We start from the raw sequence: 143,142 nt of genomic DNA on the forward strand, positions 1-143,142 counted from the left end.
GTGTATTAGGGGGAGGGATGGAGGGGATGAGGGTGGGGGTGTATTAGTGGGAGAGATGGCGGGATGGGGGAGAGATGAGGGGTGGGGGTGTATTAGGGGGAGAGATGGGGGGATGAGAGAGAGGTGAGGGGTATGGGTGTATTAGTGGGAGAGATGAGTGGTGGGGGTGTATTAGTGGGAGAGATGGGGGGATAGGGGAGAGATGAGGGGTGGGGGTGTATAAGTGGGAGAGATGAGGGGTGGGGGTGTATGGGGGAGAGATAAGGGGGATGTATTGGGGGGTGTATTAGGGGTGGGGGTGTATTAGGGGGAGGGATGGAGGGGATGAGAGTGGGGTGTATTAGTGGGAGAGATGGCGGGATGGGAGAGAGATAAGGGGTGGGTATGTATTAGTGGGAGGAATGGGGGGAGATGAGGGGTGGGTATGTATTAGTGGGAAGGATGGGTGGATGGGGGATGGGGGTGTATTGGGGGAGGGATGGGAGGAATGGGGGTGGGGGTGTATTAGTGGGAGGGATAAGGGGTGTTGGTGTACTGGGGGAGGAATGAGGGATGGGGATATATTGGTGGGGTATATTAGGGGGAGGGATGAGGGGGAGTGTATTGGGGGAGGGATGAGGGGTGGGGATGTATTAGGGGTAGGGGTGGGGGTGTATTAGGGGGAGGGGTGGGGGTGTATTAGGGGGAGGGATGGAGGGGTGAGGGTGTATTGGGGGAGGGATGAGGGTTTGGGGTGTATTAGGGGGAGGGATGGGGATGGGGGTGGGGGTGGGGGTGTAATAGGGGGAGGGATGGTGAGATGGGGTGGGGGTGTATTGGGGGAGGGATAGGGGATGGGGGTGGGGGTGTATTAGGGGGAGGGATGAGGGGTGGGGGTGTATGGGGGAGAGATAAGGGGGATGTATTGGGGGGTGTATTAGGGGTGGGGATGAGGGTGGGGGTGTATTAGGGGGAGGGATGGAGGGGATGAGAGTGGGGTGTATTAGTGGGAGAGATGGCGGGATGGGAGAGAGATAAGGGGTGGGTATGTATTAGTGGGAGGAATGGGGGGAGATGAGGGGTGGGTATGTATTAGTGGGAAGGATGGGTGGATGGGGGATGGGGGTGTATTGGGGGAGGGATGGGAGGAATGGGGGTGGGGGTGTATTAGTGGGAGGGATAAGGGGTGTTGGTGTACTGGGGGAGGAATGAGGGATGGGGATATATTGGTGGGGTATATTAGGGGGAGGGATGAGGGGGAGTGTATTGGGGGAGGGATGAGGGGTGGGGATGTATTAGGGGGAGGGGTGGGGGTGTATTAGGGGGAGACGTGGGGGTGTATTAGGGGGAGGGATGAGGGGTGAGGGTGTATTGGGGGAGGGATGAGGGTTTGGGGTGTATTAGGGGGAGGGATGGGGATGGGGGTGGGGGTGGGGGTGTAATAGGGGGAGGGATGGTGAGATGGGGTGGGGGTGTATTGGGGGAGGGATAGGGGATGGGGGTGGGGGTGTATTAGGGGGAGGGATGAGGGGTGGGGGTGTATTGGGGGAGGGGTGGGGGTGTATTGGGGGAGGGGTGGGGGTGTATTGGGGGAGGGGTGGGGGATTATGGGTGGGGGTGTATTAGGGGAAGGATGGGGGTGGGGATGTATTAGGGGGAGGGAAGGGGATGGGGGTGTATTAGTGGGAGGGATGACGGGTGGGGGTATATTGGGGAGGGATGAGGGGTGGGGGTGTATTAGGGGGAGAGATGGGGGGATGGGATGGGGGGGTGGGATGAGGGGTGGGGGAGGGATGGGGATGAGGGATGGGGGTGTATTAGGTGGAGGGATGGGGGTGTATGAGGGGTGGGGATGTATTGGGGGAGGGATGAGGGGTGGTGGTGTATTAGGGGGAGGGATGAGGGGTGGGGGTGTATTAGGGGGAGGGATGAGAGGTGGGGGTGTATTAGGGGGAGGGGTGTGGGGGTGTATTAGGGGGAGGGATGGGGGGGTGAGGGGTGGGGGTGTATTAGGGGAGGGATGGGGGGGTGAGGGATGAGGGGTGGGGGTGTATTAGGGGAGGGATGGGGGGGGTGAGGGATGAGGGGTGGGGGTGTATTAGGGGAGGGATGGGGGGGGGTGAGGGGTGGGGGTGTATTAGGGGAGGGATGGGGGGGGGTGGGGAGCAAGCGCCTGCCGCCACCAGCCCGCGCGAGCGCCCTTTCACCAACGGCCACCCGTCCTCGCGCACACTCCCGCCACTCCTCCGCGTGCCCGCGCACGTTACCGCGCGTGCCCGCCCTCTTCCCTCGAACCACCCCCTCCCCCCCTCCCCGGCGGGGGCTGGCCCGGGAGGGTTCACACTCTCTCTCTCTCTCCCCCCCCACCCCACCCCCCCTCCCCTCAACCCCACCCTCCCTCGACAGAGAGGGAGGGCCCGGAGGTGGAGGAGGAGGAGACCTCCCTCCCGCCCGCCTCTGTGTGTGTGTGTGTCTGAGCCTGCACCGGGAGAGGGAGATCCGCCGGGGAGAGGAGCTCGGCCTCAGGGAGACGGGGAGGGCGACATGGCAGCCAACATGTACAGAGTGGGAGGTGAGTGAGTGAGTGAGGGAGGGAGGCAGGGCGGCCCGCCCGCCCGCCCGGTGGCCACCCTCGCTGCCCGCCCGCCCGTGTGTCTCACCGGCAGGGGGGAAGACCTGAGAAACAACAAAGTGCCAAGCAGCAGCTAAAAGCAAACTTTATAACAAGAGGCAGACATGGAAGAGGAAGAGAGCAGCTCGAGCGGGGGGGGGGGAAGGATTGGGCTTAGACTGCAGACGGCGGGGTAGGTGGGTGGAGGGCGAGAGGGGCTGTTGGGGGGGGGGAAGGAGGAAATTGTGGGGACAAGGGTCAGAGACTGGGGCAAAGGGGGGATGTGGGGCCAGAGACTGGGGTGAGGGGGAATGTGGGGCCAGAGACTGGGGCCAAGGGGGGATGTGGGGTCAGAGACTGGTGTCAGGGGGAATGTGGGGCCAGAGACTGGGGCCAAGGGGGGATGTGGGGCCAGAGACTGGGGCCAAGGGGGGATGTGGGGCCAGAGACTGGTGTCAGGGGGGATGTGGGGCCAGAGACTGGTGTCAGGGGGGATGTGGGGCCAGAGACTGGGGTGAGGGGGAATGTGGGGCCAGAGACTGGTGTCAGGGGGAATGTGGGGCCAGAGACTGGGGCCAAGGGGGGATGTGGGGCCAGAGACTGGGGCCAAGGGGGGATGTGGGGCCAGAGACTGGGGTGAGGGGGAATGTGGGGCCAGAGACTGGGGTGAGGGGGAATGTGGGGCCAGAGACTGGGGTGAGGGGGAATGTGGGGCCAGAGACTGGGGTGAGGGGGAATGTGGGGCCAGAGACTGGGGCCAAAGGGGGATGTGGGGTCAGAGACCGGGGTGAGGGGGGGATGTGGGGCCAGAGACCGGGGTGAGGGGGAATATGGGGCCAGAGACTGGGGTGAGGGGGAATGTGGGGCCAGAGACTGGGGCCAAAGGGGGATGTGGGGCCAGAGACTGGGGCCAAAGGGGGATGTGGGGCCAGAGACTGGGGCCAGAGACTGGGGTGAGGGGGGATGTGGGGCCAGAGACCGGGGTGAGGGGGAATATGGGGCCAGAGACTGGGGTGAGGGGGAATGTGGGGCCAGAGACCGGGGCCAAAGGGGGATGTGGGGCCAGAGACTGGGGTGAGAGGGAATGTGGGGCCAGAGACCGGGGTGAGGGGGAATATGGGGCCAGAGACTGGGGTGAGGGGGAATGTGGGGCCAGAGACCGGGGCCAAAGGGGGATGTGGGGCCAGAGACTGAGTTGAGGGGGGATGTGGGGCCAGAGACTGGGGTGAGGGAGGATGTGGGGCCAGAGACTGGGGTGAGGGAGGATGTGGGGCCAGAGACTGGGGTGAGGGGGGATGTGGGGCCAGAGACTGGGGTGAGGGGGGATGTGGGGCCAGAGACTGGGGTGAGGGGGGATGTGGGGCCAGAGACTGGGGTGAGGGGGGATGTGGGGCCAGAGACTGGGGCCAAAGGGGGATATGGGGTCAGAGACTGGGGTGAGGGGGGATGTGGGGCCAGAGACTGGGGTGAGGGGGGATGTGGGGCCAGAGACTGGGGCCAAAGGGGGATATGGGGTCAGAGACTGGGGTGAGGGGGGATGTGGGGCCAGAGACCGGGGCCAAAGGGGAATGTGGGGCCAGAGACTGGGGTGAGAGGGAATGTGGGGCCAGAGACCGGGGTGAGGGGGAATATGGGGCCAGAGACTGGGGCCAAGGGTGATGTGGGGCTAGAGACTGGGTGAGGGGGTGATGTAGGACCAGAGACTGGGGTGAGGGGGAATGTGGGATCAGAGACTGGGGTGAGGGGGAATGTGGGGCCAGAGACTGGGGTGAGGGGGAATGTGGGGCCAGAGACTGGGGTGAGGGGGAATGTGGGGTCAGAGACTGGGGCCAAAGGGGGATGTGGGGTCAGAGACTGGGGCCAAAGGGGGATGTGGGGTCAGAGACTGGGGTGAGGGGACATGTGGGGCCAGAGACTGGGGTGAGGGGGGATGTGGGGTCAGAGACTGGGGCCAAAGGGCGATGTGGGGTCAGAGACTGGGGCCAAAGGGCGATGTGGGGTCAGAGACCGGGGCCAAAGGGCGATGTGGGGTCAGAGACCGGGGCCAAAGGGCGATGTGGGGTCAGAGACCGGGGCCAAAGGGGGATATGGGGTCAGAGACTGGGGTGAGGGGGGATGTGGGGCCAGAGACCGGGGCCAAAGGGGGATGTGGGGTCAGAGACTGGGGTGAGGGGGGATGTGGGGCCAGAGACCGGGGCCAAAGGGGAATGTGGGGCCAGAGACTGGGGTGAGAGGGAATGTGGGGCCAGAGACCGGGGTGAGGGGGAATATGGGGCCAGAGACTGGGGCCAAGGGTGATGTGGGGCTAGAGACTGGGTGAGGGGGTGATGTAGGGCCAGAGACTGGGGTGAGGGGGAATGTGGGGCCAGAGACTGGGGTGAGGGGGAATGTGGGGCCAGAGACTGGGGTGAGGGGGAATGTGGGGTCAGAGACTGGGGCCAAAGGGGGATGTGGGGTCAGAGACTGGGGCCAAAGGGGGATGTGGGGTCAGAGACTGGGGTGAGGGGACATGTGGGGCCAGAGACTGGGGTGAGGGGGGATGTGGGGCCAGAGACCGGGGTGAGGGGGAATGTGGGGTCAGAGACCGGGGCCAAAGGGCGATGTGGGGTCAGAGACCGGGGCCAAAGGGGGAATGTGGGGTCAGAGACCGGGGCCAAAGGGGGAATGTGGGGTCAGAGACCGGGGCCAAAGGGGGAATGTGGGGTCAGAGACCGGGGCCAAAGGGGGAATGTGGGGTCAGAGACTGGGGTGAGGGGGAATGTGGGGCCAGAGACTGGGGCCAAAGAGGGATGTGGGGCCAGAGACTGGGGCCAAAGAGGGATGTGGGGCCAGAGACTGGGGCCAAAGAGGGATGTGGGGCCAGAGACTGGGGCCAAAGAGGGATGTGGGGCCAGAGACTGGGGCCAAAGAGGGATGTGGGGCCAGAGACTGGGGCCAAAGAGGGATGTGGGGCCAGAGACTGGGGCCAAAGAGGGATGTGGGGCCAGAGACTGGGGCCAAAGGGGGATGTGGGGCCAGAGACTGGGGCCAAAGGGGGATGTGGGGCCAGAGACTGGGGCCAAAGGGGGATGTGGGGCCAGAGACTGGGGCCAAAGGGGGATGTGGGGCCAGAGACTGGGGCCAAAGGGGGATGTGGGGCCAGAGACTGGGGCCAAAGGGGGATGTGGGGCCAGAGACTGGGGCCAAAGGGGGATGTGGGGCCAGAGACTGGGGCCAAAGGGGGATGTGGGGCCAGAGACTGGGGCCAAAGGGGGATGTGGGGCCAGAGACTGGGGCCAATGGGGGATGTGGGGCCAGAGACTGGGGCCAAAGGGGGATGTGGGGCCAGAGACTGGGGCCAAAGGGGGATGTGGGGCCAGAGACTGGGGCCAAAGGGGGATGTGGGGCCAGAGACTGGGGCCAAAGGGGGATGTGGGGCCAGAGACTGGGGCCAAAGGGGGATGTGGGGCCAGAGACTGGGGCCAAAGGGGGATGTGGGGCCAGAGACTGGGGCCAAAGGGGGATGTGGGGCCAGAGACTGGGGCCAAAGGGGGATGTGGGGCCAGAGACTGGGGCCAAAGGGGGATGTGGGGCCAGAGACTGGGGCCAAAGGGGGATGTGGGGCCAGAGACTGGGGCCAAAGGGGGATGTGGGGCCAGAGACTGGGGCCAAAGGGGGATGTGGGGCCAGAGACTGGGGCCAAAGGGGGATGTGGGGCCAGAGACTGGGGCCAAAGGGGGATGTGGGGCCAGAGCCGGGGCGAGGGGGGATGTGGGGCCAGAGACTGGGGCCAAAGGGGGATGTGGGGCCAGAGACTGGGGCCAAAGGGTGATGTGGGGCCAGAGACTGGGGTGAGGGGGAATGTGGGGTCAGAGACTGGGGCCAAAGGGGGATGTGGGGTCAGAGACTGGGGTGAGGGGGGATGTGGGGCCAGAGACCGGGGTGAGGGGGAATGTGGGGTCAGAGACTGGGGCCAAAGGGCGATGTGGGGTCAGAGACCGGGGCCAAAGGGGGATGTGGGGTCAGAGACTGGGGTGAGGGGGAATGTGGGGCCAGAGACTGGGGTGAGGGGGAATGTGGGGCCAGAGACTGGGGTGAGGGGGAATGTGGGGCCAGAGACTGGGGCCAAAGGGGATGTGGGGCCAGAGACTGGGGCCAAAGGGGGATGTGGGGTCAGAGAATGGGGTGAGGGGTGATGTGGGGCCAGAGAATGGGGTGAGGGGTGATGTGGGGCCAGAGACCGGGGCCAAGGGGTGATGTGGGGCCAGAGACCGGGGCCAAGGGGTGATGTGGGGCCTGAGACTGGAGCAAAGGGAATGTGGGGTCAGAGACTGGGGTGAGGGGGAATGTGAGGCCAGAGACGGTACCGAGGGGGGTGATGTGGGGCCAGAGACAGGCAGAGGGGTGTACAGAGACCAGCACCGGAGTCTGGGGCAAGGGGAGACCAGAACCAGAGATCAGGGCCAAGGGGAACGTGGGGCCAGAGATTGGGGCGTGAAGGTGAACAGGGGCCAGAGACGGAGGGAGGGGCTGAACTGGGGCCAGAGACGGAGGGAGGGGCTGAACTGGGGCCAGAGACGGAGGGAGGGGCTGAACTGGGGCCAGAGACGGAGGGAGGGGCTGAACTGGGGCCAGAGACGGAGGGAGGGGGTGAACCGGGGCCAGAGATTGAGGCGTGGGGTGAACAGGGACTAGAGGCGGGGGCGAGAGGGTGAACAGAGGGCAGAGATGGCATGGGAGATGAACAGGGGTCAGAGATTGGGACAAGGGGGAATGTGGGGCCAGACACCAGGGCGAAGGGGAGACCGGAGCTAGAGTCCAGGGCGAGTTGAAATGTCTGGACAGAAATGGGGTGCGAATAGGGGCAGAGAGGGGGTGGATACTGGGGAGGTGCAAACAGGGACCAGAATTCAGGGCTAGAGATCAAACTGGAGGAGAGGCCAGGACAAAGAGCCGAAGTCCAGGGTGAAGTACAAAACAAGGCCGGAGACAGGTGCAAGGGGCTAACGTGGCTTTGGGGTTGCAAGTTGGCATTGAATTTGGGGATCAGGGCAATTGACAAACTGGCACCAAAGATAAGGATAACACCTGACTGGTTTTTGGGCGTGCAAGGTGAACAACTGAGTCAGGGTTTTATCATCTGAAAGGGGGACCTGTTGGGTTTTGAGAATTGATGTGAAGGACAAACCAGGTCTGAACTGGGACGAGGATTGGGGTGAGGGTTGGATCAGGGTTTGACAATCAGTTCCAAGGATGAATGGTGGTTTAGTGATTGGATCAAGGATTTTGGGGGATAAAGGTCAAGTTGTTGATTAGAGATTGGGCAAGTAAAATGTCAGGCGATTGGGTGAGGGACAAGTCAGTGTTTGGGAATGCGGGAGGTGATTTCAGGGTTTTGTGATCAGAGTAAAAGGTAAATTTTGGACACTAGGGTGAGAAACACCAGGCGATGATGCAGGCTGGAGTCAGCGAGGGGGCAGTCAAGCCGATGGAGGTGACTGGGCCCAGACACTGGGCTGAGGGGCAGACCAGGGTGAGGGGTGAACTCGAGTTTGGGGATGGAGGCATTGGTTGAGATGTAGGCTTGGAATTAAGTTTAGGGGTCAGTCAGAGTTTCGGGATCAGGGTGAGGGGCTCTGAGATCAAGGAACATCGAAAAGAGGGTCTGAGTGTAAGTATTGAACAGACATTTGAAATTGAAATCAGGAAGCGTAAGGACAATGATTGTATGATGAGCTAAAGAAGGGTTTCACACATAGGATTACCTGCCAAATAAAATGAGGTAACAGTCAAAAAGGATTTGGAGGTGGGGGGTATGTTGTGAGATTTGTAAAGATTTTGGCAGGAGGTCAGTGGGTGTTTAGTTTTATACCCCGTTGGACAGACCTGGCAAAAATGGAGTTGGTTTCTCAACGAGAAATAAAAATCAGGAAATGAGAAATAAAAGCCTGAGATTAGAGGCTAAAACTGACAGAAAGATATATATGTGAAGTTCTTACACCATGTGGGCAGGGTGAGGAGAGAGGTGAAACTGCTGGTATGAAAGTAGTGATGAGTCAGGGTAGTGGCGACAGCAACCATTTGGGGGTGGGAAGACTGGCATGCAGTCATGGGGAGAATGGAGGGAAAGAACGTGACAAAGTTTAAAGATCAGTGGAGGAACAAGGCTCCGGTGTTGAATGGAATAAGAGTTAAAAAGAATCAAAGGTATATCAAGCTAGAGTCATAAAACTCCTTGACTACTTTGTTTGGGGGCGGGGTCATATCGAGGTGGAATTTGAGAGTTTTCTCCTTGTACTTGCATTGTGAAAGTAAGGTTGGCTTTTGAAGGATTTCTGTCTCAGATTCAAGTCAGAAAAACGAGATGCGAATTCTCTATATTTAGAAAAGCTTCAGTCTTAATGTTAATGTCCCTGATCGCTCTCAACTAACTTGAATCCTGACCAACTACAAGAGACTGCCAAAGGACTGGGGAGAATGGTTTGGGGTAATTGAGATTAGGGAATTTAAAAGTTCAATGGGCGTGGACAATTTGACAGGAAAACTTGTGGTGTTGGGGACAGAGTTTTTTAAAAAATTCATTTGTGAGATGAGGCCATCGCTGGCTAGGCCAGCATTTGTTGCCCATCCCTAAGAGTCAGCCATATTGCTATGGGTCTAGAGTCACAAGTTGGCCAGACAGGTAAGAATGGCAGTTTCCTTCCACGAAGGACATCAGGGAATCAGTAGGTTTCTCCGATAATCTTCATTACACTCTTATTCTAGAGACTTTTTTTTTGATTTCTAATTCCACCATCTGTCAGGATTCAAAGCTGGATCCACACAACGTTATTTGGGTTTCTAGATTAACAGTCCAGTGATAATACACTAGGCCATCCCCTCACCCTTAGTCAAGGGATTGTTTATGGCTTGACAGAATGAAGATGAACCATAGTTTTGATGCCTGAATTAGAGCCTCACTGTCCCATGAGAGGGAATCGGAAAATCAAGAAACCACTGGCTTTTGTCTGTGACAGGATGTTAAAGGTGGGGCGTGTGTAGAGTCTTGAACAGTCGTGTGTCTTTGCAATCTGTTAGCCTTGGCGTGGGCTAAGTGTTCTTTTTGGCTTTCGCCGATGATGTGTTCCTCATGATCATGGACCCAGCTGATTTGTTGAGAATGCATGAGTGCCAGGGGTTCAGTGACCTCTGCAAGAATCAATTGGAATAAATATTTGGGATTTCTGGTCAGTCTGTGGCAGGTGAACCATCTGCCAGTGGAGTTTGTGCTTTGTGTGGAATGCCACTCAGCTGTTCTACTTGGGAGTCCATCTTTGCCCTGCTGAAGGATCCTGGCCAGCTAATTGGCAAGAGTTAACCTGAAATGGTAAAATGATTGACTCTCAATTTGAGGACATCAATGAGAGAGAGAACAGGGAGTCTTGGGCTGCTATCTCCCTCTCTTCCACATGCTGGGCTTATGGACTGCAATGAACTATGTGTAATACTGTGATATGTCACTTCATTTCACTCCTAGCGTAGAAGTTGTGCCATTTTACACATGCGAATACATATTCACCACATATATTCTCCTGGGAGAAGTGAGAAAATCCAGGGTCAGCAAAGGGAAATAGATAAACTGGGACTTTCCCCTCCACTTAGAGCATCTGTGCCCCACTGCCAAACCAGGAATTAAACGTCTATCCAAGGGCTTGCCTGGATAACCAAAGTGCCTGCCAGGTGCTCTGCACAATGGTGAAATGAGGACTGCAGATGCAAGAGATCAGTCAAGATCAATTTCCTCATTCTCCTCCTCCAACCTGCCAGCTCAGAACCATCCTCATGACCTGTCCTACCTGCCAATCTTCCTTCCCCACCTATCCACTCCACTCTCCTCTCCAACCTATCACTTTCATTCCCCACCTCCATCCACCTATTGCACTCTAAACTACCTTCTCCCCACCCCACCCCGGAGGCTCCCTGCCTCATTCCTGATGAAGGGCCTTTGCCCAAAACATCAATTTTCCGACGACTCAGATGCTGCCTGACCTGCTGTGCTTTTCCAGCACCACTCTAATCTTGGCTCTGCACAATGGACTGAGTGTTACCTATGAAGAAATTTGCCTTTTGTTGCAATCTTGGACCAACTTGAGAACAGGTCCAATGTCATGGTGAAGGCAAACAGTTTTCACTTGTTTAATTTTGCTCCTCTGTCTGATTTACCCATCTCCAAATTGTGTAGCTCCATGCTCAACTGTCCAGTGCCCTGACTCACTGCAATACTTGTGCAGCATAAGCTGTCATCATTAACATATCATACTGGATCTGTGTTATGAACCTCCCCAGGAGACGGTTTGCATTTACAAAGACACTCCCCAGGATCGGATCAGTGTTTATAGGGAGATTCCCGAAGAACAGGTCTATTTTTACAGGGAATTTGCCCAGGAATAGGTCAACAATTAGAGAGAATCTGCCTGGGACCAGGTCTGTGTTTACAGAGAGGCTCTCCAGAAGTGGGCCTGTGTTTACAGGGAGTCTCCCTGGGGCAGACCGGTGTTTGTAGGGAACCTGCCTGGTACTGAGTCTGTGTTTATGTGAAGATTCCTGGGGGTGGGTCACTTCTTAAAGGGAGGATGCCTGGGAGTAGTTCAATGTTTACAGGGAGTCTACCCTGGAGTGGGTCTACGTTCACAGGAAGACTCCCAGGGAGCAGGTCTGCATTTACCAGGAGACTCGCTGGGAACGAGCATGTGTTTACCAGGAGACTTCCTGGGAGCAGGTGCATTTACAGGCAGGCTTCCTGGGAGTGGGCCAGTGTATACAGGGAGGCTGCCAAGGAGCAGTCTGCGTTTACAGGGAAACTCCCTGAGAGTGGGCCTGCATTTACCAGCAGACTTGCTAGGAATGGGCCTGCATTTATGGGAAAACTCCCAGGGGCAGATCTATGTTTACATGGAAACTCCCCAGGAGGGAGGCTGCCCAAGAGTGGGTCTGTGTTTACAGGGAGGTTGCCCAGGAGCAGGCCTGCATTGACAGGGAGACTGTCTAGGAATGGGCCAGCGTTTACAGGGAGGCGAGGAGAAAGTGAGGACTGCAGATGCTGGAGATCAGAATCTAGATTAAAGTGGTGCTGGAAAGGCACAGCAGGTCAGGTAGCATATGAGGAGCAGAAAAATCAATATTTCAGCAAAAGTCCTGCAGGCAAAAGGGCTTTTCCTGTTCCTCGGATGCTGCCTGACCTGCTGTGCTTTTCCAACACCACTCTAATCTTTCCAGGGAGGCTGCCCGGGAGTGAGCCTGTGTTTACAGGGAGACTCCCAAAGAGGGGGTCTGTAGTTATCTGGAGGCGGCCTGCGTTTACAGGGAGGCTGCCCGGCAGGGGGCCTGCGTTTACAGGGAGGCTGCCCGGCAGGGGGCCTGCGTTTACAGGGAGGCTGCCCGGCAGGGGGCCTGCGTTTACAGGGAGGCTGCCCGGCAGGGGGCCTGCGTTTACAGGGAGGCTGCCCGGCAGGGGGCCTGCGTTTACAGGGAGGCTGTCTAGGGGTGAATTGCTATTTATAAGGAGTCTGTTTGGGAGTAGGTCAGTATAGTAGGAAGGCTGTGAGGGCTATATTTACTAATAGTTTGTATCACCTTTAACACAATTATGATGGGAACCCACTGCTATCGGTGGTTTGTTGGATTTTTGGTATGATGAGAATCCTTTCAGATTCTTCGGGATTTGGAATAGTCGACCTAAAATGGCAGCTGATTCTGTAAATAATTTTGAGGGGAATTGGACAGATCATTGAGGGTGAATACCTTATAGCATTATTTGAACCTATGGCTTCTTCTCTGTAATCACAATCATAATCAAAATGTGATGTGCTGAATAACCTCTGTACAGAAAGGCTCTGTGATTCCAATTTTATATCCTGTTTCCACCACTCTTTCAGAAGCACATTCCAGATTGCAACAATTCTCAGCATCAAATAAACATTCACCATTCCCTTTCTGGTTCTTCCAACAATTATCTTTAATATGTGTCCTTCTGGCTTTACCTTTGACAGCAATTTCTCCATAATTCCTTGATTTAGTCCCTTCATGAGTTTGAACACCTTGATTCAAGCTCTGCTCCGAGGAGAACAGTCTCAGTGTCTTCAGTCTCTCCACAGTTGCTGATGTCCCTCATATGATGAGGGCAGAGCAGTAGATGTGATCTATATGGACTTCAGTAAGGCGTTCGACAAGGTTCCCCATGAGAGACTGATTAGCAAGGTTAGATCTCATGGAATAAAGGGAGAACTAGCCATTTGGATACAGAACTGGCTCAAAAGTAGAAGACAGAGGGTGGTGATGGTGGAGGGTTGTTTTTCAGAGTGGAGGCCTGTGACCAGTGGAGTGCCACAAGGATCGGTGCTGGGTCCTCTAGTTTTTGTCATTTACATAAATGATTTGGATGCAAGCGTAAGAGGTACAGTTAGTAGGTTTGCAGATGACACCAAAATTGGAGGTGTAGTGGACAACGAAGAGGGTTACCTCAGATTACAGCAGGATCTGGACCAGATGGGCCAATGGGCTGAGAAGTGGCAGATGGAGTTTAATTCAGATAAATGCAAGGTGCTGCATTTTGGGAAAGCAAATCTTGGCAGGACTTATACATTTAATGGTAAGGTCTTGGGGAGTGTTGCTGAACAAAGAGACCTTGGAGTGTAGGTTCATAGCTCCTTGAAAGTGGAGTCACAGGTAGATAGGATAGTGATGAAGGCGTTTGGTATGCTTTCCTTTATTGGTCAGAGTAGTGAGTACAGGAGTTGGGAGCTCTTGTACCGGACATTGGTTAGGCCACTGTTGGAATATTGCGTGCAATTCTGGTCTCTTTTCTATCGGAAAGATGTTGTGAAACTTGAAAGGGTTCAGAAAGGATTTACAAGGATGTTGCCATGGTTGGAGGATTTGAGCTATAGAGAGGCTGAACAGGTTGGAGCTGTTTTCCCTGGAGCATCAGAGGCTGAGAGGTGACCTTATAGAGGTTTACAAAATTATGAGGGGCATGGATGGGATAAATAGACAAAGTCTTTTCCCTGGAATCGGGAGTCCAGAACTAAAGGGCATAGGTTTAGGGTGAGAGAGGAAAGATATAAAAGAGACATAAGGGGCAACTTTTTCACGCAGAGGATGGTACGTGTATGGAATGAGCTGCTAGAGGAAGTGGTGGAGGCTGGTACAATTGTAACATTTAAGAGGCATTTGGATGGGTATATGAATAGGAAGGATTTGGAGGGATATGGGCTGGGTCAGGCAGGTAGGACTAGATTGGGTTGGGATATCTGGTCAGCATAGACAGGTTGGACCGAAGGGTTTGTTTCCATGCTGTACATCTTAGATTTGGATTACTTACAGTGTAGAAACAGGCCCTTCGGCCCAACAAGTCCACACCGACCCACCGAAGCGCAACCCACCCATACCCCTAAATTTACCCCTTCACCTAACACTATGGGCAATTTAGCATGGCCAATTCACCTAACCTGCACATTTTTGGACTGTGGGAGGAAACCGGAGCACCCAGAGGAAACCCACGCAAACACGGAGAGAATGTGCAAACTGCACACAGTCGCCTGAGCCAGGATTTGAACCCGGGTCTCGGGTGCTGTGAGGCAGCAGTGCTTGCCACCGTGCCACCCATCTTTATGACTCTATCCCTGGTCATTTCCAGTAAATATCGCTCCATGCTCTTGACATCCTTCCTGAAGCATGGGGACACTATGGTCCAACTGGGGCCTATCTCACTGATTTAGAAAGGTTCAAATTTAGTTTAAATGAGTTGGTTTGAAGAGTGAATTTCAGGAATGGGGTGGATTGTGACTATACTGATACACACATTTGACAGTTGTGCATTGACTATCCCAGGCACATATACTGGCATGGTCATTTGGAGGAGAATGGGTGTTGCCCAAGGAGCTATGAGTCACTGCCTTGAGAGAGAGAGAGCGAGAGACAGAGGAAATGGTTGCAGGGGCAGGAGCAGGGGAATGCATTTGGCTCCCGCAGCAAATTATACATGCAATATAGAAGCACTTCAGTTCAAATTATTACCCTATCCATTTAGCAGTCAATGGGCTAGTTATGTTTGGGAGTGGTTGGCTTGTGACAGAGCTGTTGGTGGTAGGGGTGATAACAAGCAATGCTGTCTTGCTGTTGCGACAGGGCAGGTGTATGGTTTCGATCTGCGGAGTGGTGAAGTCTAAACGAGGGCTTCCTGTAATTGTGCTGCAGCACGTGAAATGGTTGTCCTGTGTGTGTTTTGTGTATGACACTGTGTGCCTGGGCATGTTGGAACACCTGTTTCCCCAGTTGGAGGTTAGAATGGTGGTGGGTGACTGTCCTGCTGACCTGTCCTCATTGAGCCCAGCTAGCTGTTGGCTTTCATTTCTGATTTTTAAAATAACACAGACTTATTGAGTGTTTTTTGTTGCTCTTTGTAATTCAGTTGTTACTATCAGGAATCCTGGCAAGAAATAATTTCTTGTGAAATGTTTTCTTCCTTTTCCTTATTGCACCTATTTGCCCTCCTCTCCTAAGATTTCAATACTTGTTACACTATCCCGTGGCCCGGAGCCTGCTGCTCATGTGCAGACCAGTTTGTTGAGAGACAGCATGCTGATCACTTCATGAGGGCATTGGGGCTGAGCTATAGGGGCCACTGGGTTGGGATGAGCAGCCACAGACTTCTCAAACTCTAACCTTTCATCTTGACATTAACATTTACTTATGAGTTTCTATCAGCCATGCATACTTCCTTGGCCAGGCTGAGGGAAGGCCTCTTTGTCAGAGAGTTGCTGCTGAGGGAGGGTGCATTGTCAGAGGATCAGTACTGAGGTACTGTCGCATTGCCAGACTGTCAGAACTGAGGGAGAGTTGACCTGTCAAGAGATCAATCCTGCAGAGTCAGAGGGTCAGCGCTGAGGGAGCGCCGCACAGCCGGAGGGTCAGTACTGAGGGAGCGCTGCACAGTTGGAAGATCGATATTTAGACAATGACATGCTGTCAGAGGCTCAGTGTCATTGAAGGGTTAGTATTGAGGCAGCCCTGTAGTGTCAGAGGTGCAGTCTTTTGAAATGAGATGGTAACCAAGGCTTAGTTAACTTAAATAGTTTTCTGCGACCAAGGGATCTATCTCTCCTCCTGTTATCCTGGCCAATATTTAGTCCTCGTAACAAAATCTCAAGCAATGGTTCACCCACACTTTTGCTTTCCCTTTGGATTGTTATCAGAGTCCAGCTTGTTTATCCTCCTTACTCATTGCTCCTGGAAAATGGCTAGATCCTGGCTTTGAGGAGATTTTCCCTGGTGGAAAATCATAGCGTGAACTCTCATAATGCAAAGGCAATATACTGTAGGTCCTGTAAATCTGAAAGAAGACTCAATGTGGAAATAACTTAAGAATTCTGCTGATGCTTTTTAATCCCTGATTTTCCTATCTAGGTAAAAAATAAATATGCTGTTAGTAAGGAGGATAAACAAGCTGAAAAGGTGAGTCATCTCAAAACCCTAACTCTGATAACAGTCCAAAGGGAGAAGTAAAAGTGTGGGTAAACTATTGCTTGAGATTTTGTTGCGAAGACTAAATATTGGCCAGGATAACAGGAGGAGAGAGAGTTTTCTGTGACCAAGGGATCTATTTAAGCTAATTAAGCCTCGGTTTACCATTTCATCTCAAAAGACTGCAACTCTGGCTGTACAGGACTCCCTCAATACCAACCCTTCAATGGTACCGAGCCTCTGACAGCACGTAATTCATGAAATATTGACCCTCCGACTGTGGCATTTCCTCAGCACTAACCCTTCAATTGTGTGGCACTCCCTCAGTTCTGAACCTCTGGCAGCACTACCTCAATATTGATCCTCCGACATTGTGTGTGTGTGTAAAAGAATTGGTAACTGAACTGTCTCCTTTTCCAGCATAATGTCTCCCTGCCTTGCATATTCAGACTGAGAGTCACAGATTTACACAGCACAGAGCGAGACTGTTCGGCCCATTGTGCCTGTACCAGCATTTTTCATCCAATTAGTTCCATACGTTCATTCTTTCCCCATAGCCCTTTCAAGTATTTCACCTTTTACTCAGTGTGTCACAAACAATTGCTAATTATGTTGTATCATTTTTCAAGATCAGTCAACCTTTATGTTGAGATAAATACACGGCACAAACCACATTTATATACTTTTAAAAACTACTTTTGTACTAATTTACCAATATCTTAAACTGTTGTTGCCATCTAACAGTCCTGTTCCAGTTTGGGGTTTAGTCAGACATGAAGACATAAAGCAGCTATTTTCCTATTTCTGGATTTACAGATTGAGATGCATATAAAGGACTGAAGGGCTGGAATGTTTAGAGCAATAGCCAATGACCATCAACTTCAATCTATGTCCCTCTGGTTACTGACATTACCACTACTAGAAATAGTTTCTCATTTACTGCATCAATACCAGGTTACTGCCTGAGCATCCATAATTTTGTCTGCTCTTAAAGAATCAATTCAGCTGCTTCAGTCTTTCTCAGTTACTCATCCTTGGAACCATTTGATATTTGCAACAGTTTTTAACATGTATTTAAGCTGACCTACCATAATGCTCCTTGTGGGGAATGATTTAGATTGTGATGTGAGGTACTACAAGAGAGATTGATTGCCAACCCGACCTGTCATTTTAGGATCAATGATAGCCACAGTTTAATCAGTAAAACACACAGAAATGTAAGAGAATAGGATGTGTGTCCAGCATGAATCTACAAAGAGGTCAAGGTGACTTAAGTGATTGGGCAAGAAATTAACAGATTGGGTATAATGTGAGGAAATGTGACCCTCACTTTTATGGGAGAACAAAAAATCCAATGTATCACTTAAATGGAGAAGTTGCAGAATCGTGAGATAGAGAGGAATCTGCCTTTCGTAGGACATGAGTCATCAAAGGTTTGTATGCAGGTGCAGCAAGTCCATTGAAAGGTAAATGGAATGGTAGCATTTATTGTGAGGGGAATAGAATATAAAAATAAGGTGTACACCACATTGGTGAAACCACATTTGGAGCACTGTGTACGGGATTGGCCTCCTTATTTAAGGCTGTAATTGTACTGGAAGCAGTTTCAAAGTGGTTTCACTTATCTTAAAAGGAATGTGTGGACAGGCTGAGCCTGTATCTATATTTCAGAAGAATGAGGGATGATTTTATTGAAACAGGAAAGACCCTGGGGGAACCTGACAGTGGATGCTGAAGGGGTGTTTCTCTTTGTGAAAGAAACTGGAACTAGGGGGCAAGTTTAAAATTAGGCATCTCCCATTTAAGACTGAGTTGAAAATTTCTTCTCTGATGGTTGTTACTCTGTGAAATTCTCTTCTGCAATGAGCAATGGAGGATCACTGCATTTAATCAAGTCTGAGTTAAACAGTTTCTCAATTAAAAAGAGAGTTAAGGTTGAACGGAGGTAAAACAACAGTAGTGTGGCCACAATCAGATCAGCCATGATCTTATCAAATGACAGACTAGGTTTAATGGACCCATTGGTTTACTCTGCTCCTTGCTCATATGCATGTAAGTAGAGGCTAAAGCTCAGATACTCTGGGAAAGTGATGTGAATTGGGGCTAATTACAGTTGGATGTTTCTATAGACTGACAAGCACTTGGCTGCTCCTTGCACTGTATCAATATCTCTACAAGGTCAAAAAATGCAGCAGGAAATAACTGGAATTGTCACTCTTTATGTATCTTTTTGAAAAGATTGTTCAATTGTGATTCAGTTTTTCATAAATTGAGTAAAATGCTGTTATTTAAATGATGGTCAGATGGACAAGAAGAAATAGAGAAGGGGGATGTGTGGATGGAATGAGGCTAGGTGCACAAATGGTAGCTAATGGAGAACAAACAGCCTCTAAAGATCCCAACATTTCTGTCCTTAATACAATGATATATCTTCTCAATCTGTGAATCTAGAAACAGGAAAATAGCTGCTTTGTGTCTTCATGTCTGACTTAATCCTGACCTAGAACACCACTGTTAATTGGCAAGAACAGTTTAAGATATTGGTAAATTAGTCCAAAAGAAGATTTTAAAACTATATAAATGTGCCATGTACCTATACCAACATAAAGGTTGACTGATCTTGAATGATTTACAAACCACAGTGTAAATTCCCTCTTGCATTTTGCCTTTCCATCTCTCTTGTTGCCACTAATAAATCAACTTTGTAACCCTCTGTTGGCTAACCATTCTTGTCTGGTAATGTTCCATACAAATTAGGTCAGTGGATAATGCTCTCTTGTGTTTGAATCACAGTTTCAAACCTCTCATCAGAGATGGATATCCTTGATATGTTACTGATGGAGTGTTGCGCCTTCAGAGGGTCAACGCTGAAGGATCATAGCATTGTCAGAGGGTTGACATTGAGGGAGGTCAACACTATCAATGATGTATCAAGGAATGCCATGTAGTCGCGGGTCAGTGCTAAGGGTGCGCTGCTCTGTCGGACGGTTAGTGCTGAGGGTGTGCTGCACTGTCAGAGGGTCAGTGCTAAGGGAGTGGTTGCACTGTCGGAGGATCAATGCTGAGGGAGCACAGAACTGTTGGCAGGTCAGTGCTGAGGGCATGTGGCATTGTAGGGGTTCAGTACTGAAGGGCTTATTGCACTGTCTGAGGCACCATTTCTCAGCTATTAAATTGCAATATCTTTTGCTATCTAGTGTGAATCTGTAGGGGGAGGGAGGAAAAAAAGATCCCATGGCTACAACTGAAGAAGAACATGGGGGATTTCTCCCTGTAGTTCTGGGGCCAGTATTTATTCCTCAGTAACATCACTAAAAGGAGATTATCTGGGTCATTTGTTATGTTAATATTTGCTCTTTCTGTGCAAAAGCTGGCTGCTGATTTTCCTACATTCTGACGTGGCACAGTGCTCTGGGCAGCATGGTGGCTCTGGCAGGGCAGGGGACCCGGACTCGGTTCTGGCCTTGGGCGACTGTCTGTGTAGAGTTCGCATATTCTCCCCATGTCGGTGTGGGTTTCCTCCAGGTGCTCTGGTCTCCTCTCTCAGTCCAAAGATGTGCAGGTTCGGTGGTTTGCTTGTGTTAAATTGTCCATAGTGTCTAGGGATGTGCAGCCTGGGTGGGTAGGTGAGTTAGCCATGGGAAATACAGGGTTACAGGGTTGGGTAGGGAGGTGGGTCTGGGTGGGATGCTGTTCATGGGTTCGGTGTGCACTCGATGGGCCAAATGGCCTGCTTCAACACTGTAGGAAATCTGTGCTTCTGTGATAAGTATTTCTTTGACTGTAATTGCTTTGGGACATCATGATGTTGCAAAATGTGCTGGAGAAAAGGGCATCCCACTTTTTCTTTTTTTTTCTTTCTATTTCTTCTTCCTCCTTATCTTTTTCCCCCTTTCTGCCTGTGCTATAGCTTGCGATGTGTTTTGTCCTCATTGAAAGTGCTATGGAAGGTAAGGTTGGGTATGCAGTCAGTTTGGCTAATGTATTGTCAGCTCTGCAGCACAATCCAGCTTGTTTCAGTAAATTGAAGCTACTGTTTGGCTGCATTACTGTGTCCACTCATTGCCTAAAACCCTATTTCACTCAGGCCATGATTGTTTTATGCGCTAGTGAACTACAGCAGGGTGGGATGCGTCCCTATTGATCAGTTGTCTAAAAATTACAGATCCTCTGACATAAAAACAGGAGGAGGTGTGTAGTCTGCATTTATTACTACCAGTAGGAGATGCTTCTTTATCTGCTAAGGGACCATTTCAAACCACAACCCCATCTCCCAGCTCCTCTCTGCCAGTTTGAGGACTACAAATCAGAACCCGCAAGCACAGTTAGAGCACCAGCTTGCTGTCTCTTGTTGTTTTTGATGGCATTGAATGTTTGAATTTATTCTGCAAACTTGTTAACCTGGTGTCAGCTGTGAATCAATCGGTAGCGCACTCACCTCAGAGTCAGCCATCATCAGTTCAAGTCCCTCTCCAGAGTCTAGTGCATTGAATACAGGCTGACTGAGGGAGTGCTGCAGTCTCGAAGGTGCTGTCTTTCAGATGTGATGTTAAACCCAAGCCCGTCTGCCACCCCAGTTGGAAGTAAAAGATCTCTCAGCCACCATTAAATGAAAACGGTTAAGTTCTCCTCGTAGTCCTGTAGCTAATATTTATACCTTAACCAACATCACCAACACAGATGACCTGGTCTGTTCATGATCTCAGAATGTGCCGAAATGCCTTGCAGTGACCATGGGATTTTCCATGCAAAGCTGAGAGGATGGACAGGCTCTCGGTTCAGCACATTGTCCAAACAAGCAGAAAATTGAAAAAGAACTTGGCTTAATGGGTCAATGTTTTACAGATGGATATTAGTGAGTTGTGTACTCCAGCAAGGTCACGAGTGTGTAATCACTGCCCTTGCCATTCAAGAAAGGTCAAGAGTATCAGGGACTGCCCGTGCACCCTCAACAATTTGGCACTCATTAGGATCAGAGAACAGCAACCTGTTCTTGCTTTGCTGTGGCAGAGGTGCTGGCTAGAGTTTTGAAAGCACTATTTGTTCTGTGAGCAGACACACAGAAAATCAGCCTTACAATGCATTTTCTAATCGTGTCCTTCTATGTCTCTTCCAGATTATGTTTACTTTGAAAACTCCTCCAGTAATCCATACCTTATCCGAAGGATAGAGGAACTGAACAAGGTACAGCCTTTATATTCTTTAATGAGTGCACTGATGGAGATGAGCATCAGCCTTGTGGTAGTATGGGGTGATGGATATTTCCGTCTCCTGCCTCTATTACTTCACAGATCAGAGGGCTGATAGGCAACCTGCTCCCATTCCCTTTTTTAAAAAAAAGACATACACGACATCAACTGTACTGTGGAGAGGTGATGGTGTAGTGCTAATGTCACTGGATTAGTAATCCACAGCCCCACTCTAATCTTCAGGGGACATGTGTTTCCAGAAGATTGGTGATTTTTGAATTCAGTATAAATATGGAATTAAAAGCCAACCTATGACAAAAAAAACTCTAGTTCTTTAATATCCTTTAGGGAACAAATCTGCTGACCTTGCCCAATCTGGCCATGTGACATTTGACTTCAAATCCACAGCAGTATGGTTGACTCAAAACTGCTGCTTGAGGTGGCCAAGACAGCCACTTGATTGTGTCAAACTGCTACAAGATCTAAGGAAACTAACAAAAATAGACAGACCACTCAGTATCAACCTCAGTAAACCTAGGTCTGTCGATCCTGCAAAGTCCTTATTACTAACATCTAGACATTTATTGGGACAGCTGTTTCACAGACTACTCAAACAACAGCCAGGCACGGTCATTCTCACAGAGTCATACCTTGGAGACAATATCACAGACACCACTACCACCATCACCATCCCTGGAATATCCAGTTCCACCAGCAGAACAGAGGTGGCAGCACAATGGGGTACAGTCAGGAAGAAGTTGACCTGGGAGTTCTCAACGTTAATTCAAGACCCCATGAAATATTACTGCATAAGGTCAAACATGGGAAGGAAACCTCCAGCTTATTACCACATACCATCCTCCCTTGCGGCTGATGAGTCATGATGAATCACTCCTTTCTGTTGTACAGCACATGGAGGAAGCACTGAGGATGTCAAGGATGCAGAATACTCTAGGTGGGGTACTTCAGTATCCATCACCAAGACTGGCTTAGTAGCAGCATTATAGACCGAGCTAGCTGAGTCCTAAAGGATGTAGCTGCTAGGCTACGCATGTGGCTGCTGGTGAGGGAACTAACAAGAAGGAAAAACGTACTTGAACTTATTGTCATCAATCTAACTGACACGTATGGTGTCTATCCATAACAGTTTTGATAGGGCTGACCATTTCGTGATTCTTGCGGAGATGTATTCCTGCTTTTGTGCTACGTTGTCAAACTACATTGTGTTAATTACCAGGTAATCTGGTTTTCAGTGGTGTTGGTTGAGGATTAGATATTCACTCCAAGACACTGGGGAGGGCACACAGGTCTCAGTTTTGAGTCTCATACTCCAACAGTTCAACACTGAGAATGTTGACCTGGATTATGGACTGCATGTCTTTAAATTAAAGGAACAAGACCAGCAAGCAGCTGTCAAGTCGACAGGTGCGCTGTGCTCAATGAAGTTGATTCTAATTGGATACTACATTTAGCTTTAATGCCCCTAAGCTGGGGTGTAGAAGTGACTGTACAGTCATCTCTGAAAAGTGAACAAGAAATATGAGGATGGGAACTGGCCCAGTCGTGATGCTTCTCATGTTTGAGCGGTCTTTGACTTTACACAAATGGCACTTGGCACATCTTTCGTAGAATGCCCAGGCCAGCGTTTTTTGCCCATCCTAATTGGCCTTGAATTGAGTGGTTCACTCAGCCATTTTAGAGGCAGTTGAGAGTCATAGAGATGGACAACATGGAAACAGACCCTTCGGTCTAACCCGTCCATGCCGACCAGATTTCCCAACCCAATCTAGTCCCATCTGCCAGCGCCCGCCCCATATCCATCCAAACCTTTCTAATTCATATACCCATCCAGAGGCCTTTTAAATGTTGCAATTGTACTAGATTCCACCACTACCTCTGGCAGCTCATTCCATACACGTACCACCCTCTGTGTGAAAAGTTGCCCCTTAGGTTGGATAAATAGACAAAGTCTTTTCCCTGGGGTGGAGGAGTCCAGAACTAGAGGGCATAGGTTTATGGTGAGAGGGGAAAGATATAAAAGAGTCAACCACGTTGCTGAGAATCTGGAGTCACATGTAGGCCAGATTGCTTAAGGATGGCAGATTTCTTTCCCTGAAAGGACATTAGTAACCCAGAAGGATTTTTACTACAATTTATGGCACCATCATTGAGATTAGCTTGTTTATATTCCAGGTTTATTTATTGAACATAAGTATCACTAGGTGGCTTGGAGGGATTTGACCCCATATCTCCAGAACATTTACCTGGACCTCTGGATTACTAGCTCAGTTATATTACCCCATGCCATTGTCTGCCCATGGAAAAGTGTCTTTATAAATCATAGGAATTTTTTTTTTAAGAAGACCAAAGCTTCATTTTTAAACAGGAGTAAAATGTGTTTGAATTTAGTAGAAGCCCAGCGATAAATTGTTCAGCCCGACTAGTCTATGCTACTGTCCATACACTTAACGACTGACTTATTTACTGTGCTGCCGCTACCTCTCCATATTGCTGCATGCAGACTCTCTAGTTACCGTCCACCTCCCTGCTGCTGTAATCCCAGATGACAGTATTCCCAAGTGACTTGCTGCCTGATTTTGTTATTCCTGCACTGGAGTAGGAGGAGCGGGAAGGTTGTCAAGCGGGAATTTATCTCCTGGGTTGTTGCCTCATTCTCACTACTACCATTCTGTGGCACAACCTATTGTCAGAACTCTTTCCATTCTGCAGGAATACGACTCCTGCACATGAATTCAAACCCCAGAAGGCATTTTTGCATCTTGCCCACCAACCAATTGTCACCTTTTCTGAATCAGGTTGGCCTTTTGTTTAATTATGGGGGGAATGTGGGTGTCACTGGCTAGGTCAGCAATTTTTGCCCATTCCTAGTTGCTTTGGGGGAGATGGTAGTGAGCTGCCTTCTTGAATTGCTGCAGCCCATTGCTGCACAAACACCCACAGAAATATTAACGAGGGAGTTCCAGGATTTTAACCCAGTGGCACTGAAGGATCAGTGACGTATTTCCAAGTCAGGATGGCGAGGAGCTTGGAGGAGAACTTGCAGGTAGTGGTATTCCCATATATCTGGTGCTCTTTCCTTTCGGGATGTTAGTCATGGGTTGAGAAACTATTGTTTAAAGAGCCTTGATCAATTTCTGCAGTTAATCTTGTAGATGGTGCACACTCCTGCTACTGAATTGGTGGAAGGAGTGAATGTTTGTGGCTATGGTGCCAATCAAACTAAGGAATGGTTTTACAACCCATGCTGACTCCGAACCGAGACTAGAAAATTGCATCTCAGCTGATCTGGACTCAATCCAATGTTCCCCAGCTGAAAACTCTATGCATAACCGTCTGCACCAATTCAAGATCAATTCTGCTCCCCAGTTATGTCCCAATTTCTCCAGCCCACTCCATTCCACCATTGGGAATGATCTTATCCCTTTTTCTCTTGCAAATCCTTTCCCAAAAATCTATCTGCCTTCCAACCTCTCCCCTTGCTTTCAAAAGTCTCATGGCTATTTGAGCTTGAGCTTCTTTCAGCATCCTCCCTCAAAGTCATAGACTTTTTTTGCTGCTTAACTATGTGTTTTTCAATTTAAATATTCTTAAAGAAAACAGAGAAAAAAATAAAACTTTTTTATGTAGAGGTTGGCCGCTGAAAAAAAGCACTTTGACCAGTTGATTATCCTTGAAGGCAAGAGAATTAAATGTCAGATGTTTCAGAGCCTGGTGTTCGAACTGACGTGGTCAAGTCACTCATCCTGCATCATCTGCTCCATGGCTTGCTCAGGAAATACAATCTTAAGATGTTCTTTCAAGCACTCTCTTGAAATAATGTATAAGTTTCACCTTGAACTTAACAAGATAATATTTCTTTCCAGAAATAAGAGCGATCAGATAGACACCTTGTTCTTGGTAAGCATTCCTCCAACTCAGCTTGTTCTTAGTCTGCCTTCAACTGAACCAGCTAAAACAAGCACCTCTCCAAACCAGTTACTGTTCAGAAAAAGCCCAGCTGAGATTTACAGCACAGCAAACGCCTATCAGTAGTGATATGATTTTCAGGAAGCCTTTTTCAAACAAATTTCCAATGGCCTCTTGTAAAGAAACCATTCCAGGTTTTTCCACAAAACTTGAAATACATTCATTTCAACAATCCTTCAATACTTCAGTAGTCTCATCACTCTTCAGTACAAAGCGTCTTCATGACACCTGTACAATAATTCTCTGGCAGGACGAGAGTAGTTGTTGGTCAGCAACTTGGGTTAAAGTAAGGAATGGCATGGTGGTGGAAGTGTCAGGGTGGTGGAAGTGTCGACCCAGGTCACTATTCAGTGTCCTCAGCAAGTACATGTGTCAGGGGATTGAGTAACAATCAACTTGATGCTCATGAAAAACTACCGCTTGGGTAGGGTGCTGCAGCAGTGGTGTAGGAATGCACCAAATAAGAGCAAAAGTAGGTCATTTGGCTCCTTAAACCTACTCCACTGTTCACTAAGATCATGGTTGATCTGAATGTGGCTTAATTCTGCTTTTCTGCCTGCCTCCTGTGCAGTCAAAGCCCAGAGAAAGCCAGTAATGAGAGGAGAGAGTTAGAGAGAGGATACAGAAACCAGTGAACATTACAATTCTTGTGAACTGTAACAATGACAAAGAGGGTGATTGACATTTTGTTTCTGGAGATTTAAAGGCAACCTTATAGAAGTTTATAAAATAATGAGGGTTATAGATCGAGTTGATGGCAGGCATCTTTTCCCTGGGATGGCGGATTTCAAGATTGGGGGTACAATTTAAAGATGAGCGGAACATAGAACATCTCAACACAGTACAGGCCCTTTGGCCCTTGATGTTGCATCGACCTGTGAAACCATTCTGAAGCTCATCTAACTTACACTATTCCATTCTTGTCCATATACCTATCCAATGACTATTTAAATGCCCTTAAATTTGGCGAGTCAACTACTGTTGCAGGCAGTGCGTTCCACACCCGTACTACTCTGAGTAAAGAAACTATCTCTGCCATCTGTCCTATATCTATCAGCCCTCAATTTAAAGCTATGCCCCCACATGCTAGCCATCACCATCTGAGAAAAATGGCTCTCGCTGTCTACCCTATCTAACCCTCTGATTATCTTATATATCTCAATTAAGTCACCTCTCAATCTTCTCTCTAATGAAAACAGCCTCAAGTCCCTCGGCCTTTCCTCGCAAGACCTTCCCTCATAAGACCTTCTCTCCATGCCAGGCAACATCTTAGTAAATCTCCTCTGAACCCTTTCCAAAGCCTCCACATCCTTCCTATAATGCGGTGACCAGAAGGGTACGCAATACTCTAAGTGTGGCCACATCAGAGCTTTGCACAGCTGCAGCATGACCTCATGGTTCCAGAACTCAATCCCTCTCCCAATAAAAGCTAGCATACCATATGCTGTCTTATCAAACCTGCTCATCTACACTACCAAGAAGCTTACCATTAGCCCAATACTCTGCATTTCTGTTGCTCCTTCCAGAGTGAATCACCTCACACTTTTCCACATTAAACTTCATTTGCCACCTCTCAGTCCAGCTCTATAGCTTATCCATGTCCCTCTGTAACCTATAACATCCTTCATCACTATCCACAACTCTACTGACCTTAGTGTCTTCACAAATTTACTAACCCATCTCTCTACGTCCTCATCCAGGTTATTTATAGAAATGACAAACAGCAATGGCCCCAAAACAGATCCTTGTAGTACACCACTAGTAACTGAACTCCAGGATGAACATTTCCCATCAACCACCACCCTCTGTCTTCTTTCAGCGAGCCAATTTCTGACCAAACTGCTGAATCACCCTCAATCCCATGCCTCTGTATTTTGTTCAATAGCCTAACGTGGGGAATCTCATCAAATGCCTTACTAAAATCCATATAGGAGGAGAAAGTGAGGTCTGCAGATGCTGGAGATCAGAGCTGAAAATGTGTTGCTGGAAAAGCGCAGCAGGTCAGGCAGCATCCAAGGAACAGGAGATTCAACGTTTCGGGCATAAGCCCTTCTTCAGGAATCTAAAATCCATATACGCCACATCATCCACCTGTTTGGTCACCTTCTCAAATAACTCAAAGTTTTGTGAGGCTCGACATACCCATAACAAAACTTTGTTGACTCTCCCTAATCAACTTATTCCTTTTTAGATGATTATAAACCCTATCTCTTCTAACCCTTTCCAACACTTTGCCCACAACCGAAATAAGGCTCACTGGTCTATAATTTCCAGGGTTGTCTCTATTTCCCTTCTTGAACAAGGGAACAACATTTACTGTCTTCCAGTCTTCTGGCACTATTTTTGTAGATAATGACGACATAAAGATCAAAGTCAAAGGCTTTGCACTCTCCTCCCTGGCTTCCCAGAGAATCCTAGGATAAATCCCATGTGGCCCAGGGGACTTATCTATTTTTACACTTTCCATTATTGCTAACCCCTCCTCCTTGTGAACCTCTAGTCTAGTAGTCTGTATCTCTGATTTGGAGATGCCGGTGTTGGACTGGGGAGTGCAAAGTTAAAAATCACACAACACCAGGTTATAGTCCAAAAGGTTTAATTGGAAGCACACTAGCTTTCGAAGCGACGCTCCTTCATCAAGTGGTAGTGGAGCATCACCTGATGAAGGAGCGTCGCTCCGAAAGCTAGTGTGCTTCCAATTAAACTTGTTGGACTATAACCTGGTGTTGTGATTTTTGAGTCTGTATCTCAGTATTCTCCTCGACAGCATTGTCTTTTTCGAGTGTGAATACTGATGAAAAGTATTCTCCTATTTCCTCTGACTCCATGCACAACTACCCACTACTTTGCTTGATTGACCCTAATCTTACTCGAGTCATTCTTTTATTCCTGATATACCTATAGGAAGCCTTAGGAGAGAGATTTTAAAAAGACATGGGGGCAATTTTTTTTTACACACACACTGGTTCACAAGTGGAATGAACTTCCAGAGGAAATGGTGGATGTGGGTGCAAATACAATGTTTAAAAGACATTTGGATAAATACACGAATGGGAAAGGTTTGGAGCGATATGGGCCAGGAGCAGTTAGGTGGAACTAGTTTAGTTTGGAATTATTTTCGGCATAGATTGATTGGACCGAAAGGTCTGTTTCTGTGCTGTATGACTGTATGTGAAAGAAAAAGAAAGAAAAATGTATTTTTCTTCACTTTTGGTGATCTCAGGACATTCCAAAGGGCTTCACACCCAATGAAATGCTTTTGAAGTGAATTGTCAGTTTCAATGTAAGGAACTCAGTACAGTGGTTCAGATCACCGATTTTTAATGACGTTGGTGAGGGATATCAGTGACAACTGCCTCCTACTCTTTCTATGGGAGCTGTGGGATCCTTCACACCCCTTGATGGCAGACAGGACTTTGGCTTAATGTCCTAGAAAGAAATGGCCTTTCCAAAAATTCGTCACCATTTCTGTATCACACTGGAAATTGGGTCTGGATTATGTGCTAAAGTATCTAGAGTGTGTCTAAAACCTTTTGAATGTTGATATGGGCTGTGTTTATTGAATGGGCAAGTTACGCACTCAAAATTTCCCCCCAACATTTCATGTGTCATGCGAACTGGATTTAATTTGTTTTAAGCAGACCGGCAGTGGCAACGTAGAAGCTAAGGTTGTGTGTCTGTATCGGAGAAGAGACATTTCCAGCAACCTCAATGGGCTTGCAGACAACCATGCACGTGAGTACCTTGTCATTCATCTGGGGTATGCATGGGTGGTGAGGACACAAGGATGCTCAACCATTATCTGAACCTGGCTGAGATTATACATCCAGCAGCAATAATGTCTGAGGTTATGTTTGAAAGTTAAGGCTGGTTGTTAGTGCTATGGATTGGCTTTGTTTAAATATAGGAAGATTTCATGTTTGGTTTCAACCTGCAGTTCATTGAGAGAAATTATGCACAGTTCTAGTACTTTTGTGGTGTAAACAGGAGTTTTGTTCCATTTAGAGTACCGTGTTCTGGGCACTACACTTGAGGAAGGAAATATTGACCTTGGAATGGGTGCAGTGCAGATTCACCAAAACGAAGGTAGGGTCAACCAGGCTAAAATTACAAGGACAGGTTCCATAGACTAGGCTTGTATTCCCTTGATTTGTAGAAGATTAAAAGACAATTGAAGGGTTTAAGATGATTAAAAAATTCCATATTATCCATCTGTGGTATGTGGGGTTGGGATGAGAGGGTGTGGATGCAAAGTTCAAAATGAGGCATCACTTTAAAATGTTTTCACGGCACACTTCTTCGTAAAATGTAATAAATATCTGGGACACGCTCCCCCAAACATTGTCAGGGATGAAAGTAAATTGAAAATATGATTATCAAAACTGATAAATTTGTTTTGTGTAAGATAATTAAAGGTGCAGAACTAAGGTGGGTAAATTAGATCAGTCAGGATCTAATTGCGTAGTGGAAGAGGCTTGCAGGGGGTTGGAGTTGCTGACTTTCCACTTCTGCATTCCCAGTTCACATTATTGCCAGTGGGAATATGTACCATATGTTACACCTTGTTGAATACCTGCTTTTCCAATAAACCAGTGTTCTTTTAATTTAATTGTTATTTAGTTAGGGAACTTTGCATATTTCTGTTCTGTGTTTTAAGACCATTCCTCATGGTTAGAATTTTGTAATATTTGTGTAGGTAAAGTAAATCATTTTGTACAATAAAGAATTTAATTATGAAAGCATTTCACTGTAAAACTGTTTATACTGCAGTTACAGTTTGTCACAATAAAAATCACATCATCATGTCTCTATTCTATATGCTACTTTTTCAAAAAAATTGCCCTATTGAATAGTCTTGTGAAATAAAACTCACTTTCTCACTAATGGTATAAAGGACTTTCATTCCATTGAAGTTTGTTAGTTTCTCATGTTTCCCCTTAAATGATAGATGATGTATACCAGAAGAGCATTTGATTGTAAATATGGCAATATGAGTGAAATGCTGCCTGTAGGTCAGTAAATTCTGAAACAATGATAGTGTGATTTTATAAGGAGAAGGTGTCTTGCAAGCATTGATCCATTCTCAGCAGCTTTAAGAATGAGTGGACAACAACTTTGAGGAATCACAGAGGATGATAGCAGCGTTGATAGATTGACTGCATTGTTGGAACTTGTCTATGTTATTTCCATATCCCTCATACTGTCAACCAAAGTAATTCTTTCTACTTTTGTCACCTCTCCTCATCCTCCCTCTCGCTTAGATAAGAGTATACAAATTAGGAGCAAAAGTAGTCTATTTAGCCCCTCAAATCTGCTGCACCATTCAATAAGATCCTGGCTGATCTGTTTATAATTTGCATTCCACATTTCCATCTATCCCAGTAATCTCTGATACCCTTTCATAAGAAAAGTCTATCTACCTCTGCCTTAAGAATATTCAATGACCCTGCCGCCAAGACTACCTGAGGCTGAGATTCCAAAGTTGTAGAACCCTCAGAGAAAATATTTCTCCTCATCTCTGTCCAAAGGGGAAAAACCCTCATTTTAAGCCAGTGCCCCTTAGTTCTGGATTGTCCACAGGAGAAAGTATTCTTTCCATGTCCAGACCATTCAGGATCTTACACATTTCAATCAGGTCACCGCTCACTCTTCTAAATTTCAGTGGAAATACGACAACTTGCTCATTCCAGGTATACATCTGGGAAACTATCTCTTATCTGCCTTCCAATGTGTTTACATCGTTCCTTAAATAAGGAAACCAAAATTCCACACAGTATTCAAGATGGGATCTTACCAATGCCCTGCGAAACTGACAAATACATGCTTACTTTTGTGTTTCATTCCTCTCAATAAATGTTAGCATCCCATTAGTCTTAATTACTTGCTCTTGTTTGTATCAAGCCTCTCAATAATAAGCAAACGCACTGTGCATCAAAAACTGTGCGACATAGTTTTACCACTAGTGATACTAATCCAGCTCCGTCTCTTCCTAACACCCTGACTGTATTTCTGCTGACATTACTCCAGCTCCTTCACATGGTCATTCAGTCGCCCCTCTTCCCCCAATGCCCTGTGTCATTAACTGTATCTCCACAGATATTAATCCAGCTCGCTCACACTGTCACTCAGTAACCCTTCTTAGCACCAGTGCCCCGCATCCCAATCCACTAGGTGACATGCAGTCATGTTGAGAGAACTCCATCTTTGTTATATTTGCCTCCACCCAACAAAGCCCCTTCGCTCCTGTTCTGGACCACCCACATGATGAAAGAGATGTGGTGGGAGCTCACTGAGTGGGTAGACCAGCTGCATTGAACTACAAGCACACTTTGTCATTGTATCACCAGAAAGAGAACGGATAGTTAAAGTGACCACACATGGTAGCGATTAAGCAGCAGGCCAGGGTTTGGTATTAACCAGAGAGGGCTAGCCATTTGGATACAAAATTGGCTTGAAGGTGGAGGGTCATTTTTCAAACAGGAGTCTGTGACCATTGGTGTGCTGCAAGTATTGTTGCTGGCTCCGCTGTTTTTTGTCATTTATATAAATGATTTGGGAGAGTGGTGCATGTATGAAATGAGCTGCCAGAGGAAGTGGTGGAGGCAGGTACAATTACAAGATTTAAAAAGCATCTGGATGGATATTTGAATAGGAAGGGTTCAGAGGGATATGAGCCAAATGCTGGCAAATTGGACTACATTTATTTAGGATATCTGGTCGGCATGGACAAGTTGGACTGAAGGATCTGTTTCTGTGCTGTGTAACTTTGTCTGTATAGAGGTGTCAGCCATGTGCCAGTAAGTCAAATTCTCCAACTCTGCCAGAAGAATGTGCGTTCAAACTAGGATCAGGGGACTTGAACACGCTGTTCATGCTGACACTCCCTGTCACAGCCCTGTACCACCTCTCATATCAAATGAGATAGTAAACTAATGCTGAACGTAAAAGGTATCACAGCAACTGACTAGTCTTTACCACATTGAAATTTATGGGATCTTGCTGTGTGCAAATTGATTGCTCCTTTTCCTACAACAGTGACCACATTTCCAAAAAGCGATTCCTTAATTGGCTGTCAAATGCTTTCAGATGTGCCACAGTAACAAGCAGTACTGTGTGAATTGGAGTTCATTCTTTCAAGGAGACAATGCTGACGCAACGATCTTTATGCTGCAGTGATAGAAGATCCTGTGCACTCTTTGAGTAGGATGAGAGGGACTGAAGATCAGGAGTACCTCACGAGCTGATCAAAGGCTTTCTGAAGCAAAAGGAGCAGCAGCTGCAAATGTGGCGAGTGGGTTTTGTTTTGGGAGAGGTGGGTGGGGGTGATGTTCAGGAGGAACTGCACAGGGTGCATTGCCCAATCTCTGTGGAGAATTGGTTGCTGCCCGAGGCAACATGCTGGAATGTTTAATTGCAGGGAGCCTGATGTTAAAAGGCAGACTGTTTGTGGAAACTCTCCATGGCCCTCCACTCACTACAACCCTTTTTTTGTGGTTTACTTCCAGTCATTCCTGAGGGAAAAACAAAACTATGGGATCCACCCAATTGATGGCTAGAGAAGGGGACAGGTGGCAGGCTGCCCACACAGTGTGTTTACAGTGTGGGCTGGGACACTGTGCTAAGGAGGAGTCCATAAATAGATGGTGAGGCACATCCCTGTTTGCCCCTGGAGTCAGAGTCATACAGCATGGAAGCAGACCCTTCAGTCCAATTCAAGCAGGTCGATCAGATAACCTAAATTAATCTAGTCCCATTTGCCAGCACTTGGCTCATTTCCCTCTAAATCCTTCCTATTCATTTACCCATCTGGATGCCTTTTAAATATTCTCCTGCAATGTACCAATTAATACCCCACCCAGCTTTTTGTTTAAAGAGATGGCTGTCGGGTACCTATGAAACTGTATTTGCCAATGGTGCGCACATCCCCACAACATTAGTGAGCAGCCCATCAATACCCCTGTCGATAGGCTGACAAACCCACCAACAATGGACTTCATGGGTAGGAACATTCTGCACAAATGCATAAATGTTACCACCAAAATTAACACTCCCTGTGTTAATACAATGTCCAAATGTGTTACGAGCTAGGTCAATCTGCTATTGTAATGATGTTATAGGATAAATATTACTACCAAGAAATCGGGGAGAACTCATTTTCAAATTTGGCAACACGCTCATCCAGCTCAAAGGGCAGATGGGATATTGGCTCAACTGAAGGACACTCACTCCAAAGGACATTGTTCCCTCCATATTGATCCTCCTGACAGTGCAGCACTATCTCAGGCATGATCCCATCGCCCAGATGGTATGGTACATTCTCATCCCTGACCACACCTGACAATGCATGCTCCCTGAGGTGTCATCCTATGACTGTGTGGCATTCCATGCATTCTGACCCTCCAACAGTGCCTGCTTCCTCAGCACTGACCCACTGATGGTGCAGCATTCCATCAGTGCTGACTCTCCAACAGTGCGCATACCTTTGTGCTGCTGCCAATAAGGATATCGGGTTAGATTATGTGTACGTGTATGGAATGAGCTGCCTGAGAAAGTGGTGGAGGTTGGTACAATTGCAGTATTTAAGAGGCATTTGGATGGGTATGTGAATAGGAAGGGTTTTGAGGAATATGGGCCGGGTGCTGGCAGGTGGGACTAGATTGGGTTGGGATATCTGGCTGGCATGGATGGGTTGGACCGAAGGGTCTGTTTCCATGCTGTACATCTCTATGATTCTATGACACTGTCTCTGGACTGAGTCTGGAACCAATGACTTACAGAATCAGATGTGAAAATGCCCACTAAAAGAATCGCAGCTGATATCTCAAGATGGTTAGGTTGATCTCCCAGTGTCCTGACCAGATTCATCTCATGATAGCTCAATGCTGTACCAACCAGTTACTGTTTCAATGTTGACGTGCAATTACTGCCAATATCATTTCATTTATCATACTCGGTAGCCAATACACAGCCTGACCTCCCCTTTACCTAGGAGAAAGTGAGGACTGCAGATGCTGGAGATCAGAGCTGAAAATGTGTTGCTGAAAAAGCGCAGCAGGTCAGGCAGCATCCAAGGAGCAGGAGAATCAACGTTTCGGGCATGAGCCAAAGAAGAGGAAGCAGTTACCAGCGGTGTTCCGCAAGGATCTGTTTTGGGACCATTGCTGTTTGTCATTTTTATAAATGACCTGGAGGAGGGGCTAGAAGGTTGGGTGAGCAAGTTTGCGGATGATACGAAAGTCGGTGGAGTTGACAGTGAGGAAGGATGTGGCAGGTTACAGCGGGATATAGATAAGCTGCTGAGCTGGGCAGAAAGGCGGCAAATGGAGTTCAATGTAGATAAGTGTGAAGTGATTCACTTTGGTAAGAGTAACAAGAAGATGGGGTACTGGGCTAATGGTCGGATACTTGGTAGTGTGGATGAGCAGAGGGATCTTGGTGTCCATGTACACAGATCTCTGAAAGTTGCCACCCAGGTAAATAGTGCTGTGAGGAAGGCATATGGCGTACTGGCTTTTATTGGTAGAGGAATTGAGTTCTGGAGTCCTGAGGTCATGTTGCAGTTGTATAAGACTCTGGTGCGGCTGCATCTGGAGTATTGTGTGCAGTTTTGGTCGCCATACTATAGGAAGGATGTGGAGGCACTGGAACGGTTGCAGAGGAGGTTTACCAGGATGTTGCCTGGTATGGTAGGAAGATCGTATGAGGAAAGGCTGAGGCACTTGGGGCTGTTTTCATTGGAGAAAAGAAGGTTTAGGGGTGACTTGATAGAGGTGTACAAGATGATTAGGGGTTTAGATAGGGTTGACCATGAGAACCTTTTTCCATGTATGGAGTCAGTTATCACGAGGGGACATAGCTTTAAATTAAGGGGTGGTAGGTATAGGACAGATGTTAGGGGTAGATTCTTTACTCAGCGAGTCGTGAGTTCATGGAATGCCCTGCCAGTAGCAGTGGTGAACTCTCCCTCTTTATGGGCATTTAAACGGGCATTGGATAGGCATATGGAGGATGGTGGGCTTGGATCGGCACAACATCGAGGGCCGAAGGACTTGTACTGCGCTGTATTTTTCTATGTTCTATTTTCAGCTCCCCTTTACCTATGCTGCTGCACCATTCCCAAGAGATACTTGCTTATTTGTGGTGAGAAAGGGAAGTATTCTCTGCACGGGAAATTGCAGGGGTACAGGAGTGGTTTGGGGGAGTATAAGGGCTGGTCAGCAGGAGTTAGGTGACATACAGCAACAGATCTAACTTAAGCATTAAGCTTGACATTGCAGCAAGGTCATTGAGGGGTAGGTATGTCATTGTAACTCTCCCATGTCACAAAGGGTACTGAAAATCTGGAAGGTTTGTGGGTCAGTTGAACCTTGTAAAATTGTGATTGATAGATTTCCGTCTTGGAGGGATATAAATGTTTATGAAGGGCAGATCAGCTCTGACCTAACAAAGTAGAACAGGCTTAAAGGGCTGAATGGTCAACTCCAGTTTCTCAATGTCTCCATAGCCAGAATAACTGAATTCACTTCATTAACAATGAAATTCTATTTTCACATTTTTAAAACCCAGCAATGTTTCCTCTGCAGTTCTACATGAACTGTGTAATGTGGCCAAGATTTTATCCAAGTTGTGTTTTGAAAGTGTGTAGCTGTGTGAACAGCGGAATGAACAAACGTGTGGAGAGACATGGACTCACGTAAAATAAAACTGTGGGGTTTGAATGTCTGTTTATGACTGTGTACAAAACCTCAGCTTCAGCTGTACTGTGTGTTTTCCCTTAACTTTAAAAAAAACCCAATGAACTGCAGGTGGTGGGGGTGGGGGGTGCAGAGGGAGGAGGTTAACACGCTGTCACAGACTGGTGTACCAATGGTGTTTTTTTTTAAAGCATGCGTCTCACAGTACAGGAAGCTTGAGGTTGTGATGTGTGAACCCTTAACTGGTCTACATGGAGTACGCAGCAGTTTGTGTGTGGGCTGTCTATGGCCTGAGGCCCATGCTGGCAATCACACTTTGTAGCATTAATCTTCGGCTTATTCAGGGTTAATATGATAAAGGGCTTTTTATATTTACTCACATGTACACACGCACACACATTTAAGTGGGGAAGGGATGGGAGGGGTTAAGGCACAAATTATCAGGGGTTTCAGGACCTCACAAGCAGGGGCTGTGCCTGACTTTGTGTGGCTGCTCTGTCAGCTAAGGGATCTTAAGGGGTTAAAGACACATTTGTTGAGAGGTTCCGCCCAAATTAAAACAGGGTTTCCTGATTGAGGTCAGCAGGGGCCTTTGTTGTTGTAATGTCCGTTTTTATTTTAATCCCCTTCTTTGATGTGAATGTGTGTGACATGTTTGCACCAGTGAGTTTTCAGACGAAAGGGTGGGGTGGGTACAGAGCACAGTCAAATCGAACACTAACCTCTCCCATATACATAAAATGGGAGGGGAAAAAAACTTCTCTGAGCAGGAGCCAATTTCTGTGACAGTCGGGTTTCTGTCCCAGTTGATCTCCATTTCTCCGCCCCCACCATTTTGCTTCTCCTTGGACCTGGCCTTTTGTGTGCAGTCTTGGGGGAGGGAACTCATTCCTGATCTCATCCAGAGCACACGACTTTTTCCTGTGTCATAGTGTTCAGGAGTTGGAAGCCCTAACTAATTACTCCTCTGACCATGCCTCTCCAACCCCCTCAAAGGCAAGGGACACTGAGGTCAATTATTCTGCATCTCACCAATGTGCTTTTTTTATGTTAAAAAGAACCCGAAGATTGAAGATGCTGGAAATCAGAAACGAAAACAGAAATTGCTGGAAAAACTTGTTCTGAGGAAAGGTCACTGGACCTGAAACATCCACTTTCCACAAACGCTGTCAGACCTGTTGAGTTTTTCCAGCAATTTCAAGTTTTTGTTGCTATTTCTTTCTGCCTTTTATAAGATATATGCGGAGATATATTTTAAACATTCAATTCATAAAATGTGGGCATCGCTGTAGGTCAATGACCCTAATTGCCTTCAGAATTGACAGCTGCCTCTACCTAGAACTGTTGCAGTCTGTGGTGTAATTGAGTGCCTCGCTGGACTGTTCTAGAGGGCACTAAATGGTCAACCATGTTTCTGTGGATCTGGAGTAACATCTGGGTGTAAAAGACTTTTGTGAACCAGATGTGTGTTTACAAGAGTCTGGTAGTTTCATGGCCACCATTTCTGACTCTAGGTCTTTAATTCCAGATTGATTTAATTAACTCAATTTTCATCCTAGCTGCTGTGGTGGGATCGGAGTCATGTCTTTAGATTCTTAGTCTACCAACATAAACCACCGTACTGAACTACCCACCAGGATTAGTGCTCTGAAGCAACTCTTTCACTGCTGTTATATGTGAAATAAATTCAGGTGGGGAAGGGAGCAGTACAGATCAGTTGCACTGGATGTTGTGGAGGGAACCATACTGTCTACTATAGGGATGCTGGAGCAAGGGACATTGTGGGATGTTTTTCCTGCAGTCTTGTGAGGTTCCTATTTGTTTCAAATGAAACATGCTAATATTTGAAATAAACCAACGTAAAGATATTTCTTTCATTTCTTTGTTGCCTTTCACCATCTTGGGCATCCCAAAGCTCTTCGAAGCATGATGAACCTCTTGTCGGACTGTATTGTAGGACTGTAGGACATGCAGAAGTCAAGTTAAGCAATACAAACTCCCATAAGCAGGAAGGAGGTCATGACAAGATGACCAGTTTTTAATTAAATTGTTTAAGGGATTAATAGTGGCTGGGAGGTAATTTATATCTAATCAAGAAGACATTCAGGGATGTGGTTTGGCACCTCACATGAAAAGTGAACCCTCCGACAAACCAATACTCCCTCAGTATTGGTGCTTGGAGTGTTAATCTATAGAGGGAGTTGGACTTGAACCCACAAATTCTGACTGAAAGGAGAGCGGAATATTCATTAAGGATCATTCCAGCAGTGCTTGGGAAATTAAATCTGGGATTTTTCTGCAGATAGTCTTGTACCACACCATATGACACTGCATTCCACACAAATCACTGAATCTCACAATGTTACATTCAGGTAAGTTGTAGAAATGCCCCAGGACTTTCATGGTCCAACATCTGTGATATAACCATGTATTACACTCCAGCTTAAATATTCCTGTTTCCTGTCTAATTCTGCATGGAATTAAATCTAAAAATGAGTTGTTTTAAAAACTGATCACTGTATCTAAAACAACAAAATATGTTAAACGTGCAAGCGTGGACTTTTTGTATTTATGTACTAAGAAGGAGAAAATGATTTTTAATTTTTTTAAATTAAAAAATACATAGTTATCTGATAAACTGAACAGTCTATGGCTTTAGCCTATGGGGAAAAGGGAATTTAAAGTTATGAACCGTGTTGATAGGGCAGATGTAACGAAGATGTGTCCATTTGTGGAGGAAACCAAAATGAGTTGGTCATTAATACAAGCCAGTCACTGTTAATTCCAATGGGGAATTCGGGAGTTTTTTTTACCCTGAGAATGTGGAACTATCTACCATTGGCAGAGATGAACAGTTTTGGTGCAGTTAAGGAAAATCCGATAAACATAAGGGGGGGAAAGGAGTTGAAAGGTGTGTTGCTAGGGTGGGATGAAGTTGGGTTGGATGGAGCATGAGCACCAGCACTGTGAAGATGGGCTAAATGGCTCTCATTCTTGTTCCTCTTTCTCTCATTAGGAGAGTTTGAAGAAGACTCGAAGCAGCCAGCTCTGGTGGATCAGGAACGGCACCAACTTAAGCACAGAGAGCTCTTCCTGTCACGCCAGTTTGAGTCCCTCCCTGCCACACACATCAGGTAATCAAGCAACTTCAAAAGAAGGTCATCAATCACACTAATTGGGGTTGAATCTGTTACATGGGCAGACATTGTGTTGTTTGTGCCTAAAAATGAGTGCATTTCTATGAAGTTTACGGCCAGTTACTTGAAGTAGGTTACTTGATTAACATAGGCTAGAACCAGAGGTGAGTAATTGCATGGAAGTCAATTTGAAGTCTTTTGTTTGGGAGTATGTTTATCTCCGTGAGGATTTCCAGGGAGTCACAGAGTGAAGGTCCATGCTAAAAGGAGCAATCCTCCTCCTCAGTGGAACAGGGTTCCTACTCCTAATCACTATCCACTTTTACATTAACCCTTGCTTTCAGGCGGTGCTACATACAAGAATAGTCAGGAGCACTAACTTGAGCAATACTGAGAGACATCCTATCCTGCTCTGAGCCATGTAGACACATAACAACCCAGCCCATGTGAACCTCCGAAATCTTTCTCTGATGTCCTTAGAAATAGGCTCTGGCCAAACTGACTGACTTACAAGATCAAGATGCCTGGTTCTCATAGAAAGTGAACACTTCTCCAATCAGAAGTTTGGTTTGATTTGATTTGATTTAAGCCACAGTTGGGCACATTTGAAAAGAATTTGAGAAGGCAGTGTCTCCCACATGAGAAATCCATTGTTCTCTGAAGAAGGGAAGCCAGCCTCTGACATCTCACCCAGCTCTGAACTTGTGTAATGCCATCTTATCCAGACATAAACATAGACCAAACCTGTAATAATTATACTACAGCTTCACCAAATTGTACAGGTTGAGGCTTCTCTAAAGTATACAGACTCTAATCGTTGAGTCTATATGGGTGTTTTAAACTGGGAATTAATGTTGCACCCTTTCCAAAGTCTCAGTAATCTCATTGTGTAAGGAAGCTAAATCTGAACATTGTATTCGAACTGAGGCCCAATCAAGGTCCTGTACAAGACAACTGGTACACTTTGTTTTTGAGTTGTTCTGTCAATAGGGCGTGAATTCTCTTTGCTTAATTTTCACAGAGAAAGAGAAACACTTAAAAGCCCCAGATATTGAATTTTTTCTTCACTATGGGCTTTAATTCTTTTCCCTGCCCTGAGTAATAGATCACTTGTCAAACCCAGACCTGATCCCATACAGCACATCTTGGTCTGCCTGAAGTAGTCTAACATCCTAACAGTTCCAACTCCCACATGCATCTTGCTATTATCTACAAACATTTGGCAGATGGAGCATGACATGGGAAAATGTGAACTTGTCCATTTGGTCAGGAACATTAGAAAAACAACATGTTATTTAAACAAAGACAAATTGCAGAACTCTGAGGTATAGAAGGATCTGGGTGTGCTGATCCATTATGAAGTAAAACAGGTTATTAGGAAAGCAACTGAAATACTGATGTTTATCGCAAGGAGAATGTAATACAAAAGTGGAGAAATTTTACTACTGCTGTACAGGATTTTAATGAGACCACATCTGGGCCCCGTGTACAGTTTTGGTCTCCTTATTTGAAAAGTGACATAATTGCATCAAAAGCTGTTCAGAGAAGGTTCTTTCGACTTATCCTGGAATGAAAATGTCATTCAGTGGAGGAAGTTGAAGCACTGGGCCTGCACCTATTGAAGTTTAGAAGGTTGAGAGGTGATGTTATTGAAACATAAGATCTTCCTTGTGTTGATGACCAGGAAAATGTTCTCCTGCAGGGGACAGGGCACAGTTGAAGATTAAGAGGATTCCTTTTCAAGACACAGATGAAGTTTGAAGGGTCAGATGTCCTAACCCTGCTCCAAACTTCTCTGGTCCTAGATCATTCTCCTCGTGCTTACATATGGCCTGGTAGATCACAGTGAAGGTCCTGAAACCAGTTTCTGAGACTTGCTTGTAATCAGCAAATTCATAGCAAGGAAGACAGTGTCTGATCATTGGTCCTCATCTACTAAATTGGTGACATCTTGAATCAGGCTATCATGACGTGACATCCTTTACTAATCCCTGACTAAACCTTTGCTTCAGCCCAATCCTGCCCTGTTAAGCTTATGCCTTCCTTCCTCAGCTACACTTCCTCACAATGTAGTCTGCTGTACGTTAAGGAGATGAATTGCAGTCTGGATGACTCTGTCATACACCATTGATCAGTTCATAAAAATAATTCAACCTCCAGTTGCCTGCCACTTCAATACACCACCGTTATCCTATGCCAACATTCTGTCCCAGCTCTGCTGCAATACTCCAGCAAGACTCAACACAAGTGGAGGAACAGCACTCCATCTTCTACCCAAGTACCACAGAGCCTTCAGGACTCAACATTGAATTTAACAGTTTCAGAGTGTGACCCTCTTGCATGTTGCTTACCTTCACCTCACACCCATAGGTTCTGTGTATTATGGGTTGCTCCCTGCGCATCCAACTCATTTCAACCATTCACCCATCCCTTTAGTTCCCTACCTAGCATTTATCGCTGTGTCAGCTTATCATCAGCTATTTCTTTGTTTGGCTATCCCTTCTTTCTGTTTCTCTTTCTGGGCTCCAGCTGCATGTACTCTATTTACTCCCTCATCAGCATAAATACCATATCCCATTTATTTTCAGATCTGACATACGACTTGAAACATTAACTCTGCTTTTCTGTCTACAGATGCTGCCAGATCTGCTGAGTTTCTCTAGCTGTCTCTTCCTCACATTCATGTGTAAGGATTCCATTCCATTCTCTGTTTTTCTGTCTCCATCACATCTATTCTGTTTATGGTGCCTTCCATAATGGTGTTTGTGCCATGTCTGTCTTTTCCCCAACTGTGGTAGACAGGGCCTTCATCCACGTCCAACGCACTTTTGGCAGTTCCATGCCCTCCTTTTTGAGTCAGAGTTTCAAAGCACAGAAAGAGGCTCTTTGGCACTCTCCTCCCACCAAGAAGGATGATGGGATTCCCCATTTTTTAACTTCAGCAGCTTCTGCATTCAAAGATACATCCTCTTGTTAAATCTGCCACCTCTAGCATGCATTGTTACCAAATGCAGTTTCTGCTCCTCTGTCAGCATTTCCCAGGGTCTGTTCCCAGTATGACATCTTGGTCCACTTGGGCAGCACGGTGGCACAGTGGTTAGCACTGCTGCCTCACAGCGCCAGGGACCTGGGTTCAATTCCCGCCTCAGGCGACTGACTGTGTGGAGTTTGCACATTCTCCCCGTGTCTGCGTGGATTTCCTCCGGGTGCTCCGGTTTCCTCCCACAGTCCAAAGATGTGCGGGTCAGGTGAATTGGCCATGCTAAATTGCCCGTAGTGTTAGGTAAGGGGTAAATGTAGGGGTATGGATGGGTTGCGCTTCGGCGGGTTGGTGTGGACTTGTTGGGCTGAAGGGCCTGTTTCCACACTGTAAGTAATCTAATCTAATCTAATCTTCTCTATCACCCCTAACAACCCATTTCCATCTAATGACACTTTGCCACACAAACGTAGGAAGTGTAGTATTTGCTGTTTTACCTCCTTCACTGTCCAAGGCTCCAAACACACCTTCCAGATGAAGCAGCAATTTACTTATATTTTTAATCTAGTCTTATATTCACTGCTCACAATGTATTGGGGATACCAAATTTAGGCTGCGTGAATGTTTTGTGAAACACCTGCGCTCAGTCCACAAGTATGACTCTGACCAGTTGATTACCACTCACTGCTCCATCTTGCTCTTGTGCCCAAATTTAGTTCCTAGTTCTGCTGCAGTTCTCTAGTGAAGGCCAGTGTAAACTGGAGTAACAGTACCTCATTTTCCACTGGAGATCTTACAGCCTTCAGGACTCAACATCGAGTTCAGCAACTTCAGACCATCAACTCTGTCCTCCGTTTTGTTTCTTCTGACAACCCCCCGCTTCCCTCCCCATCTTTGGTTTTATTGATTTTTCACTCAGCAGTGTTGACCTATATCCTGTTATTAAAACCTACTATTAACACCTCCTTTGTACTGTCTCTCTTGCTACAACTGTTGTCACTTGCTTTGTCTTTTGTTCTGTGACACCAACAGAGACACCTAGGGGTTCAGGTACATAATTCTTTGACATTTGCATCACAGGTAGACATGGTGGTTAAGCAGGCATTGCCTTTATTGCTCATACCTTTGAGTATGGGAGTTCAGAAGTCATGTTGAAGTTGTACAGGACATTGATGAGGTCTCTCCTGGATTACTGTGTCCAGTTCTGATCACCATTATAGGGAGGACATTATTAAGCTGGAGAGGGTTCAGAAAAGATTTCCCAGAATGTTGCTGGGAATGGAGGGATTGAGTTATAAGGAGAGGCTGGGACTTCTTTCATTGGAATGTAGATGTTTTGAGGGGTGGCCTCATGGAGGTTTAGAAAATCATGAGTGCAGCTAAGGCAAATGGTAAGTGTCTTTTCCTTAGGGTGGGGGCTTTCAAGACCAGGGGCATATTTTTAAAGTGAGAGGACAAAATTTTATAAAAGACATGAGCAACGTTTTTACACCGAGTGGATCATGTGTGAAATGAATTTCCAGAGGAAGTGGTGGATGTGGGTACAGTTACAATGTTTAAAAGACATTTGGCTAAGTACAAGAATAAGTTATATTTGAAGGGATATGGGCCAAGCACAAGCAGGTGGGAGTAGTTTAGTTTGGGATTAAGATTGGCGTGGACTGGTCAGACTGAAGGGTCTGTTTCTGAGCTGTGTGACTCGATGACTCTATCTCTCATCTCTCTCACCCTCCAACCATCTCCTTCTCTCCTCTTAATAGTTTAGTAACACTCTTACTACGGGCAGCAGTACTTGGTGTGGGCAATTAAACATTTGCTTCGGTGGATGTCCATAAATCCTTGAAGTCAGCGGGACAAGTGGAGAAGGCTTTTATTAGTTCAAGACATGAATACAAGAACAGGGGGCTTCTGAAGATGCTGTATGGATGTTAGTTCAGCCACAGCTGGAGTACAGTGTGAAGTTCTGGTCACCGCACTATAGGGAGGATGTGATTGTGCTGGAAGGAGTGAAGAGGAGATTCACCAGGACGCTGCCTGAGCTGGAGTGATTCAGTGATGAAGAGAAACTGGATGGGCCAGGATTGTTTTCCTTAGAGTAGTGAAGGCTGAGGTGAGGTGGGGGGAGACCTGATGGAGGTGCACAAAGTTCTGAGAGGCATAGACAGAATAGATACAGAGAAACTTTCCCAGTCAGGTCAATAACCACTGGTCACAGTTTGAAGGTAGGAAGTTTAAAGGGAATTTATAAGAAAGACATTTTCACCCGGAGGCTGGTGGGTATCTGGAACTCACTGCCTAAAGGGGTGATAGAGACACAAACCCTCAAAACATTTAAGAAGTATTAGATGAATTGAAAGACCAGATCATTTGGGCCTATGCGCCAAGTACTGGAGAATGGGGTTAGAATTGATGGATATTTGATGACTGGTGTAGACACAATGAGCTAAAAGATCTCTTTGTGTTGTTAAACCTCTAATCCTAAGGCTAAAGATTGAAAGGTAGAAAAATCTATGACGCAAAAAGAAGCCATTGGGCTCAATGTGTCCATGTTGAATGAGAGAGCTATTCTGCCACATTCTCCTTCCAGCTCTTAGTCTGTACCCTTGTAAGGTTTTAAAAATGGGATAAGGGTTTTTGCCTTTATCATCCCTTCAAGCACTGAGTTTCAGATCTCCAGCTTCTCCTAAATGAAAATCTACACCAAATCCTCCAACCCCTCCTACCAGTCATTTTAAGCCAGCTGCAAAATACTGGACTACCTTGGCAGTCCTTTTCTAATCTTACTTTGTAACCTTTTAGTACTTTCTTTAACTGTATAAGACACTATTGGATTCAGTAACAATGTTCTTGATTAACATGGTTAAATAGCGTGATAATCAATGTCTAGGTTGCCAAATGAAGCTATGATGCAGGAATCAATAAGAGTAAGAGGCAGCACTTGAGAGAGAGATCGAGAAAAGAGGAGGATCTGGAGGTCAGTGTTGCCTGGTTTCTAATTATACGGTTGTTTTGTTTTTCAGAGGGAAATGCAACGTGGCTTTGCTGAATGAGACTGAGCAGCTGAGCGAGTACCTGGATAGAGAGGTAATTGTCAGCTTGTGGTTGCTCTGTTATACGAAGTACCAGCTTGGGCATAGTTATTCTGGTTTGCAGCCATAAATATTAGTTTAACACTCACCTTCTCCAGCTCTTGTGATCTCTGTGCTTCCCATATTTCAGGTCCCTGTGCATCTTCATTCCCTTTTATACCCACCATTGGCAGCTGTGACTTTAGCCTCCTGAGCTCTGGAATTCTGTCTCTAAGACATGCTCTACTCCTGAATGGGACTCCTACCAACCAAGCTCTGGTGCATAGGTCGTAATATCTTCCAAAACTCCTTCACTTCTAACCCTTGTCATCTTACACTTGGTTGTTTTTGCTTTGTTAAAAGCATGATGCACATTAGCTCTCTCTTTCCCTTTTTGACTGGGGGAATGTACAGCAACATTCTACAAATCCTCCGTCATCCTTCTACAAAGATAATTATTATCACTGCACATATTGCTATAATGCTTTAAAGAAGCATTACCATACACAATATGTTTCTTTTTCTTATTGTTCTTCATTGGTCCCTTTGAGAGAGAGTCCACCAGAGCTTCACTTGCATATTAATCTTCTCTGAATGCTCTTCACACATGTCCCAAGTTTGTAAGGTTTAAATCTTTCGTTTTGTTTGTACTGCTGGGTGTTGCTTTCAAAGTTCAAGTGCATATGGTTCCAAATGACACACCACTGTTAACACTGAATCATTGTGATGTGACACTGTATACAATGTACACGTGGACCTGCCTTTCTGTCAGTGCTTTCTGAAGTGCTTGTTTAGCCATCAGTTATTTCTGTGCTCCTGTAGGATTGTTTCTACTACTCATTGGTGTTCGACCCCTTGCAGAAGACACTGATAGCTGACCAAGGGGAGATTAGAGTTGGGCCCAAGTACCAGGCTGACATCCCAGACAAACTGGCAGAAGGTAACATTTCAGTGAGGTCTGTGTGCATGCGCACATGTTTATGTGTCCCTCTCTGCTGTGTGTTCAAAATAGTCTGCCCATGGTGTCTCAGACGTTAGCTGTTTGTATTGTGCAATCATATTGTGGATTTGTGAATGTATAATAGAGAACAGGATACTGTCTCAGCAATCAGAATACATACACATGAAATGGGGTGTCCCCAGGATAGACAGACAGAGAACAGAACAGAGAAAGTACCAATCCTTGAGAATCTTCACTCCCCCTTTTCTCTTTCACTTTTCAGGTGAATCAGATAATAGGAACCAGCTGAAAATGGAAACAAAAGTATGGGACCCAGATAATCCACTGACTGATCGGCAAATTGACCAGTTTCTGGTCGTGGCTCGGTAGGTTCCTCCAATTTAAAACTAGTATCGTGCCTTTCACAACTTCAGCTTTTCAGAATCCTTTACTGATGATAGTGTAGCACTCTGTCAGTACTGCATCGGGAAGGTTGCCTGGGTCAATGATGTGCTCAAGGCGCTGGAGTAGGGGAAAGCAGTACTCATTGAGCCACAGCAACTTGGCTCATTGGGCTGTTAACTTGATAAGATGGCAATGGGGAAGCTGAATGAAGGAAGATGGTGAATTATCAGCTTTACTCTTCTAAGTTACATTCTTACACACAAAGGAAAACAGGCTTGCATTTATATAGCAGCCCAAAGCCCATTACAACCAAAAAAGTGTTTTTGAAATCTTAAAACATAAAGTCACAGTGGACATTTCATGCACCACAGGTTATCAGAAACATCAGAATGGTAAAAAAAGCCTTGCCAATTGATGGTAGCTTTTTTAAAAATTCAGTCATGAGATGTGGGCATCGCTGGCTAAGCTAGAATTTATTGCCCATCCTGAGTCATCCGCATTGTTGTGGGCCAGGGATCAGACCAGGTAAGGACAGCAGATTTCCTTCCCTAAAGGACTTTAGTGAACCAGATTTTTTTTTGCAGCAATTGACAATGGCTTAAATGCTAATTTTTTTGTTTCAGATTTTTGTTAAATTCAAATCTCACCGAATCTGTCCCAGAACTAGTTTACTAGCCCAGTGATACTATCAGCCCAGTGATACTATCAGCCCAGTGATACTATCAGCCCAGTGATACTATCAGCCCAGTGATACTATCAGCCCAGTGATACTATCAGCCCAGTGATACTATCAGCCCAGTGATACTATCAGCCCAGTGATACTATCAGCCCAGTGATACTATCAGCCCAGTGATACTATCAGCCCAGTGATACTATCAGCCCAGTGATACTATCAGCCCAGTGATACTATCAGCCCAGTGATACTATCAGCCCAGTGATACTATCAGCCCAGTGATACTATCAGCCCAGTGATACTATCAGCCCAGTGATACTATCAGCCCAGTGATACTATCAGCCCAGTGATACTATCAGCCCAGTGATACTATCAGCCCAGTGATACTATCAGCCCAGTGATACTATCAGCCCAGTGATACTATCAGCCCAGTGATACTATCAGCCCAGTGATACTATCAGCCCAGTGATACTATCAGCCCAGTGATACTATCAGCCCAGTGCCACCTTCCTAATACTGACCCGTTACTCTCGCTTTTCACATGAGCACTGCTAGATTTTTAGCAATCGTGTACAAGGGCAGGTAGAACCTGTTTTTTTTCTTCTGAATGACAACTTCTCCAAAAGGGAGTATTGCCTCTGAACCGGTACCAGGAATGTCAGCCTGGATTTTGGTTTTAGGTCTCCAATCTGGGATTTGTATCAGAGTGGTCTGACTTGGGCAGGAAGACTGTCATGGCTGACATCCATGTCTCACATCTGACTCTTTTCTTGCCTGCAGCTTCAGTAAGTGCCACTCCCCAGCTGCGAGCGTGAATCTAGCTTATTATATCAGGTCTCCTGTGTTACCTGAGGAAACAAAGTGTGGGAGGCTTTGGAGCAGTGTTGTCTGTGGGCCTGTTCCCTTGTTCGTTGAGATTATTATCCTTAAAACAATTGCATTTGGAAGTTCTTGCAATTGACTGGTGATTGTGTTTGGCTGGTTCCCTGTATTGATTTAATATTCTTGTTTTCTTCTGACAGAGCGGTGGGAACATTTGCCCGTGCTTTAGACTGCAGCAGCTCAATCAGGCAGCCCAGCTTACACATGAGTGCAGCTGCAGCATCCAGGGACATCACACTGGTAATGCCTTTGGCACACTGCAAGCAATCTTGGGACTGCAGTCATCAGAGGTGCAGGGTGTTCAGTGCTTGTGGAATAGTGGCTGCAGGTTTGATATTGCAATTGACCACCAGCAAACCCAAATAGCTGCTGTGTCTTGCACTACCCAAGCTGTGTAAATGTTCTGCACATACACCAAACAGTTGACAGTTTGAGGATCCAGGCACTTGTGTTAGAATGATACAGCCCACTGATGTCTGAATACCTATTAGTTATTCTTAAAGTCTTGTGCTTTCATCTGCCTAGTCCCACCCGCACCACTATATAATCATTTCAAGCTGCAGTACAGTAATTAGAGTCATAGTTGTACAGCATGGAACAGACCCTTCGGTCCAACCTATCCACGCCAACCAGATATCCCAACGCAATCTAGTCCCACCTGCCAGAACCTGGTCCATATTCCTCCAAACCCTTCCTATTCATATACCCATCCAAATGCCTCTTAAATGTTGCAATTGTACCAGCCTCCACCACTTCCTCTGGCAGTTCATTCCATACACGAAAACAGCAATATTTAATTCTTTCACTTGCAAACATCCTTAAATTACATTTGTTTCTGTAAGAACTTGGAATCAAACAATGCAAAGATCGATAACCAACTAATCCGATTAAGTGAAAATATTTGCATTTAAGCTGTCTTATTTCTGAATTTGAAATCCACTGTCCAACTAGTGTCTCATTTGATTACAACAAGCGGTATATTGGAGTGAGCTTCTGGTAGCGTTTGCATCCCTTTCCCCCACTACATAAAATTTCAACTCTGCTTCTTTTCCAGTTCCATGCCATGGATACGCTACAACGTAACTGCTACGATCTTGCCAAAGCAATGTCAACTTTAGTACCACAAGGAGGGCCTGTATTGTGTCGGGATGAGATGGAGGAGTGGTCATCGTCTGAAGCTATGCTTTTTGAGGAGGCGCTAGAAAAATATGGCAAGGATTTCACAGACATTAGACAAGACTTTGTAAGTTCCCTGTCTTTGGTTCCTTGGCATTGTGTACAGTGTGAGTGAAGGCCTCACACTTATAGTAGAGCAGCTGTGCAGCTAAAGCCAGAGAGGAAGGGAGAGCTAGAGAAAGGAAGTCTCTTTATTTTTCTTCTCTCTGTCTGTCTATCTCTCTCTCTCTTTTCTCTTTCCCCTGTCCCCCACTTTCTGCACCTCCTACCCTCCGCTCCCACAGTACAATAATCATCTGTGGATTGCATCAATTGATAAAACATAATTTATATTGTATCTTTAGCAAATAAGAGAGAGAGGCTGGGAGATTTAGGGAGCGAATCTACAACTCAACGGCCAGACTGCTGAAGGCATGGCACCATTGGTGACCATCAGTGATATGCAAGAGGCCAGATTTGGAGGAGCACTGAGATCTTAGAGGGTAGTTTGGCCTGGAAGAAGTTAGTGATAAGAAGGGGTGTAGGGGCTGAAAAAGGTAATAGGTAGGCAAGGATGTAGGGGCTGGAGAAGGTTATAGAGATGAGGATAGCAGGGGCTGGAGGAAGTTACTTAGTTCATAGAGTCATAGAGATTTGCAGCACAGAAACAGACCCTTCGGTCCAACTTGTCCATGCTGACTGGATATCCCAACCCAATCTAGTCCCACCTACCAGCACCCGGCCCATATCCCTCCAAACCCTTCCTATTCAAAAACCCATCCAGATGCCTTTTAAATGTTGCAATTGTACTAGTCTTCACCACTTCCTCTGGCAGCTCATTCCAAATGCGTGCACCATCTGAGTGAACATGTTGCCCGAGGTCTCTTTTATGTCTTTCCCCTCTCACCCGAAACCTATCCTCTCTAGTTCTGGACTCCCCCACCCGGGAGAAGCACTTTGTCTATTTATCCCATCCATGCCCCTCATGATTTTATAAACTTCTATAAGGTCACCCCTCAGCCTCCGACGCTCCCGGGTAAACAGCCCGAGTCTATTCAACCTCTCCCTACAGCTCAAATCCTCCAACCCTGGCAACATCCTTGTAAATCTTTTCTGAACCATTTCAAGTTTCACAACAACTTTCCGATAGGAAGGAGGCTAGAATTGCATGCAATATTCCAACAGTGGCCTAACCAATTTCCTATACAGCCGCAACATGACCTTCCAACTCCTGTACTCAGTACTCTGACCAATAAAGGAAAGCATGCCAAATGTCGCCTTCATTATCCTATCTACTTGCTACTTGACTTTCAAGGAGCTATGAACCTGCACTCCAAGGTCTCTTTGTTCAGTAACACTCCCTAGGACCTTACCATTAAGTGTATAAGTCCTGCTAAGATTTGCTTTCCCAAAATGCAGCACCTCGCATTTATCTGAATTAAACTCCATCTGCCACTTCTCAGCCCGTTGGCCCAACTGGTCCAGATCCTATTGTAATCTGAGGTAACCTTCTTCGCTGTCCACTACATCTCCAAATTTGATATCATCAGCAAACATACTAACTATACCTCTTATGCTCACATCCAAATGATTTATATAAATGATGAAGCGTAGTGGACCCAGTATCGATCCTTGTGTCACTCCACTGGTCACAGGCCTCCAGTCTGAAAAACAACCCTCCAACACCTCCCTCTGCCTCCAACTTTTCAGCCAGTTCTGTATCCAAATGCCGAGTTCTCCCTGTATTCTATGACATCTAATCTTGCTCACCAGTCTCCCGTGAGGAACCTTGTCAAACGCCTTTCTGAAGTCCGTATACATTACATCTACAGCTGTGCCCTCATCAATCCTCTTTGTTACTTCTTCAAAAACCTCAATCAAGTTTGTGAGACAGGATTTCCCATGTACGACGCCATGCTGACTTGACTACCTTTAATCCGTCCTTGCCTTTCCAAATACATGTACATCCTGTCCCTCAGGATTCCCTCCAACAACTTGCCCACCACTGACATCAAGCCACTGGTTTATAGTTCCCTGGCTAGTCCTTACCACCTTTCTTAAACAGTGGCACCACGTTTGCCAACCTCCAGTCTTCAGGCACCACACCTGAGACTATCGATGATACAAATATCTCCGTAAGAGACCCAGCAATCACTTCCCTAGCTTTCCACAGAGTTCTAGGGTACACCTGATCGGGTACTCGGGATTTATCCACTTTCATGGACAACTTGACAAGTTGAGATTGGGAGGTTTCCAGGGGATTAGAGGGAAGGAGGTTGTATGGGCTAGAAGAGATTGTAGAGCTAGGAAAGGAGTTTGGATGGGCTGGAAGAGATTAGAGCTAGGGAAGAGTTGTATGGAGTGTTCCCTCCAATTTCCTTTCTGGTTGCATGGGCCTCCATGTAGTGACTTCAGGAACCAGTAGTTTCTGCTGCAGTCAGTGTATGTAGAATTGTGGAGCAGCTATGTTGCTTAGAGGGAACGTTGGTTACAGATGCTGGAGGAAGTTAGAGAGGGAGAGTGGGGCTCTCCATGATGCCCTGTCTCACTCACATTCCCACTCTCATTAGTATTGTTTCAATCCATTTTGCAGTTACCCTGGAAATCGTTGGCCAGTATAGTCCAATTTTATTACATGTGGAAGACCACAGACCGATACATCCAACAGGTGAGATGGATCTTTCTACTTAGACTGAGTCTACAACTAAAGTAAGTACAGTCTAGAAATTGATCTTGTGAATGTTCATTGTTAATGGGAAAAGTCATCACATTTGCACCGATTTTAATCATAGTCCCAAATTAAAGCAAAGTACTGCGGACTCTGGTTATCTCCCCGAAGAGTCATGAGTCTTTGGAACGGTCTTCCTGAAAATACAGTGGAATGAAAGTCCTTGAATATCCTTAAGGCCGAGGTTGCAGGAAAAGGTTAGCGGGATAGGCAGGAATGTGGAGTAATCAGGTCAGGCATGATTGTTTTGAAAGGCTGAACAGGCTTGGGGGGGTGGGGTAAGTGGCGTACTCATGCTCCGAATTCACGTGAAGGAACTTCTTGTCTTCATATGAAATGGCCAGCCACTTACCGTGAAACTGCAACATTAAGTTGCAGATGACCCAGCTGACGAAACATTTCCTCGGCACCAGCTTTGTCAAGCTCATGAAGGATGTTACATTTTTCAATTCAATTATCTCTCATTCTTCCAAATTTATGAGTTAATCCAGAGACCCAGGTAATGTTCTGGGGACCCGGGTTCAAATCCAGCCGCGGCAGATGATGCAATTTGAATTCGATATAAAAGACAATTCTGGAATTAAGAGTCCAAAGATGACCATGAATCCATTATTGATTGTCGGAAATAAAACATCTGGTTCACTTATGTCCTTTAGGGAAGGAAACTGCTGACCTCACGTGGTCTGGCCTATGTGGTTAACTCTTAACTGCCCCCTGAGCAATTAGGGATGGGCAATAAATGCTGGCCTAGCCAGCAACGCCTTCATCCCATGAATGAATTTAATTAAAAACTGCAGGGAACATGAGTTTAATCAATTTAACCTCTCTCCCTTGCGCAACCCTTTCTTCCTGGGCTTAATTAGAATGACAGGTTCCTTTAATTGACAGTTACTGTGTTTATTTTGGGAACTCCATTTTGTCATTGACTTTTCCGTTGGGTATGCCTTGTGTCAGTTGTGTATTGTGTTCTAAGAATATAGGTGAAAGGCTGTGCCCAGAAATCGTCCTGCCAACTCACGGTTAGCCCATGCCTGGCTTCTGTTTTTTGCCACTTCAGCCAGATGTATCGGATAAGATACTGACAAGATAAAATCTTCTTTATTTTTGCACTCTTAAGCCTTCATTTCCAAAGCTGGAAGTATCACACCCTCCTGAGCCTATATGGAAGCAATTCCCTCCTACACTACCAATGTCCAAGGTTTTTTAGAACTGACCTTCTATCAGAACTGTTCCAGTTCTGAGAACTGCTGTGTCAGAACTTGGTCGCAATTGTGAGGCAGTGTATCACATCACTTTCATAGATATTCTCTCCTTCTGTTACAGAAAAGGTTGAAAGTAGCTGAAGCTGACAGCAAACTGAAGCAGGTCTACATTCCTACCTAGTAAGTGGACACCCAACCCGGAAGTGAACTAAGTTAGAAGAATGATTAAATATTCATTGTCATTAACATCCTGAGAAGCACATTGAAAATGTAGACAATGTTGTAATGTAGAAAGCAGCAGCACTTCATTCAAAGTAAGCTCTGACAAACTGCTGTGTGATAATGTTAAAACAGACATGTTTGTGATATTAACTGAAGTATGCATGTTGGCCACAAAACACAAGGAAACTATCTTGCTCTTCAGGAAGTGTTGCATCAACTTGAGACAGCAAATCATGTATACATTTATCACTTCAGATGATAGGTAATCTCTGTGCTGATCCTTCAATGATGCAGTGCTCCCTCACCCTGACTGCACAGCAATTCTCAGTGTACACCCTCTGACAGTGCAGCACTCTGTCAGTAATGACCTTCCAACAGCACGGTGCTTCCTTAATCCTGACCCTCAAACGTGGTTCTTCCTTATGACAGACCCTCAGATGGTGCAATACTCCCTCAGTACTGACCCTCCGACAGCATGACATTCCTTTATTGCTGACCTTCTGACAGTGCAGTGCTTTCTCAACACTGAACCTCCGAAAGTGCATTGTTTCCTCAGTTCTGACCTTGTGACAGTCTCTCAACACTGACCCTTAGACAATGCAGTGCTCCCTCAGTGCTGACCCTCTGACAGTATGGTGCTCCCTCAAAACTGACCATGTAACTGCACGTTGCTTCCACGATCCTGAACCCCTGACAGCAGTACTGGTTACAAGCATTGGCCTACCGTTGAACCACAGCTGATATGTATGATAATATAGTCCCATGTTTATTGGTGTTTTCATTAAAGGAGAAAACATTGGATTGCCAGATACTTGTCAAGTTCTGATCCAGCTGTGGCATCTCAACCTATCATTGTAAATAATATCAGTACAGCAGGGGTACATAGAGTTGTCCATGTAGTCCCGCTGCATGTTGTTTCATAATCCCTTGTCATTTATTTCCTTTTTAAAATACATTATAGAATACTCCTCCCTGATTATTTCTGTCCAATAATTCTCTGCCCTAGCAAAATCCAAACAGGCTTTTCTGTTTACTTGGTCAATGTAGCTGATTATGCTGCACCTGAATTTCCTGTTCTCCTATTAGTACATTGCTCTATTCCTTTCAACTTGAGACCCTCTTTGAAGTCAAATACACAGCCTGTACATGGTGTTCTCACTGCAGCCTAAAGAATGGTTTCTACAGATCTCACTCTGTCTCTACTTCCACTTTGAAGATTTGTCCAGCTGAACCACTCCCTGCTCCTTCATTCTTCAGGTTGTACCATTTAATAACTCTTCTGTCAAATTTTTATTCTTCCTTCCTAAGGAAATATTTCAAATTAATGTGTATCACTTTTGTTCAACTATTTTATCTGTCTCTGATCTCTTCAAATCCTAACTGTTAATCACATAGTGTATTTCTGTGTCATCTACAAATTTGACCACCTCCCAGAATATTTATTTCTGTAAATATTCTAGAGAGCAATGATTTCACTCCAATTTCTCAAATCTGAAAAACAGCCATTAAGTTGAAAACAGATCACTGTTGTTGGGTCCAAAACCTGGATTCCCTCCCCAACATAGTGGATGTCCCGACACCACGTGAACAGCAATGGTTCAAGATGCTAGTTCAAAACCACTTTTAAGGGTAACTAGAGATGGCCAATAAATGTTAGCCTAACAAGTGATGCCCACATCTCAGGAGTGAATAAAGAAAAATTATCTTTCCTTGGATTCTTTCCATTTAGCTTGCTGACCTGGCCACTCTTCCCCCTTTCAGCATCAAACCCATTCACTCAACATCCTTGTGCTCCCAGTTGTTTTGGTGACATATCATCTTTTAAGTCCTGTCCTTCTGTTCTTCACTTCAGTAACCGCCTCCAACTTTACAATCCTCTGAGATTTCAGTGTTTGTTAAACTCTGGCCTCTTGCACATCACTGATTTCTGTCACTTTACTGTTGGTACCTGTGCATTGAGCTGCCAGGACACTAAACTTCTTCAATTCATCTCTGAGTCCCTCCCCCTCTCTTACCTCCACTTTGAAGATGCACCTTAAAACCTATCTCTTGGGCCAAACATGTGGTTGCCTGGCAGGTATTTTGTGGTTTTATTTTGGTCTGAGTACCCACATGTGAAGCAGCCTGGGGTCTTTGACTGCTTTAAAACATTATATAGCTTCAAGCTGTTGTCCTGTCTTTCTATCTGAATAGCAATCCTCATTTCTTATTTCTTCCTCATTGACCCTAACTTCCTCTCAATAGTCTATTTATTTTCTTGCTTTGCAGTACGAAGCCCAACCCTAATCAGATTGTATGCGTTGGGACAAAAGGGGGAATGATGAACGGAGCTACGGGATACCAGAAATCTGCAGCTGGCCTAACTTGCGAGAGCTGTCACAGTAAGTGGAGGGAAAGCCTTTTAGTCTAGTTAAGGTTCATATTTTATCTGGCGTTGGGCAGGATTAAAACCATTGTACGGGTCATGTTTCCAGGCGATAATGTTTTACATCCTTAATCCACCTAAAGTTGTTACAGGGACAGAATCTGAAGGTGTGCATGCACATATCTGTCAACATAGTGGGACCGGTCAAAGAAGCTGTTTTGTGACACCGATTCTAGACCATTCATGTTAGGAAGGATGTTAAGTTTCTGAAAGCGTGTAGAGCAGATTTTCTAGAGTGGTACAAGGGGTAATGGAGTGGAGAAACACCAGGTTGTTCTCCTGAGAGCAGAGAAGATGACGAAAGGTGATTGGCAAACGCACCAGGGAAAGATGAGAATTTGTTAGGAAAGCAAGTTGTAATCTGGAAGACCTGAAAAGGTAGTGGAAGCAGTTTCCTTAGGGATATTTGGAAAGGAATTGGTTAAATACATAAAGGGAAACAATTTGCAGTGCTACAGGAGAAGTACAGGAAGATGAGGGATTAATTGGAAATATCTTTCTATGAACTGGCACAGACTTAACATGATTAATCAACAATGTGACACTGGCTTGTATGCTGAATTTAATAACCTGCATTTACCTACATATAGGCCAACCCATATTTAGCTTGTAATATCATACAGTATATAGACTATGTACTCTGTGAGGTTCTCTTGGCCATTATTGGATTGTAGCTTATATTCATACAAATGTGTGCTGTTAAACAGGACCTGGGACAAGTTTTTGTTTCAAGTAAGGTGCAGCCTATTTCAAAGTGGCTAGCCTCTAGGATTAGGTTTTCACTCTCTTTTCCGCAGCTGCATAAGCGGTGCAGGATACTCTGTTAAATACCATAAGCAAAGAATGTTGGATCCTTACTCTCTGTCCCTCTGACCTTCACCACCCTGGATTAGGTGAGAGGGCCGGAAGTGTGACAGGTATCCCCATTCTGATAAAAGCAAAATATATAATAGAAATCTGAAACTGAAAACTTTGCAACAGAAGATGCTGGAGAAACTCAGCAATGTGAAGTTGGGATGTTGGGTGAACATAGTGGTAGGGTGGAGTGTACATTTGTGATAGTCCATCTGGTCTAGTAGTTTCTAGTTGCTTGCTAGTTAGAATCCCCAAGGAAAATGCAAAGAGCTGTACCCTGATGAATTGGCTACTTATGGGGAGGGAGAGGCGTGGTACTTGATTAATCTTTAAAGCTATTAGTTTATTGGTTGGTCAAACACTAATTGCTGTCGAATTGCCTTGTCCTCCAGCCACACAGTCTCCACAGTGGTATGCCTGGGGACCACCCAACATGCAGTGTCGGCTATGTGCATCCTGTTGGATCTACTGGAAGAAGTATGGTGGCCTAAAGACGCCAACAGCACTTGATGGGGAAAAGTCACGACCTCCTTCAGTAAGATTGCAATGAAACTATCACCTTATTGTCTCAGAGTAGCATGCAACCCTATCCTTCGCTTTGTACCAAAGAAGCAGTTGTGTGATCATTTAATAATTTGTCTTCTAGTGCGTTGTTTGTTGGTAGAGACTTTTTCTCTCCCTGTAACTGCCTTTCTGTGTAGCTTTCAACTTATAAAGAAAAGGGACCATATAAAAATGTCTGCCTTTCACTCTGTCTGTGTTTCTCCTCAGTCTTCCTGTTTGCTCCCTGTTCTGTTTGTATGTCTCTTTCACTTCTCTTTCTCTGACTGCCTAGCTGGCTCTCTCTTCCTCTCAGGCATGGTGTTCCTTTCTGGTGTGCACAATCACTCCTTCTGGAAAGATAAAAGGGAAAGAGAAACACGAGAAGTGTAGATGAGTTTGCATTAGTGTAGATAATGTTGAAGGTTCTTTTTCTGATGAAGGTTCATTCTTGAAACATTCAGCAGTTTACCACGCTGTGCACTTGTCATTTTCAAATTCCACACTTGCAGTTCCTTTTCTTTCTTAATCGTCCTTGTGTCTTTTTTTTAATTGTTGTCTTAAAGCACGTTACCTGAGTGCTAGCTTCTCAAACTCTCCATGCTTTTTATTTTGTTTGCAGGAGCCCAGATCGAAGGGGTCGTATGGCCGCCAGGATCCTCAGGGTTTGCTGTCGTATAACAGCTCCAAACTCCTGGCCAAGAACCGGCAGACATTCCTCCTCCAGACAACCAAGTTGACCCGTGTTGCTCGGCGACTCTGCGATGATATCCTCCGGCCGAGGAGGGCAGCAAGACGCCCTTATATCCCTGTCAACATCGGAGCCATCAAGACTGAATGTAAGGAGGCCCTGTCAGTCAAGGACTGGGCAAATCTTTAAACAAAACATGCTTCTTCAGTCTCCCCAATGTCTTGCTGTTGATTACAGCCATGTTGAACAAGGCTCTGCTTTCTGAAGACAAGCGAAAGAGTGAAGGGATGCCAATCCAGTAATAAGATTTCAACCGAATAGAGGTAGACAAGATGTTTCTGTTGACTGGAAAACCAGAATTAGGAGCCATCAATATCAGTTACTAATAAATCCATTTGGGTGATCAGGAGCAGTGTCCTTTACCCAGGCAGTTTTTGGCTGTCAGGCGTGAAAAATACTTCACATCGCACGCATGCTTACATGACCAGTTAGTGTTATTACACAATAGTTCAGCACAAAGTGCACCAATAGGGATGAAGTTTTACATAACTAAATATTTTGTAAGGTCTCAATTCACTGATCAGTTTTGTGTGTCAGGTTTAATGTTTGAGGTAGTTGTGAGGTTAACTTTTTTATAGCATTTTGACAAATGGAGCAAAGTGAAAGATGTGCATGCTACTTAACCTTATCAACTCTTAATGGATATCTTATTAACGAGGAAACATACTTAATGAAGATATCTGTTTAAAGAAATCTTTATTCCTGTATGTTCCACGATTAAACCCCCTTGTCAGAGAACTTGCTTACACTACTGATGCTGGAGCTTCAATTAGTTAATTAAGAATTTGAATTTCAAGCTCTTGGGAAAGAATTGGGATACTGGAGTGACAACTTTGCTTCAGAGTTTATGGTACTGGAGGAATAGCAACAGGACGTAGCCAATCAAAACCTGGAGGTTGATCTGTCTTTCAGTTTAATAATGGCTGATCACAACTCCATTTAGCAGCTTTGGTCGTATAACTATTAGATGCCTAACAAACATATCTATTGGCAGTAGAAGCTGTGGTTTGTCTTTACCTGCTCACTGACCGACTGACCTGTCCTCCCTCTCGTTTCTCCCCACACAGCAATCCCCAACATAGACACGCATACACACCCCTGCTGTGAGATTTGAAGCTGGTTCTGTTTTCCCCTTAGGTGCTGTCAGACTTCCAAAAGCAGCAATAAAACCACTCAGGATCCGGCCTGTGGCACGGCCTACATTAGCTAATATCATGAAGGAGTTGGGCGAATTGGGTAAGTCACATTTAAGTAAATGAGCTGAGGGGTTAACAATTCCCTCAACCTTTTTTGTTTTGATTTTCCCATCTAATTCTAGAACAGTGCCCTTCGGTGACCTCCTCACCTTGGGTAGGTGCTGTTTGTGAGCGCGATCCTTGGTGTTTGGTCACATTGTTGGAGGCCTAAGTTTTCCAGTGCACTGCAGAAAATGCTTCATTATCAGGATGTTATCTATAATGTTTTGATACTTTTTTAAGTCCAGTAATTTTATGTAAGTGTTTTGGGGAGAAAGAGAAAGTTGAGATTTTTGATGACTTTCCAAACTGGAAAAATGTGGCTTGGGTGAGGAAAAGTTCCTAAGCAGTCAATCTGGGAAGTGCTGCTGAACAGACGGTAGAAACAGATTAACGACTTTTCAAAGAGTGAATTGAATAAATATTCAAAGTGGAAAAATGTACAGGGTTACACGGAAGTGCTAGAAGGAGTGGGCCAAATTTGACAGATTGTTGAAAGAGCCAGCACAGTCACAGTGGACCAAGTAAGCGTCTGTGCTGCATCATTCAAAATCTTTGACTAAACTGAGCTGCTTTCTGTGTGGAAGTGAATGCCCAAGATCCTTATTGTTTTGCACTGTTTCTCCATTGTCCTGTCCCAACATTCCTACCTGAACAAACAATCTCACAGTGTTGTAAAGGTTATGTGACTGTGGATGTGTGCACTGTAATGAGTTGGATGTATGGATAAATGCAGGCTTTATTTTCACACTGAGTATGTTTAAATTGCAGCGGCACGTGGTCCAGTGAAGCCAAGGATTCTAAAAGGGAGTGAGACAAACCGAAGCATCCTAAACATTAACCGTGGAATGCTGCCCCTGCTGGGGAAACGCACCTTCAGCAAACAAAACGGAGTGGAAAGTAAGTTGTACGCACTTGTGCTGACTACTCAATACGTCTGCATCCAGAGGTTAGAATTCTCATCAGAATCACCATGGTCTCGAAACATGTGTGACCTCATGGAATTGTTGATGCTGTGTTACTGTCTGAGAGGATATGTGTGTTAATACCTCTTCAGTCACAAAAATTTTATATATGTTGAGCACTAGGTATCCCCAACTGCCCACAAAGACCCACCCAATCTCCCCACCTCCTTGCCAGACTTGATTTCCCTTACCCCCGCCTACCTTAAACACTGCATTACTTACCTGGCCCCCATTCCAACCAAAGCATGGTGCCCATGTGGCATCTTACTGTGTTTCCCCTTGTCATCCTCCCCATCTAGAGGCATACCCATTAATGCCTTATCCCACCCAAATGGCACCTTATTCCCCCCTGACCAGTTGGCACCCTAATCTCACACCTGCCTTATGTACTTATCATTTGACTGCAGCTGTCAAAATAGCCGACAGAACCTTTCAAATTTCAGAATACAGCAGCTGACTGCTGTGAAAAGGGGGTGTGGTTTGATTCCTCTGATAGTTGGTGCTAGAACAGAGCCGTCACAATGGAAGTATGACTCCACATTTCTGAAGAAGCAGTGGTGCAGAATCTCCTCTCGGAAATGTGGAACTCTCTCCTTTTGTAAAAGAACAGTAGGGAGAGCGAGAGTGGCAATCTGCATGAGATTGCCTGTCCTCAGGACTCGGTGGTAACTACTAAAACTCTGAGCTTGGCTACTTTAGGGTTTGACCAATCCAACTTAACTGGTCCGATAATCACCTTTTTACACCTTCTTTATTGGTTCTGTAATTTCGGCTCATCGAGTCTGGTCAAAATTCATAAACTGGGGTTCTACTGCCTGCTGACTTAAGTTATGGTGTGATTCGATTGAAATGTTGATGGTATTAAGAGGAGCCAATGGGTGGATAGAGATATTTACAGTTGAATGCATGGGACATTGTCTAAAAATTAGAGCCTATTCTGTGCACAAAAGATGGTCAAATTTTGAAAGTTTCTTTTGTAGTCCATGCAATTTATGCTGGATGAATTGTTAATTTTAAATGTGAGGTTGTTAGATTTGTGATAACTTTCACAGAAATGGGGAGGTGGGGCAAAGGTGGATGCCTGGAGTATGTTTCACAGAGCAGTCAGGACCTTCATGCACAGTGGAACAGGCTGGAGGGGCTGAATGACCTCCAAGATTCTTTGCCTTGTGACAATCCACATAATCCTACATTATACAATGCAATTCCACATGCTTCCATATAAGAAATCTGATACTTATCAATAATGTAGTTTAATGAGTTAATTTTTCCACTGGCGCAACTTTGTGATTTTGTTATCTTAACAATAGTTCTACTTTATGCTCATATAATTGCTATTCCATTAAGTGAAACTTTTAATTGTTCAATTTGTACCGTTCCATATTGATTCCTACTTTTTTTCTAAAATAAAGATGCATCTCCAAATGTTTCCTTCTGCAGAACTTACCAACTGGTTAGAGCTTTCTGAAATAGATGGATCAGTCTACACTGGAATATCTTTTAATTAGTAACTAAACTGACCATTGCTTTAAGGTCAGTTCTATTTCAATAGTTCAGCGATCGCTTTATCTAAATTGACTTGTGCTTCCTTATTTAACAAGTAAAAATCTAAAGGTCATTATTACCATACGAAGATGATATCCAGCAGTATAACATCAGCAAACGTCAGGCTGTCTTATTAACCCTTTCCATAGAGTGTTCTCACATTAATAAGGTAGAACAGGAGTGTAGCACAGATAAGGGGGAGAGTGCTAGGCATTGTGACCATCTCCACAAGCTGCACTAATTGCAGGTATTATACTACAGGGAGCGGGAATTCAAATGACGGTGTGAGAGATTTTGCCCATTGACTGGCAGCTTTAAGTTAACAGTAGTGGGCACTCAGCTTTAGGCACCAGTTGCCCATAACCCACTATCTTTCACTCCAAAACAAAGCAATAGCAACCCAAATAGCCTCTGAGGAAGTTGTAGAGAAGGAGTCCCTTATAAATATGTGGCAAGGTAGCCTCTGGTTCATGCCCTTAGGACTGAGAGTTGGCTTGTCACACACTGTCTCTAGGTCCATGTGTGAGGGAGCAACGAAGAAATGAACTAGTGCAAACATCCTGGTTATGTTCCCTGAAAGATTTTTATTTGGAGGGCCACCACACACTGTGGGTAATTCTGATGGAGGTGACAGAAGAGTAGGACATAAACTCCAGTAACAGTACAGAGGACAGCACCTGAACTTTGTTCTTGGGTTTGATCAATGCACCAAATTGTGTCCGCTTGTTCGTCGTGCAGACTATGGGGACCAATTAAGGGTGTAACTAGCAGAGTTGTATTGTAGTTTATTTGCTGTTGCTGTGTTTAAATTGGACACCTTAAGAAAGTTATATGCTTGGGATTCCCCAGTACTGTCTTATTGAAATCGCAGAAACCTAAGAATAGAATACAATTCCTGCAGTGTGAAGACAGGCCATTCAACCCAACAAGTCCAACATTCTGAAGACCATCCCACCCAGCTATATCCCTGTAACCCTGCATTTTCAATGGCTAACTTACACATCTCTGAATATTATGGGTCAGTCCTGTTGAAGGATACTCTCCTGCTCCTTGAATGCTGCCTGACCTGTGCTTTTTCCAGTGCCACACTTTATCAACTCGTATTCTAGCATGGCCAATCCACCCTAACCTGCATATCTTTGGACTGTGGGAGGAAACCAGAGCACCCAGCGGATACCCACGCAGACACGGGGAGAACGTGCAAACTCCACACAGACAGTCACCCAAGGGTGGAGTCAAACCTGGGTCACTGGCGCTGAGAGGCAGCAGTGCTAACCACTGAGCCACCCTGCCACCCTGCAGAGATCTAACCTCAAATGTCATGTGCACTTTGAATATCTTTTTGGGGTGGAAGAATAATGAGAAAGTTACTTAGTTTTCTATATAATTTGCCATTCCTTTTTGTAAATACACTAACCCTAGTATTTCCACCTTCTCGTGTTTTTCAGGACCACCAAGTCCCATCCACATAAGACAGGTGGTAAGTGTTGGATAGCTGTCAATATGTTATGGCATCTCAATGGACTAAGCTAAAGTGCTCAATATACAGAGCCATTAATTCAAGCAGTCAGGCTTTCCTCAGTCTCAAGAAGCAAGTTTACAAAATTGATTGTCCATCACCTCTGACTGATCCAATTCACTGTATGTTCTCCAGAGAGTAAGACAGGAATTACTGAGCTGGGGATAATGCAAAGGATCCAAACTAGATTAATCCTGTTGTACTGACCTTCTTTGGTTTACCTAGTTTTTTTCGTAAAATAAGCCCTCTCCCCAGGTGCCCTGAGTTATTGACTGATGTTAATGCAGCTCCCACACACTGTCACTTAGTAAACCCCACCACCCTGTCAAATGTCCTGTGTTACTGACTGGTGTAAATCCCTTTCTCTCTGTCACTCAGGAACCCCTCTCCTCCGTAGTTCTCTGTGTTACTGACTGTATCTCTACTGATGTTAATAAATCTCCCTCACACTGTCACTCAGTAATCCCTTTCCCCTTGCACCCTGAGTTCCTGACTTATCTCTGCTGATGTTAATCCAGCTCCATCATGTTGTCACTCAGCAATCCCTTTCCCCCATGCCCTATGTTACCGGCTATATCTCTTCTGATGTTAATCGAGCTCTCTCACACTGTCACTGAGTTGCCACTTACCTCCAGTGCCTTATGTTACTGACTGTATCTCTACTGATGTTAATCCTATCCCTCACACAGTGGGGCTCCGTATCTTTCTGACCAGCTCATATTTTAAGAGACAATTTCCAGATTGACAATGATTGCCATTTCAAAGAAATTTCTATTCTTTAGACCAAAAATTACATTATTGGATCCATGTTTTTAATGCTTATATGAACATGTTCAAAACTGACTTCTTTACATATCATGCATTGGGTTATGAAGGAAGATTCTCCTGCAGTGAGATAATGTTTTCTCATCCTATCATAGAACACAGCACAAAAACTGATACTCCACACATGATATGAATGTGAAACCAACCTGATTCGCAACTAATAAATGAAGGAGAAATTTTATTTGCAGACTGTACTCTTGTTTCAGAATTAAAGGGCATGTGGTAGTTTGCTTGTGGAACAGACTGGAGGGCTGGGTAAGTGATAGGATAAAAGCCAACACAGGCGATCCTTCCTGAAAGCAGCTTGCATGGCAATTGTGTAGTGGTGTTTTCTTTGAGGTAGTAATCTACAGTCAATGTGGTGGTGTCACTGGGCTAGTAAACTACAGGCAGTGTGGTGTCATCTCTGGGGTAGTAATCCACAGTGTTGTCACTGGGCTAGTAATCTACAGACGGTGTGGTGGTGTTGTCACTGGGCTAGTAATCTACAGATGGTGTGGCGGTGTTGTCACTGGGCTAGTAATCTACAGACGGTGTGGCGGTGTTGTCACTGGGCTAGTGATCTACAGATGGTGTGGCGGTGTTGTCACTGGGCTAGTAATCTACAGACAGTGTGGTGGTGTTGTCACTGACAGTAGACAATAGGTGCAGGAGTAGGTCTTTCTGCCCTTCGAGCCTGCATCACCATTCAATATGATCATGGCTGATCGTCCTTAATCAGTATCCTGTTCCTGCCTTATCTCCATAACCCTTGATTCCACTATCTTTGAGAGCTCTATCCAACTCTTTCTTAAATGAATTCAGTGACCGGGCCTCCACTGCCCTCTGGGGTACAGCATTCCACACAGCCACCACTCTCTGGGTGAAGAAGTTTCTCCTCACCTCTGTCCTAAATGGTCTACCCTGTATTTTTAAGCTGTGTCCTCTGGTTCGGCGCTCACCCATCAACGGAAACCTGTTTCCTGCCTCCAGAGTGTCCAATCCTTTAATAATCTTATGTCCCAATCAGATTCCCTCTCAGTCTTCTAAACTCAAGGGTATACAAGCCCAGTCGCTTCAGTCTTTCAGTGTAAGGTAATCCCGCCGTTCCAGGAATTGACCTTGTGAACCTACACTGCACTCCCTCAATAGCCAGAATGTCTTTCCTCAAATTCGGAGACCAGAACTGCACACAGTACTCCAGGTGTAGTCTCACCAGGGCCCTGTACAGCTGCAGAAGAACCTCTTTGCTTCTATATGCAACCCCTCTTGTTATGAAGGCCAGCATGCTATTAGCCTCCTTCACTACCTGCTACACCTGCATGCTTATCTTCATTGACTGGTGTAGAAAAACATCCAGATCTCTTTGTACTGCCCCTTTACCTAAATTGATTCCATTGAGGTAGTAATCTGCCATCTTATTCTTGCCACCAAAGTGGATAACCATACATTTCTCCACATTAGACTGCATCTGCCATGCATCTGATCACTCACCTAACCTGTCCAGGTCACCCTGTAATCTCCTAACATCCTCCTCACATTTCACCCTGCCATCCAGCTTTGTATCATCAGCAAATTTACTAATATTATTACTAATACCATCTTCTATATCATTAACATATATTGTAAAAAGCTGCGGTCCCAGCACTGATCCCTGCGGTACCCCACTGGTCACTGTCTGCCATTCCGAAATAGAACCATTTATCACTACTCTTTGTTTCCTATCAGCCAACCAACTTTCAATCCAATCTAGTACTTTGCCCCCAATACCATGCACCCTAATTTTGCTCACTAACCTCCTGTGTGGGACTTTATCAAAGGCTTTCTGAAAGTCCAGGTACACTACATCTACTGGATCTCCCTCGTCCATCTTCAGAGTTACATCCTCAAAGAATTCCAGAAGATTAGTCAAGCATGATTTCCCCTTCATAAATCCATGCTGACTCTGTCCTATCCTGTTATCCAGATGTGTCGCAATTTCATCCTTTATAATAGACTCCAGCATCTTTCCCACCACTGAGGTCAGACTAACTGGTCTATAATTTCCTGCTTTCTCTCTCCCATCTTTCTTAAAAAGTGGTACAACATTAGCCACCCTCCAATCCGCAGGAACTGATCCCGAATCTATCGAACTCTGGAAAATAATCACCAACGCATCCACGATTTCTCGAGCCATCTCCTTCAGTACCCTGGGATGTAGACCATCAGGCCCCGGGGACTTATCAACCTTCAGACCGAATAGTCTCTCCAACACTAAATCCTGCCAAATATAAATTCCCTTCAGTTCAGGTCCTTCAGTCGCTGTTACCTCGGGGAGATTGCTTGTGTCTTCCCCAGTGAACACAGATCTGAAGTACCAATTCAATTCTTCTGCCATTTGTTTGTTCCCTGTGATATATTCCCCTGTTTCTGTCTTCAAGGGCCCAATTTTAGTCTTAACCATTTTTTTGCCTTTCACATACCTAAAAAAACTTTTACTCTCCTCCTTTATATTATTAGCCAGTTTACCTTTGTACCTGGGCTAGTAATCTACAGACGGTGTGGCGGTGTTGTCACTGGGCTAGTAATCTACAGACGGTGTGGCGGTGTTGTCACTGGGCTAGTGATCTACAGACGGTGTGGCGGTGTTGTCACTGGGCTAGTAATCTACAGACAGTGTGGCGTTGTTGTCACTGGGCTAGTAATCTACAGATGGTGTGGCGGTGTTGTCCCTGAGCTAGTAATCTACAGACTGTGTGGCGGTGTTGTCACTGGGCTAGTAATAACAATCTGGCTATTGCTGTGGGAGACTTGGTTTTAAAACCATCACAGGCAAATGTTGAAAATTGTTTTGATTTGAAATGTTTGGAATTAGAAAATGGTTTAATGATGACCATGAAAAATTGTTGGTTGCTGTGAAAACCCATCTGGTGCACTAATGTTCTTTTAGGGAAATAAATCTGTCATCCTTACAGGTCTTATCTCTGTGAATCCAGGCCCACAGCAGCATTGTTAACTCTCATCTGCCCTCTGAAATTCTGAGCAAGTCATTCTGTTGGATCGGAACAATAATGATAAAAGGAATCAAATGGGACTGACCACTTGGTATCACTTCGGCACTGGAAATGACACTGGCATGAACAGCCCTGACGGCCCTGCAAAGGACGTCTTGTTAACATGTGGGGGCGAGTGCCAACATCAGGAGATCTGTGTCACGGACATATAGTCATTCTCAGGAAACATACGTAACACAGTGTCCCAGACATCACTAAACCTAAGCAGATCCTGTCCCACCCACCATGGTGGTGGCACGGTGTTATATAGTTCAGAAGGAGTTGCCTTGGGAGACCTCAACATTGACTAAGGGCCCCATCAAACATGGGCAAGGAAGCCTTGTGCTGATTACCCCGTATTGTCATTTTCCAACTAACGAATCAGTACTCCTCTGTGTTAAACAACACTCGGAGGAAGCACTGAGGATGGCAAGTGTGTAGAATATACTCTGGGTGGGGTATTTCAATGTCCATCACCAGGAGTGACTCGCCAGGTGCACTGCTGATCGAGCTGGTCAGGTTCTAAAAGAAATAGCTGTTAGACTGGGTCCATGGCATGTGGTGAGAACACCAAGAATAAAAAGCAAATTTGACCTCTCAGGTACCAATCTGCTGGCTGCAGATGTGTCTGTCCGTGACAGTATCAATAAGAGTGATCACTGCACAATCCTCGTGGAGACAAAGTCCCACCTTCACATTGAGAATACTTGCTAATTGGAATAGATTTTGAACAGATCTGGTAGCTCAGAATTAGGGAGCTGCTGTGGACCATCAGAGCAACAGAATTTTATTTTCCTACAATCTGCAACCTCATTGCCTGGAATATTTCACACTCTGCCATAACTTCCAAGCCAGGCTGGTTCAATAAAGAATGCAGGAGGTTATGCCAGGAGCAGACTCCTGAAAACAACGTGTCAATCTGGTGAAGCTACAGAATACAACTATTTGTGTTGCAAACCACATGAGCAGCAAGTGTTAGATAAAGCTAAGTGATCCCACAACCAACAGATCTGCGCTGTAGGGATTCTGTGACAGTAAATGCTTGGGGTCACCACAACTTGCAAGTTTCCTTCCAAGTCTCTCACCATCCAATATTCGAAGCGGGTTTATGGTTCATACCTAAGGAAAGATGTGCTGGTGTTGGAGTGGGTCCAGAGCAGGTTTACAAGAATGATCCCAGGGATGAAGGGCTTGTCATATGAGGAGCAGTTGCAAACTCTGGGTCTGTCCTCGATGGAATCTAGAAGGATGAGGAGGGCATCTCATTGAAACTTGCAGAATACTGAGAGGACCGGATAGATTGGACATGGAGAAGATGTTTCCATCAGTAGGAGAGACTAGGACTTGAAGACACAGCCTCAGAATGAAATGATGACCTTTTAGAACGGAGATGAGTCACCTCTTCAGCTAGTGGATGGTGACTGTGGAACTTATTGCCGCACAGGCTTGTGGAGGCCAAGTCATTAAGTGTATTTAAGACCGAGATAGACAAGGTCTTGATTGGTAAGGGGATCAAGGGTTATGGTGGGGGAAGGCAAGAGAATAGAGTTGATAAACATATCAGCCATGGTCAAATGATGGAGTAGACTCAGTGGGCCAAAAGACCTAATTCTGCTCCTACATCTCACGGTCTTATGGTCTTACCCTGACTTGGTAATCCATCACTGCTCTTTCAGTGTCACTGAGTCAAAATCCTGGAACCTGTTCCAAAGAGTATTGTGGGGGTGCCAAAGACCACAGTGTTTCAAGAAGACAGCTGACCGTTCCTTTGTCTAGGGCAATTTGGGATGGGCAATAAATGCTGACCTAGCCAGGGATGGCCGCATCCCGTGAATGAGTTTAAAAAATTCTGTCTTGCTGTTGAATATTCAAAAACTTACAGAAGCATTGCAAAGAACACTTAATTTACACCTACACAGAAGGTTCCCAGCTTGATTTCCTGGTCTCAGTTGGGGGAAGTGGAGGCAGTTAAAATTAGCCTCCGAGGCCCTTGCTTGAGCAAGTGACACTGTTTCTGCTTTTCTTCTCTGGCAGGCATACTTATTACTTGAGGAAAGCTTCATAATTCAATTATAATAGCTGCCACAACCAAGCAGCCTGCCTCCTGGACTGTTTGATGGGGACAGTCCAGAGCGTGTTGAACCACATGCAGTATCTGTCCTGCACATGTTTGATGGGGAAGGGGGGGGGGGGAAACAACAGTGTAGAGGAAGTTTTACTCCATACCTAATCCTGTGCTGTCCCTGTCCTGGGGGTGTTTGATGGGAGACAGTGTAGAGGGAGCTTTACTCTGTATCCAACCCTCTGCTGTCCCTGTCCCGGAGTGTTTGTTGGGGATGGTGTGGAGGGAGCTTTACTCTATCTTGGAGCATTAAAGGGTAATATTTAACAGATCTCATAATCAGTAATGGTTTTGAAAGTGAATATGGAAAGACTTTTTTTTTTACATGGATGGTCAGTAACCAGAGGAGAGAGGATTGAGGTGACTGGCAAAAAGAGCCAGAAAGAAAATAAAGACTTTTTTTTGATAGTGAAAATAAAGACTTATTTTTTCATAGTGAATTAGTGCAATCTGAAAATGCTGTCTGATAGGGCAGTGGAAGCAGATTAAATTGGAACTTCAGAATACTGAGAAAGGAGAACTGTGGACCCCTTTGGGTATACAGTGCAGGTAATTGGCATTAATGTTTAGTTCTGGGCACCAGACGGATACATTGATGTTGATAGAGGATTTGCAGCAAAGATTTCTCAGACACAAGCATTCAAACTGCAGCCACTGCTTTTCCAGATGGTTGAGATGATTTCATTGAAGGCTTTGAGATATTGAACAGAGTCAATTCGGTCGGACATCCTGTAAATCAAGCTAAGGATTATGGTTTGGAGACTATTGTCTGAAGGTGTTAAAAGATCTTGGATTCAGTGGGTCTCCCATCACTGATCAGCAAATGATAGAATAGACTCAATAAAATGTAGTGCCACCTCCTGTTCTGAAGCTTCCAATTGTGGATAACCTTTTTAAAAAGCCAGCACAGGCATCAGGGCAGAATCCATGCTGTATGACAGTACATACATCCTGAATTCTTACACTCATAATCTATCCAAAGCTTCAGGCAGAGATGCTATCCTTGATCACATGGAAGTATCAGGATAAATGCTGAACTGGAGAGATGCTGAGGGTGCAGCACTTCAGGGTCATTGTTAGTTATGTACTCTTACATCTAAAATGAGGCTTGTCACACACACCTTTCTCACATTTACACATGGTGGTCTGACTGGGCAAACCTGGGCAGGTTAATCTGACAGCTCCCTGATCAGGAATGCCACAAGTTTGATTTATGGTCTACCCCCTGCGAGCTGGGCATAAATGCCATTAAACGTTTACAACAGTTGACCTCAGTAACCTGGACTAGGGACTGGGTGGAGAGAACTATCGAAGAGCCAGCACCTGTTCTGTGAAAGACATTCTATAATGCAGCTTTGTTATGTGAGCCCTTCCATCACCGTTTCTTCCCATGTCCACCTCCTGTTATCCCCTTCAACCTCCTCTTTCCCCTACTTTTTCCCTGTTGCCCCACTTCTCCCCAATTTCACCGTTCTTTTCTCTCCTCTCTTTTCTTTATTCCCTACCCTTCCCTCTCCGATATCACTCCCTGTCATCACACTCATTTCTGGATCAGTCCAATTTCTTGTCCTTTTCCTCCTCCCCCTCCCCTCTAAAATGTCCTACCTAGATTTGAAAGTCCTGGAATGGAATGTCTCACATTTTCCTGAGTTTTGTTTTAATTTAAAAGCATATAACCCTGAGTATTGTAGAATCCCTGTGGGGTCACACTCATTCTTCTCTTTGCTGAAGTGCCAGCCACAGCAGAGCAGCCATTCAGCCCATCCGGGCTACAATCCATGGTCAGCTCTGTCTTAACATTGTAGCTTGAAGCGAGGTTTGCTTCATTCCTGGGAAGCCTTTGAGAAAAACTATTAGCATGTACGACTACTAGTTAGTGATTCTATTCATGGGTACCGGTTGGGTTAATACTTCACTTAATGTAGTCTTTATAATTGACCCACTTAGAATGAGCAGGAAAAGAAAGCTCTAATTTTGGTGAAATGCGTTATGACTGTTGCAGACGGCTAGCCCCCATTCAGCCAGTGGCAGACCCTTTTCTGCTGGGGTGAAGACAGAGCGAGGTGGCACTGAGCCAGCGTTTAAACGGCAGAAATTGAACCCTGGAGATGCCCCTGACCCGATTGTCTTCGTGGCAACAGACCATACCAGGTGTGTACCATGAGATGGAGGGGAGGGAGAGGGCTTAGGGCAAGAAAGAGACAGCCAGAATTGACGGAATGGAAAGATTCTTGACTTCCTTCCTTCCTTAAATGTGTCTGTGGGTTAATTGAACATTCATGGAGGGGGCAAAGGCATATGTTATTCATTGAACCAACCATGTAAAACCATTTTAGGTGAGTTATGAGGTTACGGCCAGTGGGTTTTGATTTGAAAGCTGTTACTTTTGAGTTTAGTCTTAATGTCCTTGTGATCATATGGGCAGTAGTTTGTATACTAGAGTCAGTTTAACAGCAGAATCAGTTCATAAGCACTCACTCCCTGGAGGAAGACCATTCAGTCTTTCAATACACTCAATGAAATTCATTTAGATCACTCGTCTCAACTTGTACTTCATTTATCCACCTTTGCTTAGTCCCTGCAAAAAGGTCACAATTTTAAGCTAACAGACAATAGAGGGGAGATGAGGAGAAATGTGATATGGGGTGCACTGCCTGAAAGCATGATGTAAGCGTTTCGATATGCTTTCAGAGGTAATCCACCTCATGACTCCCCAAAGCCTGCACACCATCTACAAAGCCCAATTTAAGAAAATGGTGGAACTTGCTTGGATGAATGCAACTCCATCAACACTCAAGAAGCTCAACATCATCCAGAACAACGCAGTCCACTTGACTATCACTCCCTCCACCACCAATAGCTATGTTTACCATCTCCAAGATGCAGTGCAGCAATTCAACAAAGTTTCTTTGACAACAAAGTACTTTCTAGGCCAGTGACTTATACTTCCTGGTTAGATAAAGGCAGCATATGCATGGAACACCACCACCTGCAAACGTCTTCTCCAAGTTAAATACCATCCTGATTTAGAAATATATTGTCATTCCTTTAGTGTCACTTGGTCAAAATCCGGGAACACCCTCCCTAACAACACTGCATTCCAAAGAAGAGTGAACATGAACTGTGTTTCTTTCTCCACAGTCGCTGCCAGAGCTGCTGAGTTTCTCCAGCACTTTGTTTCTATGGCATTGTGGGTATTCCTACATCCCAAGAACTGTAGCCATTCAAGAAAGCAGCCAGCAGCAGCTGGGGATCAGCAATAAATCTGGCTCATACAGGGACACCCGTATCCTGTCATCAACAAATTTTAAATAAAAGTTAAAACTTAAAATATGAAACAAAAATGTAGGACATAATAGAGTGAGGTGGAGGGGCATTGGGACCAATTACATAGATCTTTGAGTGTGGGTCTCGGCACAGTGTACTGAATTGCCTCTTTGGTAAGTCACCACTTTTTAGTAGTAGTTACGTGTTGCACAGCTAATTCCTCACTTGCACACTTAGGGTTCACATTGTGACTCACTTGTGCTGCAGTTAGGATGGATGTTGGCTCAAGCTAAGTCTACTGACTCCAGCGTTCTATAAATCCCATTTACCTACCTATCCTGCAGTCTGTCATGCAGAATATCTGCACTTCCCCATGTGTGAGGCTAAAGGGTGAGCATCATTAACAATTCAATTACAGAAGGAAACATAAAACAGCTGTACCTGTGTTAATGAAACAGGTTAAGGACTTCACTGGAGGGTAATATGGCAGAACACAGATAACACTAAATTAGTGGAGTGATTGGAGCAGACAATTGAAAATTTGATCAGAGTTTGGATTTAACGAGTGACTGAAAGAGACGGAGGGGGTAGGAAGTGGTGCACAGAGAGGTTTAGGGAGGGTATTCCAGAGCATACAGCCCCAGGCAGCTGAGGGTGCAGCCACCAATGGTGGAGCAGTGAGAACTGGAGATGTTCAAGAGGCTGAAAAATGATGTGGATTACTTTGGCTGGGCCACTACTAATTGCCCCTTGAGAAAGTGGTGGGTGAGCTGCTGCAGCCCGTGTGCTGTTGGGACACGAACAATGCTGCTGGCCCCAGGATTCTGACCAAGCGGCAGTGAAAAAACATGGAATGGTGAGTGGCTTGGAGAGGAACTTGCAGGAGGTGGTGTTCCCACGTACCTTCTGCCTTTGTCCTTCTAGATGAAAATGGGTTGTGGGTTTGGAAGGTGATGTTGAGAGAATCTTGGTGAGTCTCTCTGAAGACTTATTGGCTGCAGTAAAAACAGTCTCAGTATCTTGGCCTCTCTCATAGCTATGGTTTGCCATTACTGACATTATCTTGATAACTTTCTTCCTCAGAGTTCAGTATTTTGAATACAATACAATATCCAAAACTGCACACCATCCTCTTACTGGGATCAAACATGCTGTTTACAAATTTACATTCTCTCTTCCATTCTCCAAGTCCCATTTATAAAGCTCCAAATGATGTTGGCCTTTCTCATATGTCTGCGCCAATATGAACTTTCAGGGGCTTGTACATTTGGGCACCAAGGTTATAATTCATTTTCAACTGCCAATGTTGCCTTTGTTTTCCCTCCTGAAATGTATTCCCTCACACCTATCCCCATTAAATTGTAATGGCCACCAAGTTAGTCATCCTGCCTTTCTGAAATCTTTTACACTACTCACACCTCTGAATTCTAATTCTTCAAGATTTCTGCATTGAGTTTAGTGGAAGGTCTGACTGCAGATTGGCGGGAACAACCGTGCCTAGCTAAATGGCCTTTCCCTATCCCATGGTTCCCTGCATTAAAAGATTACACAGCCTAACAAGCATTACTCAGCACAGAACCCTGTAACATCTTCATCAGTTGTGCTTCCGGTTCCCACCACCCATGCAATTTCCAAGCATTCAAAGCCCTACCACCTCGTAATCTCAGGGTCATGTGATTAAAGCATCTGTCATTGTTAGAATTATCTGCTGCTGCTCCGAGATTCATCAGCTGTTGTGTAAGCTCGTCATGACAGGGAATTGACCCAAGCAAAATGAGAAATACCCAATCTCCGTTAAAAGTACAGCAGCTGCTAATAGGTCCAGCCTGCTGGGTTACTGCTATCAGTAATTATTGCCTTTGTCAAGAAAGAATGATCTGAATCTTTGAGAATGTTGAGAACATGAGAATTAGCTGCTTGCTGGGTGGGTGGCAGGGAATTAAAACATTTTGCCCAAATGCTATGCTTTCTCAGTGTGTAGGCTGCTTTGTGTCAGCAGACATGTGTGACTTGTACAGTTCTGGGACATTGCTGCCTCCAGCTGGTTAATTATGATCATTGCAGTCTGTTATTTGTCTGCAGCACATGACGTCTTCCTTTTCTGAATGAAAAATAGTGGCAGTCATTTTGTCTGAAGGCTCGCCTTGTTGGCACTTCTCTTCCTTTTCATTTTGCGGTTTTACTCAATCCAGCTTGTCAGTCTTAAGCTGTTACCCCAAGAATAAATAAATAATACCCCCTTTCCTCACTTTTTGGAACACGTGGTCAGCACATGTCAGGGGGTTGAGGTTGTGCTGAGGTAGGCCAGCTCATTTATTTCTCCAGTACCGCCATATAGAGTCATAGTCATAGAGATGTACAGCATGGAAACAGACCCTTCAGTCCAACCCGTCCATGCTGACCCAGATATCCCAACCCAATCTAGTCCCACCTACCAGCATCCGGCCCATATCCCTCCAAACCCTTCTTATTCATATAATCATCCAAATGCCTCTTAAACATTGCAATTGTACCACTTCCTCTGGCAGCTCATTCCATACATGTATCACCCTCTGTGTGAAAAAGTTGCCCTTAGGTCTCTCTTATATCTTTCCCCTCTCACCCTAAACCTATGCCCTCTAGTTCTAGACTCCCCGACCCCAGGGAAAAGACTTTGCCTATTTATCCTATCCATGCCCCTCATAATTTTGTAAACATCTATAAGGTCGCCCCTCAGCCTCCGACGCTCCAGGGAAAACAGCTCCAACCTGTTCAGCCTCTCCCTGTAGCTTAGATCCTCCAACCCTGGCAACATCCTTGTAAATCTTTTCTGAACCCATTCAAGTTTCACAACATTTTTCCGATAGGAAGGAGACCAGAATTGCACGCAATATTCCAACAGTGGCCGAACCAATGTCCTGTATAGCCGCAACATGACCTCCCAACTCCTGTACTCAATACTCTGACCAATAAAGGAAAGCATACCAAACGCCTTCTTCACTATCCTATCTACCTGCGACTCCACTTTCAAGGAGCTATGAACCTGCACTCCAAAGTCTCTTTATTCAGCAACACTCCCTAAGACCTTACCATTAAGTGTAGAAGTCCTGCTAAGATTTGCTTTCCCAAAATGCAGCACCTGACATTTATCTGAATTAAACTCCATCTGCCACTTCTCAGCCCATTGGCCCATCTGATCAAGATCCTGTTGTAATCTGAGGTAACCCTCTTCGCTATCCACTGCACCTCCAATTTTGGAGTCATCTGCAAACTTACTAACTGTACCTCTTATGCTCGCATCCAAATCATTGATGTAAATGACAAAAAGTAGAGGACGCAGCACCGATCCTTGTGGCACTCCACTGGTCACAGGCCTCCAGTCTGAAAAACAACCCTCCACCACCACCCTCTGTCTTCTACCTTTGAGCCAGTTCTGTATCCAAATGGCTAGATCTCCCTGTATTCCATGAGATCTAACCTTGCTAATCAGTCTCCCATGGGGAACCTTGTCGAACGCCTTACTGAAGTCCATATAGATCACATCTACCATTCTGCCCTCATCAATCCTCTTTGTTACTTCTTCAAAAAACTCAAATCAAGTTTCTGAGACATGATTTCCCACACACAAAGCAATGTTGACTATCCCTAATCAGTCCTTGCCTTTCCAAATACATGTACATCCAGTCCCTCAGGATTCCCTCCAACAACTTGTCCACCACCGAGGTCAGACTCACTGGTCTATAGTTCCCTGGCTTGTCCTTACCACCCTTCTTAAACAGTGGCACCACATTTGCCAACCTCCAGTCTTCCGGCACCTCACCTGTGACTATTGATGATACAAATATCTCAGCAAGAGGCCCAGCAATTACTTCTCTAGCTTCCCACAGAGTTCTCGGGTACACCTGATCAGGTCCTGGGGATTTATCCATCTTTACCCGCGTCAAGACATCCAGCACTTCATCCTTTCTAATCTGGATATTTTGCAAGAGGTCACCATCTATTTCCCCACGGTCTATATCTCCCATATCCTTTTCCGCAGTAAATACTCATTTAGTATCTCTCCCATTTTCTGTGGCTCCACACAAAGACCGCCTTGCTGATCTTTGAGGGGCCCTATTCTCTCCCTAGTTACCCTTTTGTCCTTTAATGTATTTGTAGAACCCTTTGGATTCTCCTTAATTCTATTTGCCAAAGCTATCTCATGTCCGCGTTTTGCCCTCCTGATTTCCCTCTTAAGTATTCTCCTACTTCCTTTATACTCTTCTCAGGATTCACTCGATCTATCCTGTCTATACATTACATATGCTTCCTTTTTCTTAACCAGACCCTTAATTTCATTTGTCATCCAGCATTCCCTATACCTACCAGCCTTTCCTTTCACCCTCCCTTCCTGCACCCCACTCAATTCCCCAGACCCTCCAACAAGGACAAAAAACCTCAAACATGGTTAACTGTGCCTAGGAGCTTCTGCAACAGAGCTTGCCAAACTGGGAGTCAGGAACCCCAAGTGGAGTGGGGAGTTGGGATTTCTGAGGAACAACCACCATGCAGTTCCCACTAAGTAAGTAAGAACAGCCTATGCTGCTACCCCGTATCTTCTCTGACAGGTCTCTCTCCTGCACCCTGCTCTCTCAGCTTTCATTCAACAACTTTGACCATGCCTCAACACAGTGGGCAAGTATTTGGGAAGTACTCTTTTAGTTTATGATGACGAATTGAGCTGAAATATCCAGAAATTAAAAATTAATCTCCAGGCTGCTGCTGGGTATAGCCAGGAAATAAATCATGGGAGCAGTGAACAAAGCTGATAGAGTTTTAACTTTAATTCTCTTGCAAAGCTCTAAGAGAAGTACATCAGACGAATGGTTAAAGGTTGAAGTCAGCCTGTGGAGATGCAATAATATATGCACAGTTTCTATCGATACCTTTACCAGGGCTCACTCCCTCTGGGAATGCTATTAGACAAAAGTCCCAAAGTCTAAACTAATAACCCAAAGAGTGTGAATCACACGGAAGTTTGAGAATTTAAATCTGGATTGAAGAGTCGGGGGGGAAGGGGGAAATGGGGAAACTGGTGAAAACCACATTTATCCCATGTGGTTGTAGGGTCCCAAGGCGGAAGATGAGGTGTTCTTCCTCCAGGTGTCAGGAGGTTAGGGTTTGGCAATGGAGGAGGCTCAGGACCTGCATGTCCTTGGTGGAGAGGGAGCGGGGGTTGAAGTGTTCAACCACAGGGCAGTGGGGTTGGTGGGTGCAGGTGTCCCAGAGATGTTCTGCAAGTTGGTCTCCTATCTCCCCAGTGTAGAGGAGACCACATCAGGTGCAATGCATACAGTAGGTAACGTTTGTGGGAATACAATTAAATTTCTGTTAGATGTGGAAGGATTCCATGAGGCCTTGGATGGGGATGTTCTGTCTACCTCTGAATACCACCTGATGCCTGGAGGAAGGACACCTCATCCATACGGGATCAATGTGAATTTCACCAGTTTCCCATTTCCCCTCCCCCACCATATCCCAGTCCCAACTTTCCAACTTGGCACCACCCTCTTGAACAGCCCTACCTGTCCATCTTCCTTCCACCTATGTGGTGCACCCACCCCTGCGACCTATCACTTTCACCCACACCACCATATATCTGTCACATTCCCTGTTAACTTCGTCCTCCAGCCCTAATCCCCTCCCATTTATCTCTCGGCCGCCTTGGCCTACAAGCCTCATTCCTGATGAAGGGCTCCTGCCCAAAACATTGATTTTCCTGTTCCTCGGATGCTGCCTGACCGGCTGTGCTTTTCCAGCACTACAGTCTTCAATTCTGATCTCCAGCATCTGAAGTCCTACTTTCTCCCTGTTTAAATCCTGGCCTTATTAAAAGATCCAGAATCAAAAATAACTGTGAAGCTGTCAGATTGTGACTAAAAAAATCTGACTGATTCACCAGGGTAAACTGTTCACATCCTCCTCTCTTTCACATCTAATGTGCTTGACCTGTAAGTTGCTCTCCAATATTATCAAAGTCAGCGAGTGATGCTTTCAGCAGGGGGCAACCAGGGAATGGATCAACAATACCAACAATGACCACACCCTGCAAATGAGTAGAGGAAGGAGTGATTGTGGCACTGGCTAGTAGCAGCAGCAGTTTTACTGACTTACCTGAGAAGCTTCCAGCCAGCTCAGTCAGTGTGTGATTGGCTGGACAGTTTGAGCCATTAATGGAACCTTGTTGATTTTTATTTGTTAAATATCACATCTATTTTCTTTCACCAAATTCCATCCATCCATTTCTGCTGCTGCTGCCTGAAGATAGCCTTGCCTCCTTCATCTGCCTTGCATCCCCGTCCTCATACATGGACCATCCCTTATCTGCAGCCACTCCTTGGCTTCCATCGTTCAACTGCCACCTTGCTGCTGCTCTCCTCTTCACCCCTGCAGCTCTTCCAGCTCCAATCCAGGGATTTCTGGAGGTCACTTTTTAACCGTTATTTTTGCTCTTGTAATTTCAGCAACCTCTTCATTAGAACATAGACCAGTACAGCACAGGAATGGGCCCTTCGGCCCACGATGTTGTGCCAGACATGACGCCAAATTAAACTGATCCCTTCTGCCTGCCCTTGGTCCATATCCCTCCATTCCTTGCTGCATCTTGTGCTTATCTAAAAGTTCCTTAAACACCCCTCCATCATTACCCCTAGCAGTGCATTCCAGACTCCTACCACTTTGTGTAAATAAAACTCATGTCTCCTTTGAACTTGCCCCCCCCTCAGCTTAAATGCATGTCCCCCTAGTATTAGACACCTCACCTTTGACTGTCCACCCAATCTATGCCTCTCATAATTTTATGGACTTCTACCAAGTCTCCCCTTAGCCTCTGCCACTCCAGAGAAAACAGTCTGAGTTTTTCTAGCCTCTCCTTATAGCTTATACCGTCTAATCCAGGCAGTATCCTGGTAAACCTCTCTGCACCTTCTCCAAAGGCTTCACATCCTCCTTGGAATGTGGTGACCAGAATTGAACACCATTAGTTAAGGAGTAAATGTGGATTTTTATTGTTTAGCATGTTAGCATCAGCATCTAAAAGGTCTCTATGTAGATGTTTTCTTAGTGTTGAAGGAGGCAGGAAAATCCCTTGTTATAAGCTTGAGTTTTCTTCCACCCTCCATATTCAAACAAGTATTTCTAGCTAATCCTATCCTTCTATATTCTTTGCTACATATCCTCTCTACATGTTATCATTTCTCCAGTTCCTGCGGCCATTAACGTTTGTTTTTGGAGGGTTACCATTAAAAAATTAGCTTGTTTTAGTTTTAACTTCAGGACAGAATTGACTGGTGGAACCCTAGACAATAGTGCACTTGGAAACCAAGTGTGTCCCCAGTAACCAGCAGCATCAGGGCACAGAATGGTTCCTTCAGCTCACAGCAAGATAAGTGATTTTGCTGCAAAGTTCTGAAGCGGTTAGATTGAACTATGGTATCGACATGAAAATGAGCCTGGGCAGTAAAGTGCTGTGGACAGAACTCTTGCTAAGATCAGGATCTCTATCTGGAGAATGTATGCTTACCAGGCCGAGAATCTGTCTCTTCAACTCCCAGCTAATGGAGTAACTTCAGCACGGCACGGTGGCATAGTGGTTAGCACCGCTGCCTCACAGCGCCAGAGACTCGGGTTCAATTCACGACTCAGGTGACTGACTGTGTGGAGTTTGCACATTCTCCCCGTGTCTGCATTTCCTCCCACAGTCACAAAGATGTGCGGATCAGGTGAATTGGCCATGCTAAATTGCACCGAATGTTAGGTAAAGGGTTAAATGTAGGGGAATTGGGTGGGTTGCGCTTTGGAGGGTCGGTGTGGACTTGTTGGGCCGAAGGGCCTGTTTCCACACTGTAAGTAATCTAATCTAATGTTTGTTCCTCGTCTTGCTTTCTCCATCAGGGGACTTGCCCAAGATAAGGAAGTCACCTTGTTCCTGGGTGCATCATTACTGCAGAAACCAACCTGAAGAAGTTGGAGTTTTTGATATGAGGTTAACTTCTCCTTGTTTCGATCTTTTGCAGGATGATTCGGAAAGCTTTGAGTCAATCGGAGATGCGGAGAGCTGCACGAAGACCTTCTGTGCAAGTTAAAGTGAAACTCATGGGTTCATCACGCTCAGCTGGCCTAGGGGAGCCCATCATCCTGGAGGACTGATCATACTGGTCTGACATGTCTAGGCACAAGCACACACACACACACACACACACACACCTGTCGAGATACATGCACAGGCACACTCACAGACCTGTCCGAGACACTGCACAGACCCTGCTGAACACCTGCACACAGACCTATATATGCACACTGACCTTCCTGGACACACACACACCTGTCTGGGGACACAGACACATGAGCATACAGGCTTGTCTGGGGGTGGCATGCACAGACATATGTGTCCACACACATACAAGCATGCAAATGTGAACATGCACACACATTTAAACACAGACACAAATAACCCACTCATGGACACACACAAACACGCAGCTCCTTCTCAAATGTTCAGGGAATTCACAAAAACAGAAAGGATTCTCATCACTTCCCCACCCATTCGCCCCAAGCCTTCCCTTTCTGTTTCTGACTGGACTGTGGCCCTGCACTCTCCACCTGCTCCACCAGTCATGTGCATCCCCGAGAAACGCAGTGTGTAGAGCAATGTATATAAATCCAACTGCTTCATTCCAAGCTTCCGTTTCAATTTTATTGTCTCTCCCCACTCCCTCTCCCATTCCCACTCCCACGAGGGTATAATTGTGAACCTGAATAATGAATTTCTCGATGATCATGTTTTGGGAAAAACTTGTACTGACTTTTTTTTAAAAATACTGAGCTGAAAGATAGAGTTGCCCAGTTTGATATCGGGATTATTGATATACGGTGATAATATTTTGTGTGCTTTTTTTATTTTTCTTGCTGCTTTTTAAACTAGTGCTCGCCCAGATTACCCAAGGAAGTCTTTCTTCCCCACGTTTGGTTAGGCAGCGGACAGTTCCAGGGTGTTTTGTTTTGTTCTTTGGGCTGCGCAGTCCGGAAATTTTTAAAGAGGTGCAACCGGACACAGAGACCTTTCTTTTGTATAAAAAAAATTAAAGTTGTTTTTTTCCACTCTACTTGTTGTCTTGTGATGCAGAGGCTTTCATTGCTGCAAATTACTAGGAGTCCACATGTACCTTCTAACATGGTGTCAGAGTCTATCTATCAGCCTCTCGTTGCTGAGGAGCCTTGTTTTGGAGGTGAATGGTGTCATGACGTTGAGGTGACCGTCTGAGTTTCATTTGCTGACTCCGTTTGCCCTTTCCGTGTGATTTCATTAAAGGAGGCCATTCAGCCGCATCAAGGTTGTTCCTGGCTGATCTGAGCTCACAGCCACCTCTACCCAGAGTTCTGTCACCAACACAAACATAGTAACTTTGGTTAGAGAAATTTCACTTGATGCTTCCCAATCTGTTTATCTTTGTCCAGGGAAGGAGAAGAATTCTACTTCTACTTCTGTCACCCCACAGTCCCCTCCCCCAGCGCGTGCACACAGCCCCTATGTGAGGCATTGCTTCCTGACATCACTCGTGGTTCTACTCCTTTGTTCTGGACTGCACCCTCTCACCAAACCCCCTCCTCTCTCTCTCTCCCCCCATCCCATCCTCTCTCTCCCTCCACCCATCCCCTCCCCTCTCTCCCTCGCCATCCCCTCCTGAGCTGAAATTGGACTGTCGCAAAGATGTTACTCCAGTTGTTATGGGGGATTTTAACATGCAGGTAGTCTGGGAGAATCAGGATGGTATTGGACCTCAAGAAAGAGACTTTGTGGAGTGCCTCTGAGATGGATTCTTAGAGCAGCTGGTACTGGAGTCGACCAGGGAGAAGGCAATTCTGGATCTGGTATTGTGTAACGAACCAGAATTGGTCAGGGACCTCGAAGTGAAGGAGCCATTGGGAAGTAGTGACCATAATACAATAAGCTTCAACCTGCAATTTGAGAGGGAGAGGGTACAGTCAGAAGTGACAATATTTCTGCTGAATAAAGGGAACTATGGAGCTATGAGGGAAGAGCTGGCCAAAGTTCAATGGTGCAATACCTTAGCAGGGATGACCGTGGAGGAACAATGGCGGATATTTCTGTGTATAATGCAGAAGTTGCAGGATCAGTTCATTCCTAAAAGGAAGAAAGATCCCAGGAGGAGGCATGGGTGGCCGTGGCTGACCAGGGAAGTTAAGAAGCATATAAAGTTAAAAGAGAAAAAGTATAACATAGCAAAGATAAGTGGGAAAACTGAGAATTGGGAAGCTTTTAAAGAGCAACAGAGGATTACTAAGAAGGAAATACGCAGAGGAAAAATGAGATTCGAAGGTAAACTGGCCAATAATATAAAGGAGGATAGTAAAAGTTTTTTAAGTATGTGCAAGGCAAAAAAATGGTTAGGACTAAAATTGGGCCCTTGAAGACAGAAACAGGGAAATATATTATGAGGAACAAAGAAATGGTAGAAGAATTGAATTGGTACTTCAGATCTGTGTTCACTGGGGAAGACGCAAGCAATCTTCCTGAGGTAACAGTGGCTGAAGGTCCTGAACTTAAGGGAATCTGGTATTTGCCAGGATTTGGTGTTGGAGAGACTGTTAGGACTGAAGGTTGATAAGTCCCCAGGGCCTGATGGTCTATATCCCAGGGTACTGAGGGAGGTGGCTCGGGAAATCGTGGATGTGTTGGTGATTATTTTCCAGAGTTCGATAGATTCGGGGTCGGTTCCTGAGGATTGGAGGGTGGCTAATGTTATACCACTTTTTAAGAAAGGTGGGAGAGAGAAAGCAGGAAATTATAGACCAGTTAGTCTGACCTCAGTGGTGGGAAAGATGCTGGAGTCTATTATAAAGGATGAAATTACGATACATCTGGATAGTAGTAACAGGATAGGACAGAGTCAGCACGGATTTATGAAGGGGAAATCATGCTTAACTAATCTTCTTGAATTTTTTGAGGATGTAACTCTGAAGATGGACAAGGGAGATCCAGTAGATGTAGTGTACCTGGACTTTCAGAAAGCTTTTGATAAAGTCCCACACAGGAGGTTAGTGAGGGGCAAAGTATTAGATTGGATTGAAAATTGGTTTGCTGATAGAAAACAAAGAGTTGTGATAAACGGCTCCATTTCGGAATGGCAGGCAGTGACCAGTGGGGTACCACAGGGATCAGTGCTGGGACCTCAGCTTTTTACAATATGTGTTAATGATATAGAAGATGGTATTAGAAATAACATTAGCAAATTTGCTGATGATACAAAGCTGGGTGGCAGGGTGAAATGTGATGAGGATGTTAGATTACAGGGTGACCTGGACAAGTTAGGTGAGTGGTCAAATGCATGGCAGGTGCAGTTTAATGTGGATAAATGTATGGTTATCCACTTTGGTGGCAAGAACAGGAAGGCAGATTACCACCTCAATTGAATCAATTTAGGTAAAGGGGCAGTACAGAGAGATCTGGGTGTTCTTGTACACCAGTCAATGAAGGCAAGCATGCAGGTACAGCAGATAATGAAGAAAGCTAATAGCATGCTGGCCTTCATAACAAGAGGGGTTGCATATAGAAGCAAAGAGGTTCTTCTGCAGCTGTACAGGGCCCTGGTGAGACCACACCTGGAGTATTGTGTGCAGTGCTGGTCTCCAAATTTGAGGAAAGACATTCTGGCTATTGAGGGAGTGCAGCGTAGGTTCACGCGGTCAATTCCTGGAATGGCGGGATTACCTTACACTGAAAGACTGAAGCGACTGGGCTTGTAGACCCTTGAGTTTAGAAGACTGAGAGGGGATATGATTGAGACGTATAAGATTATGAAAGGATTGGACACTCTGGCAGCAGGAAACATGTTCCCGCTGATGGGTGAGTGCCGAACCAGAGGACACAGCTTAAAAATACGGGGTAGGCCATTTAGGACAGAGATGAGGAGAAACTTCTTCACCCAGAGAGTGGTGACTGTGTGGAATGCTCTGCCCCAGAGGGCAGTGGAGGCCCAGTCTCTGAATTCATTTAAGAAAGAGTTGGATATAGCTCTCAAAGATAGTGGAATCAAGGGTTATGTAGATAAGGCAGGAACAGGATACTGATTAAGGATGATCAGCCATGATCATATTGAATGGCGGTGCAGGCTCGAAGGGCTGAATGGCCTACTCCTGCATCTATCCTCTCTCCCTCCCCACCCCCTCCTCTCCCTCCCTCCCTCTCCCATCTTCTTTCTTCCTCCCCTCTCTCCCTCCCCATCCCCTCCCCTCTCTCTCTCCCTCCCCATCCCCTCCTCTCTCTCCCTCCCCCATCCTCTCCCCTCTCTCCCTCCCCCTCCCCCATCCTCTCCCCTCTCTCCCTCCCCCATCCCCTCCTCTGTCTCCCTCCCCCATTCCCTCCTCTCTCTCCCTCCCCATCCCCTCCTCTCTCCCTCTCCCCTCTCTCCCTCCCCCATCCCCTCCTCTGTCTCCCTCCCCCATTCCCTCCTCTCTCCCTCCCCAATCCCCTCCCCTCTCTCCCCCAATCCCCTCATCTCTCTCTCTCCCCCAATCCCCTCATCTCTCTCTCTCCCCCCTCAACCCCCTCCTCTCTCACCCCTCAACCCCCTCCTCTCACCCAACTCTTCTCTCTGCAATCCCCTCTTCTCTCTCTCTCCCTCCCCATCCCCTCCTCTCTCTCTTCCCCCATCCCCTCCTCTCTTTCCCCCATCCCCTCCTCTCTCTTTTCCCCATCCCTTCCTCTCTCTCTCTCCCCACCCCAACCTCTCCTCTCTCTCCCCTAACCTTTTCCTCTCCTTCCAAACCCCTCCCCCGATCACTCCACCAATTCCCTCCTCTCTCTCCCCTAACCCTTTCCAAACCCGTCTCCACCAACCCCCTCCTCTCTCTTCCCCCAGCCCCACCTCTCTCTTCCCCAACCCTTCCTCTCTCTTCTCCACCTCCTCCTGCCCATCTCTCACCACCCCCCACCACTCATCCCCATCTCTCTAATCCTCACCTCCTGCTTTAAGACCTGGAAGGAGAAATTAGGCCATTCAGCCCATCAGGTCTGCTCCACCATTCAATCATGGCTGTCAGATTTCCCAAACCCATTCTCCTGCTTTCTCCCTCTAACCCTTGATACTCAAGAGCCTATTGATCTCAGTCTTAAATACACTAAATGACCTGACCTCCACAGCTTTCTGTGGCAATGAATTCCATAGATTCCCCACTCTCTGACTGAAGGAAGTTTCTCCTTATCTCCGTTCTAAAAGGTCTTCCCTTTACTCTAAGGCTGTATCCTTGGGTCCTAGTCTCTCTCACCAATGGAAGCTTCTTCCCAACATCTACTGTGTCCAGGCCATTCAGTATTCTCTAAGTTTCAGTTAGATCCCTCCTCCTCTCTCTTTCTGTCCTCTCACCTTCCCTGACCCCCTCCTCTCTTACCCACCACCATCTCCTCTCACCCCCACCCCAGACACTGTTTTTCTCTATGGATACTCTGAATCTTGGACGCACTTGTTTTAATTACATAGGACGGCCCAGGTTCCTTACTAACCACTGGGCTCGAATTCAGCTTCACCAGGGCAAAAGCAGGTATTGCAGATGCTGGAGATTAGAGTCAAGATTAGAGTGGTGCTGGAAAAGCACAGCAGGTCAGGCAGCATCCGAAGAGCAGGAAAATCAACGTTTCAGGCAAAAGCCCTTCCTCAGGAAAATCCTGATGAAGGGCTATTGCCCAAAATGTCAATTTTGTTTTTCCTGCTCCTCGGATGCTGCCTGACCTGCTGTGCTTTTCCAGCACCACTAATTTTGATTTCACCTTCACCTGGGCAAGGGAGAGGAGAAACGGGCATCTTGAATGGTTTCTATTGAGAAGAATCTGCACCTGGTGCTTTGATCTGAACATTCGTAAGTCTCTGCTTTTGGAAGAACACAGTCCCATCGCCTTCCCTCCCCGAGTCCTCTGTGTGTGTGTGTGTGTGAAAATATCTCTCTCTCAGTTACACCCACCAGCGGGAACTGAGGGACCAGGGGCTGGCTGTATTGTAAAGACCCACAGAAGTTTACTCTGCCTTTCCACAGAGTCTCTCCAGTAATTTCACAGAAGCATCATTGAACCAGATTGACAGTGAGTCACATGAGACAGCAAGGACAAGTGACCAACAGCTCAGTGAAAGCTGATAAAGGAGGTGGGATACAAGCTGGAAATCCCAGAGTTGAAAAGGGAAGTGAGTTGGAAAGACCTGGGTGGGGCCAAAGGTTCATCTTGTCCTGAAAGCTGATGACACACCATCATCGGCTGGGTATTCTAGAAAATTCCAGGAAACGTCAGCTGTGACTGGCCCCACCTTCAATGCGCACAAACGGAATTCAGACTTAGTCCTCATGCAGCGACAATTGTTGCATTGTGTGAAAGAGCAGTTGAACTGAATTTATTGTCACAGTGAAAAGCTTTGTCTTGTGAGCAATACAGGCAGATCGTATAGTTAAGTAGCATAGATTAGTAAATAATAGGTCAACAGCGGGAAAAGCAAAAACACAGGTACAGGCGAATGTTAAGAGTTTGAGAGTCCATTCAGTATTCTATTTTAAAGATTATTCTGAGAATCCTCCTTTACAGTCACACCTTGCAGACTGGAATGCAAGTCTCTACAGTGTGGAAGCAGACCATCAAGTTCACACTGACCCTCAGAGGAACATACCACGCAGACATGTAACACTGTATTTCCCATGACTAATCCACCACATCTGCATGTACAGGGACACTATAGGGCAAGTTAACATGGTTAATCCACCCAACCTACACACTTTTGGCTTGTGGGAGGAGGCCAGAGGAAACCCACACAGTAATCCAAGGGTGGAATTGAACCCAGGTCCCTGGTGCTGTGAGGCAGAAGTGCGAACCACTGAGCCACCGTGCCTGTTGAACGTAGGGTTTCGCAGACTAGGGAATCGTTTAGCCCATTCTATCAATACAGGTTCTCTGATAGGGCTGCAAGTTTTCCCACTCGATCATTTATCCCACTGCTTTTGAAAAGTTATTGTTGAATTTTCTTAAATGATTGTCCTTGCAACTGGCAGTTTTTGAAAGGATAAAACTCATGTCCCCTCATGCTTCTTTCGCCAATCGTTTGATCTCCCAGTCCATTCCTCTGCTGTTCCTTGCCACTCCAATGGCACTTTCCTCTGGCCGCTGTGTTCACTGCTCACATTACTGGGCTCCTCTATGCTGGTGAGACTAGACACAGGCTGGGCGAGTGATTTAGGGAACATCTCCACGCTTCAGTAGGAATGACATCATCTTCTAGTTGCTTGTCTTTTCAATAAACCATTTTGCTCTATTATTGACATTTCTGACCCCAGTTTGCTACGATAGTTCAGCAAAGCCTAATGTAAACAGGATTCAACACTGATTTCCAGCAGAAACTGTACCCTTCATTTTGATGACATTCCCTTGCGCCTATCCCCACTGTCCCAACAGCATAAGGACCCTCAACAATTTTTACAGATATACCATAGAAAGCATTCTATCTGGGTGCATCATGGCTTGGTATCGCAACTGGTCTGCCCAGGACCATAACAAACTACAGAGAGTTGTGAACACAGCCCGGTCCACCATGCAAGCCAACCTCCCATCCATGGTGTCCAACTATACTTCCCATTGCTGTGCATTGTCAAAGACCCCTTCCCACCCTTGTTATAATCTCTTCCAACCTCTTCTGTCAGGCAGAAGATACAAAAGCTTAAACACACGTACCAACAGATTAAAGATCAGCTTCTTCCCCACTGTTCTTACACTTCTGAATGGACCTCTCAGATTTCAAGTCTAATGTTGTGATCTTGATTTGTGTAGCTGTATGCCTCACTCTGTCTAACCATTCTATGATCTCTATGTCCTTGTACATTATGATCTGTCTGTAATGCTCGCAAAACAAAACTTTTCATTGTACTTAGATACATGTGACAACAATAAATCAAATCAAATGCTTTTCACAAAGGCAACCTATTTTGAGATTAGGTTAGATTAGATTACTTACAGTGTGGAAACAGGCCCTTCGGCCCAACAAGTCCACACCGACCCACCGAAGCTCAACCCACCCATACCCCTACATTTACCCCTTACCTAACACTACAGGCAATTTAGCATGGCCAATTCACCTGACCCGCACATCTTTGTGATTGTGGGAGGAAACCGGAGCAAACCCGGGGAGAATGTGCGAACTCCACACAGTCAGTCGCCTGAGTCAGGGATTGAACCCAGGTCTCAGCCACTGTGAGGCAGCAGTGCTAACCACCGTGCCACCTGAAATTCCTGTTAGATTCCCTAGAGTGTGGAAATAGGCCCTTTGGCCTGTCCACACCGACCCTCCGTAGAGTAATCCACCCAGATCCATTTCCCTCTGACTAATGCACCGAACACAATGGACAATTCAGCACAACCAATTCACCTAATCCATTATTCACACCTACCATTGCCCTCAACTCTATATCCCTATCCCTCCTTTACCACCATTAGCACACTCTTTATTCACTGGGCACCCTCACCATCTGTTCCATTCACTCCTTATCTCCTTCCTTGGCAGTATTAGCATCGTCATTTTCAAGCCCTGTTCAGTTTCAAAGAGGAATCACATTGGATTCAAAATGTAAACACTGTTTTTCCTCTCAACAAATGCTGCCAGATCTGCTGAGTTTCTCCAGCAATTTGTTTTTTGTATTATGATGTCATATCTCCAAACTCTGTACTAATTTGTTTTATTTCACCTGAACTTTTCCTCTGGTTACTGACCCCCCTGCCAGTGGAACAGCTTCTCCAACCTTATTCTGTCAGGACCAGCTGGGATCTGCTTTTAACCTCCTCTGCCCCAAGAGGGACAATTCCAGTGACTGCAATATCTCTCTCCACTCTCGCTGAAATCTCTCAGCTCGGGTCCCATTCTCTTTCAGCACAAGAATGACCAACGCCTCACGTTTTCTTAAACATTCCTTCTCAACAAGTCATACTGCCTTCAAAGAATTATGAGTGTAAATCCCCAATCCGTCTCTCCCAGCACCCCCTTTTTGACTTTGTTAAACCAACCTTTTCCGATTTATCCCACTTTTATAAAGACTGTGTAGCTAAACTCTGTTTTGTTAATATGAATGCTGTTTGACCAGTTGTTTTTATCTCTTGCTAATCCAAAGGAAGTTCAATTCTGGTCACTACATTACAGGAAAGATGTGGAGGCTTTGGAGAGGTTCGACAAGGTTCCCCATGGGAGACTGGTCAGCAAGGTTAGATCTCATGGAATACAGGGAGAACTAGCCATTTGGATACAGAACTGGCTCAAAGGTAGAACACAGAGGGTGGTGGTGGAGGGTTGTTTTTCAGACTGGAGGCCTGTGACCAGTGGAGTGCCACAAGGATCGGTGCTGGGTCCTCTACTTTTTGTCATTTACATAAATGATTTGGATGCGAGCATAAGAGGTACAGTTAGTAAGTTTGCAGATGACACCAAAATTGGAGGTGTAGTGGACAGCGAAGAGGGTTACCTCAGATTACAACGGGATCTTGACCAGATGGTCCAATGGGCTGAGAAGTGGCAGATGGAGTTTAATTTAGATAAAAGCGAGGTGCTGCATATTGGGAAAACAGATCTTAGGCAGGTCTATGGTAAGGTCCTAGGGAGTGTTGCTGAACAAAGAGACCTTGGAGTGCAGGTTCATAGCTCCTTGAAAGTGGAGTCGCAGGTAGATAGGATAGTGAAGAAGGCTTTTGGTATGCTTTCCTTTATTGGTCAGAGTATTGAGTACAGGAGTTGGGGGGGTCATGTTGCGGCTGTACAGGAAATTGGTTAGGCCACTGTTGGAATATTGCTTGCAATTCTGGTCTCCTTCCTATCGGAAAGATGTTGTGAAACTTGAAAGGGTTCAGAAAAGATTTACAAGGATGTTGCCAGGGTTGGAGGATCTGAGCTACAGGGAGAGGCTGAACAGGCTGGGGCTGTTTTCCCTGGAGCATCGGAGGCTGAGGGGTGACCTTATAGAGGTTTATAAAATTATGAGGGGCATGGATAGGATAAATAGACAAAGTCTTTTCCCTGGGATCGGGGAGTCCAGAACTAGAGGGCATAGGTTTAAGGTGAGAGGGGAAAGATATAAAAGAGACTGAAGGGACAACTTTTTCACACAGAGGGTGGTACGTGTATGGAATGAGCTGCCAGGGAAATGGTGGAGGCTGGTACAATGATAACATTTAAAAGGCATTTGGATGGGTATATGAATAGGAAGGGTTTAGAGGGATATGGGGCGGGTGCTGGCAGGTGGGACTAGATTGGGTTGGGATATCTGGGTCAGCATGGGTTGGACCGAAGGGTCTGTTTCCATGCTGTACATCTCAATGACTCTATGACAGGGTGCAGAAGAGGTTTACCAGGATGCTGTCTGGGTTAGAGGGTATGAGTTATAAAGAGAGGCTATACCATCTCATGCTAGTTTCCCAGGAGTGGCAGAGGCTGAGGGAAGGCTTGATAGAAGTCTATAAAATTTAAAATATATAATTTGGATTGACAGACAGAATATTTCTCCCAGAGTCGAAATGTCTCATACTAGGGGGCATTCATTTAGGGTGAGAGGGGGAAAGTTCAAAGGAGATGTGAGGGGAAAGTTTTTTACCCAGATAGGAGTCTGGAACACTGCTTAGCGTGGAGGTGAAGGCAGATACAATAGGGATGTTTAAGGGACTTTTAGACAAGCTCATGAATGTGCAAAGAATGGGTGGGTCTGGATCAAGGGCAGGCAAAAGGGATCAATTTAATTTGACATCATATTTGGCACAACACTGTGGACTGAAGAGCCCTTTCCTGTGCTGTAGTGTTCTATGTTCTATGGAACATGATTTCACCTCTAGAGAAAGGGTACCTCTACTGTTCTGGAGTCTTGCAGAGTGACACTTTGTGAATTTACTTAATGAGTGGAGGTGACCAAAATGTAGCCCCATCACCAAGTGTTAAGACCTGGTGAATGATGCTTGAATCACAAAAAGTTAGCATCCAAGTTCAACAGGTAATAGGGAAGGAATGTTGGCCTTTATTTCAAAGGGAGTGGAATATAAAACTAGGCAGGTTTTGTTAAAACTGCACAAGGCAGTAGTCAGACTACAGCTGGAAAACTGTGAACAGTCCAGGAAAGTTAGACTGTCTTGGAGGCAGTCCAGGGAAAGTTCATTCAGCTGATTGCAGGTCTGGGCAGATGTTAAGGCCTGAGTTCAGAAGATTGAGGGGACACCTTATTGAAACACACAAGAATCGTAGAGACTTGACAGGAGAGATATGGAGAGGTTGTTCGCTCTGATGGGAGAGTCCAGGACAAGGCGGTATCATCTCAGAGTAAGAGGTCACTCATTTTAAGACACAGGGAAAGAAGAATTTCTTCTGCCAGAGGATCAGTACAACAGAGGGTTGTTGAGGTTGAGTCGTTAAGTTGATTGAAGAGCAGGCTAGTCAGGAAGGGAATCAGGGCAGACAGCTGGAGTTGAGGATGATCAGATCTGCCACACTCTCAGGCAGCACATTCTAGACTCAAACTGCCCTGTGTGTGAGAAAGATTTCTCTCGTATGACTGTCACTTCTTTTGTCAATCATCTGTAACCTGTGTCGGTCTCGTCCCTGACCCTCCCATGAAGGGGAAGAGTTTGTTGCATTCTACCGTCCGCACTCCCCACCATTTTGAATACGAAGATCAAATTTCCTCTCAACTTCTCTAAATTAAATGGTCCCAGCTTCTCCAGCCTTTCCAAACAACTGAGGTTCCTTATGCCTGGAACTGACCTGATCAATTTTTTTCTCCACACTCTCAACTGCCTTCACATCTCTCCTACAGTGTGGAGCGCAGAACTGCGTACAGTAGTCCAAAGGAAGTGGAGTTTTATTGAAGTCTATAACATCTCCTTTGTTTGTGTATATCAGTATATCTTCTCTTACAGAATAAGCTTCAGGGGCAGAAAGACTTCTTCCTGTTATTACCGAGCAGCTTGAAGGCTAAATGGCTTCCGTTTACTTTGTAATAAGCTGAGGAGGCTGAGGAGCTTTTCCTGTTCTGATGTACCCTCCCTTTGTCTCTCTGTAACAGGTTTAACGCACTGAATTGTCCATTCCTACCTTAAGGTTTAAACTTCCTGAATGGCCTCCACCTCTCCCTATGTGATAGCCTCAAGGAGGAGGGGCTGAATGGCCTTATACTGTTCCTGTGTAACAGCCTCAAGGAGAGGGGCTGAATGGCCTCATGCTGTTCCTGTGTAACAGCCTTGAGAGAGCTGAATAGCCTCATGCTGTTCCTATGTAATAGCCTCAAGGAGAGGGGCTGAATGGCCTCGTGTGTAATAGCCTGAAGGAGAGGGGCTGAATGACTGAATATAATTTTAATTATAATCTTACAATGGAGGCAGGGAGGGATGAAATGGAATAGAGACTTTCCCTGTTACAGACCCATGAGTAAATTTAGACTCACCTGTTGATTCCAGTTGGAGTCCATTGAGCCCATTGAGACCAGGTGGGTTCCCTGCTATCAACTCTGCTACCAGCAGGTATAGGATTTACAAGGACGCTGCCAGGATTGGAGGGTTTAAGCTGTAGGGAGAGGCTGGATAGACTAGGGCCGATTTCCCTGGAGCGTCGGAGGCTGAGGGGTGACCTTATACAGGTTTATAAAATCATGAGGGGCATGGATGGGGTAAATAGACAAGGTCTTTTCCCCCTGGGGTGGGGGGAGTCCAGAACTAGAGGGACATAGGTTTAGGGTGAGAAGGGACAGACTTAAAGGGCAACTTTTTCACACAGAGGGTGGTGCGTGTATGGAATGAGCTGCCAGAGGAAGTGGTGGAGGCTGGTACAATGACAACATTTAAGAGGCGTTTGGATGAGTATATGAATAGGAAGGGTTTGGAGGGATATGGGCCGGGTGCTGGCAGGTGGGACTAGATTGGGTTAGGATATTTGGTACGTATGGACGGGTTGGACTGAAGGGTCTGTACATATCTATGACTCTATATTAAAAAGTTCTGGGATTTACATATTAATGAACCGAATCCTGCAACCCATTCTAAAAGATGAAAGACTCCACAGCAACCTTGGCTTGTTCACTATATCATTTCAGTCGCATGGCATTGTAATCTTTTGCTATAAATTCTGTGTCTTATGACCCTGCTCCACACCCACCTGATGAAGGAGCAGCGCTCTGAAACCTAGTGCTTCCAGATAAACCTGTTGGACTATAACCTGGTGTTGTGTGTGTCTGTGATTTTTAAAATCTATATTGAAATGGTGTATTTAAAATCTGTACTGAATGGTAGTGTGGGCTCGAAGGGCCGAATGGCCTACCCCAGCTCCTCAGTTTTTTGTGAATGAGTGAGGCCAGTGGCCAGCTGCAATATTTCACTGACAGTCTGTCAGCCCCCCCCCCTCCCCCCCTCACTGGGGGTGGGGAGGGAGTCGGTGTGTGCTCCCCGGCCGGAGGGAGGGACAGGGACAGGGACAGGGGCTGGGGGGTGGGGGTGGTGTTTATTGGGAAGGGGCTGGGGGTGGGGGGGGGCGGGTGTTTACTGGGAAGGGGGTGGGGGGGTGCTGGTGTTTATTGGGAAGGGGCTGGTGTTTACTGGGAAGGGGGTGGGGGGGTGCTGGTGTTTATTGGGAAGGGGCTGGTGTTTACTGGGAAGGGGCTGGGGGGGTGCTGGTGTTTATTGGGAAGGGGCTGGTGTTTACTGGGAAGGGGCTGGGGGTGGGGGAGGCTGGTGTTTACTGGGAAGGGGGTGGGGGGGTGCTGGTGTTTATTGGGAAGGGGCTGGTGTTTACTGGGAAGGGGCTGGGGGTGGGGGAGGCTGGTGTTTACTGGGAAGGGGGTGGGGGGGTGCTGGTGTTTATTGGGAAGGGGCTGGTGTTTACTGGGAAGGGGCTGGGGGTGGGGGAGGCTGGTGTTTACTGGGAAGGGGGTGGGGGGGTGCTGGTGTTTATTGGGAAGGGGCTGGTGTTTACTGGGAAGGGGCTGGGGGTGGGGGGGCTGGTGTTTATTGGGAAGGGGCTGGGGTGGTGTTTATTGGGAAGGGGCTGGGGGGGTGTGGGGTGGGTGTGGGGGTGTGTGGGGGGGTATGGGGGTGACTGGGGGAGGTGGCTGAGCCCAGGTCCGCTGCTCAGTTGCAGGAGCCCGGGCTGAGCGGAGCAGCTCCAGTGGCGCAACCGGTTAGCGCGCGGTACTTATAGAGCAGTATCAGGGCAGCGGGCAATGCCGAGGTTGTGAGTTCGAGCCTCACCTGGAGCAAGGTTTTACCCGGACCCGCTCGGGTTTTACCCCGGGTTTTACCCGGACCCGCTCGGGTTTTACCCCGGGTTTTACCCGGACCCGCGGCTCCCTGCATTTTACTGAGACCAACCCGCCGGGTACAAACACAGACTAATTCACAACCCGCTGTTTATGGTCATTTCCAGCTGGGAATTACTGCAGATTCTCAGCCCCTGGGGAGGGGAGGGTATTGGGGTAGAGTTGGTGGGGTGAGGGTATTGGGGTAGAGTTGGGGGGGTGAGGGTATTGGGGTAGAGTTGGGGGTTGAGGGTATTGGGGTAGAGTTGGGGGTTGAGGGTATTGGGGTAGAGTTGGGGGGTGAGGGTATTGGGGTAGAGTTGGGGGTGGAGGGTGTTGGGGAGTGAGGGAATTGGGGTAGAGTTGGGGGGAGGGTATTGGGGTAGAGTTGGGGAGTGAGGGTATTGGGGTAGAGTTGGGGAGTGAGGGAATTGGGGTAGAGTTGGGGGGAGGGTATTGGGGTAGAGTTGGGGAGTGAGGGTATTGGGGTAGAGTTGGGGCGGTGAGGGTATTGGGGTAGAGTTGGGGAGTGAGGGTATTGGGGTAGAGTTGGGGGTTGAGGGTATTGGGGTAGAGTTGGGGGGGTGAGGGTATTGGGGTAGAGGTGGTGGGGGAGGGTATTGGGGTAGAGTTGGGGGTTGAGGGTATTGGGGTAGAGTTGGGGAGTGAGGGTATTGGGGTAGAGTTAGTGGGGGAAGGGTATTGGGGTAGAGTTGGTGGGATGAGGGTATTGGGGTAGAGTTGGGGGTGAAGGTATTGGGGTAGAGTTGGGGGTGAAGGTATTGGGGTAGAGGTGGGGGGATGAGGGTATTGGGGTAGAGTTGGGGGTTGAGGGTATTGGGGTAGAGTTGGTGGGGGTTGAGGGTATTGGGGTAGAGTTGGTGGGGTGAGGGTATTGGGGTAGAGGGAGGGGAGGAGAGGGGTGGGAGGGGAGGGAGGGAAGGGGAGGGGAGGGGATCCACTAACCCTTCTTCAGAACAGATTCTTCAGCAGTTTCTGTCCAACCTCAGTCAGAATCGGAGAGTCAGAGAATTGTGAAAGAGGCCATTCGGTCCACCATTGCTGTCCTGGCTCTCTAAGCATTTTGACTTAGCCCCAAAGCCCTGACTTCCCCAGGAGGTGTAGGAGCAGGAGTAGGCCATTCAGTCCGTCCAGATTGGAGTGGTGCTGGAAAAGCACAGCAGGTCAGGCAGCTTCCGAGGAGCAGGAGAATCGACATTTTGGGCAGGAGCTCTTTCCTGAAGAAGGCTCATGCCCGAAATGTCAACTCTCCTGCTCCTCAGATGCTGCCTGACCTGCTGCACTTTTCCAGCACCACTCTAACCTTGGCTCTGATCTCCAGCATCTGCAGGGCCCACTCCTGCCTAGACTTCACTGAGTGCTCAGACTGGCAGCAGAGATTTCCAATGCGGCAAATACTTTAAAATGTCCAGGAAATTTACGGACCCATCTATGTCTTCACACTGAGGACAAACCATTTAGTGTACTCGCTCTGGGACTGGGCTCTAATGGTCATCAAAACTAGATATCCCGAGAGAATTCACGGTGGAAAACACCAACAAGGGGTGGGAACAAAAGTTAAAAGAAACACACGATTCATTAGGAGACACATGTCACCTTCGAGTTTCTTCGCCATGGGAAGAGGGTGAGGGCCATGAATAAGAGAGCGGTGAAAGAGGTGATTGGTCACAATTATTCACAACCAGCAAGGGTCTGAACACGATATGTACATCTGAGAGTGTAGGGCGAGGGGGAGAGGTTAACTCGAGGGGTTAGGGTCTGGGATGTACTGTCTGAGAGTGTGGGGGGTAGGGGGAGAGTCACTCGAGGGGTTAGGGTCTGGGATGTACTGTCTGAGAGTGTGGGGGATGGGGGAGGTTCACTCGAGGGGTTAGGGTCTGGGATGTACTGTCTGAGAGTGTGGGGGAGGGAGGGGGAGGTTCACTCGAGGGGTTAGAGTCTGGGATGTACAGTCTGAGAGTGTGGGGGGAGGGAGAGGTTCACTCGAGGGGTTAGGGTCTGGGATGTTCTGTCTAAGAGTGTATGGGGGAGGGAGGGGGAGGTTCACTCGAGGGGTCTGAGAGTGTGGGGGAGGGAGAGAGAGGTTCTCCTGAGGGGTTAGGGTCTGGGGTGTCCTGTCTGAGAGTGTGGGGGGAGGGGGAGGTTCACTTGAGGGGTTAGGGTCTGGAATGTACTGTCTGAGGAGGATGAGTGATGTGATGGGACTGTTTTGGGTTGGTCCATTTTAAGACATGCATTTTGGCAAGTTTTGGCAAGAGGTTTGTGTGTTCTCATAAGTTTCAGGTCTCTGCTGATAACCAACATCTTCCCTTAGCACAGCACCTATAACGCTGCGAACCTCCCCAGGGAACTCACAGAAACATTATCAGGCAAACTACATGGAACATGTTATTGACATGAAACTGGAAGTTTAGTCAAAGATTTCTGTGTTAAGTGTATTAAAGGAGAAGAGAGAGAAGGCGAGGTGGTTTGGAGAGGGAATCCCAAACTTTTGAGCCCCAGGCAGGTGAAGGGAAAGACCACCAACGGTGGACTGATGGAAATCAGGGGCTGGGATTGGAGGAGCACTGTTCCTCGCTGAAGGGTAATTGCACACTGGAGGGAAGAGATAAGTCTCATTCCCACCTTGTGGAATGTCAGCAGCAGACAAGGGTGCACACTGGGACCATTGTTGGAAAGGTCTGAATGACATCTGTCTCAGCTCCCAACACAGGGTATTGGGGTAGAATTGGGGGGGAGGGTATTGGGGTAGAGTTGGGGGGAGGGTATTGGGGTAGAGTTGGGGGGGAGGGTATTGGGGTAGAGTTGGGGGGAGGGTATTGGGGTAGAATTGGAGGAGAGGGTATTGGGGTAGAGTTGAGGGGAGGGTATTGGGGTAGAGTTGGGGGAGGGTATTGGGGTAGAGTTGGGGGGAGGGTATTGGGGTAGAGGGTATTGGGGTAGAGTTGGTGGAGTGAGGGTATTGGGGTAGAGTCGGGGGAGAGGGTATTGGTGTAGAATTGGAGGGAGGGTATTGGTGTAGAGTTGGTGGGTTGAGGGTATTGGGGTAGAGTTGGGGTGAGGGTATTGGGGTAGAGTGGGGGAGGGTATTGGGACTGAAAATGGGTTGCTGGTTAAAGCACAGCAGGTTAGGCAGCATCCAAGGAACAGGAAATTCGACGTTTCGGGCCAGAGCCCTTCATCAGGAATGAGGCATTGGGGTAGAGTTGGTGGGGGGAAGGGTATTGGTGTAGAGTTGGTGGGGGAGGGTATTGGGGTAGAGTTGGTGGGGGAGGGTATTGGGGTAGAGTTGATGGAGGGAAGGTATTGGGGTAGAGTTGGTGGGGAAGGGTATTGGGGTAGAGTTGGTGGGAGAGGGTATTGGGGTAGAGTTGATGGAGGGAAGTTATTGGGGTAGAGTTGGTGGGGGAGGGTATTGGGGTAGAGTTGGTGGGGGAGGGTATTGGGTTAGAGTGGGGGGAGGGTATTGGGGTAGAGTTGGTGGGGGAGGGTATTGGGTTAGAGTGGGGGGAGGGTATTGGGGTAGAGTTGGTGGGGGAGGGTATTGGGTTAGAGTGGGGGGAGGGTATTGGGGTAGAGTTGGTGGGGGAGGGTATTGGGTTAGAGTGGGGGGAGGGTATTGGGGTAGAGTTGGTGGGGGAGGGTATTGGGGTAGAGTGGGGGGAGGGTATTGGGGTAGAGTTGGTGGGGGAGGGTATTGGGTTAGAGTGGGGGGAGGGTATTGGGGTAGAGTTGGTGGGGGAGGGTATTGGGGTAGAGTGGGGGGAGGGTATTGGGGTAGAGTTGATCATCACAGCAATACACCTTTGGGTGCATTACTGTTCAATAAGAGAGCCCCCATCCCCCTAAACTGGGGGGTTTTTTAGGAGTGAGGGGGCTTGAGTAAAATGAGGGCTGGTTGCTAGGGCAATGATGCAATAATAGTTAATTCCCCTCCCCCTGTTGCTATAAATACTCGGGAGGCAGGGCCCAGAGGCAGACACCTGAAAGGGACAGGCCACATGATGGGAGGACCATGCAACATGAGGACGCTGCCCCTTTAAGAAAGAGAGAGAGAGAGAGAGAGAGCGTGCGCGAAGGGTCGAGCGAGGGACACGCCCACACAGTGAGGCCGCTCTTCTCGGATTGGTGTCTTCCGGACTCTGACTCCGCCCATTCCATTCAACTCTCACGTGGGGGCGCGAACGACGCACACTGCGCCTGCGCCTTCCCACCGTCGGTCAACCAGGGATCCGCGAGGCGGAGCGGCTGCTGATTGGCGGCGACCAAAGCCCCACCCCTTCATAAAAACTCCGACCACGTGTTCTGACCACGCCCGTTGGCCCAGACCCCGCCCCTCAGCACAAACCACTCCCACCCGCCACTAGAGCCGCCCTTCAGGTTTCAGACCCCGCCCCTGGGGGCGGTCCAGGCCCCTCCCCCTGTACTCAGGCCCCGCCCCTGTGTCCCAGGTCCTGGTTGAGTTGTTGATGTGAATCCAGGACCGACTCCGGGATCGGGAATTTCCGGGACCGCCTGAAGATTCCAGGGTCCGGGATGAACGGCTCTGGGCTGGAGGACCTCTTCCTGCAGGTACCTCAGCGAGACCCCCCCAACTCTACCCCAATACCCCACCAACTCTACCCCCAACTCTACCCCAATACCCTCCCCCCCAACTCTACCCCAATACCCCCCAACTCTACCCCAATACCCTCCCCCCAACTCTACCCCAATACCCCCCCAACTCTACCCCAATACCCTCCCCCAACTCTACCCCAATACCCCCCCAACTCTACCCCAATACCCTCCCCCCAACTCTACCCCAATACCCCCCCAACTCTACCCCAATACCCCCCCAACTCTACCCCAATACCCTCCCCCAACTCTACCCCAATACCCCCCCAACTCTACCCCAATACCCTCCCCCCAACTCTACCCCAATACCCTCCCCCCAACTCTACCCCAATACCCCCCCAACTCTACCCCAATACCCTCCCCCAACTCTACCCCAATACCCTCCCCCCAACTCTACCCCAATACCCTCCCCCCACCAACTCTACCCCAATATCCTCATCCCCACCAACTCTACCCCAATACCCTCATCCCCAACTCTACCCCAATACCCTCCCCCCCAACTCTACCCCAATACCCCCCCAACTCTACCCCAATACCCTCCCCCCCAACTCTACCCCAATACCCTCCCCCAACTCTACCCCAATACCCTCCCCCCAACTCTACCCCAATACCCTCCCCCCACCAACTCTACCCCAATATCCTCATCCCCACCAACTCTACCCCAATACCCTCCCCCAACTCTACCCCAATACCCTCATCCCCAACTCTACCCCAATACCCTTCCCCACTCTACCCCAATACCCTCCCCCAACTCTACCCCAATACCCCCCCCCCCAACTCTACCCCAATACCCTCCCCCCAACTCTACCCCAATACCCCCCCAACTCTACCCCAATACCCTCCCCCCCAACTCTACCCCAATACCCCCCCAACTCTACCCCAATACCCCCCAACCCCAATACCCTCCCCCCAACTCTACCCCAATACCCTCCCCCCAACTCTACCCCAATACCCTCCCCCCCAACTCTACCCCAATACCCTCCCCCCAACTCTACCCCAATACCCTCCCCCCAACTTTACCCCAATACCATCCCCCCAACTCTACCCCAATACCCTCACCCCCCAACTCTACCCCAATACCCTCCCCCCAACTCTACCCCAATACCCTCACCCCCCAACTCTACCCCAATACCCTCACCCCAACTCTACCCCAATACCCTCCCCCCACCAACTCTACCCCAATATCCTCATCCCCACCAACTCTACCCCAATACCCTCCCCCCAACTCTACCCCAATACCCTCATCCCCAACTCTACCCCAATACCCTTCCCCACTCTACCCCAATACCCTCCCCCAACTCTACCCCAATACCCTCCCCCACCAACTTTACCCCAATACCCTCCCCCAACTCTACCCCAATACCCCACCAACTCTACCCCAATACCCTCCCCCCAACTCTATCCCAATACCCTCCCCCAACTCTATCCCAATACCCTCCCACCAACTCTACCCCAATACCCTCCCCCCAACTCTACCCCAATACCCTCCCCCAACTCTATCCCGATACCCTCACCCCCCAACTCTACCCCGATACCCTCATCCCCAACTCTACCCCAATACCCTCCCCCACTCTACCCCAATACCCTCCCCCCAACTCTACCCCAATACCCTCCCCCACCAACTTTACCCCAATACCCCACCAACTCTACCCCAATACCCTCCCCCAACTCTACCCCAATACCCTCCCCAACTCTACCCCAATACCCTCCCACCAACTCTACCCCAATACCCTCCCCCCAACTCTACCTCAATACCCTCCCCCCAACTCTACCCCAATACCCTCACCCCCCAACTCTATCCCAATACCCTCACCCCCCAACTCTACCACAATACCCTCCCCCCAACTCTACCCCAATACCCTGCCCCCCAACTCTACCCCAATACCCTCCCCCCAACTCTACCCCAATACCCCACCAACTCTACCCCAATACCCTCCGCCCAACTCTACCTCAATACCCTCACCCCCAACTCTATCCCAATACGCTCACCCCCCAACTCTATCCCAATACCCTCACCCCCCAACTCTACCACAATACCCTCCCCCCAACTCTACCCCAATACCCTCATCCCCCCCCAACTCTACCCCAATACCCCCCAACTCTACCCCAATACCCCACCAACTCTACCCCAATACCCTCCCCCCAACTCTACCCCAATACCCCACCAACTCTACCCCAATACCCTCCAGCCCCAATTCTACCCCAATACCCCCAACTCTACCCCAATACCCTCCCACCAACTCTACCCCAATACCCTCCCCCCAACTCTACCTCAATACCCTCCCCCCCAACTCTACCCCAATACCATCATCCCCACCAACTCTACCCCAATACCCTCCCCTGCAACACTACCCCAATAATCTCATCCCCTCAACTATTACCTCATTACCCTCCCCATTACCCTCCCCCAACTCTACCCCAATACCCTCCCACCAACTCTACCCCAATACCCTCCCACCAACTCTACCCCAATACCCTCCCCCCAACTCTACCTCAATACCCTCCCCCCAACTCTACCTCAATACCCTCCCCCCAACTCTACCCCAATACCCTCCCCCCCACCAACTCTACCCCAATATCCTCATCCCCACCAACTCTACCCCAATACCCTCCCCCCAACTCTACCCCAATACCCTCATCCCCAACTCTACCCCAATACCCTTCCCCACTCTACCCCAATACCCTCCCCCAACTCTACCCCAATACCCTCCCCCCCAACTCTACCCCAATACCCTCCCCCCAACTCTACCCCAATACCCCCCCAACTCTACCCCAATACCCTCCCCCCCAACTCTACCCCAATACCCCCCCAACTCTACCCCAATACCCCCCAACTCTACCCCAATACCCTCCCCCCCAACTCTACCCCAATACCCTCCCCCCAACTCTACACCAATACCCTCCCCCCCAACTCTACCCCAATACCCCCCAACTCTACCCCAATACCCTCCCCCCCAACTCTACCCCAATACCCTCCCCCACTCTACCCCAATACCCTCCCCCCAACTTTACCCCAATACCATCCCCCCAACTCTACCCCAATACCCTCACCCCCCAACTCTACCCCAATACCCTCCCCCCAACTCTACCCCAATACCCTCACCCCCCAACTCTACCCCAATACCCTCACCCCAACTCTACCCCAATACCCTCCCCCCACCAACTCTACCCCAATATCCTCATCCCCACCAACTCTACCCCAATACCCTCCCCCCAACTCTACCCCAATACCCTCATCCCCAACTCTACCCCAATACCCTTCCCCACTCTACCCCAATACCCTCCCCCAACTCTACCCCAATACCCTCCCCCACCAACTTTACCCCAATACCCTCCCCCAACTCTACCCCAATACCCCACCAACTCTACCCCAATACCCTCCCCCCAACTCTACCCCAATACCCTCCCCCAACTCTATCCCAATACCCTCCCACAAACTCTACCCCAATACCCTCCCCCCAACTCTACCCCAATACCCTCCCCCAACTCTATCCCAATACCCTCACCCCCCAACTCTACCCCAATACCCTCACCCCCAACTCTACCCCAATACCCTCCCCCACTCTACCCCAATACCCTCCCCCCAACTCTACCCCAATACCCTCCCCCACCAACTTTACCCCAATACCCTCCCCCCAACTCTACCCCAATACCCCACCAACTCTACCCCAATACCCTCCCCCAACTCTACCCCAATACCCTCCCACCAACTCTACCCCAATACCCTCCCCCCAACTCTACCTCAATACCCTCCCCCCAACTCTACCCCAATACCCTCACCCCCCAACTCTATCCCAATACCCTCACCCCCCAACTCTACCACAATACCCTCCCCCCAACTCTACCCCAATACCCTGCCCCCCAACTCTACCCCAATACCCTCCCCCCAACTCTACCCCAATACCCCACCAACTCTACCCCAATACCCTCCCCCCAACTCTATCCCAATACCCTCACCCCCCAACTCTATCCCAATACCCTCACCCCCCAACTCTACCACAATACCCTCCCCCCAACTCTACCCCAATACCCTCATCCCCCCCAACTCTACCCCAATACCCCCCAACTCTACCCCAATACCCTGCCCCCCAACTCTACCCCAATACCCTCCCCCCAACTCTACCCCAATACCCCACCAACTCTACCCCAATACCCTCCCCCCAACTCTACCCCAATACCCCACCAACTCTACCCCAATACCCTCCAGCCCCAATTCTACCCCAATACCCCCAACTCTACCCCAATACCCTCCCACCAACTCTACCCCAATACCCTCCCCCCAACTCTACCTCAATACCCTCCCCCCCAACTCTACCCCAATACCATCATCCCCACCAACTCTACCCCAATACCCTCCCCTGCAACACTACCCCAATAATCTCATCCCCTCAACTATTACCTCATTACCCTCCCCATTACCCTCCCCCCAACTCTACCCCAATACCCTCCCACCAACTCTACCCCAATACCCTCCCACCAACTCTACCCCAATACCCTCCCCCCAACTCTACCTCAATACCCTCCCCCCAACTCTACCCCAATACCCTCACCCCCCAACTCTACCACAATACCCTCCCCCCAACTCTACCCCAATACCCTCATCCCCCCCAACTCTACCCCAATACCCCCCAACTCTACCCCAATACCCTGCCCCCCAACTCTACCCCAATACCCTCCCCCCAACTCTACCCCAATACCCCACCAACTCTACCCCAATACCCCACCAACTCTACCCCAATACCCTCCAGCCCCAATTCTACCCCAATACCCCCAACTCTACCCCAATACCCTCCCCCCAACTCTACCCCAATACCCTCCCCCCAACTCTACCTCAATACCCTCTCCCCCAACTCTACCCCAATACCATCATCCCCACCAACTCTACCCCAATACTCCCCTGCAACACTACCCCAATAATCTCATCCCCTCAACTATTACCTCATTACCCTCCCCATTACCCTCCCCCCCAACTCTACCCCAATACCCTCTCCACCAACTCTACCCCAATACCCTCTCCCCCAACTCTCCTCCAATACCCTCATCCCCACCAACTCTACCCCAATACCCTCCAACCCCCAACTCTACCCTAATACCCTCCAACCCCCACCAACTCTACCCCAATACCCTCACCCCCCCAACTCTACCCGAATACCCTCCCCCCAACTCTACCCCAATACCCTCCCCCCAACTCTACCCCAATACCCTCCCCCACCAACTCTACCCCAATACCCTCGTCCCCACCAACTCTACCCCATACCCTCCCCCACCAACTCTACCCAATACCCCCCAACTCTACCTCATTACCCTCCCCATTACCCTCCCCCCCAACTCTACCCCAATACCCTCACCCCAACTCTATCCCAATACGCTCCCCCTAACTCTACCCCAATACCCTCCCCCACCAACTCTACCCAATACCCCCCAACTCTACCTCATTACCCTCCCCATTACCCTCCCCCCCCAACTCTACCCCAATACCCTCACCCCAACTCTATCCCAATACGCTCCCCCTAACTCTACCCCAATACACCCCCAACACCACCCCAACTCTACCCCAATACCCTCAACTCCCTCCACCCCCAACTCTACCCCAATACCTCATCCCCACCAACTCTACCCCAATGCCTTCATCCCCAATTCTACCCCAATACATCCCCACCCACCAACTCTACCCCAATATCCTCCACCCCCCAACTCTACCCAATACTCTCAGCCCCACCTCAAATGCTATCCCAAACCCTATCCCATTCCCACCCCAACCCCATCCCATTTCTACCCCAACCCCCACCCCCACCCCCACCCCAAACCCTATCCCATTTCTACCCCAACCCCAACCCCCACCCCCACCCCAAACCCTATCCCATTTCTACCCCAACCCCAACCCCCACCCCCACCCCAAACCCTATCCCATTTCTACCCCCACGCCCACCCCAAACTCTATCCCATTTCTACCCCATCCTCCATCCCCACACCCACCCCAAACCATCCTATTTCTATCCCTATCCCAATCCCAACCCCAGCCCCAGCCCCAGCCCCATCCCCACCTCATTTCTACCCCAATCCCCATCCCCACCCCAAACCATATCCCATTTCTACCCCAACCCCCCTCCCCACCCCAACTCCTTTCCTATTTCTACCCCAAATGCCATCCCCACTCCAACCCCTATCCCATTTCTAGCCCAAACCCCCACCCTGTATCCCAACCTCTACCCTACACCCATCTCTACCCCAAACTCTTACGGCCATCCCCACCACGAACCCCATTCCCATCTCTACCCCAAACCCACATCCCACTTTAAACCCCACCTCCATTGCCATCCCCACCTCTACTACAATTACTACTCACACCTCTACCCTATACCCCTAACCCTATCTGTATCCGCACCCCTCTCTCAGGCCCACACACCCCACCTCTACCCCCAACATCAACCCCAACCAAACTCAAACCCCTACCCCACGCCTCCTACCATCATCCCACCACTCCATCCCCTCACCTCATGTGCTCACCCTCACCTGCCATACCAAATACCTCCACTGTCTTAATCCCATCCTCCTCTCAAACCCTGAAGTCCTCCCTAAACCCAATCCCATAAGCCCATTCCTATTCCCAACCCCTCCATATTCCCTCCCCTTTCCCTTCGCCCACACCTTCCTCCCACTCCCTCGCCTTCTCCTACCTCCTGCATTTTCCATCCCCACCTGTCCTCCCCTCTGCCCATTCTCATGCACCCTCTCTGTTTCTTGTGTGCTGTGTTGATGCCTTCTCTCTCTGCTTTCTCGCATTCCCAGTTTTCTTATTCTCTTTCTGGTTTTTGCTCACATTTTCACTGATTTCTTGCACTGTCTCTATGTCCTCATGGTTAAAACTCACACAAGAACAAAAGACAACAAAAGAAAATTTACAGTCCAAGAACACGTCCTTCGACCCTCCAAGCCTGAGCCCATCCAAATGTACTGTCTAAATCAGTCGGTCAATTCCTAAGCATCTGTTTCCCTCTGCTCCCTACCTATTAATGCATCTGTCCAGATGCATCTTAAATGAATCTACCGTGCCTGCCTCAACCACCTCTGCTGGCAACACGTTCCAAATGCCCACCACCCTCTGTGTGAAGTACTTGCCACGTGTATCCCCCTTAAACTTTCCACCTCTCACCTTGAAAGCGTGACCTCTCGTTATTGAATCCTTCACCCTGGGAAAAAGCTTGTCTGTATCCACCTTGTCTATACCCTTCATGATTTTGTAAACCTCAATCAGGCCCCCATTCAATCTCCTTTTTTCTAATGACTCAACACCAGGTAATAGTCCAACAGGTTTATTTGGAAGCACTACCTTTAGGAGCGTCGCTCCTTCATCAAGAGAAGTGTTCTGAAAGCTAGTGTGCTTCCAATTAAACCTGTTGGACTATAACCTGGTGTTGTGTGATTTGTAACTTTGTCCAGCCCAGTCCAACACCAGCAGCTCCACGTCCTATTTTCTCATGCATTGTTTTCTTGTATCCCCTCTCTATTATTTTTGATGCGCTCTCTGTTTTCTTGCATTTTCTGTTTTCTCAAACAATTGCCATACGTTTTCTCGTATTCTCTCTGTTTCATAGAGTCAAAGAGATGTACAGCACAGAAACAGACCCTTCGGTCTAATTCGTCCATTCCGACTAGATATCCTAAACTGATCTAATCCCATTTGCCAGCACCCGGCCCATATCCCTCCAAACCCTTCCTATTCATATACCCATCCAGATGCCTTTTAAATATTGCAATTGTACCAGCCTCCACCACATCCTCTGGCAGCTCATTCCATACACGTACCACCCTCTATGTGAAAAAATTGCCCCTCAGGTCCCTTTTAAATTTTTTTTTACCTCTCACATTAAACCTATGCCCTCTGGTTTTGGACTCCCATATCATGGGGGAAAAGATCTTGTTTATTTTACCCTATCCATGCCCCTCATCATTTTATAAACCTCTATCAGGTCACCCCTCAGCCTCCGACGCTCCAGGGAAAACAGCCCCAGCCTGTTCAGCCTCTCCCTGTAGCTCAGATCCTCCAACCCTGGCAACATCCTTGTAAATCTTTTCTGAGCCTTTTCAAGTTTCACAACATCTTTCTGATAGTGGGAAGGCCAGAACTGCACGCATTCAAGGGAATTATGAATCTGCACTCCAAGGTCTCTGTTCAGCAACACTACCCAGGACCTTACCATTAAGTGTATAAGTCCATTGGCCCATCTGATCAAGGTCCTGTTGTACTCTGAGGTAGCCTTCTTCACTGCCCACCACTCTCCAATCTTAAGTGTCAAACTTAGTAACTAAACCTCTGACGTTCACATCCAAATCATTTATATAAATAATGAAAAGCAGTGGACCCAGCATCTATCCTTGTGGCAGCTATTATCTGCTTCTATTATCTATATCACTCCCACTCTGTGTTTCCCCACACTCTCTCTCCCCTCCCACACTCTGTGTTTCCCCACACACACTCACACACACACACACTCCCCTCCCACACTCTCTCTCCCCTCCCACACTCTGTGTTTCCCCACTCTCTCTCCCCTCCCACACTCTGTGTTTCCCCACACACACTCACACACTCCCCTCCCACACTCTGTGTTTCCCCCCACACACTCACACACACACTCTCTCTCCCCTCCCACACTCTCTGTCCCCTCCCGCACTCTGTGTTTCCCATGTTTTCTGGCACTTTCTCTGTTTTTCCGGCTGTTTTCTCTCTCTCTCTCTCTCCATCTGTCTGTGTTCTCCCTCACTTTTTTCTGTTTTCTGTGTTTTCCTGTGCACTGTTTTCTCACACTCCGTGTGCTGTCTCATGCTGTCTGTTTTCATTAATTTTTTTTCTTATTTCCTCACATTTTAACTGTTTTCTCATGCTGTTTTTCTCGCACTCTTTCTTGTGTGCTCTATTTTCTCACGCATTCTGTTTTTTTTCTGCAGTCTCTCTGCTCTCTCACACTCGTACTGTATTTTCTCTTGTTCTGGATTCTTGTGCTCTCTGCTTTCCCATGGAATATATTCCGGCGTTTTCTTTGTTCCACTGCATCCCCTCTATTTCTGTCACTGTTTCCTCTCTCTGACTTGCTGTTTTCTCGTTGTTTCTCTGTTTTCTCACGCTCTCGTTCTTTTCTCGCATTGTTTTCTCTTGGCATTCTCTCTCTTTTCTCATTTTCTTTGTTGTTTGTCACACTCCCTCTGTTTTCTTATGCAGTGTTTTTATCTCTGTCTCTCTCACTGTTTGTTTTCTCGCGTTCTCTTTTTTTTTGCACTCCCTTTTTCCTACATCTTATTTTTGAATTTTCTGTGTTTTCTCGTGCTCTCTTTATGTTTCCTTGTGCAATATTATAGACCATACCTGACCCCAAAATATAGTAAGGACATAGCCCAGACTCTCACTTTCCCATTAATATAAAAGTTAAAGGGACCGTGTTCCAAAAGTGATTCAACTGGTCAGCCGCCAGCAGCCAGCCGCCAGCTAACAGAAACAAGCTCCCCAACTCCAAATCAAACTGAAAACAAAATCCAAAGTCCCTTGGCTCTGAGAGTCTAACCCCACCCACTCTTACTACTTCTGTCTCATTTACTGTAAAACCAGCCAGGTATAACTCCGAGCTGTTTACAACTGGGCCTTCTGTAGCAGGCATCCCAGTGCCACTGTGACAATCCATCTGTGTGTCTTCTCTCTGATTTATAGTGTGTCTGTGTGTGTGTGTCTGTGTGTGTGTGTCTGTGTGTGTGTGTCTGTGTGTGTGTGTATTTTGAAGGATTCTGGTTTTGATTCTCTCTCTGTGACAGAGCTAACCCGCGGGTAATGTGCTGCTCTGTTCCCTCTGTCTCTCTTTAATCTTTCTCTGAGTACTTTATTTTCTCCCTGACTGGCTGATTCTCTCTCTCTCTCTCTCTCTCTCTCTCTCTTTCTCTGTGACAGAGCTACCCCCCAGGCAATGTGCTGCTCTCTGTAATCTGTTACACACAGTATTTTATTCGCCCTGTAACACAGTATTTTATTCTGTAATCTCTGTTACACAGTATTTTATTCTCTCTGTTACACACAGTATTTTATTCTCTGTGTAACCTCTCCCTCCCCCAGTATTTCACTCTCTCTCTCTGTCACACACAGAGGTACTCGGGTGGTGGTGTGCTCCTGTGCTTCCCCCCGTGCTGGGACACTACCCTGTTGCAGGGAGCTGGGTGTTGTTTGCCGGAGCTGACCCCGGGAGGGTTCCGCACTTACCCCCACCTCTACAAGACTGAACTGTGCCGTCGCTTCGCCGACTCTGGCTGCTGTAAATACGGGGAGCGCTGTCAGTTTGCTCACGGTCTGCATGAACTGAGGCTGTTACCCCGTCACCCCAAGTACAAGACGGAGTACTGCCGCACCTTCCACTCGCTCGGCTTCTGTCCGTATCAGAGTCGCTGTCACTTCATTCACGATGAAGGAGAGCGCCGCATCGCAGCCCCCCGGCTCGACCCCTGCTCCCGGCGGACTCCCGGCTACAGCCAAGCCCCCTCCCCGGCTTCAGATGGACTCTCCTCCTCCTCCACCTCCACCTCGGACAGTCCCGAGCACTTCCCCGGGAGCCCGGCCTGCCCCAGCTCAGAGCCCACCGCCAACAACAACAACAACACCTCTCCTGCAGGTAGCGCCGCCACATCCTGCTGTGTCTACAACAACAACAACACCTCTCCTGCAAATAGCGCCGCTGCCTCCTGCTGTCTCAACAACAACAACACCTCTCCTGCAGGTAGTGCCGCCACCAACAACAACAACAACAACACCTCTCCTGCAAGTAGCGCCGCTGCCTCCTGCTGTCTCTACAACAACAACACCTCTCCTGCAGGTAGTGCCGCCACCAACAACAACAACAACACCTCTCCCGCAAGTAGCGCTGCCGCCTCCTGCTGTCTCTACAACAACAACACCTCTCCTGCAGGTAGCGCCGCCGCCTCCTGCTGTCTCTACAACAACAACACCTCTCCCGCTGCTGCCACCACCTTCACCAACAAGAACACTTCTCCCGCTGGTGCCGCCACGTCCTGCTGTATCTACAACAACAACACCTCTCCTGCAGGTAGCGCCTCTATGTCCTGCTGTCTGCACAACAACAACACCTCTCCTGCAGGTAGCACCGCTGACTGTCATCACTACAACAACAACACCTCTCCTGCAGGTAGCACTGCTGACTGTCATCACCACAACAACAACAACACCTCTCCTGCCGGTGGCACCGGTATCGCCAAGCTCCTGGTGCCGCTCGCACAGAGGCTGCGAGCTCTGGAGGGCTCTGGCCCCACCTCCCCACCCAGGTCCTCCGGCCTCCGGTCCCCCAGGGAAGCGGACCGTCCCCCTGGACACCGGAGTCCCAGCCTGGATTCTCAGGCCCATCCTGCTGGCGCCTCTGAGGCCCTCGCTGCCCTGGACTCGGCAAAGCGTCTCCCCGTCTTCAGCAGGATCTCAACCAGGAGCATCTGACGCAACTCTCAGGAGATTTCCCCCTCCTCCCCCATCACTGGGGACTGTGGGAGGGGGCCCGGACTCTGAACAGACTGTGGCTGTAGGGCTAGATATTAATTATTTTAGTTGGGTCTTTTAGTTTCTTAACTTAAAAATGTAGTTAATTATTTGTAGCAAGGCTCCCTGTGTAATTAAAACTGATCACAATTAAGTTTGTTCACATTGGTGTCTCTTTGAAATCTCCCTGTGTATACTCCACGTCAATGACCTGTACCTGAGGGAGGGAGGGAGGGAGGGAGGCAGAGAGAGGCAGAGGGAGAGGTGGAGGATTGGATTATAGAGTCACAGAGATGTACAGCATGGAAACAGACCCTTCGGTCCAACCTGTCCATGCTGACCAGATATCCCAATCTAATCTAGTCCTACCTTTTTTCTAGATTAGATTAGTGTGGAAACAGGCCCTTCAGCCCAACAAGTCCACACCGACCCTCCAAAGCGCAACCCACCCATACTTTACCCCTTCACCTAACACTACGGGTAATTCAACATGGCCAATTCACCCTAACCTGCACATCTTTGGACTGTGGGAGGAAACCCACGCAGACACGGGGAGAATGTGCAAACTCCACACAGTCAGTCGCCTGAGGCGGGAATTGAACCCAGGTCTCTGGTGCTGTGAGGCAGCAGTGCTAACCACTGTGCCACCGTGCCACCCACAACCTGCCAGCACCCAGCCCATATCCCTCCAAACCCTTCCTATTCATATACCCATCCAAATGCCTCTTAAATGTTGCAATTGTACCAGCCTCCACCACTTCCTCTGGCAGCTCATTCCATACACGTACCACCCTCTGTGTGAAAAAAGTTGCCTCTGAGGTCTCTTTTATATCTTTCCCCTCTCACCCTAAACCTATGACCTCTAGTTCTGGACTCCCCCCACCCCAGGGAAAAGACTTTATCTATCTATTTATTCTATCCATGCCCCTCAGAATTTTGTAAACCTCTATAAGGTCACCCCTCAGCCTCCAGTGCTCCAGGGAAAACAGCCCCAGCCTGTTCAGCCCCTCCCTATTGCTCAAACCTGCCAACCCTGGCAACATCCTTGTAAATGAAGCAGGGAGGGAGAAAGGGGGAGGGAAGTGAGGGTTAGTGAGTGAGAGGAATAGGGGAGGGAAGGAGTGAGTGGGGAAGGGAGGAAACGATAAAGAACATGAGAAGGGGGGCATCCTTACGGTGCCCGTCCCAATCGCCTCTTCCCTCGAATTGAACGATATCATGAATGAGTTTGATTGAAGATGATTCAACTGGTTCCCCCGGGGTTACAGGAAAGAGGATGGGGGCTGGGTAATGGGAGAGTTGGGAGGGGGTTGGGTAGGGAAGAGGGTGAGTCTCCTCAGCTCTGATTCAGGGAGCTGGATCCCTGAGGGAGATGAAATGTCTGGCCAGGTCCCACAGAGTGATTCGGGGAGACCTACAGGAAGGGTTTTTAACTCCTTACAAAGGAGTAAAAGCCCGTGTTTTAAAACTGATACAGAGCTTTCATCCGACTGGAGATATGTTTGTATCTATAAATGAACCATGTCATAGAACCTGTCCCCTTTGCTAATTATTTGCAGGGAGCCTGGTGGGTGGGGTGGGGGTGATGAGTTGGTTGTGGACTGGCGGGAGGGTGGGGGTGGTGTTTTTGGTGAATGTGTCTGGGGGAGGGGGTGAATGAGTGGGAGGTTTGTCCCTGACAGTGATGCTGATCTATGCTGACAGTGGGCTGCATTTCCCTGCGCTCACCCCCTTCCCCCACCGGCCTTTCTCCCCTAGAGATTCACAGACTTGGCCAAGACTGAATCTCCCACTGCGACACAATCTGCCGCAGACGTTTGGTGACCCACTGGGGATTGGGAAGGAAGGGGGGGAAGTGAGTGTGGGGGTGGAGGGAAACGGGGTGAGGTCAGACTGAGTGAGAAGGATGTGGAGAAAGAGAGACCCCTCATGTGTCCTGGGAATTAGGGACAGTTAAATTGTCTCCCCCCAGCCTCCATCCCCCTACCCCCCCAATCCTCCCCAACATGGAGTGGGGGTGGGGGCTGAGCTGTGCAGAGAGAAACGTCCTGAGCAGTTTACCCCCTCCCACCCCACCCTCTGCCACAATGATGGATTTTCATCTTCCAAAACCCCCACTCTCTCTCAGCTGAATCTCCCCACTGTTACTGGGAGGCTCACTTGTGCCTCCTTGTGGTGAGTCAGTAGTTGTGTTGGGTGGTTCAGGTCATGATGTGATTAATTTGGAGATTTGTGGATCAGGTTGTAAGTTTGCTCGCTGAGCTGGTAGATGTGTTCTCAGATGTTTTGTCACCGTGCTGGGTAACATCGTCAGTGAGCCTCTGGTGAAGTGCTGGTGTTGTGGCCCAGTTGGTATTTACCCTGCCTCGGTTGTTGTGGTAGGTAATATCATTTCCGGTTCTGTATCTGAGAGGTTGGTAAATAGGATCCAAATCGATATGTTTATTGAGTGAGCTCTGGTCTGAATGTCAGGCTTCTAGGAATGTGTTGTGTTGTTTAGCCTGTCCCAGGATGGATGTGTTGTCCCAGTCGAACTGATGTCCCTCTTCGTCTGTGTGTATGGATACCAGTGATAGTTGGTCATGCCTTTAGGTGGCTAGTTGGTGTTCGTGTATCCTGGTGGATAGCTTCCTGCTCGTCCGTCCAATGTAATGTTTGTTGCAGTCCCTGCAAGATATTTGACATTCGTTCTGCTGGTTGTTGGTAACATATGAATAAATGTCATTTAAAAAAAAAACCCTGCAAGGATTGTAGCAAACACTATATCAGACAGACAGGCAGGAAGCTATCCACCAGGATACATGAGCACCAACTAGCCACCTAAAGGCATGACCAACTATCACTGGTTTCCATACACACAGACGAAGAGGGACACCAGTTCGACTGGGACAACACATCCATCCTGGGACAGGCTAAATAAAGACACACAAGGGAATTCCAAATGGCCTGGCATTCAGACTAGAACTCCATCAACAAATATATCAATTTGGACCCCATTTACCAACCTCTCAGATACAGAACCGGAAATGATATTACCTACCACAACAACCGAGGCAGGGTAAATACCAAGTGGGCCACAACACCAGCACTTCACCAGAGGCTCACTGATAACGTTACCCAGCACGGTGACAAAACATCTGAGAACACATCTACCAGCTCAGTGAGCAAACTTACAACTTGGGGATGTTTTTCAGGGTGACATGCTTCCCCTTGGTGTGTGAGGGGCTCCTCTCACTGTACATTGACTCCTCCTGCTATAACTCTTACCCTCTGGCTTTAACCAACACCCCCTCCCCTCCACCTTCAGTCTCCCCCCTCCCCACCCCCTTCAGTCTCCCCCCTCCTTACTCCCTTCAGCCTCCCCCCACCCCCTTCAGCCTCTCCCCTCCTTACCCCCTTCAGCCTCCACCTCCCCTCCCCCATAAGTGGCCCACTCCCCAGCCCCTTCAGCCTCTGACCTCCCCCCGCCCTTCAGCCTCTGACCTCCCCCCTGCCCTTCAGCCTCCTCCGACCTCCCCACCCCCTTCAGCTCCCCCCCCCACCCCCGCTCAGTCAGCTGGATTCCAATTCTCCCAGAGCCCTTGATAAAACCCTTGGACGTGGGCGGGAGAGAGAGTGAAATGAGGACAACCCTATATTTGTGGCCTTGTTGTTGTTGAGTATGGGATCTTCCCTGTCCAAGCCAGCTGCAGTTCTCTGTCCTGCCTTTTGGCCGCGCTAAACCAACACCATGAACAAAACTTACAGAGTACGTGTGTGTGCTAAACCTTCCAATATTGAGACTAGTTGTTCAGCACAAAGTTTACTCCATATCTTTACTTCTATATTATTTTAAAGAAAAAAACAGTATTCACTCCTGCTCTGTCCTTTCCTGAGAGGTTGGAGGCTATTTCAAATGCTTTGACCGGTATTTAGAATGTGTAATAAAAAGTAGGAAGAATATACTTTTCTGATGCTTTGTCGTCTGCTGCGAGAGGATCGCAGAGAATGTCTTGTGTCTGAGGGAAAGGGAGTTTGTGACTGAGAGAGAAAGTGAGTGTGTGTGTGAGAAAGTGAGTGAGTGTGTGACTGTGTCTGAGTGAGAAAGTGTGTGTCTCTGAGACAGTGAGTGTTTCTGTGTCAGATTGTCTGTGCACGTGTGTCTGAGTGTTTCTGTGTCAGTGTGACAGTATGTGTGAGTCTATCTGTCTGTCTGTGTGTGCGCCTCTGTGTGGAACCTCACTCCATGTTCTCCCTCAGACTGGGTGAATATTGAACCAGCTCTGATTCAGTAATATTGATGTCGAAATAACAGGTAGTTTAGTCCCATTCATCACTGAACCTATGGAGCAGGAGGAGCGTTCACTCCGCTCTCTAGCTGCCATTCTCTGATATAAATCTGTACTTTAACTTCAGCTTCCCACCTCAGGTGATAAACATCCCTGAACTTTCCAGTCTTAATATGTGCATTTGACCTCCCACCCCCACCCCATGAGGAAGTGTTCCACCTCGGTCTCCTGTGTACAATTTAACAGCGAGTGTTAACCAATAGGGACATTTGACCCTCATTTGTGTATGGACCATCTTATTACCCAGAGAGTGTGGCAGGGGGAGGACGACTATTGTGCTGTAGAAATTCAGAGTGCCAGATGCTGAAATATTCTTTGCCCCCTATCCCTGACCACCCCAACTCTAGCAAAGGCAGTATGTCTCCTGATTGTCTCCAGTGTAGCTGCACACAGCAATGACTTTGTTAACTTATAACCTGAAGGAAGATTGGAAATGGGTGTTGTGTAAAGTTCTGTCATTAATGTGTTTGTTTGTTTCAGTCTCCAGGTTAATCCATTTGCTGTCCTTTGGGGAGGAGTTCTAGCCAAAACAAAAATCACTTGCAATTCTCTTTAGAGACTATCCCTACCCCAGCCTACACACCCTGAGCAGGGGGAAGAGTCAGTGGTGGGAGAGCCAGAAGCTGGTTTGGTGTGCTGAGTCACTCAATGGGGGCAGGAGGTGCATGGGTCAGCTAAACAGTAGGAGCATCAATTCAAACCAAGGTTAGAGTGGTGCTGGAAAAGCACAGCAGGTCAGGCAGATCCGAGGAGCAGGAAGATCGACATTCTGGGCAAAAGCCCTTCATCAGCCTCATTCCTGATGAAGGGCTTTTGTCCGAAACGTCAATTTTCCTGCTCCTTGGATGCTGCCTGACCTGCTGTGCTTTTCCAGCACCACTCTAATCTTGACAATACAGGAAGTGCAAGAGGGGACTTAAGAAGGCAAAAAATAAAGCATGAGAAAGGATTTGCGAACAGGTGAATCCTAAGATATTTTGTAAATACATTAAAGGGAAGAGGTAAAACCAGAGAGAGATTCGGGTCTATTAGGGACCAAGGGGCCAACCTGTGTCTGAACCTGCAGAATATCAGAAGGGTATCTTCGTTCTGGAAAGGACGATGTGGGTTCAGAGTTCAGGGAAAAGGGACAGTGATGAACTTGCACATGGATTTTAGCAAATCATTTGACAAGGTTCCACATGGGAGAACGTAGAATTGTGGGAGACTTGGTGAGATGGATCAGAAACTGGCTTCGTAGTGGGACACAAAGGCGTGGTGGGAGAGGGATGTTTGAGTGACTGGAGGCTGGGGTCTAGCAGTGTACCACAAGGATCAGTACTTGGACCCTTGATGAAGGAGCCGGGCTCAGAAAGCTAGTGCTTCTAATTAAACCTATTGGACTCTCACCTGGTGTTGTGTAATTTTTAACTGGGACCCTTATTGGTTTGTTATATAAATGATATAAATGAAAATGTTGGAGGAGGGGGGAGCATTCAGCAAATTTAGAGCTGCCACCAAGATTGGTTGGCTGGTTAATAGTGAAGAAGAGAGTTTTGTAGGTTACAGGAAGATATGGGTTGATCAGGTCGGCAGAGCAGTGGCTGATGGGAGGTAACCCTGGTAAGTGCGAGATGATGCACTTTGGAAGAAGATACAAGATGAGGGAGGACTTAATGAATGGCAGGACCTTGGGTAGCTTAGAGGAACAGAGGGAATCTCCGGGTAATTATTCCCAGATCCCTGAGGTCGGCAGAGCATATGGGAGTAGGACAGTTAAGAAGGCACATGGGAAACTTGTTTTTATCAGTCACGGCATAGAGTATAAGAGCTAGGAGGTAATATTGGAGTTGTATTGACTGTTAGGCTGCAATTTAAGTACTGTATATAATGCTGGTCACCTCACTGCAGGAAGGATATAATAGCACTAGATCAGATTACTTACAGTGTGGAAACAGGCCCTTTGGCCCAACAAGTCCACACTGACCCGCTGAAGCGCAACCCACCCATACCCCTACATTTACCCCTTACCTAACACTACGGGCAATTTAGCATGGCCAATTCACCTAACCTGCACATCTTTGGACTGTGGGAGGAAACCGGAGCACCCGGAGGAAACCCACGCAGACACGGGGAGAACGTGCACACTCCACACAGTCAGTCGCCTGAGGCGGGAATTGAACCCGGGTCTCAGGCGCTGTGAGGCAGCAGTGCTAACCACTGTGCCGCCCTGATGTTGCCTGGGATGGAGAAATTGAGCTAAAAAGACTAGATAGGCTTAGATTGGGATGTGGGGGTTGCGAATGGGATGAGAGGGGAATGGGGATGTGGGGAGGAGGTGACAATTGGGATGGAGAAATTGATGGGGAGGCAGGCGGATGATGGGGGAGGGAGGGATCAATTGGGATGGGGTGATGATGGGGAGGCAGGCGGATGATGGGAGAGGGAGGGATCAATTGGGATGGGGTGATGATGGGGAGGCAGGCGGATGATGGGAGAGGGAGGGATTAATTGGGATGGGGTGATGATGGTGGGGGTGTGCATTTGGGTTGAGGAGGGAGGGCGATGATTGAACCAGTTCTGCTAAAGGGTGGCCTGGACCCAATATGTTAACTCTGCTTTCTCTCCCCAGGTGCTGAGTTTTTCCAGCATTTTCAGTTTTGTGTCTGATTTTCAGTTTGTTCAGTTTTGTTTTTGTTTAAGAAGCAAACTGAGGGAGCTGTGGTCCCCAGGTCCTGAGGGGATTTCACCCCAGGATCTGAAAATAGCTGGCTAATGACACAGGAAAGGTGTTGGTGGTAATTTTCCAAAGTGTCCTGGATTCTGGGCAGGGAGAGGGAGGCAGACTATGAGCTTGACCGTGAGGATGGTATTAGAGTCAGTCTGGGGGACTCTGTGTCTCAGACTTTGCTGGAGCCAGGGTCAGGGTCAGGGTCAGGGAATATTTGCAAACCCAGAGTGGGTAGTAATTTTTTGTGGCGGGGAAGGGAAGGCCACTGGCCTCAGGTGGGAATCTGAAACAAAGAGCAGCCCGGATTTTGCTGATTGGGGGAACAGGGACACAGCACCATCCAGACCCCTGGACCATTTAAAGCTGGAGGTGGGGCCCACCTACAGGCGCCCCTTTTAAATCTTCGGTCACGTGGTGGCAACGGCAGCGCCCCGCCCACTCCAAGGAAAGATTCTGATTGGTCAGTGATGTGACCCCGGAAGTAGTTCCGTTGCTGTCACTGGAGATGCAGAGCTGGTCAATGAAATGCCTAGTTAGTACTAGTTAGTGAGGTGTTATCACTGGTTAAGGAAATTAGCGAGGTATTATCACTGGTTAAGGAAGGGATAACTAGTTAGTGAGGTGCTATCACTGGTTAAGGAAGTTAGCATTAGTTAATGAGGTGTTATCAGTGGTTAAGGAAGTTAGCATTAGTTAATTAGGTATTATCACTGGTTAAGGAAGGGATAACTAGTTAGTGAGGTGCTGTCACTGGTTAAGGAAGTTAGCATTAGTTAATGAGGTGTTATCACTGGTTAAGGAAGAGATAATTAATTAATGAGGTGTTATCACTGGTTAAGGAAGTTAGCATTAGTTAGTGAGGTGTTATCACAAAGGGGATATCCAGCTAAGGAGAGGGACAGCATCCCTGCAAACTAATGAGAGAATATGCAGTTAGTGATGGAGTCATTGTAATTAGTAAGGAGACTGGTGACTAGTTAGAGCAATGTTGGTTATTACTAGTAGGCAACTAGCCAGTGAAGGATTATGTAGGTAGTTAGTGAGGAATCTACAACTTGTTATTGAAGGGTTGGTTGGTTGTTGATAATCACGTGATGAGGGATCCTGATTAGTCAGGGCCTGGTTACTGGGAAGTGAGAGACATTACCACAGGTTGTGCTGCTAGTTAGTGGAGGGAGAGAGTGTGGGGCCGAGAGCAAGCCGCTATGTCTGAGCGTGATGAGAGGCGGTACGTGGAGCTGAGTAAGGAGTCAGTTAAACTGATGGGTGAGAGTGTGGGGCTGGAGCTGGGGGATGAGGTCAGTGCTCTGCTGGCTGAGGACGTGTGTTACCGACTGCGAGAGACTGCCCAGGTAAGAGAGAGAGTCACTGACCGAGAGGGGGAGGGGAGAGGGTGGGGGTGGACTGAGAGACCAGAAGGTCCTCAGGATACAGCTGGTGTTGGGAGGCGTCTGAACCAGCATCTTGTCAGCAGATCACTCTGTCGTTGGCTCTTTCAGAACAGCACCCAGTTCATGAGGCACGCCAAGCGAAGGCGCCTGACCGTGGAGGACTTTAACCGGGCACTGAGATGGGCCAATGTGGAGGTAGGTGTAGGGGGGGGGGAACGGGGTGTCTCAGGGATAATGGGGAAGTGGGGTGTGCACAGTGCGGCACTCCCCTCAGCGCTGACCCTCTGACAGTGCAGCACTCCCCTCAGCGCTGACCCCCCGACAGTGCCCACTCCCTCGGCACTGACCCCCCGACAGTGCCCACTCCCTCGGCACTGACACCCCGACAGTGCGGCGCTCCCTCGGCGCTGACCCTCCGACAGTGCGGCGCTCCCTCGGCGCTGACCCTCCGACAGTGCGGCGCTCCCTCGGCGCTGACCCTCCGACAGTGCGGCGCTCCCTCGGCGCTGACCCTCTGACAGTGCCCACTCCCTCGGCGCTGACCCTCTGACGACCAGGCTCAGTGCCGCACTGTGTCAGCCTGGGTTATGAATTCCAGTCCCTGGTGTGTGGATCAAATCCGAGTCTTTGTTCCCTTGTCAGTGAGATTGGCTGGAACGGCAATGATTATGTTTAGGGATGGCAGTGATGCCTGAGTTGGTAGTTGTGACACTGTTTGGCAGTGGATGGATTGTGAGTTGGGCCTTCTGGCTGTGAATTGGGATACCTGCTTCAGGCTGGGTCTCTGCTTGTGTGTTCCAGCCTGTGTGTGGGTACGGGGCCTCAGACATGCTTCCCTTTCGCTCGGTGAAGGACGGAGAACTCTTTGTCATGGAGGATCGTGAGGTCAACCTGGTGGAGCTAGCCCTGGCAACCAACATCCCCAAGGGCTGTGGCCAGACTGTGGTGCGAGGTAGGGAGGCCGAGGGCGAAGGATTGAGTTTGTGAACAGTCGGTCTGTCCTGGTTACTCCCTAACGCCTCCTCCTTTCTCTCTGCTTCTCTAGTTCAGGTCTCCTATTTAGAGAATAAAGCAACTGAGGAGTCTCAGGGAGCGGGTGAGTATTCCTCCCAGTCCCATCCTCATGGCAACAAACAGGTACCATTCAGCCCATCGCCTGGCAGCGTGGCCGGTCACAATAAGGAGGAGAACCTGAGGCTGGTGGGGAGAGGGGAGCGGGGGTGTGGACGAGGGGACTGTTTTATTGAAGGCAGTGAGTTGTTGTGGGGGCACAGCAACTAACTGGTGGGACCTTCACTGTTTGCAGATGGCACAAAGGTGGATGGAGGGGCAGGTCATGTGGGCGGCAGGGTGGCACAGTGGTTAGCACTGCTGCCTCACAGCGCCAGGGACCCGGGTTCAATTCCCGACTCAGGCGACTGATTGTGCGGAGTTTGCACATTCTCCCCGTGTCTGCGTGGGTTTCCTCCGGGTGCTCCGGTTTCCTCCCACAGTCCAAAGATGTGCGGGTCAGGTGAATTGGCCATGCTAAATTGCCCGTAGTGTTAGGTCAGGGGTAATGTAGGGGTATGGGTGGTTTGCGCTTCGGCGGGTCAGTGTGGACTTGTTGGGCCGAAGGGCCTGTTTCCACACTGTTAGTAATCTAATCTAACCAGGGAGGCTGCTTGGACATGCAAGGAGAGTGGACAAAGAAGTGGCAGATGTAATACAGTGTGGGAAAGTGTGAGGTTATGCACTTTGGTAGGAAGAATAGAGATGTAGACTATATTCTAAATGGTAAATGGCTTTGGAAATCCGAACCACAAATGGACTTGGGAGTCCTAGTTCAGGATTGTATGAAGTTAACATACAGGTTCAGTTGGGGGGGTTAGGAAGTCAAATGTGACGTTAACATTCTTTTCAAGAGGGCTAGAATACAGAGCAAGGATGTCCTGCTGATGGCTGTGTAAGGCTGTGGGCAGACTGTATTTGGAAAGATTGAGAGCAGTTTTGGGCCATGGATCTGAGGAAGATGTGCTGGCATTGAAAGGTATAGCAAGAGGAGACTTACTAAAATGATCCTGGGTTGAAGACTTTATTCTATGCGAAATATTAAGGACTGTGGGGCTGGGCTTGGAGTGTAGAAGAAGGGGAGGGAATTCGGATTAAAACTTCCACAATACTGAGAGAGTTGAGAAGATGTTTCCATCAGTAGGAGAGACTAGGACCGAGGGCACAGCCTCAGGGTGAAAGGACAACCCTTTCGAACTGAGCTGAAGGAGGGATTTCTTTTCAGCCAGAGGGTGGGGGCTCTGTGCAGCTCATTACCACAAAGGGCTGTGGAGGTCAAGTCATTGAGTGTACTTAAGACAGAGATAGATAGGGTCTTGATTGGTAAGGGGGGAGGGGGGGGTCTCAAAGGCAGGAGAATGGAGTTCAGAAACAGGTCAGCCACGATCAAATAGTAGAGTAGACTGGATGGGCCGAATGGTCTCGCTCTGCTCCTATAGCTGCTGGGGTGGCTTTCAAAGAGTAGACAGGAATGAAACTGACTGCCTGGTGATACTGAAGCCTGTATTTTCTTGGCCCCCAGTTCCTGTGGCAGTCTCCAGTCTCTCTGATGATCTCTTGAAATATTACCAACAGATTACCCGAGCAGTGCTGGGGGATGATCAGCAACTCATGAAGGTGAGAGGTCACTGTCACCACTTATACAGTAGGCTTCGCTCCATACCTCCCCCTGGGCTGTCCCTGTCCTGGGGAGGGATTGATGGGGGGGAGGGGAGAGAGTGTAGAGGGAGCTTTACTCTGTATCTAACCCCATGCTGTCCCTGTCCTGGGGAGAGATTGATACGGGGGGACAGTGTAGAGGGAGCGTCACTCCATATGTAACCCCATGCTGTCCCTGTCCTGGGAGTGTTTGATGGGGGGAACAGTGTAGAGGGAGCTTTACTCTGTATCTAACCCCGTGCTGTCCCTGTCCCTGGGAGTGTTTGATGGGGGGACAGTGTAGGGGGAGCTTTACTCTGTATCTAACCCCGTGCTGTCCTTGTCCCTGGGGAGTGTTTGATGGGGGGACAGTGTAGAGAAAGCTTTACTCTGTATCTAACCCCGTGCTGTCCCTGTCCCTGGGAGTGTTTGATGGGGGGACAGTGTAGAGGGAGCTTTACTCTGTATCTAACCCCGTGCTGTCCCTGTCCTGGGGAGTGTTTGATGGGGGGACAGTGTAGAGGGAGCTTTACTCTGTATCTAACCCTGTGCTGTCCCTATCCATGGGAGTGTTTGATAGAGGGACAGTGTAGAGGGAGCTTTACTCTAACCCTGTGCCCCTGCCTTGGTGCTGACTGGTCTGGGTTGGCCTTTCTCACTCTCTCGTTGTGTCCCAGGTCGCTCTGCAGGACCTTCAGTCGAATTCGAAGATCGCTGCTCTGCTTCCTTACTTTGTCCATGTGGTCAGTGGGGTAGGTACAGCTCTGGCCCACAGGACCTGTACTCCAGACAGGTCCCTCATCTCGATCATGCTGCATTACCCCACACCTTCCATTGAGTACAACACTGCTATCTGCCATCTTCACATAGCTCTGGCCGCCTGACAGCACCCACCCCCGCAGCGCTGACCCTCCGACAGTGCAGCACTCCCTCAGCACTGACCCTCCGACAGTGCGGCACTCCCTCAGCGCTGACGCTCCGACAGTGCAGCCCTTCTTCAGCACTGACCCTCCAACAGTGCGGCACTCGCTCAGCGCTGACCCTCCGACAGTGCAGCCCTCCAACAGTGCAGCACTCCCTCAGCACTGACCCTCCGACAGTGCAGCACTCCCTCAGCACTGACCCTCCGACAGTGCAGCCCTCCTTCAGCACTGACCCTCCGACAGTGCAGCCCTCCTTCAGCACTGACCCTCCGACAGTGCAGCCCTCCTTCAGCACTGACCCTCCGACAGCGCCCACTCCCTCAGCACTGACCCTCCGACAGCGCCCACTCCCTCAGCACTGACGCTCCGACAGCACCCACTCCCTCAGCACTGACCCTCCGACAGTGCCCACTCCCTCAGCACTGACCCTCCGACAGTGCCCACTCCCTCAGCACTGATGCTCCGACAGTGCCCACTCCCTCAGCACTGACGCTCCGACAGTGCGGCACCCCCTCAGCACTGACCCTCCGACAGTGCGGCACCCCCTCAGCACTGACTCTCCGACAGTGCGGCACTCCCTCAGCACCGACCCTCCGACAGTGCGGCACTCCCTCAGCACTGACGCTCCGACAGTGCCCACTCCCTCAGCACTGACCCTCCGACAGTGCCCACTCCCTCAGCACTGACCCTCCGACAGTGCAGCACTCCCTCAGCACTGACCCTCCGACAGTGCCCACTCACTCAGCACTGACCCTCCGACAGTGCAGCACTCCCTCAGCACTGACCCTCCGACAGTGCAGCACTCCCTCAGCACTGACCCTCCGACAGTGCCCACTCCCTCAGCACTGACCCCCCGACAGTGCCCACTCCCTCAGCACTGACCCCCCGACAGGGCCCGCTCCCTCAGCACTGACCCCCCGACAGGGCAGCGAATGAGGAAGATGAGAAACTCTTGGGCACTCGACTCCCTGGAAAATATGGAGAATCGAGGTCCGAGCAAGACCAGGCCAATCCCCCAGTTGAGTCTTTCCTACCTCTCTCTGAGACGATGATCTGTTTACATCACCCTCCCAGCTTGTCAGGTTTGTCGAGAAACTCTCTCTCGCCGATAATACCATAACCCATTGACCCCACCTTCTCTGCTTCTGCAGGTCTGAGTTGCACACACTCCTCTCCCAGAGAAACAAGTTCTTTTTGATGGTGCTGGAAAAGCACAGCAGGTCAGTCAGCATCTGCAGAGCAGGCAAATCCACATTATCGATTTTCCTGCTCCTCGGATGCTGCCGGACCTGCTGTGCTTTTCCAGCCCCACTCTGATCCTGACTCTGATCTCCAGCATCTGCAGTCCTCACTTTTGCCGAGTTCTCTTTGGTATCCATTGAAAATGACAACTGCTCAGATACTGAAGCAGTTCACATCCAAATGCAGCAAGTCCTGGACGTGATCTGATTAACATTCACACCACATAAATGCCAGGTAATGCCCGTCCCCAATAAGAGACAATTTAACCATTGCCCCTTGACATACAATGGTGTTCCCATCCCCAAAACCCCCCAACAACTACATCCTGGGGGTTACCATTGAGCAGAAACTGAGCTGGGATTCACCACATCAACCCAGCGGCTCCAAGAGCAGGTCAGAGGCTGGGAATCCTGCAGCGAGTGACTCCCCTCCTGACTCCCCCCAAAGCCTGTCCCACCATCTACAAGGCCCAAGGCAGGAGGGTGAGGGAATACTCCCCAGTTGCCCCTGGATGGGGGCAGCTCCAACAACACTCAAGAAGCTCGACACCATCCAGGGACAAAGCAGCCCCCGCTGGATTGGCCCCACCCCCACAATCACCCCCTCCCTCCCTCCCTCCCTCCCTCCCCCCCACCGACGCTCAGTAGCAGCAGTGTGTACCAGCTACAAGATACACTGCAGAAACTCACCAAAGACCCTCAGGCAGCACCTTCCAAACCCACGGCCACTTCCATCCAGAAGGACAAGGGGCAGCAGGTACACGGGAACCCCACCCCCTGCAAGTTCCCCTCCGAGCCCCTCACCATCCCCACTTGGAAATATCTCGCCGTTCCCTCAGTGTGGCTGGGTCAGAATCCTGGGATTCCCTCCCTAAGGGACACTGTGGGTCTACCCACAGCACATGGACTGCAGCGGGTCAAGGAGGCAGCTCACCCCCCACCTTCCCAAGGGGGCAACTAGGGACGGGGGGCAGTAAGTATTAGTCCAGCCAGTGACATCCACTTTTCTTGAATCAGTTACAATAAAGATCACATCTAAATTTTTCTAAAGCCTGGTGGACACAGTACTACGTGTCCAACTATCCTCACGGTTGTAACCCCCTGTCCCTCCCAGGAACCCATTCCAGCAATCAGTCAGGTGGACCATCTCTGAACTATTTGCCAGTGCAATTACATCCTTAAACAGAGAGACCGAATCTGTACACAGTGCTCCAGATGTGGTCTCACCAACGCTGTGTACACCCTATTTTCATATTCTATTCCCCTCGTTCCATTTACCTTCAGAATCACTTGCTGCTACTGCGTACTAACCTTCTGTGATTCACCAGATCCATCTGCAGCCCTTGGCCTGCAGTTTGTCTCCATTGACATCATCTGCTGCTTACAGTCATGCAGCATGGAAACAGACCCTTCGGCCCAACCAGTCCATGCTGACCCTAACCCCAAACTAAACTAGTCCCAGCTGCCTGCTCCTGGCCCATCTCCCTCCAACCCTTTCCTATCCAGGTCCTTATCCAAATGTACCCACACCCACCACTCCCTCAGGAAGTTCACTCCACACACAGACCACCCTCTGTGTATAAAAAAAGTCCCTCATATCCTTTTTAAATCTTTCTCTTCTCACCTTAAAAATGTGCCCCCTAGCCTTGAAATGCCCCACCCTAGGGAACAGACACCTACCATTCACCTCATCTATACCCCTCATGGTTTTATAATCCTTTATAAGGTCACTCCTCAACCTCCTCGCTCCAGGGAAAAAAGTCCCAGTCTATCCAACCTCTCCATATCCAGCTACATCCTGGGAAATCTCTTGTGAACCCGCTCCAGTTTAATAATATCCTTCCTATAACAGGGAGACCAGAACTGGACACAGTATTCCGTAAGAGGTCTTACTAACGTCCTGTACAGCCCCAACATGACGTCCCAACTCCTATACGCAAAGCTCCGAGCAATGAAGGCAAGCACATTAAACACCTCCTTAACCCCCCTGTCTGTATGTGATACAAACTTCAAAGAATTATGTCCCAGCGCCCCAGGTCTCTCTGTTCTACAACACTACTCAAGGCCTCGCCATTAATACCTCGCATTAATCCAAATTCAACTCCATCTGCTCAGTCCATTGACTGAATTGATCAAAGTTTCTTTGTAATTGTAGATAACCTCCTTCACTGCTCACTATACCACCAAAGCTGGTGTCACCTGCACGATTACTAACCATGCTTTCCATGTCCTCATCACAATCATTTACATAAGTGACTGACAAAAGTGGAGCCAGCAGCAATCCCTGTGGGAATGGCTGGTCACAGGCCTCCTGCCTGAACACTGACCCTCCCCCGTTACCCTGTCTCCTGCTGTCAGCTTGCCCTGAATCCCATGTGACCTAACTTTATTTATTAGCCTTCCGCACAGAACCATGTCAAAGGTTTTATTAAAGTCCAAATAAACAGCGTCTATCACCCTGTCCTCATCTATCTTCTTGGTTACTTCATTAAAACAACTCAGTCAGGTTTGTGAGACACCATATCCCTTGCACAAAACCAGGATGATTATCCCTCATCATTCCTTGCTTCTCATGTACATGTAAATCCTATTTTACAGAAACACTTCCAACAATTTCAGGAGCAGCTATGAGATCCACGCTTCTCTCCATCCACCGGTTTAGAATCGCCGGCGTTTATTCCATTCTTTCTGCTAAAAATGGACAAGTTCACTTTTTCCCACATTTTCCAGATCTTTGCCCGTTCACTTAGCCCCTCGACATCCTTTTGCAATGACTTTAATCCCCTTCGTGCCTCACTTATGTTGCTATCTCTGTGCCAGCAGCAGACGTACCATCCTAAACACTGAGCTCCTAACACTGCCCTCGGGAGCGGGTTCCATCCAGAACCTGACCACTTTATGCCCACTGTCTGCTTCCTATTATCCAGACAATCCCCTCTCCCTGTGATTTGCTTACCCCCCCCCCCCGGCAACATGGGCTGCTGTATTTAGGGGGGTAACCTTTGTCGCACCTTATCAAATGGACGTCTCCATACAGCATATCCACTCGTTCCTTTTAGACACAGCACGTGTTGCTCAGTCCAACACGACCTTACCTTTCACACAAACCATGCTGACCCTGCCCTCTTGACAGAACCTGCTAATCTTCCTTCTCTCCCTCTGGACAGGTTAAGTCGGTCAGTCATGACCTGGACCAGCTGAACCGCCTTCTCCACATAGTGAAGAGTTTAATCGGTAATCCCTACCTTTACCTGGGGAACTACATCAAGAGCCTGGTCTCCAGTGTCATGTACTGTATTCTGGAGCCTCTCGCAGCCTCCATAAACCCACTCAACGATCACTGGACCCTCCGGGATTATGCTGCATTGCTCCTGACACACATCTTCAGGTCAGAACCTGCTTTCCAATCTGATGTTTCTCTGACTTTAAGGGCGCTCCTTAAAGATCCAGATCACAATTTTATACAGTCACAAGACAGGAGGAGGCCACTGACTTGGTACTGTGTACACGGTAACTCCGAGTGTGGGACACGGGGACCGGGGACTGTGTGCACGGTAACTCCGGGTGTGGGACACGGAGACCGGGGACTGTGTACACGGTAACTCCGGGTGTGGGACACGGAGACCGGGGACTGTGTGCACAGTAACTCCGAGTGTGGGACACGGGGAGTGTGTACACGGTAACTCCGAGTGTGGGACACGGAGACCGGGGGCTGTGTACACGGTAACTCCGAGTGTGGGACACGGGGACCGGGGACTGTGTACACGGTAACTCCGAGTGTGGGACACGGGGACCGGGGACTGTGTACACGGTAACTCCGGGTGTGGGACACGGAGACCGGGGACTGTGTGCACAGTAACTCCGAGTGTGGGACACGGGGAGTGTGTACACGGTAACTCCGAGTGTGGGACACGGAGACCGGGGGCTGTGTACACGGTAACTCCGAGTGTGGGACACGGGGACCGGGGACTGTGTACACGGTAACTCCGAGTGTGGGACACGGGGACCGGGGACTGTGTACACGGTAACTCCGGGTGTGGGACACGGGGACCGGGGGCTGTGTACACGGTAACTCCGAGTGTGGGACACGGGGACCGTGTACACGGTAACTCCGAGTGTGGGACACGGGGACTGGGGACTGTGTACATGGTAACTCCGGGTGTGGGACACGGGGACCGGGGACTGTGTACATGGTAACTCCGGGTGTGGGACACGGGGACCGGTGTAATGAATGCTGTCTGAGTTGCAGGGATTCTGTCGGTTTGATGTTCAGTTGTTGTTTTGCCAATAGGTGTCACGGTGATTTAGTGAGTAGCCTGTACCACCAGATCCTGCTGACCCTGCAGAAGGTGCTGATCGATCCAGTCCGGCCGCTCTGCTCTCACTATGGAGCCTTGGTGGGTTTACACGCTCTGGGCTGGAAGGTGAGGAGCTGCTCGTGAGTGTCCCCCATCCAACACCCAGTAACTCCCCCTGTACACTGCCCCCCATCCAACACCCAGTAAATCCCCCTGTACACTGTCCCCCATCCAACACCCAGTAAATCCCCCTGTACACTGTCCCCCATCCAACACCCAGTAAATCCCCCTGTACACTGTCCCCCATCCAACACCCAGTAAATCCCCCTGTACACTGTCCCCCATCCAACACCCAGTAAATCCCCCTGTACACTGTCCCCCATCCAACACCCAGTAAATCCCCCTGTACACTGTCCCCCATCCAACACCCAGTAAATCCCCCTGTACACTGTCCCCCATCCAACACCCAGTAAATCCCCCTGTACACTGTCCCCCATCCAACACCCAGTAAATCCCCCTGTACACTGTCCCCCATCCAACACCCAGTAAATCCCCCTGTACACTGTCCCCCATTCAACACCCAGTAAATCCCCCTGTACACTGTCCCCCATCCAACACCCAGTAAATCCCCCTGTACACTGTCCCCCATCCAACACCCAGTAAATCCCCCTGTACACTGTCCCCCATCCAACACCCAGTAAATCCCCCTGTACACTGTCCCCCATCCAACACCCAGTAAATCCCCCTGTACACTGTCCCCCATCCAACACCCAGTAAATCCCCCTGTACACTGTCCCCCATCCAACACCCAGTAAATCCCCCTGTACACTGTCCCATCCAACAAACCAGCACAACTACCTCGTCCCACGTGTAGCCCCCAGGAAAACCCCATGTACACTCCTGCATGCAGCCCCCAGTAAAACTCCCTCTATACTGTGCTGTCATCCAACATCCAGTAAAGCGGGTGGGGGTGTGTCTCTGTGTGTGTATTTGCAGGGTTGGGTGTGTTGGCGAGAGTTGGTGTATGTGTCTGTGTCCCATGATGATCTCTGACCCAGCCACCACACACTCTCCTGCCGAAACAGTGCCCTGTGCTGGAAACCCGGCGGCTCACACAGAGCGTTGTGTGCTGTGTCTCACTCTCTCTCTCTCACTCACCCCCCGTTGGGGTATTTACAGGCAGTGGAACGGGTTCTTTACCCCCATCTTCACATGTACTGGCCGAACCTACAGGCTGTGCTGGATGATAACTCGGTGTCTAACGCTCAGGTCAAAGCTGATGGTCACAAGGTGTATGGAGCCATTCTGGTAGGTTCGTCAGCAACTGCTGTACACTCTCTCACTCATTCCCTCTGTCTCTCTCTGACCTTCCATTCTCGATCGTTATCCTGCTCATTCTCTCTCTGGGAATCTCTCTCTCTCTCCCTCACAGTTTCCCTCTTTACATCTCTCCCTGTCTTTCTCTCTTTCTCTCCCTCACTTACTCTCTCCCACTTTCTCCCTCCCATCCTTTCTCTGCCTCCTGCCCTCTCCCTCCCTCCCTGTGTCTCCATGTCCCTCTCTCTCTCTCCCCGTCCCTCCCCCTCCCTCCCTGTGTCTCCCCCTCCCTGTGTCTCCCCCTCCCTGTGTCTCCCCGTCCCTGTGTCTCCCCGTCCTGCTCTGTGACTCCCCGTGCCCCCTTCCCCCCCCCCCCCCCCCCCCCGGCTAACAGATTGTAATCTGTGTCCCCAGGTCGCGGTGGAGAATCTGTTGAAGACCAAGTTGCTGATGGTGGTGTCCCTGGATGGAGGCAGCGTTCCAGGTTCTCCAGCCGGGAGTCCTGTTCGGGAGCCCCACACCGAGTTTGGTTTTGGCATCACCAGCCACCTGCTGCAGACTGGCACGGGCCTGAGTTACGAGTTGGTGCAGCCGGCCCCTGGCCTGGCCCAGATGTACCAGGAGCTGTACTCCTTCTTTGGGGACAGCCTGGCCACTCGCTTCGGGACAGGCTCCATGATCCCAGCTTCTGCTCTCGGCTCGGCGGGGAAGGAGCCCGTCAGTCAGCCTGCCTCAGGGGGCAGTGACCTGAAGGCCCATCGGCCAGGCCTCAACGGCACTGACCAGGCCCGCAAGATGCCGCAGTTGACCATGAGCTTGGTGGACAGCCCGGTGCAGGGGGGTAGCCCAGGACCTGATCAGACCTCGCTGCAGAGAGCTGGCCTGACACCCCGAACCAAATCCACAGGTCGCACTGCCACGGAGCAAGGCCTAGTCCACCAGCGAGGGAGCCTGGGCCTCCACGATGTCTTCCAGAGGGCACCGGTGTGCCCACAGGCCGGGCCGTCCACCTTCCTGATCGCTGGCAGGCAGATGGGACGGAGAGGGAAAGGCCGCGTTTTCCAAACCAGCTTCCCGGTCTATCACCGAGCCAGCCTGGCCTCGAAATACAGCCAGAGGTTACCCATGATTGGCCGCGTTAATAAACCAATCAGGAGGTGGCTGAGGGCTGACTACCCGCTGTACCTGCCCCTTTAACTGGGGGCTGTGTACCCCCCTGTACCTGCCCCTTTAACTGGGGGCTGTGTACCCCCCTGTACCTGCCCCTTTAACTGGGGGCTGTGTACCCCCCTGTACCTGCCCCTTTAACTGGGGGCTGTGTACCCCCCTGTACCTGCCCCTTTAACTGGGGGCTGTGTACCCCCCTGTACCTGCCCCTTTAACTGGGGGCTGTGTACCCCCCTGTACCTGCCCCTTTAACTGGGGGCTGTGTACCCCCCTGTACCTGCCCCTTTAACTGGGGGCTGTGTACCCCCCTGTACCTGCCCCTTTAACTGGGGGCTGTGTACCCCCCTGTACCTGCCCCTTTAACTGGGGGCTGTGTACCCCCCTGTACCTGCCCCTTTAACTGGGGGCTGTGTACCCCCCTGTACCTGCCCCTTTAACTGGGGCTGTGTACCCCCCCGTACCTGCCCCTTTAACTGGGGCTGTGTACCCCCCCGTACCTGCCCCTTTAACTGGGGGCTGTGTACCCCCCTGTACCTGCCCCTTTAACTGGGGGCTGTGTACCCCCCCGTACCTGCCCCTTTAACTGGGGGCTGTGTACCCCCCTGTACCTGCCCCTTTAACTGGGGGCTGTGTACCCCCCTGTACCTGCCCCTTTAACTGGGGGCTGTGTACCCCCCTGTACCTGCCCCTTTAACTGGGGGCTGTGTACCCCCCTGTACCTGCCCCTTTAACTGGGGGCTGTGTACCCCCCTGTACCTGCCCCTTTAACTGGGGGCTGTGTACCCCCCTGTACCTGCCCCTTTAACTGGGGCTGTGTACCCCCCTGTACCTGCCCCTTTAACTGGGGCTGTGTACCCCCCCGTACCTGCCCCTTTAACTGGGGGCTGTGTACCCCCCCGTACCTGCCCCTTTAACCTGAATTCTCACTCTCTGGCTGAGGTGGCCATGAACATTTCTCTGTCTGAATCCATCAGCTCACCTGAGGTACAGAGACACTGAGCTGAAATCAGCACCAGTCCCCTCCCCCCTCCCCTTCCTTCTACCCCCTCCCTCCTTCCCTCTCTCTCCCCCTCCTTTCCTCCCCTTCCTTCCCTCCCCCTCCTTCCCTCCCCCTCCCCCTCCTTCCCTCTCTCTCCCCGTCCCTCCCCTTCTTCCCTCCCCCTCCCCCTCCCCCTCCTTCCCTCCCCCTCCCCCTCCTTCCCTCTCTCTCCCCGTCCCTCCCCTCCTTCCCTCCCCCTCCCCCTCCTTCCCTCCCCCTCCCCCTCCTTCCCTCTCTCTCCCCGTCCCTCCCCTCCTTCCCTCCCCCTCCTTCCCTCTCTCTCCCCCCCCCTCCCTCCTCTCCTTCCCTCCCCCTCCTTCCCTCCCCCTCCTTCCCTCTCTCTCCCCGTCCCTCCCCCTCCTTCCCTCTCTCTCCCCCCCCCCCTCCGCCCCCCCCCCCCTCCCCGTCCCTCCCCTCCTTCCCCCTCCCCCTGTAAGGAGAGAGCAGCTGATGAGAATCCGGCCCGATGGAGATTGAACTGTTCACCTCATTGTCCAGAATCCGAGTGGAGGTGCCTGACACCTGGATGCGTATTCCTCACCCTCTCACTCCTGCAGATAATTCCTGTTCTCACCATTCACCCAATAGTTTTGTGGTGTATCTGATTGAGATGTTTGATTTTTGTAAACTTTAAACAGAATGACACGTGAACTACGATGAGTTTTGTTGGAGAATTAAATCTCACTTTCTTCAATGTTCCTGTGGTGTTTATGGAAACAGAATTGTACACACACGCATTAAACCGTCTCTCTGTTTATAGCAGCTATTCTCAAACTGCAGCTTGACTGTGTCCCCTTTCCACAGGCACGGTCAGATACGTGTTCACTCCGACAGGATGAGATTGAGCCTGGTTCAACCCCATCTTCTCTCACAGCACTCTCACTGGGACACTGACTGGTATCTTCAGTCAGTCAAACATTACCTTCTGGTCTGGCAATACCTTCATTTTAAACTTCACATCCTCCTGATCAAATCCCTGCTCACCCCCTCCCTATCTCCGTCACCTCCTCCAGCCCCTACACCCCCTCCCTATCTCCGTCACCTCCTCCAGCCCCTTCACCCCCTCCCTATCTCTGTAACCCCCTCCAGCCCCTTCACCCCTCCCTATCTCTGTAACCCCCTCCTGCCCCTTCACCCCCTCCCTATCTCTGTAACCCCCAACACCCTCTCCCTAATTCTGTAATTCCCACCAATCCTGGCCTGTTCAGCATCTGCCGACTCCTATCACCTTTTGGGGGCCGTGCCTTCAGCTGCCTGGGATGCTGAGCTCAGGAATTCCTTTCCTGACCCCTTCTCTCTCTCTCTCCCTCGTGTTTAAAACACAGCTTTATGAGCTTTCAGTTGCCTGTCCCTAATATCTCCTGCTGGAGCTCAGGGTCAGACTCTGCTGGGCTGGGTTTTGGGGAGATTTTGCTGCAATTTACCTGGTGCTGAAGTAAAAATGCAATCTGTTCACTGTATACAAGTAAGATCCGTCTCTCTCTCCCTCTCTCTCTCTCTCTCTGTGGACCCAATTCCTGATGAAGGGCTTATGCTCGAAACGTCGAATTCTCTATTCCTGAGATGCTGCCTGGCCTGCTGTGCTTTGACCAGCAACACATTTTCATCTGTCATTGTACAGTGAGCTGACAGTGTAGTTTGACTCTTAAATTTGTCAGATTACCAGCAGAGAACCATTCCCTCCATAACACAGCCTTTGTAGAGGGAGGCTTGTTTTTCTGATCAAAGCAATTTTCCATATTTTTAGGCGTAATGTTTCCAGCTGAAATTCCAAACATTTGGAAAAATGTATAACTCTGGCTGAACACATTTGAGAAATATTTGGAATTAAAGCGATTGACCTCTGAATGTCACAGCCTGAGTGGTTAAAAGCAGCAAGTGCTGGAGGAACTCGGCATTGTCTGTGGAGAGAGGGGGAAAACAAAACAGATTAGATTAGATTACTTACAGTGTGGAAACAGGCCCTTCGGCCCAACAAGTCCACACCGACCTGCTGAAGCGCAACCCACCCATACCCCTACATTACCCCTTACCTAACACTATGGGCAATTTAGCATGGCCAATTCACCTGACCATCACATCTTTGGACTGTGGGAGGAAACCGGAGGAAACCCACGCAGACACGGGGAGAACATGCAAACTCCACACAGTCAGTCGCCCGAGAAGCTGAATTTTTCAAATCCAGTGATCCTCCATCAGAAAGAAGAGCTGAAAATGTGTTGCTGGAAAAGCGCAGCAGGTCAGGCAGCATCCAAGGAGCAGCAGAATCAATGTTTCGGGCATGAGCCCTTCTTCAGGAGTCCTGCTCCTTGGATGCTGCCTGACCTGCTGTGCTTTTCCAGCAATTTTAGCTCTGATCTCCAGCATCTGCAGTCCTCACTTTCTCCTCTCCTGCTCCTCGGATGCTGCCTGACCTGCTGAGCTTTTCCAGCTCCACACTCTCGACTCTGAACCCCAGCATCTTGCAGTCCTCACTTTCCCCTCTTCAGAAAGAAGGGTCTCCAAACATTGACCCTGTCTCTCTCTCTCTCTCTCTGCACCCCAGAACAACTGGGGTCCTCCTGCACTTTGGGCATTTTTGGAAATTTGAAACAAACTCAAAGGCTTTTGAGTTAACTCCGTGAGGCCACACTTGGTGAGTGACAGCAGGAGGCGGAATCCTGAGCTGCAGTGGTACTGCCCTCACCTCTGAGTCAGGAGGCCCAGGTTGAACAGGAGGCAGAAGCAGTGACATTTCAGGCAGTCTGGTCCTTGCTTTGATGGGAAATTGGATAAAGCTGAATCTAACAGGATGAGAGGATGCTCTCTGGATCCTACAAGGGTCTGGGATAGATGAGTGAGCATTCCCTTCCAAACACCTCAGGAAGGGGGGGGATAGTCCAGGGGTTAGAGAGGATTGAGAATGAAGAGACATTTCTTCACTCAGAGAGTCGAGGGGTTTTCATTGTTGAATATTCTTAAAGCTCCAGTGGACGAGGGGTTAGTCCAGGGATATGGGGAGCTGAAACCAACTTGGGCTGAATGGCCTCATTTCCAGAGGAAGGAGGTGTCTGCACTACCGGCTCCTCGCCACTGGAGGGCGCTGACTGCCCGCTCACTGCGCCACCCGCTGGCCACACTGTGTCACTACACTTCCGGGATCGGCCTAAACCTGAGACTGAGCCTGAGGAGGCCCCAGAGGGACTAGGCCTCAGGACCCAGCCCCCTCCCCCAGAGAGAGACTAGGCCTCAGGACCCAGCCCCTCCCCCAGAGAGGGACTAGGCCTCAGGACCCACCCCCTCCCCAGAGAGAGACTAAGCCTCAGGACCCAGCCCCTCCCCCAGAGGGACTAGGCCTCAGGACCCAAACCCTCCCCCAGAGGGACTAGGCCTCAGGACCCAGCCCCCTCCCCCAGAGAGGGACTAGGCTTCAGGACCCAGCCCCCTCCCCCAGAGGGACTAGGCCTCAGGACACAGCCCCCTCCCTCAGACAGGGACTAGGCCTCAGGACCCACCCCCCCTCCCCCAGAGAGAGACTAGGCCTCAGGACCCAAACACTCCCCCAGAGGGACTAGGCCTCAGGACCCAGCCCCCTCCCCCAGAGAGGGACTAGGCTTCAGGACCCAGCCCCCTCCCCCAGAGGGATTAGGCCTCAGGACACAGCCCCCTCCCTCAGACAGGGACTAGGCCTCAGGACCCAGCCCCTCCCCCAGAGGGACTAGGCTTCAGGACCCAGCCCCCTCCCCCAGAGGGACTAGGCCTCAGGACACAGCCCCCTCCCTCAGACAGGGACTAGGCCTCAGGACCCAGCCCCTCCCCCAGAGGGACTAGGCTTCAGGACCCAGCCCCCTCCCCCAGAGGGACTAGGCCTCAGGACACAGCCCCCTCCCTCAGACAGGGACTAGGCCTCAGGGCACGAGGTCCTCTGAGCTGAAGCAAGGCTTGGTGCTGGTTGGTTTCTGAAGTTGGAGGGTGTCTCAGTTATAACCAGGCCTTTTCTTTCTGCTTGGTACTGGGTGCTGTGGGCAGACTGGCTGATGGAGCGAGCTGAGAACCAGGACCAGACTGGACGGGGAGTGGCCAGGCGCCGACGCCAAGGTGGGGCCAGCCAGGTGGGTCATGTCCGGGTTCACTCAGAACTGGGGATTGGCCGAAGGGCCTGTTCTGTGCTGTCAGAGGCTCCTTCCCTGTTAACATTCCCATTAAAACATTCACAGGATCCTGATATCCGATTGTCCAAAACCCTCTCCTACATCCTGCGGCATGGAGCGGCTGAACTGGGATTGGTGATGGGAAAAGGTAACGAATGGCCTCCAGATAATAGAGGTAGCAGGGAGAGGAGGGAGATCTCATTGGGATGGAGAGGCTGGAGGCAATGGGATTCCGAGGGTTGGGAATATGTCAGATATAAACGTGAGTCACATAAGATATGGGTTTTGGGAACATTGGGATATGGTGGTTGGGAATGTGGGGTGTTTGGGGACATGGTGGTTGGGGTTTGGGGGATATGAGGGTTGGAGATGGGGATGGGGGGGTCGGGGGGAAAAGAGGGTTGGGGATGGGGGTTGGGGGGATATGAGGGTTGGAGATGGAGATGGGGGGTTGGGGGATATGGGGGTTGGGGATGGGGGGTCGGGGGAATATGAGGGTTGCAGATGGGGATGGGGGGGTCGGGGGGATATGAGGGTTGGAGATGGGGATGGGGGTTGGGGGGATATGAGGGTTGGAGATGGGGATGGGGGTTGGGGGGATATGAGGGTTGGAGATGGGGATGGGGGTTAGGGGGATATGAGGGTTGGGGATGGGGGGTCGGTGGGATATGAGGGTTGGAGATGGGGATGGGGGTTAGGGGGATATGAGGGTTGGAGATGGGGATGGGGGTTGGGGGGATATGAGGGTTGGAGATGGGGATGGGGGTTAGGGGGATATGAGGGTTGGGGTTGGGGGGTTGGGGGATATGAGGGTTGGGGATGGGGGGTTGGGGGATATGAGGGTTGGGGATGGGGGGTCGGGGGAATATGAGGGTTGCAGATGGGGATGGGGGGGTCGGGGGGATATGAGGGTTGGAGATGGGGATGGGGGTTGGGGGGATATGAGGGTTGGAGATGGGGATGGGGGTTAGGGGGATATGAGGGTTGGGGATGGGGGGTCGGTGGGATATGAGGGTTGGAGATGGGGATGGGGTTAGGGGGATATGAGGGTTGGAGATGGGGATGGGGGTTGGGGGGATATGAGGGTTGGAGATGGGGATGGGGGTTAGGGGGATATGGGGGTTGGAGATGGGGATGGGGGGTTGGGGGATATGGGTTGGTCTGTGGAGCTGGTGTTTGAGGTGGGGGATGAGGGAGAGAGGAGAGACAGTGAGACCGAGAGTGAGTTACCGAGGCCTGGTCCTTTGCTCCTGTTGTGGTTTTGTTGTGAAGATGGTTTCGTGGAGGTGGAGGAGATTCTGCGCAGCCCCCAGTGTCGGCGTTACACACAGCAGGACGTTCAGAGAGTGGTTCAGAACAACTCCAAACAACGCTTCACACTGCGCTGCAACTCCCAGACAGGAACACTCCAGATCCGGGCCAACCAGGGACACAGTGTGCAGGTACGTACCCCAATAACACCCCCTAACTCCAAACCAGGGGCACAGTGTGCAGGTACGTACCCCAATAACACCCCCTAACTCCAAACCAGGGGCACAGTGTGCAGGTACGTACCCCAATAACACCCCCTAACTCCAAACCAGGGGCACAGTGTGCAGGTACGTACCCCAATAACACCCCCTAACTCCAAACCAGGGGCACAGTGTGCAGGTACGTACCCCAATAACACCCCCTAACTCCAAACCAGGGGCACAGTGTGCAGGTACGTACCCCAATAACACCCCCTAACTCCAAACCAGGGGCACAGTGTGCAGGTACGTACCCCAATAACACCCCCTAACTCCAAACCAGGGGCACAGTGTGCAGGTACGTACCCCAATATTACCCCCTAACTCCAAACCAGGGGCACAGTGTGCAGGTACGTACCCCAATAACACCCCCTAACTCCAAACCAGGGGCACAGTGTGCAGGTACGTACCCCAATAACACCCCCTAACTCCAAACCAGGGACACAGTGTGCAGGTACGTACCCCAATAACACCCCCTAACCCCAAACCAGGGACACAGTGTGCAGGTACGTACCCCAATAATACCCCCTAACTCCAAACCAGGGGCACAGTGTGCAGGTACGTACCCCAATAATACCCCCTAACTCCAAACCAGGGACACAGTGTGCAGGTACGTACCCCAATAACACCCCCTAACTCCAAACCAGGGACACAGTGTGCAGGTACGTACCCCAATAACACCCCCTAACTCCAAACCAGGGGCACAGTGTGCAGGTACGTACCCCAATAACACCCCCTAACTCCAAACCAGGGACACAGTGTGCAGGTACGTACCCCAATAACACCCCCTAACCCCAAACCAGGGACACAGTGTGCAGGTACGTACCCCAATAATACCCCCTAACTCCAAACCAGGGACACAGTGTGCAGGTACGTACCCCAATATTACCCCCTAACTCCAAACCAGGAACACAGTGTGCAGGTACGTACCCCAATATTACCCCCTAACTCCAAACCAGGGACACAGTGTGCAGGTACGTACCCCAATAATACCCCCAAACCCGGGACACAGTGTGCAGGTACGTACCCCAATATTACCCCCTAACTCCAAACCAGGGGCACAGTGTGCAGGTACGTACCCCAATATTACCCCCTAACTCCAAACCAGGGGCACAGTGCGCAGGTACGTACCCCAATAATACCCCCAAACCCGGGGCACAGTGTGCAGGTACGTACCCCAATAACACCCCCTAACCCCAAACCAGAGACACAGTGTGCAGGTACGTACCCCAATATTACCCCCTAACTCCAAACCAGGGGCACAGTGCGCAGGTACGTACCCCAATAATACCCCCAAACCCCAAACCAGGGGCACAGTGTGCAGGTACATACCCCAATAACACCCCCAAACCCCAAACCAGGGGCACAGTGCGCAGGTACGTACCCCAATAACACCCCCAAACCCCAAACCAGGGGCACAGTGTGCAGGTACGTACCCCAATAACACCCCCAAACCCCAAACCAGGGACACAGTGTGCAGGTACGTACCCCAATAACACCCCCAAACCCCAAACCAGGGGCACAGTGTGCAGGTACGTACCCCAATAACACCCCCAAACCCCAAACCAGGGACACAGTGTGCAGGTACGTACCCCAATAACACCCCCAAACCCCAAACCAGGGACACAGTGTGCAGGTACGTACCCCAATAATACCCCCTAACTCCAAACCAGGGGCACAGTGCGCAGGTACGTACCCCAATAATACCCCCAAACCCCCCAAGTTTTATATGCGGACAGTGTAGAGGGAGCTTTACCCCTGTATCTAACCCCGTGCTGTCCCTGTCCTGGGAGTGTTTGATTGGGGACAGTGTAGAGGGAGCTTTACTCTGTATCTAACCCCGAGCTGTCCCTGTACCTGGGAGTGTTTGATGGGGGACAGTGTAGAGGGAGCTTTACTCTGTATCTAACCCCGTGCTGTCCCTGTCCTGGGAGTGTTTGATGGGGGACAGTGTAGAGGGAGCTTTACTCTGTATCTAACCCCGAGCTGTCCCTGTACCTGGGAGTGTTTGATGGGGGACAGTGTAGAGGGAGCTTTACTCTGTATCTAACCCTGAGCTGTCCCTGTACCTGGGAGTGTTTGGTGGGGGACAGTGTAGAGGGAGCTTTACTCTGTATCTAATCCTGCGCTGTCCCTATGTCTGGGGAGTGTTTGATGGGGGGACAGTGTGGAGGGAGCTTTACTCTGTATCTAACCCCATGCTGTCCCTGTCCCTGGGGAGTGTTTGATGGGGGACAGTGTAGAGAGAGCTTTACTCTATATCTAGCCCCGTGCTGTCCCTGTCCCTGGGGAGTGTTTGATGGGGACAGTGTAGAGGGAGCTTTACTCTGTATCTAGCCCCGTGCTGTCCCTGTCCTGGGAGTGTTTGATGGGGGGACAGTGTAGAGGGAGCTTTACTCTGTATCTAACCCCGTGCTGTCCCTGGGGAGTGTTTGATGGGGGACAGTGTAGAGGGAGCTTTACTCTGTATCTAACCCCGTGCTGTCCCTGTCCCTGGGGAGTGTTTGATGGGGGACAGTGTAGAGGGAGCTTTACTCTATATCTAGCCCCGTGCTGTCCCTGTCCCTGGGGAGTGTTTGATGGGGGACAGTGTAGAGAGAGCTTTACTCTGTATCTAACCCCGTGCTGTCCCTGTCCCTGGGAGTGTTTGATGGGGGGACAGTGTAGAGGGAGCTTTACTCTGTATCTAACCCCGTGCTGTCCCTGTCCCTGGGAGTGTTTGATGGGGGGACAGTGTAGAGGGAGCTTTACTCTGTATCTAACCCTGTGCTGTCCCTGTCCTGGGGAGTGTTTGATGGGGACAGTGTAGAGGGAGCTTTACTCTGTATCTAACCCCGTGCTGTCCCTGTCCCTGTCCTGGGAGTGTTTGATGGGGGGACAGTGTAGAGGAAGCTTTACCCTGTGTTTGATGGGGACAATGGCGATGTGAACGTTGCGTGTGTCCTGTTTTGATGGTGTTGGGGGAGGGGGAGGGGGGGAGGGGGAGGGAGGGGGAGGGGGGGGGGGGTTGGTTTTGTTAACTCCCGGTTTGTTTCTCTCGGTGAGGTCGAGGAGCTGGAGCTGATTCCGATCTCGGAGGCTGCTGGGAATGTTCCGGAACAGGCTGTTCATGGCACCTACCGGTGCCACTGGGACTCGATCAGGGTGGAGGGTCTGCGCTGTATGTCCCGAAGGCATATCCACCTGGCCCCTGGTCTTCCTGGGGAGGGGGGAGTGGTCAGCGGTGAGTAGGGGCGGGGGGGGGGAGGGGGAGTGGTCAGTGGTGAGTAGGGGCGGGGGGGAGGGGGAGTGGTCAGTGGTGAGTGGGGGGAGTGGTCAATGGTGGAGGGGGGAGTAATCAGTGGGGAGGGGGCGTGGCCAGCGGTGGGTGGGGGTGTGTGGTCCACGGTGTGGTCAACAGTGAGTGGGGGAGGGGAGTGGTCCGCGGTGAGGGGGGAGGGGAAGTGGTCAGCAGTGAGAGGGGGAGGGGAAGTGGTCAGCGGTGAGTGGGGGAGTGGTCAGCAGTGAGAGGGGGAGTGGTCAGCGGTGAGTGGGGGAGGGGGAGTGGTCAGCAGTGAGTGGGGGAGGAGGAAGTGGTCAGCAGTGAGTGGGGGAGGAGGGAGTGGTCAGCGGTGAGTGGGGGAGGGGGAGTGGTCAGCATTGAGAGTGGGAGTGGTCAGCAGTGAGTGGGGGAGGGGGAGTGGTCAGCAGTGAGTGGGAGTGGTCAGCAGTGAGTGGGGGAGGAGGGAGTGGTCAGCAGTGAGTGGGGGAGGAGGGAGTGGTCAGCGGTGAGTGGGGGAGGGGGAGTGGTCAGCATTGAGAGTGGGAGTGGTCAGCAGTGAGTGGGGGGAGGAGGGAGTGGTTGGGGGGAGCGGTGAGTGGGGGAGGGGGAGTGGTTGGGGCAAGTGGTCAGTGGTGAGGGGGAGTGGTCAGCAGTGAGTGGGGGGAGGGGGTGATGGGTGATTATTAGATGTATTGTTGTCACATGTACCAGGATACAGTGAAACGTGTTGTTTTCTGTGCAAAGGACTTGGGTGGAGAGGAATTTGTTAAGTGTACACAGTAATATTTTCTGATTCAGTATGTCGCTGTACCTCCCAGAGCTGGAGCCAAACCTGACCGACTCGTGGGAAATAAGGCAGGGCAGGTGACTGAGGTGTCAGTGGGGAAGCACTTTGCGGCCAGTGACCATATTTCTATTAGTTTTAAAATAGTGATGGAAAAGGATAGACCAGATCTAAAAGTTTAAAAGTTCTAAATTGGAGGAAGGCTAATTTTGATGGTATTAGGCAAGAACTTTCAAAAGCTGATTGGGGGCAGATGTTTGCAGGTAAAGGGACGGCTGGAAAATTGGAAGCCTCCAACAATGAGATAACAATCCAGAGACAGCATATTCCTGCTAGGGAAGGCTGGGGGGTACAGGCACTGCTGGATGACGAGAGAAATGGAGGGTTTGGTTAATAAAAAGAAGGAAGCATATGTCAGGTATAGACAGGATAAATTGAGTGAATCCTTAGAGTATAAAGGCAGTACGAGTGTACTATAACTTTGGCAAGTAGGGTTAAGGATCTGGATGTAAGTATACTTGCTGAACTGGAAGGTTTGCAAGGTTCGATCTCATGGAATACAGGGAGAACTAGCCATTTGGATACAGAACTGGCTCAAAGGTAGAAGACAGAGGGTGGTGGTGGAGGGTTGTTTTTCAGACTGGAGGCCTGTGACCAGTGGAGTGCCACAAGGATCGGTGCTGGGTCCTCTAGTTTTGTCATTTACATAAATGATTTGGATGTGAGCATAAGAGGTACAGTTAGTAAATTTGCAGATGACACCAAAATTGGAGGGTGTAGTGGACAGCGAAGAGGGTTACCTCAGATTACAACAGGATCTGGACCAGATGGGCCAATGGGCTGAGAAGTGGCAGATGGAGTTTAATTTAGATAAAAGCGAGGTGCTGCATATTGGGAAAACAGATCTTAGGCAGGTCTAAGGTAAGGTCCTAGGGAGTGTTACTGAACAAAGAGACCTTGGAGTGCAGGTTCATAGCTTCTTGAAAGTGGAGTCGCAGGTAGATAGGATAGTGAAGGCGGCGTTTGGTATGCTTTCCTTTATTGGTCAGAGTATTGAGTACAGGAGGTGGGAGGTCATGTTGCAGCTGTACAGGACATTGGTTCATATCCCCCATTCCTTGCATATTCATGTGCTTATCTAAGTTTTATACCTTCTCCTTGCCAGAAGAGAATGTAACTGGGGTGAGAATGGTCTTTGATTGATTATGTTAGGGCAGTGGGAAATGTAGATGGGAGGCTGGTGTTCACAGCTCTGTGTAAGATGGTGTGTTCCGGGCAGTTGGTGTCACACTGGTGAGGAGGGATGGGCTGGTGTTAGGAGTAATTGGTACACGTCCTAGCGGGCATGTGTGTTCACTGACACAGAGGAAATATCACCCCCCTGCTCTCTCATTCCCCTGCAGGTATACGCAGTAACTGTGAGCTGGCCATCTTCATCCAGCTGAGAAAGGCCATCCAAGGTAAATCTACCCTCCCACACCCTTCCCCCTCCCCCCTC

The 143,142-nt window shown here is 48.7% G+C and overlaps 4 protein-coding genes and 1 non-coding gene across 10 annotated transcripts in view; all 5 read left to right on the plus strand.

The window, feature by feature from the left end:
* The first annotated feature begins 2,305 nt into the window (after nt 1-2,305).
* Nucleotides 2,306-81,513, plus strand: mta2 (metastasis associated 1 family, member 2). 5 transcript variants are annotated; one of them, XM_060855840.1, is made up of 20 exons: nt 2,307-2,551; nt 21,186-21,253; nt 28,884-28,980; nt 29,251-29,331; nt 38,956-39,073; nt 45,077-45,140; nt 45,947-46,064; nt 46,348-46,450; nt 48,165-48,264; nt 49,079-49,267; nt 51,773-51,847; nt 53,231-53,289; nt 55,600-55,712; nt 57,004-57,146; nt 57,774-57,990; nt 59,040-59,138; nt 59,909-60,037; nt 63,096-63,127; nt 71,127-71,275; nt 80,425-81,513. In XM_060855840.1, the coding sequence occupies exons 1-20, from the start codon at nt 2,524-2,526 to the stop codon at nt 80,555-80,557; spliced, it is 2,115 nt and encodes a 704-aa protein (XP_060711823.1). In that variant the 5' UTR covers nt 2,307-2,523; the 3' UTR covers nt 80,558-81,513. The 5 variants fall into 5 exon arrangements, with proteins under 5 accessions (XP_060711828.1, XP_060711823.1, XP_060711824.1 ...); XM_060855841.1 differs by having other exon boundaries at nt 28,887-28,980; XM_060855845.1 differs by lacking the exon at nt 71,127-71,275 and having other exon boundaries at nt 2,306-2,551.
* Nucleotides 81,514-94,569: 13,056 nt separating this feature from the next.
* On the plus strand, nt 94,570-94,666 carry trnai-uau (transfer RNA isoleucine (anticodon UAU)). Its single transcript has 2 exons — nt 94,570-94,607; nt 94,631-94,666. It is a non-coding gene; the product is annotated as a tRNA-Ile (tRNA).
* Nucleotides 94,667-99,203: 4,537 nt separating this feature from the next.
* On the plus strand, nt 99,204-110,901 carry LOC132836318 (mRNA decay activator protein ZFP36L2-like). The gene is made up of 2 exons (XM_060855731.1): nt 99,204-99,298; nt 109,467-110,901. Exons 1-2 carry the CDS (start codon nt 99,263-99,265, stop codon nt 110,817-110,819), a joined length of 1,389 nt encoding a protein of 462 aa, XP_060711714.1. The 5' UTR covers nt 99,204-99,262; the 3' UTR covers nt 110,820-110,901.
* A 7,498-nt stretch (nt 110,902-118,399) lies between these two features.
* On the plus strand, nt 118,400-132,100 carry taf6l (TAF6-like RNA polymerase II, p300/CBP-associated factor (PCAF)-associated factor). 2 transcript variants are annotated; one of them, XM_060855752.1, is made up of 10 exons: nt 118,400-119,248; nt 119,396-119,482; nt 120,089-120,239; nt 120,333-120,383; nt 121,860-121,954; nt 122,653-122,727; nt 127,307-127,527; nt 128,431-128,563; nt 129,617-129,745; nt 130,169-132,100. In XM_060855752.1, the coding sequence occupies exons 1-10, from the start codon at nt 119,102-119,104 to the stop codon at nt 130,949-130,951; spliced, it is 1,872 nt and encodes a 623-aa protein (XP_060711735.1). In that variant the 5' UTR covers nt 118,400-119,101; the 3' UTR covers nt 130,952-132,100. The 2 variants fall into 2 exon arrangements, with proteins under 2 accessions (XP_060711735.1, XP_060711736.1); XM_060855753.1 differs by lacking the exon at nt 122,653-122,727.
* Nucleotides 132,101-135,109: 3,009 nt separating this feature from the next.
* The window catches only part of trpt1 (tRNA phosphotransferase 1), an 8,261-nt gene continuing 228 nt past the window's right edge, over nt 135,110-143,142 (plus strand). The window contains exons 1-5 of the mRNA XM_060855495.1: nt 135,110-136,051; nt 136,157-136,238; nt 137,363-137,532; nt 140,644-140,821; nt 143,048-143,104. Of these exons, the coding sequence (XP_060711478.1) occupies nt 135,977-136,051; nt 136,157-136,238; nt 137,363-137,532; nt 140,644-140,821; nt 143,048-143,104 (562 nt within the window). The 5' untranslated portion in view covers nt 135,110-135,976. The remainder of the gene's footprint in view (nt 136,052-136,156; nt 136,239-137,362; nt 137,533-140,643; nt 140,822-143,047; nt 143,105-143,142) is intronic.

This window comes from Hemiscyllium ocellatum, chromosome 46 (genome assembly GCF_020745735.1).
Source record: "Hemiscyllium ocellatum isolate sHemOce1 chromosome 46, sHemOce1.pat.X.cur, whole genome shotgun sequence".
Taxonomy (NCBI): Eukaryota; Metazoa; Chordata; class Chondrichthyes; order Orectolobiformes; family Hemiscylliidae; genus Hemiscyllium; species Hemiscyllium ocellatum.

Bases quoted from the DNA above. Each gene is read 5' to 3' on its own strand.
- mta2 (XM_060855840.1), top strand. From the start codon at position 2,524: ATGGCAGCCAACATGTACAGAGTGGGAG. The intron at 29,332-38,955 runs GTAGGGTCAACC...TTCTCTCATTAG, and splicing joins GCAGATTCACCAAAACGAAG to GAGAGTTTGAAGAAGACTCG. The intron at 60,038-63,095 runs GTAAGTTGTACG...CGTGTTTTTCAG, and splicing joins CAAACAAAACGGAGTGGAAA to GACCACCAAGTCCCATCCAC.
- LOC132836318 (XM_060855731.1), top strand. From the start codon at position 99,263: ATGAACGGCTCTGGGCTGGAGGACCTCTTCCTGCAG. The intron at 99,299-109,466 runs GTACCTCAGCGA...TGTCACACACAG, and splicing joins TGGAGGACCTCTTCCTGCAG to AGGTACTCGGGTGGTGGTGT.
- taf6l (XM_060855752.1), top strand. From the start codon at position 119,102: ATGTCTGAGCGTGATGAGAGGCGGTACGTGGAGCTGAGTAAGGAGTCA. The intron at 127,528-128,430 runs GTCAGAACCTGC...TTTTGCCAATAG, and splicing joins CTCCTGACACACATCTTCAG to GTGTCACGGTGATTTAGTGA. The intron at 128,564-129,616 runs GTGAGGAGCTGC...GGGTATTTACAG, and splicing joins TACACGCTCTGGGCTGGAAG to GCAGTGGAACGGGTTCTTTA.